At 38.4% G+C, this 143,191-nt stretch overlaps 9 protein-coding genes and 2 long non-coding RNA genes across 18 annotated transcripts; 6 read left to right on the top strand and 5 right to left on the bottom strand.

The window, feature by feature from the left end:
• Positions 1-933: 933 nt before the first annotated feature.
• Positions 934-7,696, top strand: LOC147308185 (tumor necrosis factor receptor superfamily member 14-like). The gene is made up of 7 exons (XM_086270664.1): positions 934-994; positions 1,123-1,215; positions 3,188-3,313; positions 3,438-3,596; positions 3,707-3,791; positions 4,555-4,709; positions 4,795-7,696. The coding sequence occupies exons 1-7, from the start codon at positions 970-972 to the stop codon at positions 4,845-4,847; spliced, it is 696 nt and encodes a 231-aa protein (XP_086126790.1). The 5' UTR covers positions 934-969; the 3' UTR covers positions 4,848-7,696.
• LOC147308184 (uncharacterized) lies at positions 6,700-12,095 on the bottom strand. 2 transcript variants are annotated; one of them, XM_086270662.1, is made up of 6 exons: positions 12,003-12,095; positions 9,276-9,317; positions 8,924-9,193; positions 8,584-8,823; positions 8,168-8,395; positions 6,700-8,084 (listed from the first exon to the last, which is right to left on the bottom strand). In XM_086270662.1, exons 1-5 carry the CDS (start codon positions 12,031-12,033, stop codon positions 8,169-8,171), a joined length of 810 nt encoding a protein of 269 aa, XP_086126788.1. In that variant the 5' UTR covers positions 12,034-12,095; the 3' UTR covers positions 6,700-8,084; position 8,168. The 2 variants fall into 2 exon arrangements, with proteins under 2 accessions (XP_086126788.1, XP_086126787.1); XM_086270661.1 differs by lacking the exon at positions 12,003-12,095 and adding an exon at positions 9,478-10,826.
• A 9,251-nt stretch (positions 12,096-21,346) lies between these two features.
• LOC147308183 (uncharacterized) lies at positions 21,347-30,933 on the top strand. The gene is made up of 5 exons (XM_086272914.1): positions 21,347-21,502; positions 23,489-23,827; positions 24,904-25,029; positions 27,021-27,353; positions 28,741-30,933. The coding sequence occupies exons 1-5, from the start codon at positions 21,466-21,468 to the stop codon at positions 28,809-28,811; spliced, it is 906 nt and encodes a 301-aa protein (XP_086129040.1). The 5' UTR covers positions 21,347-21,465; the 3' UTR covers positions 28,812-30,933.
• Positions 30,934-35,988: 5,055 nt separating this feature from the next.
• Positions 35,989-38,207, bottom strand: LOC147308182 (uncharacterized). Its single transcript, XM_086272927.1, has one exon. The coding sequence runs from the start codon at positions 38,173-38,175 to the stop codon at positions 35,989-35,991; it is 2,187 nt and encodes a 728-aa protein (XP_086129053.1). The 5' UTR covers positions 38,176-38,207.
• Positions 38,208-47,201: 8,994 nt separating this feature from the next.
• LOC147308181 (chemokine XC receptor 1-like) lies at positions 47,202-48,206 on the bottom strand. Its single transcript, XM_086272176.1, has one exon. It carries the CDS (start codon positions 48,204-48,206, stop codon positions 47,202-47,204), a length of 1,005 nt encoding a protein of 334 aa, XP_086128302.1.
• A 3,678-nt stretch (positions 48,207-51,884) lies between these two features.
• On the bottom strand, positions 51,885-54,820 carry LOC147308180 (uncharacterized). Of its 2 annotated transcripts, XM_086273211.1 has the most exons (4): positions 54,175-54,814; positions 53,354-53,471; positions 53,074-53,242; positions 51,885-52,562 (listed from the first exon to the last, which is right to left on the bottom strand). In XM_086273211.1, the coding sequence occupies exons 2-4, from the start codon at positions 53,436-53,438 to the stop codon at positions 52,463-52,465; spliced, it is 354 nt and encodes a 117-aa protein (XP_086129337.1). In that variant the 5' UTR covers positions 53,439-53,471; positions 54,175-54,814; the 3' UTR covers positions 51,885-52,462. The 2 variants fall into 2 exon arrangements, with proteins under 2 accessions (XP_086129337.1, XP_086129336.1); XM_086273210.1 differs by having other exon boundaries at positions 53,354-54,820.
• A 4,404-nt stretch (positions 54,821-59,224) lies between these two features.
• On the top strand, positions 59,225-68,303 carry LOC147308179 (plexin domain-containing protein 2-like). Of its 2 annotated transcripts, none has more exons than XM_086270812.1 (14): positions 59,225-59,489; positions 61,469-61,695; positions 61,850-61,993; positions 62,202-62,271; positions 62,660-62,782; positions 62,930-63,048; positions 63,123-63,222; positions 63,324-63,419; positions 63,572-63,653; positions 64,552-64,612; positions 64,697-64,916; positions 65,718-65,753; positions 66,188-66,342; positions 67,293-68,303. In XM_086270812.1, the coding sequence occupies exons 1-14, from the start codon at positions 59,399-59,401 to the stop codon at positions 67,506-67,508; spliced, it is 1,740 nt and encodes a 579-aa protein (XP_086126938.1). In that variant the 5' UTR covers positions 59,225-59,398; the 3' UTR covers positions 67,509-68,303. The 2 variants fall into 2 exon arrangements, with proteins under 2 accessions (XP_086126938.1, XP_086126937.1); XM_086270811.1 differs by having other exon boundaries at positions 64,697-64,919.
• Positions 66,707-100,184, bottom strand: LOC147308178 (uncharacterized). Of its 5 annotated transcripts, XM_086270806.1 has the most exons (17): positions 99,963-100,184; positions 98,949-99,119; positions 89,367-89,588; positions 86,024-86,160; positions 81,894-81,974; positions 80,156-80,253; positions 77,814-77,894; positions 77,516-77,662; positions 76,818-76,944; positions 75,757-76,292; positions 73,427-75,472; positions 72,515-72,571; positions 71,784-71,963; positions 69,977-70,138; positions 69,665-69,763; positions 69,499-69,559; positions 66,707-68,704 (listed from the first exon to the last, which is right to left on the bottom strand). In XM_086270806.1, the coding sequence occupies exons 2-17, from the start codon at positions 99,056-99,058 to the stop codon at positions 68,688-68,690; spliced, it is 4,161 nt and encodes a 1,386-aa protein (XP_086126932.1). In that variant the 5' UTR covers positions 99,059-99,119; positions 99,963-100,184; the 3' UTR covers positions 66,707-68,687. The 5 variants fall into 5 exon arrangements, with proteins under 5 accessions (XP_086126932.1, XP_086126931.1, XP_086126934.1 ...); XM_086270805.1 differs by having other exon boundaries at positions 66,707-69,559; XM_086270808.1 differs by lacking the exon at positions 72,515-72,571 and having other exon boundaries at positions 66,707-69,559.
• Positions 100,185-110,639: 10,455 nt separating this feature from the next.
• LOC147308177 (uncharacterized) lies at positions 110,640-118,541 on the top strand. Its single transcript, XM_086271587.1, has 2 exons — positions 110,640-117,010; positions 117,249-118,541. Exons 1-2 carry the CDS (start codon positions 110,664-110,666, stop codon positions 117,259-117,261), a joined length of 6,360 nt encoding a protein of 2,119 aa, XP_086127713.1. The 5' UTR covers positions 110,640-110,663; the 3' UTR covers positions 117,262-118,541.
• A 3,060-nt stretch (positions 118,542-121,601) lies between these two features.
• On the top strand, positions 121,602-123,737 carry LOC147308176 (uncharacterized). Its single transcript, XR_015126108.1, has 3 exons — positions 121,602-121,779; positions 122,356-122,439; positions 122,721-123,737. It is a non-coding gene; the product is annotated as an uncharacterized LOC147308176 (long non-coding RNA).
• Positions 123,738-127,150: 3,413 nt separating this feature from the next.
• LOC147308175 (uncharacterized) lies at positions 127,151-130,311 on the top strand. Its single transcript, XR_015126114.1, has 3 exons — positions 127,151-127,413; positions 128,829-128,912; positions 129,194-130,311. It is a non-coding gene; the product is annotated as an uncharacterized LOC147308175 (long non-coding RNA).
• Positions 130,312-143,191: the final 12,880 nt, after the last annotated feature.

Raw genomic sequence — 143,191 nt, 5'->3', positions numbered from 1 at the left:
TAAGTGAAGCACTGCCGTGTTGATCATTATGAGGTCACAAATTATTTGAGTCTACATACAAAGAAGATTAATCAAATGGAAGAGGAGACTGTGAGGATGGAGACAGGGAGACATCAGGATGTCCTGAAAGATAACGTAGCTGTTGAAACTGCTGGTTTTCTCCAATCACTGCTTTGTACTGATGCTGCTTAATAATACCAGTGAAGAGGTGACTGTCAATTCTATATAAAGACTCTCACTTGTTTTTTGTTTGTTTGTTTTTACTTGTCTTATCTATTTATACTTGAAGTAATGATAGTACTGAACTGTTTTATACTTCTTGTGCTCTTTTATCCAATCCATCACTGGATTTTCAACTCTTTGCAGTGAATACACCACGACGTCTCATCATCTGGCGATTACGTTTCACCAAACTAATCCCTCTTAAATAATTACTCTTAAAACTTAAATATTATTAATTAATGGTAACCATCTACGTGGCTATAAATTATTTACTTTTTATTTCACAGTGGAAAATACGAATCCAGGTACAGGTTCAAATAAAAATCTCAGCTTCATTATTCATTAGTAAAATCTTCGGCTACGAATACTTCCGCGATCCTCAGTCTGTCTCGTGTTACTCGTAAATATTCATCGGGTTCAGGAGTAAAACAATCGCTGGAATGTGTACAAATTAAACATTAAATCCTACGATTTCCTTCAAACTCTCTCTGTTTTATTGTCTCTGTCTAAACGAAGATGAGCCTTGTAAAAGATAAGTAAAATATCTTCAGTTTGTCGACAAAAGTCACGATAATCGTCAGTGTGGGATGGACTTTGGCTCTTTCTTCCCCAAGTTTTCTTCCTGTTACGCCCACATCACAACCGAAAGCTTAACGCATTTTAGCTGTTTCTGTTAGATTTGTATAGTACATTAGTGAAATAAAGCCTACAAATGTATTACAGAGCAGCGTGTTAGGATGTGATATCATGCTGTCTGCGTTTCTTATCTTCGGTAAGTACAGCAACATTTTCGTGTATACGACACAGCCTTTAGCTTAAGCTAACCTTTAGCTTAGGTTATAGAGCTAACTGAGCTATTTGTCTGTCCCAGGATATTAATATTCTTGTGTTTTCCTGTAGGATATGCCGCCGTCTTCATGGTGCCCGTGTTATCGTGTCAATCAAAGGAGTATAAAACGAATGGTGAACAGTGCTGCCCGATGTGCAACAAAGGTAGGAAGAAAAGCGATGACTGCAAATGTGCACAACCACATATCGATAAGGGGACATTGATATTTGATCCGTTTTGGTTTCGTCTTTGAAATGACACGATAGACAAAAGTAGACGAAATGCTGTTCACAGGACAGCAAGAGTAATCGATCTGGAGAATCTTGTCTTCGCTGTCGTTCCCCTCGTATGTTTTATTACTCCGACTTCAGCGTTTTCGCTTCATAACTAAAGTGTGCAGTTTACTTTGCGTATACTCAAATGGAGTCGCGTCAACTAGCGCCACCTGTGGCCAAGTGCCATAGCCTACAGCCAGATTAACTTGTGACACACACATCTGCACCACGTCTGAATTTGTTTCATGCACAAAACATTTGTAACTTTCAATTTTGTCTGTTTTTGCATCTTGCAAATAAACCTTTAAACTGAATGAAATTATATTATGTATTTATTTTCAGCCTACAACAGTAGAAAATGCCAGATTACATACTGAAAGTTATAGAAGTCACCACTCGTGATTTTAATTTTATTTACTATAACAAAGAAATACATCTTGGACAAATATATGACACATTAATATTTCACTAGAGTTGTAACATCACATCCTGTAAGCATAGTCTGCCTGTGTTAGGAGGATAGGACCTATCACACATCTGTTATGTAGAACACAACAGATTTAAATCAGATCATTTTAACTTTTTTCTTCTTCTTTTTTTTTGTCTTGTTTTAAGCTTGTTTGCTTTGCAAGGAACTGGACTTAGTTTGCAACTGAACAGCTCCACTCTCCTTTCTCCCCAATCCACTCTACAACAACAGTCTCCTGCTTCCCTTTTGAAAAACTCTTACAGATTCATCCATATCCAATTTTTTTGCTACTGACTTTTCATGGACCAAGATGACCTTTTATGTAACATGGTGTGACAACAGGGGGTTAGGACCTATCACACAGCATTAACTTTCCCTTTGCGGGCTGCTGGAAGCTGGGGTGAAAAGTTTAGTTTTACTAAAATCGCTGAGCTTGACTAAAATAGATGTATTTTTTAGTTGTTAATTATCTGACGAGTCGCTGTGATTTTGATGACAGAGATTTGCTGCTTCATTTTGCTCTGCTCTGCCTACTGAGAAACCTGTCAATGGGTCATTTATATACTAACAGTGATTGGATGTTTAGCTGGGGGGGGGGGTTCTGCTGAGTTTTGTGTGAGCCTGTGCAAAAACGGAGCACGAAGGGAAAGAGTGAACAAGAGGTGAAACCATGACATTTGTGCCTTGTCCAGTGCATTTTTCAGATGCTGTAGTAAATCTTGTCCATATTCAGTTTGTGGGTAATCTATTTTTTTTCTTTCTCAGTTTCTGAAAGTTTGATTTAATGGGGCAGGACCTTTGTTTAAGCCCCCTCTATTATTAGATATTTTATGTTGCATTCAGGTAATTAATATTGACTTCCTGCATCTCAGTTAAAACATATTTCTTATTTTAAATTTATTATTTTTATTATTATTTATCACAAGCAGTAAAATGAAGCACAAGTTGCATCACCAGCAATGGGAGACAATAGATGTAAAGGCAAGAAGTCGGTAGTGACCAAGAAACCTATGAAGTACATTCCATGGTTCTTAAAACAGTTAAGAAAGATTTACATGTAAATGTGTTAATAATGTCTGTTTAAACATGATTATTTTCATGTTACTTGAAATAAAATATCTCCCTCTGCTGTTACTGCAGCTTCTGCATAAGTGTCCATTTCACACTTTGGAGAGGTCAAGCATGAAAGGGACACAGTGGACCGATGTGTCTGTTACACGTTTTGCTGTGATACTGGATCAGGAAACTGGGCCACATTGAATTTGTAGATCTGTAATGTTGTAGCTGCTTGACTTACTGTATATAACACCCAACACTACAACTGCACAACTGTAGATTCACTCTGTGTTAAATGCTAAAAGTCTGACATAAATGTTGTGTTCTGTTGAACAGGTACAGTTGTTCAGAGAGACTGCACAGCATATGCAGGAACTCGGTGCCGTTCTTGTGAGATGGGGACCTTTATGAACCAACCCAACGGCCTGTATAACTGTTTCCCCTGCACTGCCTGTGACACAGGTACAGTCAGATGAGAAATCCTTTGTCAAATTTAGATTGAAAAAAATAAAAATAAAGCTTTCATTTAAAAGTAAATTACAGAAACATCATTTTACACTAATGTTTTTTGTTTTGTTTTTTTTAGGTCATGGTCTCTTTGTCAAGCAGAACTGTACAGCAACAACTGACACAGTGTGTGACGTTTTAAATGGATATTACTGCAAAGGTTTGACAGACAGTAACAGATGTAGTTTGGCAGAGAAACATTCACAGTGTGAAGCTGGTCAGAGGATAAAAGAACCTGGTAAGAAAGTTTAAAGTCGAAGTCTATTTTTAAGATGAGCTGATAAACTGTGATTTTAAGTTTTGTTTTTTTTTCTGGATTGTGTGTAACAACGAATGTGTTTCTTTCAGGGACCAGCAGAAGTGACACAGTGTGTGAAGACTGTCAGCCAGGCTTTTTTTCCAAGGACGGTGTGAACTGCACAGGTTGGAAAACGTAGGTCATAATTTATATTCAAATCCCTCTAAAGGTGTATTATATATTCAGCTATTGATCATCAATGTCTTAATGGAATCTCCAATATCCTGGGCTGTGTCACATCACATTGCCTGCAGTAATACCAACATAAATCTCCATGTGATTTAGTGTCATACCAGAATATCATTGCTAAAGCAACACCATGTGGCCATGTTCTCTTGTTTGTATATACAGTCATATAATATTATCAATTATTAATTACCAATAATAATGTGGTGTCTCAGTAGCTATGTACTGATGATAATCATGATTTTAATAATATAATATCTATAGTGTGAAAGTCACATAGTGACAAATAATTGTCTAATTATTTGTTTTACACAGTCTTGCTACATTTAGTTTAATTATTTTGCCACAAAGACAAAATAAAGGTTTAAAAAACTTTGACTGTTGACTGTGTTTCTATAGATATTGCAATAATGATTATTTACATGATCGGTGTGAAAATTGAATTATGACATGCCAATAAAATGTTAGTAAAATGATGAGTACTGGGTAATCGCAGATAGAGTACTGGGTAGTTACAGGTAACTAGATATTAAAGTGGAACCAGCTACATTCCAGGACATGTTTGTCCTGCATATCTGAGCCACAGACAGACGACAGGACAGTTAAACAGTTAATATTGATGGTCACATTGTTACAAAGATCTTTACAGTGCAAACACAAATAAACACTGATAATAATGATTTATTTATATTTTATTTCTTTTTTGCCACAGTTGCTCTGAGAGCCAGATTAAAGTTGAAGAAGGAAGCTCAACCAGTGACGTTGTCTGTGGAAGCGCATCAAGACATCGTTATGTTTTTATTTCATCTGTTGTGCTTTCCCTAATAATAGTAATTTGCCTTGTGACAACAGGATTTGTGAAAGCACGTAAGTGCCATCTAACCAGTGTCAAATCTGCTCCCTCTGCACAGCACCTACAGTCACTAACATGTTAATAATTCTGTTTTTTCAGGAAACCAGATAAGAGCAGAAAATAATTGCTCGGGGACTACCGATGATGCCTGAGAAAGCGGCTCTCATGTTCGCCATCTCTCCTCCATTTTGCTAGCAGGATTGATGTCCTGACATCGATGATGGCTTCACCTGGTTCGGGACTCACTGTCCAACGTGGCACTTACACAGATGTGCACAGCTGTTTAATCAAAGTGATGCTGCAGTCATCTGTTGAGGGTGCTGACCAGCCATCACCAATTTCTCTGCTCGATGCTCGCTCCACAAACCACTTATTCTAAACAATCTCCTCATCAAGGAGTCTCCAGACTTCATGCTGCTGACTGAGACATCGCAGCAGGACATGGATCATGTTTATTTTGAGGAGATCTGCACAGCTGGCATTTCCGTCATTGTAACTGGGTGTCTTTGGGGATGTGGCAGAGGACTTTCTGCTGTGTACCAGCACAGACTCACATGCAGGCTGATGAAGTCAGACTCTATTTCTTCATTTAAGTTACAGATGATTAGGGTCGGTTCTTTGAAAACCTTTTATTGTATTTCAGTCTACCGACCTCCTGGTGTTGCCAGAGCATTTTCAGCTGAATTCGGCGACCTTTCATCATTTATCATTACATTGGGGAAGGTTGTAATACTGAGATATTTTAACCTTCATATCGATGGATCCTGTAACTCAGCTGCTGAGTCTTTGAACTTTAAGCACCATGTTTCTGGCTCCACACATATAAAAGGCCACACGCTGGATCTTGCTTTCTCCCTGGGTTTAAAAACAAACGATGTATGTGTGAAAAATGTACATGTGACAGACCACAGCTGTATATTTTTTAGTCTGTCATTTGTTCTGGATCCTTCACTTCATAAATTGATGATTCAAAGGTGGATTATAAATCACAATCCTGCTGAGAGGGTCCCTGCCTTTTTTGATGCCAACATGACTCATAGTGAAGTTCACACATTTATTTTGTCCTTTAACAATGAATGTAGGTCTACTTTTGACCCACTAAAAGAAAGAATTGTCCAATATTCAAGTTTTTGTACTTGGAAAAATGAACATATTTATTATTTTAGGAGGTATTTGTACAAGTTGGAACATTTGTGGAAGGCGTCCAAGCTCCAGCTTCATGAGTTACATGTTAAAGAATCAGTTTTATCAAAAAATGCCAGAATAGACTATTTTTCACATCTTATTACTTCAGAAAAGAAAACTCTTAAAGTCTTGTTTGATACAATTAACAATTTTTTCTCTCACAATATTCCTCACGTACCAGTGTTTTTAAAGTCTGAGTGCAATAAGTTTTTGCACTGTTTTGTAATTAAGCTAATGATAAACAGGCTTAAGGACAAGTTTGGGATTACTGGTGATGTTTTAATATGGCTCATGTCATATCTATCTGGGAGATCTTTTAGTGTTTTTATGAATTCAGTTATCTCTGAAACAACAGTTGTCACCGGCCCCGGGGCAGACCCAGGACACGCTGGAGAGATTATATCTCTCGGCTGGCCTGGGAATGCCTTGGTATTCCCCCGGATAAGCTGGAGGAGGTGGCTGGGGAGAGGGAAGTCTGGGCCTCTTTGCTTAGGCTGCTGCCCCCGCGACCCGGCCTTACTCTCCTCTCTACTACACACGATACTGTGTCCTTGTTTTACAAGAAGAATTGAAGAATTGAACTGTAAAGTACTAACATAAGTAAGGTATTAGTTTTCAGACTCCTTCAAATTTACAGTTCAGATTAAAGAAAACTTGTAATGACTTTGTCTAATCCCAAACTTCTTCCTTGCTTTGCTTACTGTGCATTTAAAAATCAGCCTTTATGATGACTTTAGAGGACGTGGAGGTGTCAGTCCATCCGTTTTTTTGTTTTTTTTTGTTTGTTTGTTTTTTGCTGTTCTGTTTGTTTTGAAGCCCTGACACAATATACATGATTTCCTGCACATGCCTCACGCTAACTACATGTATTATACTGTGGAGTCCAAGTGTTCAGAGATATTTATGGTGAACTACATCAAGACTTCACCATTAATTTTAGGTCCTTTTTATTCTTCTCGAGAAAGCACCTCATTGGTCCCGTATTCATTTTACAACAAGACGAGCTCAAATATAAACATAAGAGTCACAAACAACTACAACCACAATTCCATACAAGATGTTCAAAATATAAATAAAAACAATGCAATATTTACCTGTTGCTATGTAACCTGATGAGATGCTAAATGTTCCTCCAGCTGTTTCTGTTTGTTGCTACTTATTTCTTCAGCCTTCTGTTGCGCTAATCGCAATGTTTTTCAGAGCTCTTGTTGTCATTGAAATTTTTTTTCTTAAAATATATATAAAATATGGGTTTATGAGATACAAAAATAGTGTATTTAACATTCATAGTTCAAAACAGTAGTCATATAATGTATGAGCACTGTTTCTGAACTATAAAAGCTGAATTTATAACCAAATTAACAGTTTATCTGTGTTCTGTTGCTCCTCGTTGGTCATCACTGCCCTGCCTCTCCTGCTCTTGGCTGTGGGAGCTCTGTCTGGTGCCTCCATCTTCCCCCTGCTGGGGTGGAGGCACAGTTGTGATAGCGATGTGTGGCCTTGGGTTTTCAGCACTCATGGGGGACCCCAGATGGCCGGAGTCTCGTGGTTCTTTCTTCTCTGCCTCTGGCTCTCCCTGTTTTCTCTTTCAGGCACTGCTTATAAGTGTGCTTTGCTACAGATGCAGCAATTGGAGACCAGCATGTCTGCTTGTTTCATCCCCCACCCCACTTCTTTTCTCTTTCTTTCTCTCCCTTTTTTTTGTCTGTTCCTCTTTTTCCTTCTATCTTTTGCCAACCTGGCCTTCTCCTCCTGTCTGCTCCAGCATAATATCCACACAGATAATATAAAAATAATGAATAAATACAATAAAAATATTAATAAAAGGAGCCTACAGAGAGTCCATAGTGCTTCTCTTGGAAAAGCGAATGTGTTTTGCACAACAAAGCAATCAGATCATGATTCTACAAACTACAAGTGTTTCATATGGCAGGTGTTTAAAAAAGATAATGTGCTGATCTGAATTTCCTTTAATACAAATACAACCAATAATTATAAATCATATAACAAACATAAATACACCTATATTAGCCCAGTTTTTTCATATTTCACAAATGTTTGATTTTTTAGTGTAATCATGAACCTTAAAAAACCCCACACGCATCAATGCAACAGATTAAAAAAAGAAATCACCGAAACACTGAAAATGTTGCAGCTTCAATCCTCTTCCTCAGTCATCTCCATGGATACATCATGTTTGTTACCTGTGGGCAGAGTTAAGAAATCAGGATGGAGAACTGAAGTGGATGATTGGCGTATGTGTTGAAATCTAGATAAGAGAGTGTACCTCACTTCCTGCTGCAGCAGATCAACAGCAGCAGGATGGTAGAGATGAAGTATGGACAGAAAACCAGCAGGTGGCAGAAGAGTCTTAGTACAGACACAGAGGGTGAACGAGGACGAAGAGAGGAAGAGGCCGAAGGCTCAGTATTATCAGAGGGCGAGGGCGAGGGTGAGTGTGAGGGTGAGGGTGAAGGAGTGTACATTATGGTTGTGTGAGGGGGAGGAGGAGGCTCTGCAAGAGACATGATGAAGATGGTTCAGTTTATTATCAGGTCAGCAGTTTAGTTTATGCTTGTGAATGAATGCTTTTCTTATTTTAAGTTTCTCACTTCCTGGAGTAAAGAGAGAGAGGGATTAGTTTTAGATTTTTTTTGCCCCCGACTCATATCTTTAAAGCAGGAGTGATGTCGCTGCTCTGACCTTTGACCTTCAGCCTGCTTTGAGGAGACTGATGAATAAGAGTAGAACACGAGTAGAGCCCTTCATCAGACTGCTGCACATTATGGAGAATCCATTTTCCTTCAGGTCCATGTCCAAGTTTGTCTTTATCTCTGAAGAAATAAGATTTTTTTGCTGAACCGTTTCTGGGTTTGCAGAGCAGAGTGACATTACTTCCTGTGTTCACTGGAAGCGCTGGGATCTCCAGGATCAACTGTTTTTCTGACCAGCAGAGACAAACAGAGTCATTTAGAGACAGAGGTCCACAAAGCAGAGTCATACAGAGACAGCAAGACAGATGGGAACAGATCGCTTTCTGTACCTGAAACAGCGATGAAGACTTCATGGCTCTTCTGTCCAGATGAGTTTTCACACCAGAAACTTCCACCAGATGAGACGGAGAGATCCAGAACACAGAAGGAATTATTAAACCTTCTAAAGTCTGCAGCTGTACTACAGCCCTCAGTGGATACTCCTCTGGTCCTCTTTACTCTCCATCCATCAGCTGTCTGACCATCATCGACACAACTCAGGGAGACATAACGGTCTCCTTTGAAGAACTGCTGATGGTTTGGGCTGACATACAGAGAGACTGGAGGACAGACAGAAACACAGACGGACTAAATGTATTTGTATTGTTGGTCGAGTGAATAATTTCACTTCCCTAAACTCACCGGCAGAAACAGTCGGTGCAGACAGCAGCAGCACACACACACCTGCAACATGAAGACAGTCAATAAAGGTCAAAGGTCAGAGAGAGATGAGTCTAAGTAAATTTTAGTAGTTATTCAAATTGCTGTGGGTAATAATACAGCTGTGGGATGACTATTCAATTCAGTTACATTTTATTTCTATAATACCAAAACAGTCACCTACTGACAGAGAAAACCCCAACGATCATGGTGAGGTTTTCTTCTCCAGTCATCTTTTATCCCCTCGCTTATTTATTCATTAGTTATTATTACTCTCTGGCTCCTCCACAGCATGTTTTTGGTCCCGTCTCCTTCCCCACACTTGCTCATAGACGGTCATCTGATGTTTTCTCAGTATAATTGAAGAACCTTCATCTTACAATGTAAAGCACCTTGATTCTTGTGTTTTGGAGCTGTATACATTAGATTTTATTGAACTGTATTGACATTTAGTTATAATTTCACAAGAATACACTTTGCTGGCACAGTTAAGCCCTGATAACCTGACTGTTTATGTTGTACACATTTTACTAGTTTGAACTGGACATGATCAGAGAAGCACAGCAGTTTAACAGTAGAATAACAGTTTAATAATTCAGTTAAAACTTGTAAGGAAACAGAAATTAGGGTCAAGTTTTTGCATTAGATGTGGGAGTGATCAATGTTAAATGTTTTTTAAATCAGATAAAAAATACTCTGCAGGTTAGTGCAGGATAAACAGGTTGTTTGCTGTACTGTGTGATGGGGCACATTGGCTGTGATGCTCATGGTCTAGTATAAAGTTAGTACATATAAACAGTATACTTCCAGTGTAGAGGATGGAAACATCTGCTTTCATCTTGATAAATTTAGTTGTGTAAATCCACAAAGAGCAGTAAACCTCAGAGCAGCAGCAGGTCAGCTGATCACAGCCTGTACATTTATAAAATCTACCGAAATCGCAATAGAAATTATTGTAAGTTATGATTCTTTTCTCCACACTAAGACATTTCAACCGATTTTGGGGATTTCCCACCTGCTGTATCTCACTTTAACCCCTGACGGTACACAATTTGTGTTTAGAGGCAAAGTCACCCTCTACAAAGTAGGAACAGAAAACAGAGCAAATTTTTATTTTCATGTTCACCTTAACTGACTCAAGCTGAGAATATTTATTAGAATTAAAATTTAGACTAAAATAAAGTTTGTATTCCCATCTACTAATATTATCTTATTATTACCTTAACATAGCAAGGTTTGGTTAGCTTTGCAGAACAATAGCTCTAAAAAGAAAGTGTACTTTTTCACTTTTACTTGAGTAAAGAAGTTGAATCAGTACTTCAGCTTTTACTAGAATATTTTTTTAATACTAGTATCTGTACTTCTACTTAAGTACAGAATGTCTCTACTTTTGCCACCTCTGGTCACTTTCATAATCTCAAAAATAGATTCATTTTTACTGACTTTTTTCCTTTTTTAGCAGGGGCGTAATTTCCATGGGGGTTAGGGGGGTTATGACCCCCCAATAATCAGACCCAACCAATATAACACCCCCATGGAAATTATGAATTATCTTGCATAAATAGGCTGTTGATTTTCTTTACTCGTTTCAGGTATTACCAGCAAAATAGTTGCATGTTTAATCATCTAGGAATTTACCCAGATTTATGTTCAGCACAAAGTTATGCCGATGTTTTTGAGTGTGCACTGTGGTTTCCATTAGCTTCTGTTGTTTGCTAACATCTTTCTTTATTATTTTTTTCAGTTATCTAAAATGTTTCATATCTAGGTTTAATTAACTGTAAAAAGCTTGATGTTAAAAGTCTTCAGAAAGTCCTGACCCTTGTCTTAGATAAGTCAAATCCGAATCACATGTTTTCTGTTTTTTTCCTTAAGGCCAAACTTTCACTTCATTTTTTTCAGACCTTAAATCTTTCCTTGTGACTGTAATGACCAAAGTTACAACATTTGTCTTAACAAAAACTGTCTTTCGTCTAACTTCTAATACTTAACTGAATTCTTACATAATTTTGCTCATACAAATACAACTAAAACAAACACAAACACAACTTCATATATCCCAACAACAAAGTCGTTTCTTTCACCTTCCCATAACATGCGAGTCCGGTAAAGTATGACTTAACACAGCAGCCTAATTGATGACATCACCATGTCACTAGGTGCTGGAAAATTTTATCCATCTATTCATTCTAATCGACTTATCCATTTCAGGTCAGGGTTGTGGGAGTGCCGGAGCCTATACCAGCCTATACAGGCAATTTAGAATCACCAGTTAACCCCATGCATGCCCTTGGATGGCGTGACAATCTGAAGTACTTGGAGAGAACCCACAAAACATGGAGAACACACAAACTCCACACAGAAAGACCCCGTCAGATGGCTGATTCAAATGCATGACCTTCTTGCTGTGAGGCAACAGTATAACAGTAACAGAAATGTAGAAAATAGAAGATAAAATGTGCCTGTGAAAGTTATAATGAATGTTAGATGTTTTTCAAAGCAGTATTAACTAAAAACAAACATATTTCTGTCTTTTAGAGACAGAGTGACCCTCAAACTCAAACAGATAGTATGAGAGAGAAGTTCAAATAATCTCAAGGAGACTTTAATCTGTCTCTGAAATTATGTGTTTTCCATTATTCATATGTGCTGAATCTATACTGAATTAATTAATAAATGACTAAGATAGAAGCTCTGTGTTTGACTCACCGAGTAGCAGAGAGACAGATGAAGTTTTCATGGTGTCTTAATGAAGATTTAACTCCACACTGAGCAGATAAACAACTTCAGCTTCCCCACTTCCCTGTTAGCACATCTAGGGATTTACTGGGACTTTTATTTCCTCCTCTCTGTGACCTCAGTATCAGTGCTCCATGTTAAAGGTTCTCTCAGTTCCTTAAATGTCTCAGGAGGACAGCGCTATCCTTTAGAAGTGGGAAGCATCGCATTCATCTGTGTTATCATTTCCCCCAGGCTGTCAGATTTATTCTCCTTCCAGTCCAGAGAACAATAGAAGATGATGTGAAACACTGGAGAAATCTCCCAGTATCAACCATCAAAATTAAAATCCTTTGTTGGACCATATTAGTCTTGATACAGCCTCTGCTGCCACATTAGATCAATCGCTCTCTTGTTATAGTAGTTGTTGTCAGGCCTATTTACCCCCACCACACCACCTGCCTGTGGCCTGTGCCCCCACCCACCTCGGACTGATTTGGTAGATTTGGTAGACTGATTCTTACATACAGTCTGCTCTGAGCACTCAAAGTGCTTTATGCAACCTGCCACATTCACACAAGCATTTTTTCTATGCTTTAAATGCTTTCTAGCTAACATTCACACACATTCATACTCCGACGGATGCATCAGAGAGCAACTTGGGGTTAGTATCTTGTTAGGATATTTGGCATGTCAAAACAGGTACTTACAAATGCACAGTATCTTGGTCGGCTGCTGCCTGTAAACATGTCATGTGTCATTTATACTGTGTGCTGCTCAGTAACATTTAATATTTATTATTTACTGCTACGTATGCATATGTTGGTTGTCTCTGTGGTTTCCCTGCTGTTTTGGTTTTTTTTGCTTGTTTTGTTTTCAGTGTTTCTCTCTCTCTCTCTATCCCTCTTCTTCTCTATTTCTCTCTCCCTCTTCTTAATTTTCTCCCCAACTTCTCTTTCTCTCTTCTTTCCTTTTCCCGGTATTGTCTATTTGGGCTGTAATAATTCAAAATAAAAAAATGTTTGTAAAAGTCTAATAAAGTACGCATATCAAGTGGACTAGTATAGCAAAAGCAATAATGGTCCACTTGGACATTTTGTTTAACCTTCAGACAATAATTCTGATCGCTACACTGCTGGAGAGGACAGTCAAAAAAGAACAAATAAAAGAAAAAGTAAAAGAAAGAAGTCAGCATCAAATGCATTATTATACTTTAACCAGAAAATGTTTTATTCCTTAAAACATAAGCAAATTAATTGTTAAGCTTCAGCAGTTTCCCTTGTATTAAAAATTAGTCAATAATACAACAACTCAAAATTTCAGAGAGTGGATATCCACTGTGGTCGTCTCAGGCACACAAAGCTTCTGCTTACAAGAAGCAACTAACCAGAAAATGAACACGTAATCTTAAAAGAAGAGGAAGTAACATGGCTCATTTCGGACAGAGCTGAGGTCAACACCAATGCCCACCAAAACTGTGAAACAACTGTAGAAGAGATACTTTTCAAGGAAGCATTTAAATCCACTGATTGTTTTTTCATTTGGAATAAAATCTTTCTCTTTGAAGCTTTATTTCAGAATATCAATGAGCAGACCAGATAAACACTAACTTATCTTTTACACAAAACCCCTTAGAGAAATAATCACAAATCACACATTCATTTCCAAAATGCAGAGAGAAGACATGTATCCCCTCAATACATATCTGAGCATTATGTGTCAAGCAGTCACTTAATGCAAACATACCAGCCTTGCTTATAGATTGTTGTTCCTAAATTTCAATGAGCTTAAACTCTTTGGTGGAAATAAAGAGAGGCTCTCTCGGTAAGAGAAAGAAAGTCAAACAGGAGGATAAACGGGAGAGGATTGAAAAGATGTCGAAGAGTGAGCAGCTCGTTTGGGTGCAGGTCAGCCACAAACACAAAGTATTGGTATTGTTGAAGCTTTCGTTCACTTTTAGTCAATGTGCAATGTTTTTCATTATAATTTATCTGGATGCTCTCACATAAAGCTATTTAATTCATTTTGAAGGTTTGTGCTCACTTTGCACCATGTTTCTCTTTTAAAGATTTTAATTATTTTGGCCTCGAGTGCTTCAGCTTCCGCTAACATGCACATTAACAGATATGAGAATTTCCTTCTTGCATCTATGTAATGTAACCATATATCTTATAATGATGATAATCATAAACGAATGTTCTGTATAACCCTGACGTCTGTGTGGGACACACAGCAGAACACAGAACATTATTTAGCGTCAGCCCTCCATGTGTTCATGAAGAAGCCGCTCCTCTGCTACGTGTGTGAATGTGAGCAGGTTGTGTGAGGGTACAGGTATGAAACTCAACCCGTCCACCATATTGTTTCACTTCAGCAATAAACACGAGTAAGTTTAGCTGAAGGCTGAACTGCACTACCTCATATCTAATCAATTATCTTTTTACCTGGAACTAATCACAAGCATATAACTTAATATCATTGAGAACCCATCACATAAAACTTTTTAAGACCATTTCTGTGTCTGTCCTCGATGAAGCACCAACACGATTCCCTCAGTTCCCTCTGCTCACATTTATTTGCTGAGGCTCTAAAACCGCACCCACACTGAAGCTCACCTTTCGTGGCTCAAGAGTTGGGAGTTCGCCTTGTAATCGGAAGGTTGCCGGTTCGAGCCCTGGCTTGGACAGTCTCGGTCGTTGTGTCCTTGGGCAAGACACTTCACCCGTTGCCTACTGGTGGTGGTCAGAGGGCCCAGTGGCGCCAGTGTCCGGCAGCCTCGCCTCTGTCAGTGCGCCCCAGGGTGGCTGTGGCTACAATGTAGCTTGCCATCACCAGTGTGTGAATGGGTGGATGACTGGATATGTAAAGCGCTATATAAATACAGGCCATTTACCATTTTATTTTCTGTGAGCAGATAACATCAGACATGTTAACAAAATAGTTACCAATGAAGAAGATGAAGGTCCTTAGGTTGAGCTCCATGCTTCTGTTTCACTGTCAGAGCTCAGAAACTGTCAGGAAACCCGTTCACATCACCTCTGAGTGCAGTTTAAAGCTTTAAATATCTGCAGCATCAGAAATCAGCACCACTCTAACACAGCTTCCTGTGTGACCTCAGTGTGGGTAAAACATCAGGCTCACTCATCACTGCTTTAATAACCTCTGAGAAAAACAAGCTGCATTATGTGTTATTTTTAATATTTATTTCTTTAGCACATAAACACTTTTTTACACTGAAACACAAAAAGATTTTCTGCTGCCATCCGTCAACATCTGTGAGGAGAAGACAACAGACCTTTAAATGCTTTGAGTCCATCACAACTTTTAACTTTACAAGACTTTAAATGCTTTACAAGAAACTGAAGTTCATACTGTATGGTTATTGTATTTATGATCACCTGTGTCAGTATGTAGTATAAAGACATTATATGAATGTAAAGTTTCAATACATGAAAATATATCTCATTAATTCATAAATTCAAACCCTTTAATATTCATAAGGATAGAAAAGAAATAACAGTTCGCTCACTGCAGAACTCCAGTTTCCTTATTTATTGCATCTTCTCAGACATTTCGAGCACACCTACTCTTCATCAGTAATAAGGTTTGTCAAAATCCAGGGGCTGCAGCTGTCATGAAGCATAGGGCAGTACCATCTTAAATCAACTGTGATAGGTCACATGACCAATAGGAATAATATCCAATCACAACAATGTCTTATGCCAGACAAACAGGTGATAAACCATCTATAATTGATACATATTGCCTTTACTTGAGTGAGAAAAGGGCAAATGGGAAGAAAGAACAAGAAAAAAAATAGAAAGATGATTAAAAAAAGAAAAGAAAAGAAAGAAAATGAAAATCCTCATTCAGATTGACTAGTTTTACCTCAGTGCTCCCCAACTTTCCCACAGCTCAGTCTCTGAGCTCCTCAATCTCACGTTTCTACTGGAAAAGCCAAAAAAGCAGCTGACCTGAGGACGGGCTCCTCATCCTCACTTCTGCTTTTCAGACCGTCATCTGTTTTGACCGCACTCACTCATAGTCATTTCAACACCATCAACACTGAACCTTCAAAAACACACTGCAGCGTTTTTAAACCACAGCAGGATATCATATACTCACTCTGTGATCCCTCTTTAACATTAAAAAGCTGGGTAACGGTCAGACAGCATCAGGTGACCCTGCGCATCTGTATTTGTTCTATACAGAGTATAAAAACACAGGTGGACAGTGAGACTAACAGACTGACACTGGGTCATCCACAGCAAATAAAAGCAAATATTTACACAAATTTTAATTTAAAAAACGAAGAAACAAATGTTTTGGTTCAGGTCATCAGGTTAATTCAGTTTTCCATAAAGATTGCAAAGAACATCACTGAACAGACTAACAAGACTACAGATGGTGAGACTTTTTGATGTCTTTAACTGTCAAAATAAGGAGAGTAAATAGTGGTGGGGACATGTATTGTAGTTGCTGTAAAAATAAAGGATGTTAGCAATGATAACCTGTAATTTTATGGTTTTGGAAGAAATCCATTTTCTTTTAGGTCTCCTAAACGTTTCCCACCAAGTTTCAGAATTAAGGTTCTTATTAAATAATTAATTGAAAATAAAAAGAACAAAAAGAAAAAAAAAGTTACTTAGTCGATCACAAATGAAAAAATATTTTACAGAAGTCGTCCATCTGTTTTAGAAACGTTTGTATTCTTCCAAAACCAGGAACACAAAACAACAGAAAAGTCACAAAATGACATTGTTGTGCAGATAAAATATAACATGTTTCAATGAGTTGTGTTAGAGTTTAGCAGTAATTTAAAGAAATGTCAAGTATTCTTACGCCAGTATCATAGTCTTTGGGAGCGAACAGCTTTGAGTAGAGAGTTTGGGACCTCCCAGTCACCTCTCCACAAGGGTGCAGAACCCTCTCATTTTAGGTTTTCTGCAGCACTGGGATTAAAGGTATTACAGAAATACAAGTAAATGTTGTGATTTCCTCCAAAACTGAAGCTTGTGTCCATGTCTCTGCCCTAAATCTGCATTTTGTTCTACTCATGATCATTGACTGAATATTTTCTCTTTGCACTGTTACAACCAGCTCACAGGCCTTAACAATGGTGTGTGGTGTGTGGTTAGCACCATTGCCTCACAGCAAGAAAGTCCTGGGTTTGAAGCCACTGGCCAGCTGAGGTCAGCAAACTTTGCCCATCTACTCACGTGCATGACAATAACCTGTCATGACAATAAGTCAAAAAATGAAAATAAATAGATAAAATGAATAACAAATATAACTTCATAAGGACATACCTAATAGAGACTATCATCCAGCATATTGGAAACAGTTCAGTGCAATTATAACAGTGGATATGAAAAAAGATTAACGTCCCTTAAAAAAGGAGAAAGAATGAGTAGATGAAACGTGCTGCCAATCAGCTGATCAGTTTGGTCAGAAAGGCAAGCTTATACAGTCATATCATTATTGCAGTCCCATGGTTGGCACTCTGCTGCCCTCTACTGTCCACAGTGGTACACATTTACTTGAAACACCAAATTTGGAGGACTTGGTGAAACTCATAACACAAAAGTGTGAAATCTGTTTGTTCGAATGAATTAAATTATAAGGATCTTATTTTCACACTAAATACAACAAATAGCAGGCTAATAGCTTTGGAGGGCGTGAAGACGAGGCCACTGCAGTGCAGCAGCCCCCATGAAGCAGCAGGCCAGAATAATACAAGAGAGTGTGCTCATAAACTCAGATAACATCTCATTCTCCCAGGCTTTGGTGCCAGTGTGCCTTAAGACATGTACAATGATTGCAGCAGTAAAAAGCATGAATGACTATCACCCGTTAGCTCTGAACCTGATAGTCATGGCCCACTTACAGAACAACATCAACACAGGAGAAAGCCACAAACCCGCTCTGCTATTCATGGAAGCAGCAGAGGTGGAACCACAGAACCACAAAATCCCTGGTAACGACTGCTAACACCATTTGTTTTTAAAGCCACTAAAATCAACGTCCTCGCCACTTCTGATTCTCCTTATTGCTCCTTTTTTCAGTGTTTGCTTTCATTTTGCTGTAGTTGATCCAGTGTCAGTCTGTTACTTTCACTGTCTGTCTCTGTCTTAATTGACAGGATCTCTTTTTCTGAACATAACAAACCAAGTCCTTTGGTTCAGGTGGGTTTAAAAAACATCACAATGTGTTCAGTGATGATGTGCACTGAAGTGGCTCAGTGTGATGATGGGTTCCTAAAACAGATGTGAAGATCTGAAAAGCAGAAATGAGGTGCAGAAGTTGTTGCTCGGCTCAGTTTCATATTCAGGGTGTGGTGAAGTTATTCAGTCCACACAAACAGTGTTACTCACACTTTGGATCTTACTTCTGTTGTTTCTGTAACCTGCTGTGTTTACACCTGCATTTGTGTAGCGTTTGCATGGATACGGTTTGTCAGCTGCCATTTTCTTCTTCTTCTTTTCTTTTTTCTTCTTCTCTTCTTTCTCAGAGAGGCCCACAGCCATTCATGCAGTTATCCTTATATACATGTCTTTGGACTGGGGGAGAAAGACTGAGTATCTTGAGGGAACCCACACACACACAGGACCAGGAAGAAGAAGATGGGAAACTCCACAACGGAAGAACTCAACTGACCATCTTCTTCAAACAAGAAACTGTTGTGTCACTCTCACGGTTTTTTCAGTACTTATCAATTATTTGGGAGAATGAGGAGAACACAATAACACAATAAATAGTAGATATAAAAAATTTTGACTATAAAAACATTCACAGAAACCCAACTATAAACTAGAAGGTCAGTGTTTGCACAGCACAACCTGCAGCTGAATCCAGTGCCACCTAATAACTTTAATTCTACTGTGAACACCCAGCATATATTTTGAAGGTTGCTGCTCAGTAAATGTTAAAAACAAGCCTCTACTGGTTGAATGAGTCATGGTTTCAACAAATGCAGACATTTCAGTATTCAGTATAAAACTGGAAAGAAAAAGTGTTTATGAAGTGTAGTGGGAATAAAGAATGACTCCTAATAACACGTCTGTGTCATTGTGACCCTGTTTTCTGTGTGATCACGGAACTGAAAGAGGCAACTTTTAACCCACCGTTAAACACTCGACTGAAACTATGAAGGAGAAAATAAGGGACTTTTAATGAACTGACTTCATATCAGTATACGTTTATTCATATTTAAATGTTAAATATAGAATAGAATAGAATAGAATAGAATAGAATAGAATAGAATAGAATAGACCTTTATTGTCATTGTACATGTACAATGAAATTATGGGTGATCCAAGCCAGCTGTGCAGGAATAAATAACAAAGAGGAGAAATACATACGATAAAGATGTATTTCTGCATGTAAGTAAATGTATGGTTAGTGTAGACCCGGAAACTGTGTAAGGAAAGGAATAGCATTCAACACAATCAGAACAGAGTGCTGCACATGCAATAACTAACTGTAACAACTGTGGAGGAAGCCACATGGCAAAAAGAGATAAATGCCCAGCATATGGCAGTAATGTCATAAATGCAAAAAATGGAATCACTTCCAGAAATGCTGCAAGTCATCACAAACAAGGGGATTTAAAAAGAGATCTGTAAACAGTGTTGAGATGCAAGCGCCCAGCAGCGATGAGGAAATGTTCTTTGTGAATGGGGTCATTGAAGATTCTGTGAATCCCTGTTTTCTGTATAGGAATGACATATTCACCGCTGTGCATATTAATAGAAAACCAATAGAGCGGTGCTAAATGTAATGACATTCCAGCCGTTCTTTTTGTACAACTGAAACAAGATGGAAAACTCCTGCCATCACAGAAAACCAAACTGGAGGCATATGGAGGTGAGGAAATCAAACAGCTGGCACAGCTGGCACAGTTAAACGCTCGTGTCACTCTGGAGACAAGGAATACCCTCTGCAATTCTTTGTAGTGGATCAAGATGTACAACCTCTACTCTAAAATTCAGATGACATTACACTGCATTGATCAAAGAGATTTAAATAAAGCTCTGAAACGCCTGCATCACCCTATGCGTACCATAGAGGCAGTGGGCGCACAAATGCCTAACTTCACAGTCTTTTCTGTCCTGGATGTGAAATGCTCCTCTTGGCAGATAACGCTTGACTTCAAGTCATCCATGCTCACAACTTTCAACTCTCCATTTTCTGCTTTCTCAGAATGCCATATGGAATCAACTCAGCCAGTGAGGTGTTCCAGAGTGCAGTAGAGCAGATCTTTGCTGGATACCCATGTGCTGTCATCGTCGACGACATAATCACTGGTGGAAGAGATATGAAAGAGCATTAACAGAATCTCAGAATGGTACTCAACCGTGCGAGGGAAGTCAAACTGAGACTTAACCCCCTAAAGTGCAAATCCTACTCAAAGAAGCCTGTTATGTTGGACGTGTTTTCACAGGCAAAGGCTTAAAGCCTGATCCAGCGAAGACCAAAGCAATTAATGAGATGCCCACACATTAGAAAACGTCACAGCTCCAAATCTAAACTGATCATCAGTCACAATCCTAAACAAGCCCATACAGTCAGCTCCAGCCAGACTGCAGCGTATGATGCTGAGACTGCAAAGGTACAACTTCCAGATGGTTTTAAAAAAAAGGCTTGTAGATGGCTGAACAGTCCTCTCAGCTGGCTGGCAGTTCTTACATTAGATGATCTGGGAGAGTTTGCAAGCCAAAACTCCACGTATGAACACTAAGGCGTAGAAGATGGACTGTTTAAAAAAGCTATTGCTATTCGTGGAAACTACATGTAACTTGATGATGACAAAGTGAAATGCTGATTATGTTCTTACCAGTGAAAGAGTTTCAGGTTTGAAGTGAATGATTATTTTCAAGCTATAATGCTATAAACTAGAATCTATTGTTAATGCATTATGCTGAAGATGTCGTTAGTCATACAGTCCTAAGCTAAAGAAAGAACATCTCACCAGTGTTATTGTAAAACGGGGGTTTCCCATATCTGTTCGAAGCAAATAGTGCACTGCGCATGCACCAGTAAAAATGTCTAAGACGGGACTGTGCCGGGTCCCCAGCCATGAGTCAAGCTGTTTGCATGTAATGTCTCCTCAGTTACAGTAAATGCTTACAAAGAATCACGAATCCAGCGTCTTTACTAAAGATCAAACAGTTAGAATAACAATACTAAGAATCGGTCAAATATAATGATGCGGTGAATTCACTGACTTTATAAAAGCCCAGAACATTCTTTAGTGAAATTACTTAATTTAAAAACTGTATTGTATTGTGAAAGCATCAGACTTCCGGTTCAACCGAAAGTAAAGGTGGATTCATTGTGGGAAGGGCGATAAACTAGTGCAAGGTGAAGGAGGTCTGTTCATCTGTTTTCTTCCTCTCGGTCACTTTAATCTGGTTCTTCGGTCAGTCAGATTAAACTGGAGTCGTCCAGGAGGATGAGGATAACCGTGCTGCTTGTCTCCCTCCTGCTCGGTAACATCACCTTTATTCCTCTTTCTGTTTCTGTCAGTTTGATCAGTCAACAGTTGAAATACTCACTTGGCGCACACACGCACCGAGTGTGGCGATTCTTCACGTCCAGTTCACGTTATTTCACCACAGTAACAACTTAAGATTACTCAGATATAACTTGTTAAAATGCCAGTATGAAGTTAAGAACATGAAGTCGTCTGTGTGAGCATCTGTATCAGTTCTTAATCGCTGCTTTCGGCTCCCTCCCGTGTGCGTGTTTTCTTACGTTTTTCATTCTTTCCTCATTACCTCTCTGTCTCTCTGTCATCCCTCTCCCTCACTTACAGTTGGGTAAATATTTAAATTCCACCGCTTTTCACAGAGATATCAACACAGATATAACTGATAGCTCAGGTGGAAGCAGGACTGCTCTGCGTTCAAATATGGGTTGATTACTTGCGCAGAGTGCAGAAGAACAAAACATGATCTGCGTCGGACACATCCGCATTACACAGTAACTGTGTCATTTGCGTAAATACGCACATGCCAATGTACTGGTATTGTGCAGTGTCATACTGGGTATTTATTAAAGTCGGTAGCCTATTAAAATCCTGCCAGTCCACTGCTCGACTGCGTGCCTGCATTTTGTACTGGGTTTCCCCTGCCGCTGTGAAACTGGGGACCCCAGGTCATCAATAAGCATCAATGCTGTTGAAACCTGTCCTACTGAATTGTACTTTGCTTCTCTTACTTGACAGATGATGATGATGTACATGCAGTGACACATTTATTAGGCTACTTGAAAATATATTTCATTAAATTACAATGCATGTGGAACATTATGATATTAAGCAGAAGACTTGGTCCTGAACAGACTGTGTTCTCTATATGTCAGTATAAAGCATAGCATTAGTTTATTAATGTTTATTAAATTAATTGTATTTATATTTATAATCAATAACTAACATTTCTGTTCATCTAAAGGTCGCAAAAGAAAATGCATGAACATCAGAGAATCGCTGTATATTGACTAATAGTACTTACTGTAATGTCACGCTGCGGCTCTGAGGCAGGAAATTTCCTTATTTTCCTTGATTTACACACCTGTGCTCCTCCTGCATGTTTTTACATGTGCTGACAGAGTTTTCATACTGTGTGTATACCTCTGAGGATTTATACTATAGTTATATTGAATAAGTGACATTGTCATGGTCCTCCATCTCTGAGTTATGGACTTAAGAGTTCTCTTTGTTGTTGACTAATTCCTGCTTGATTCATAGTTAGTATATTGTTATGTTTTTTCAGTTTTGTTTTTAGTAGATATTTTCTAGCTTATTTCTATAGGTTCTGTCTTAGTTTTGTAATCTAGTTTTGCAATTCTGGTTCAGTTCAGCTGTGTCTACTTTTCCACTTGTTTTTTAAACATTAAAATAATTCATTTAAATTCTGTTTATATACCACTAGTTCAGAACAACAGTCACGTCAAGGAGCTTAATATTGTAAAGAACCTACAGTATTAGAATCAAAACCTCAACAGTCAGATGATCCCCTATGACCAGCACTTGGTGACTGTGTGAAGGAAGAAAAACAACAACAAAAAAGGGAGAGAAAAGACAAGGGTAATGACATCCTGTAGTGGTGTATAAATGCACGGGGAATGAAAATAATGGGAAAGGAGGAAAAATGCATCATGGGAAGCCTCCAGCAGCCTGACCTCATAACTAAGGAATGAGTCAGTGTCACCTGATCCACCCCTAACTATGACAAAACTCAGATCTGCTTTCAGAAACTGATCTCCAGTCTGTTTTTTAGCCTCAGGAACTCAGGACAGAAGTTCACCCACTACCGTTTTCGTTTTGTAGTTTCTTAAATTTCAAAATAGAAACAGGAAAGCTGGACTTTCTTTTCATGTGTTTGCACAATTGAGCTACAGATAATTCTACACCGGCTCACATTGTTTGTTTAGTATGGAACTCAGATTGATTTAACCTCTTTCTGCATCCTCAGTTTCCCAGTATGCCTCAGGAGTCGAGGTGTATGAGGGGGAGGAGTCTGTCCTTCTGCTCTGCCAGCTTCCCGTTCCAGCTGAAGAGGGTGTAGTTGTGTGGGGACGCGATGACCTGAATCCTTCAATCATCCATGTTCGCACAGAGGAAGGTGATTATCTTACAGAGCAAAATAAACAATACGTCAACAGAACATCCATTCAAAAGGACGCCCTGAAGACTGGAGACCTCAGCCTCACTCTGAGAAAACCTACATTCTCTGACAGTGGACTCTACACCTGCACCGTACGCAAGGTTGGAGAAAAACAGAACCAGACTGAAGTGCAACTAAAGGTCAAAGGTCAGTGCTGTAGATTCCCCTTAGAGAGTGACCAGAGAGAAAAGTGACCATTCAACATTACAAAGATGAAAGGCTTTCAGGAACGGTCAACATAACCAGAGAAGATCAAAGGCTACGTTCACACTGCAGGTCTTAATGCTCAATTCCAATTTTTTGATCAAATCTGATTTTTTTGTCTGGTTGTTTACACTACAAATAAAATGTGACAGCAAACGCGCTCTAGTGTGAACCATTCACGGCCCTCAAAGCGTAAAAGAAGACGTCACACACAACGCGCTCTGTTTAGACCCAGACCAAACAGTATTGTTTGACTGATGGCCCTTAATATAAAGACTTGTTTCAGACTTTACGTTTCCCAATTTTGCTTTAAGTAATAAAGTTATTTTGTTATTTACATTTGGCCTAATAATGATCCTTATTGCTGTTTTAGAGAGGAGCGGTGCTTCAAAGGATAGTTGCAGATTTCTGTCAGAATCTGCAGATTAATTAGTACAAATAAAATGTTCACGTTTCTCCAATGTTGTCTTCCCCACAGTTTCACTAACAGCTACACTGGATAGCCAGGAAGCGTTCATGATGTCTTGCCATCTTGTCTTGGCGTCTGTCTTGTGTCAGTGATGTAAAAGGCGGATTTAATGCGACATGACCATTCAAACAGCAGTCGCTTTCTAAAACATCAGATATGTATCAGATTCAGTACCACATACGAAAGTGACCCAGATCGGATTTGAAAATATCGGATTTGTGCCGTTCAAACTGTCATACCATGATCGGATACGGGTCGCATAGGGTCAAAAAAGTCTAATTTTATGCGCTTTCGCCTGCAGTGTGAACGTAGCCAAGGTCAGACTTCTGTTTAAAAAGGATAAACCAACATATAACTGTGATTTCATCAGCAGAAATCATTATAAAAACAATCAAAATAAGATTTAAAAATCTTAAATCCATTTGAAGCAGAGGTCATACTAGAATTCATTTCAATTAGCATGGTTATTATCAGTGAATTCATATTAATTATTAATGAATTCTTCAAAACATTCAGCATCATGTTCAGGTTGTGTTTGTGTTCATTACAGAGCGTCCTCCTCCTCCTCCAATCTGGCCCAAAGTTCTCCCAGCGGTCCTGGTTCCGGTGCTTGTCCTGGCTATTGGCATTAGTGTTTTCATGTGTCTTGTATATCAAAGGATGAAGAAAACAGCAGGTGGGTGTAGTAGTGTGTGAGTGGGTGGGTGGCCCTTTATAGATCACTATAGTAACAAATGCTGAATACCTGGCCTGCTCCTAAAGGAGCGGTACTTACAGTTTCAGTTTTACATTTGATGTCACTGAGCAAAGTTTCTACAGAAGCCCCAACTCGTTAGGATGCCTGGGTCGTTGACCCAGAGGTTTGAATTTATTATATTATTTATCATTTCTAGTCTTTGGTTTCTTTGTCTGTGTTCTGTCTTATGGTTTACGTCTCAGTTCCCTCTGTTGCAGTGCCTGCGTGTGAGTCTGTCTTTAGTTCAGTCTGTGTTGTTTCCTGTTTTATTTTGAAGGTCCATGTCTGATGTTAATGTATCTGGTTTTGCTTCCCCTGTTTCGTTAGGCCTGATTTGCCCCAGCTGTGTTTCCCTCCTGTTACCCATTCCCTGATTGCTCCCTCTGTGTATTTAAGCCCCGTGTTTCAGTTTGTCTGTGTCGTGATCTACTGGTTTCTATGCTGTGTGTTCTGTCTGCTTGTCTGAGTTTATTTGGAGTCTGAGGTTTGGTACCTTTTTTGAGTTCAGCATTAAAGCTGTTTTTGAGTTTACATTGTGCCTCTGAGCGTCTGCACTTTGGGTCCACCATTCCTGCCTGCACACAGCCGTTCCATAACACAACTACTACATGTTCTGACTGGATATAAAAAACAAGATAAAATTTTTTCTATTTTCCCCAGAAATCCGTTTGGAAAATTATTATTGATAACTTGACAGAGTAAACCTATAACACACCTGTCTCTGTTGGACAGGTGTGTTATAAAAATGTGTGGTATGAATCTGTATCTATCCTTCTGGCAGCAGAGCTGAATCAGCCTGAGCAGCGGTGTGTGGTGACACTTATAGGAAGACTGCCAGAAATGATGCTTTCTGCACTTCTTCTTGGCTGCAGAATTGTAAAATATTATTACCTTTATAGTTGTCATGTAATTATTTATTTAATTTTGATTTATTTAAAACCATTTCGAACAATAAAACACCATGAAAACACCCCAATACACATAAAATTGTATAAAAAGGACATCAATTATCAAAAGTAAATGTACATCATGGAAATAAGTGATTCCTAATAGATGTTTTTTTGAAAGATGGAGCCTGCATCTGTTCAACTTACCAGTTTTATTAAACAGTGTTGCCAAGATGGTAACAGAGAAGTGAAAGAGCCAAACGCAGGTTGCCTCAAACACTTCTCCTCCATCAGGCTCCCCGCAAAGACCCAAAACATGCGTGTGCAATCAACCAGAAAAGAGCTACTGACCTCTCAGTGCCATTAAATCACATTTCTCTCAATGAAGACCCCCAATGCAGGATTTAAACCTCATGTCAAAAGAACAAAAAGAAAGGTATTGTAACCTTTATTAAAGTCAAATTCAAAGAGCATTGAAATCCAAAAAGCCAAAAGAAGTCCAAAAGAACACGAGGGTAAAAAAAACAATGAACAAAACAAGGATTAGAAACCCGAGGAGGACAATACAGAAACTGTGACAAAAGACAAAGGTATGCTGGAGCTATGTCTACATACAGATACAATGAGGACTAAATAGGGTAGAGTGGAAACTCCTGAGTGGAGTTTGTATATTCTTGTTGTGCTATCTGAGTTCTCTTTGTGGATATTCCTGGCATCTCAAACCTGCCAAATGAAAAATTAAAGGAAACCCATTGTGAGTGAGAGAATATAAAGAAGTAGCCTCATCTCATTTCTAATGTTTTTAAATCAGTTTTGATGTCTTGTGCAGTTTGCTCTTTCTATACCTCTGTGAAACCTCTCAATTGTCTTTTGTCTGAATAGTTGAACACAAAATAACTTGACTTAATGGCAATTATTCCTCAAACTGATTTTTTAAAACATTTTGAACACTGATTTTCATCTCAACTATACTTCAAATGTTTGTTTTTAATGTGATTTACAGTTTCTGTTTGGCACAGCTCATGTTCTGCTCTGTTCCCTCAGTCTGCCAGCTCAAAGTTGTTGATGTGACAGAGGGAGCAGAGTCTGTCCTGCTACCCTTCATATCCAAAAAACTGAAGAATCAGGAGACCGCCAAAGTGGAGTGGAAACATATCCAAGAAGACGAAATGAAGGTCGTGTATGAGAAGGATCGGAAAAGTCAAGACGTACCTGACACAGGCCCCATAGAGATGAAGAAAAATCCATGGATTACAGGAAACGCCAGCCTAACTTTGTCAGATCCTCGCTCTGAAGATGGAGGTGTTTACATATGCACCATGTATGACACGCATGGAAAGGCCCTGAAACAGAAAGTAGTGGCACTCTGGGTCAAAGGTCAGTATTAGAGGATGTGAGCTTGAAAGATCCTGATGATGTCTTAGGGTACGTGCACACTGCAGGTCTTAATGCTCAATTCCGATTTTTTGATCAAATCTGATTTTTTTTTGTCAGGTTGTTCACACTACAAATAAAATGTGACAGCAAACACGCTGCTGTGTGAACCCTCAAAGCGGCCCTTTGAGGACGTCACACACAACGCGCTCTGTTTAGATCCAGACCAAACAGTATTGTTTGACTGATGGCCGATAAAATAAAAGACTTGTTTCGGACTTTACGTTTCCCAATTTTGCTTTAAGTTTTTTTGTTATTCACATTTGGCCTAATAATGATCCTTATTGCTGTTTTATAGCGGAGCGGTGCTTCAAAGGAAAGTTGCAGATTTCTGTCAGAATCTGCAGATTATACAGTACAAATAAAATGTTCACGTTTCTCCAAAGTCTTCCCAACAGTTTACTAACATCTACACTGGATGGCCAGGAAGCGTTCGCGATGTCTTTTCAGGCGCTTCTCCGGAGCTGATAATTGGCGTCTGTCTTGTGTCAGTGACGTAAAAGACGGATTTAATGCGACATGACCATTCAAACAGCAGTCGCTTTCTGAAACATCAGATATGTATCGGATTCAGTACCACATATGAAAGTGACCCAGATTGGATTTGAAAATATCGGATTTGTGCTGTTCACACTGTCATACCATGATCGGATATGGGTCGCATAGGGTCAAAACAGTCGGATTTGATGCGCTTTCGCCTGCAGTGTGAACGTAGCCTTAGTGTGTTAACTTGCTTTGTTTCAATGAAACATCTGCAGTCACATTTTAGGATATTATTACATTGTCTGTGAAGGTCTCGCTTCACATAAAAAAAAAACTCTGAAGAACTGATGAGTTATACAGGACATGAACAGCAGTGTGAGAGACAGGATGCAGGCTTTTGCAATTAATCTTAGAACCTATGTAGTAAACTACAAAAGTGCAAAGTGACAGCAGTTGTGAGCTGTGTTTATGCAACAGGCAGTTACATTTGTAGGGAAGAGCACATCAGGTTACAGAATGGGTTACCTCATAGCATTTCAGAATGGTTTGCAGTTGCAATTGTGCAGATTTCCCACTGAAGCATTAATCTCCAGTAACAGTCATGAAGTGGGAAGAGTTTTTTTTTTTGTAGATGAAATCATAGAGAATAAAACTACAGTCCTAAGTAATAACTATATTTAGTACAAAGTAATTGTTTTCAGCAAAGATGTTTTCAGGAAACAGGAAAAACAGCTCTGAATGTGAGTGTTTATTATCCTCTGTCCTTCATACTAACTACACACAGTCACGTGATCTTGGTCTTGGTCAGGACTCTGATCTGACCTGATGCTGTGTTTCTTCTTTACAGAGGGCTGGCTGAAAACCATCAGAAGCTTCTTCCCGTGTGCCAGACAGAACAGACAGAATTATGTCATCTGAATGAAAAGGCAAAGGTGAATCTGTTCACTGTTCAGTCAATGTGATTCATCTCTTGATGAAGCTTTTCCAAATGAAACTCACAGTAATAAGGTCATTACCAAATGAAAAGTCACATTGACAAATATGTAAAACTACTGTGAGTTTGTGAGCTCTCAAATGTCTGTTTCAGTCAGTTTGAACACTTGGCACATGCACTGAGCACAACCTGAACTAATATTCAGATCGTCTGTGCACACTTTAAACTAAAGTTCTGCATAGAGAGGTGAGAGCAGTAAAGTGTTTTTTATTACATTTTTAAATAAAATTTAAGATTTATTTCATTTATTTAGGAATAAAATAGAAAAATTCTAAAAATGTTAGCTATCTAACATTTACAAAGGTAAACAGTTACTTTGATGACAGATGTATGTACTAATTGATACTGTAGTATTTAACTATTTTAACTTTGATTTCAATTTACTGAAGGTTACCTGTGGGGTTCAACGGTTCAGTGCTGGACCCCAAACAGTTTATACTGGACATGCATGAATCGTATCTAAATTACTACAACTTTATTTGCTGTAATGTATCATCAGTTATAGTCATTTATTTTTCTCTGGGAAAAGTTTAGAACAGTGCCTGAATGCAGTGGAAAAAAATGTTGCGACACATACATCATCACTAAATGACAGCAAAATAAAATGTATAATAATTAGTAACTAGTCAAAAGTAGCTGTTATAAATTATTAAGAGTGTGTACCACTATGTAAGTTTTAAAAACATGGTGCTAAAAAATATGAAAGTGAATCAAAACTTTCATTGTTTATAAAAAAAAGAATATTTTTGTGTGTTTATTTCTGTATGTTTATTGTTATTTATTCTTTCAAAATTATTTTACTTTTTTTTTACTATGTTTTCCTTTGGTCTTAGTTTCGTTTATTTAGAATATACTGCATGTGAAAAGTGTAGTTGGAACATGCTATAGCTTCAGCTTTCAGCTCTAAGACTAAAATCTCCAGTTCAGTTCATTTTTTGTCATTTATTTATTGTTATAGCATCTCTTGGTTGTTTTTGTTATTTTTTGACTTTGGTTTTGTTTTCTTAGAAAAAAAGATGTATGTTAGGGTTAGTTAGGGTACTCTGCGTATAACAGATGTTTGAAGCTGTTCTGGAGTTTCAGAGCTGTTGTAGATCATACATAAAATATGCTTGTGTGTGTTCAGACTGTTTGTCAATGGGGAGACTCTCAGGGAAACATGCAAATTGGACTCTGCTTTCTACAGAGAGTCCAATTTGTATGTCCAATTTGTGCAACTCCTGAAACTCAGGACTGTTGCGCTGTTGCACTGTGCTGTTGTGGATCTAGAGAAAACATGTGCTAACTGAGGAAATAATGAATGAGGAAGTAAGGAGTGGCAGAAAAGTATGTGCCTGTCTGAACCTGCAAAACACTGAATTTGAAACCAGGGTTGTACCTTTATCTGTTGTCAGGAACAATGCAGTGCTCTCTGCCGATGCTCACACGCATTAGGTCTTGGTGTGGATTTTATTGTCATTCCTTGAAAAGAGAACTGGTAGAGTTCCTTCTTTCATTTGTCAGCAGTCACAACAAAGTAACTAAAAGTGCCTATTACAAGTATTTTTTGTAGAGCTGAAGTTGTCCCTGTTGGTTCTGATTATTTGTGCCATAACAGTGGTATAAACAGGAAATTATTGAAACCAACTCTGTGAATTCAATGAGAGGAACTGTTACAGAAAAAACAATAGCAATGTAATGTTGACTCTATCTCACCTTTCTTTAATCCTAAATCTGCTCATCCTCACTTACTAGCTAGCTTTTTATGTTAACATCAGCTGTGGCATGATACTTAAACTGAAACAGTAACATGTATCCCAGACATTGACAGATCCCATGTTGTGCACAGTGTATTCCATTTTTAATGGAATATCTTTTGAGGACAACCAAACTCTATTACCAGAGTCATAGGTACAGGCCATGGTCGTAAGGTGATGTTTGCTTTGGTCTGCAGTCCTGAGTAGAGCTATTCAAGTATCAACACTACTGGTCTATGGTAGTGTTGAAGATGATGCTGCACTTGGGAATCCCATTTACTAGTTACACTCTGATTAGTTTAGACGGTGATTGAAAAAAGGCACAAGAATATGGAATTTTACAAAAAAACTGTGAAAACCGCACTCCTGTCCCTGCATCAGATGCATCTAGTTCTTCATTAAATTCACATGGGCTCTTGTTGACCTTTAAGTAAAAATATGTAACACAACACTGCAAAAGTGCTTGCGGTAATGGCGTCGGAACCGGGACCAGGACCTTGATTTTTCATGCAACGTGCATGGTGTGTATTGTGCTCTTATTGGTTTTCAGCTAATAGCTCCTTGAGAATAACATTTTAGGTGCAAAAAATATTTTATGTCAGTCCAGTTGTATTGTTAGTTTTTGTAATATAGATTCAGAAATGGGAACAAATTGTGTACTTTTGCAACATGCTGCCATTGTAGTAAAGTGCCTAAAGATACAGATTTGCTAAGTTGATTCATAGGTTAGTGTTAAGTGGCTTAACAAACAAACAAACGAAAAACATAATTCTGAAAGCGGTCAGGTACAATAACTGGATTGAAAGTGCAGGAAAATGCCAATATAAGGCCATGCATTCATTTCCAAGGCAATGAAAGAGCTTCACAGAGCCTAGAGAAGTATTGCTCCAAACTACTTTATAAAACTATACGACAGTCTTTCTCCTGGGTAGCAAAATATGAAGAAATAAGTGTGATTTAAGACTCTAGCACAATGTTTATTTACAACAATCTCTATATACTCTTTTAATACAGAATATCCTCAACTGTACAAGTTATCTTTTGTACGAAATGTTCTGATTGTACTCTGTGACGATAGTGGGTATTTCTGTTTGTACTTCTTCTTGGTCAAAAGCCTTTCTGACTCTGTATTACTCTGTATTGATTGACCCCTTTGCAAAGGAAAATAAAACCTCACAAAGACAACTTGTTTGTGCGCATTTCAATTTATTTTAGATTTCCTGAACAAGGTTAAGATTTTCCTTCACCTTTAATACCTATTACTACATAACTAATATAACTATTACCTCAACTCAGGACTGCCAATTGAATATGAGTTCCTATTGATATGAATTCCCATTGTTTAAACATCAGCACAAAAACCTAAGCCTTGACCTGAGTCTTTTTCCAAAATTCAGCAACAGTGCCACACGTCGCTGTCGCCGAGTGAGCACACGTGAGCCGTTATGCATTTATACAGCAGTATTTCACATACCATTGACAGACAGAAGAAGTAGTAGTTCCTACCAACTTTTTAGACACTCCCAACTTTTTAAAACATCAACATTTTAATATGAGAATCAATTCTAGAACATAAATATCTGGTATAGGAGGAAGTGATATTTCAGTATTAATCCGCACACCACTGCCAATCAGAGAGATGGGATAGCTAATCTGTTAGCAAGTGTAGGAGCTAATCCGGTAGTTAATCTAAAAGCCAGTTCATTTGCCAATTCAAAAAAAAGATTTTTAGAAAATCTGTTATTTAATTGGTAATTTGAAAATGTTGTTGTATGAAATTAGGTTTTTATTCAGGGTAGTTAATTTACTATTTAGCAATAATAGGTACAGATATTTCATTTTGAAATACTTATTTGTTTGTTGTTTATAGTTTTAATTAAATTATTGTACAACACATTTATTTAGTAATGTTTAAATAAATAACATAATTAAAACATAAATTCTTAAATGAATTCAAAAGTCATTATTGAGATACAAAGTTTTTATTTTGATGCGGTAGGTATTAGTGGTGCAACGGATCACGGTTGGTCCGAAATCCGAACCGATCCCACTCCACGGTTCGATCCAAAGATTCGAAAAAGAAAAAAAAAGTATGTGTATGGTGCACGTGGTCAGTCTGTCAAGCAATAGTTATGGTCAGCACTAGCGGTCCAAGTGGTGGAGCAGAGGAGTTTGCGGCATTTAAGCAGCCTTTTGCTGCCCAATCCGACCGGGCTAAAGCGATTACAAAAGCTATTGGGGTGTTTAGCTGCAGGCCGTATTCCGTTGTGCAAAACAAGGGGTTTAAACTGTGATGAATGTGCTTGAGCCACGCTATGATATCTCGTTGCGCGTCCACTTCAGTGTGACAAGATCATTGTGAGACTTGATGGGCCAGATGGATGGGCCCGTGGCTGGATTGGTAAAGGGCAGAGAGCTCCAGTCCGACTCAGACGCCAAGGTGGAGGTGGAGTACTGGTTTGGGCTGGTATCATCAAAGATGAGCTTGTGGGGCCTTTTCGGGTTGAGGATGGAGTCAAGCTCAACTCCCAGTCCTACTGCCAGTTTCTGGAAGACACCTTCTTCAAGCAGTGGTACAGGAAGAAGTCTGCATCCTTCAAGAAAAACATGATTTCCATGCAGGACAATGCTCCATCACACGCGTCCAAGTACTCCACAGCGTGGCTGGCAAGAAAGGGTATAAAAGAAGAAAAACTAATGACATGGCCTCCTTGTTCACCTGATCTGAACCCCATTGAGAACCTGTGGTCCATCATCAAATGTGAGATTTACAAGGAGGGAAAACAGTACACCTCTCTGAACAGTGTCTGGGAGGCTGTGGTTGCTGCTGCACGCAATGTTGATGGTGAACAGATCAAAACACTGACAGAATCCATGGATGGCAGGCTTTTGAGTGTCCTTGCAAAGAAAGGTGGCTATATTGGTCGCTGATTTGTTTTTGTTTTGTTTTTGAATGTCAGAAACGTATATTTGTGAATGTGGAGATGTTATGTTGCTGTCACTGGTAAAAATAAATAATTGAAATGGGTATATATTTGTTTTTTGTTAAGTTGCCTAATAATTATGCACAGTAATAGTCACCTGCACACACAGATATCCCCCTAAAATAGCTAAAACTAAAAACAAACTAAAAACTACTTCCAAAAACATTCAGCTTTGATATTAATGAGTTTTTTGGGTTCATTGAGAACATGGTTGTTGTTCAATAATAAAATTATTCCTCAAAAATACAACTTGCCTAATAATTCTGCACTCCCTGTAGGTATGCACAGGTACAAGGATTAGAATGAAATGGTGTCCAAACAAAAACTTTAAAGGACCTATTGTCCAAGGCCAGTTTATGAAATTACAAGAAAATTTGAAGCAAAATATAAAGAAAGAGAGTTGGATTCAAGATTTTTGGACAGTATCTATTTACAATAATAAATTAGTTGTACTGATGTACTTTTAATGACCCTAGCTCACATAAATCTTGCAGCTGGTAAAACTGGGTCCATCTTGCATTTTGAATGAACAACATTTAGGCTAATTTAAAACAACAGAATATGTGTTATTTTTTTAAATTTTCTAAGAATGTGTAATAAGTTACAAATAGTTTTCCTTATTAATGAACTCTAAAATATCAGTAAAAACCTAAATAATAAAGATGTCAGAAGAATTTGCAATGGTTGTGTGATGGCAATGAAAACTGCTGCAGAATTAGTATAGAAGTGGCTATTATTATGGAACTTATTTCCTCCCTCACTGCTTTCTCCTTGCAAAGAGCGGTGTTTCCAATTCTGTGGAATGTCGGAATTTATTTTTTATCTTTAAGGTTCATGTATCCCATTATTTTATGTTGCTTCGTGATTTGTGGCACAGATTTGTGTTTTGTCCTTTATTGCATACCAATTTGCATTTTAGTATAATTTTGGATTTAGACTGCTACACTCAGATACTAACAGGCATAGACACAGAGAAGCCTTCTTTTTTGAGGATTGTGTGAGGGGGAATGGTCTGCCTGGATTGGTGATGGCACCAGAAGGTACAAATCTTTAAGGTTGACTCTCCTACACCAAAAGACGGCCATAAATTCTGGTGTTAGGAAATGGTCTTCCAGTCCTTCCCTCTTCTTTAACTCTACAGCCCTAAGCAAAAGGCAAGAGGTGGTTGCCACGGTAATGCAAGTGTTACCTGTAAAAGGGCCATCTCTATATACAGAGAGGTCCAGAGAGGTCCAGAAAAAGAAACGTGAGCCGATATTCTGTTTCTGTGGCCTAATAAAAGTGTTTGCTGCCTGGGTGTGGTGCTCATTGTTTGTTTGGGTCTCCTGAGTGAGCTAAGAGACACGGCTACCGTTTTTAACTTGAATCTTGAACTGATTAATAAATTTAAGAAAATACACTTTGTTTTTTTTTTACACTTTGAGCATATTTGTCTTCTCTCTGATGAAAACCCCCAACAGGAAATGAGGCAGCTTGACCTGCAACAAGTAACCCATAGCAATGGTTTGCATCACCCACAGAGAGTTACAGTTCATTCATGTAAACCAGCCAGTAATACATACACATCAAGTGGGTGCAACCTGGTGAATCTGAAGAGAGCAAGAATACTTTATGGTTGAAAAATTCACCAAGTAAAGTTATCTTTGCTGAAATGCTCCCCATCATCCAAACTGTGTGGTGTTTCATGAGGCCTGTCTCATAAACCCCACATCAATCTCTCCAGCTAATCAGCAGCCCTCCAACAAATCATCCACTGCACAGGGACGTCTCAACATTTAACCTGTAATACACATATTTTTCCTTGCATTACAGAATTAATCATTAAATTATTTACCTGCATTATATCAATATCTATATTTACATAATGTCCCAGCTTCATTTATAGCTGCTATAATTATGTTACTAATTCTTTCACTGTACATCTTTCTGGCTTTTATGATTCAAAGTTAGCATTTTATTAGCTCCCTCTGTCTAGCTCTTGCAGAATAACACCAGCTGCCACCAGAAAAGAATGATAAATAAGCATTGCTTAGATCTAAATGCAAGAGATGTGTGTTTTGCCTTTCTGAACACTAGAGGTCACTCGGGTACTCTGTAAAGTTCATGAATTTAGATGCCTATGAGACTGATTGTTAACATTCTCTAAGAAACACATTGCTTTTTATGCTCGTTATTATATAGTCGTTATTAGTCACGACACAGAGAGCCCTATTGATGATGATCGCCAGGTGGAAGATCTCCATAGTGTCCTGTGTGATCTGCTTTTAAGTCACATTCTCAAACCTCACAAACTGAAAACACAAATCCACTCAAATGAATGCCACTCTAAGCACCTCCATTCCCTTTTATTAAGAATCACATATAAGTTTTGTGTACGTGATTTATTTAAATGTCATTTTAAATGTGATTATACCTTTTGATCTGAGAAGGTTGGTGACTTTGTTCCTGTATGGCTCATTTTGATCATTGTAGCCTGATTTGCCAATCCAATCTGTAATGATCTTTACATCATCATCTGTTATAACACCTTTGATCTGAAGCAGAGAAAACCATGTCTTTACCATCTCTGTGCTGTGGTTCTGAAAGCTGTTTTCAAAAATTTCAAGCCTGGTGTTACTCATTGAGGTGTTCTGAAAGTCTTTGAAGCCCTTATTATGATCCAACCAGAATCTTGGCATTGAACCAAGGATTGTCAGCTTGAAGGTGCTCTTTATATCATTATTACTTATGGCTGCAGCCAAGAGGTCTCTGAAGGCTGGTGATTTTGTACTGGGAAATTCACGATGGACTTCTGTAGGTACATAAACAGTTGGAAGTTCCCGACCATGAGAACTGTCCACTTTAGAAATGAGACTTCGATCCAGAGGAGATGAGTTTGTTGCCACTTCAAGCATGGCCTCTGCTAATCTGCTATTCTGGTTCTGTTTATGGGCCTTCAATATACTACTGACTGGTGGCTGGTGATCTGCATTGATGAACTTTCCAAGTCCTGGATTTTGAATTGCATATTTATGCCAGTTTTTGTATAACTCTACTTTTCCAACCTCTCTCTGAAGTATCTTTTTGCATTCATTTATTATCTTTCTTGGTTCACTTTCCTCTTCCTCTCCCCTCATTGCTTTAGTTAATTCTTTCCGGTTGATGAAAGGCTCCCATTGGCCTGGGTAACCGAGGAGAGCATCAGCCTCCACAGATTGGAGGCGATTTGCTTCCACAGTGATCTCTTCTTCACTGGCTTTTGGTTTCATTCCCCGTGCCAAAGCATGAAACAAGCAGCTCTTTCCCTTACTTTCTATGCTCATTGTCTGGTTATTCATGTGCACATCATAATGACCATCAGGATACTGGACACTCTTTGGTCTGTAGACTAATGTCACAGTTTTTTTAGCAGGTCTAGTGTGTGGGCTCAGCTCTTGCATTTTCGTAAGTCTTCCATTGCTGTCCTCTGTTAGGATGACAAGTTTAGTGCCAGTGGCTTCTGACAGAACTCTGATATCAAGGATGGTGCCTGCAGTCGTGGAGTTCTTGATCTTTTCAGCATATGATTGTGAGTGTTGGCCTGCATGTCCTACAAGTTTGTGATTAGAATTTAGCTTTCTTGGCATGCATGCAATGTGTCTGGTGTTCTGTCCAGCTTTGAGGTTTTCCTCTGTTTTGCGACTCTTTAAGCCCTTTCTTATGTAACGACTAATTGCACCATTTGCCTGGCCTTTAACAATAGAAACTATGTGACTGGAGACCATGTAGACACTTTGGATACCTCCCAGAAGTGCTGTTGTCTTTCTGTGGCTATGTAATTTAGCTTTACCAGTCACTGTGGAGAGGAATGGATTCAGCATGTTCTTCCAGCTGAGGTCTTCATAGAATGGCTGTATTGCTGTACTGACCTCTTTGAAAATGGCCAACAGTTTATTCTTCCTGCTCTCGTCCTTCAGGAGATCGTGACGTTGCTTTTTATCATCAAGTTGTGAGAGAATAATGAGATCTCCTAATGTAGATAAAGGCTCTTTTTCTATTTTTAATTTCACTTTATCTTCAGTGTCATTTAGTGTTTGAGTCAGTATTTTCCCTTCAGTCTTTCCTGGTGCATAGCTGATTTTTTCTTTTAACATTTCTTTACTTGTGTGTTTTACTACATTCTTCAAATTAGTCTTTAAGACTACACTGAAGCCATCTTTAGCCTGTCTTGAAAGGAACATTGACATTGATTTATGCTGTTTACCAAATTTAAATGAGGTTTTAAAACATTTGAATCCATTTGATATCAGCTTTCCAATTCCTGACGCAATAAGAGAGACACCAATGAAAATGGCTTTTTCTATAGCCCATGAATTCCAGCTGAATTCTCCTGTCACCATGGCCTCAATGCCAGTGATGCAGTCTGATATTCCCTCTGTAATGAGTCCCAATCCAACTTGAGCAAATGTTCCAAATGTAAATACAGTGAGCAGTGCTCCTCCAACAATCTGTAAAACTCCAAGAAAGAACACCAGCAGACCTTCCCATGAGAAACGATTCTTCTCTACCACAGAAAGTACATATTTCAGACCTCGATGGTAGGCGTTCATGGCTTCAACTTGGAGATCTTTATCCTCGTCTGACACCAGTTTAAAAATCTGGATTGTTTTGGACATTGCATCCCTCGCTTTCTCTTTTATTTCATCCAAATTTTGGATAGCCTCAGTAATTTTTTTTGTCAAAGTAACTATACATTATGCACTTGGTTGTTAACTGTATTTCCAGGCTGTTTGGGTTACTGTTTGTTGAGTCTGCAGAGGACATTTTTACAAATTGAAGACAGCCTGTTAGTTCCTCAATGAGAGTGGTATTATAAATATCTTGAAGATTTTCACAGTATTCTGAAAACAGGTTCATCTCAGCAACATCATTCATCATGTGATTTATCTTTTCTGCTGCAAGTTTCTCCAGAGAGGACGCTGTGCTGAAAGATGGCTGTAGTTGTTCAGTGGAGATGATTACCTGACCAGATCCAGGTTTACCTTTGCATGCAGTTTGACCAAAAGCCTGGAGTTCCACTCTTGTGTTCTCAGAGAGTAAGGAGAGGATAACAAATAATCCTCCATTATTGTTCACCTCTGTGGAAACCTTTATGTCTGTGCCACGTCCAGCAAGGTTTGTTGCAACAATGACATCACCGGGAAACAGCTCCTTGTGTATTTTGCTCAAACTGTCTCTGTCACTGCGGCAGTAGAGAATAATTTCAACTGGGATGCTGCCTGGAGTCCTAGCTTGCTGTATATCTGTGTGGTTTTTTATGTAATCAGTTTTGATCAGCTTTGTTACATAAGTTATTAGGTTGATTCACTCAGTTTTTGTTCAATATTTTTCATCTGGCGTATTTCATAAAAAAGAATGTCCGTGCCTTTTGTTTCTTCATCTTTATACCACTGCACCATCTGCCTCACTGTGGACCACCAACCACCAGGTTTAGATACAGGGCTTGAGTCAGGAGGAAACTCTCAAAACTCCACATTATGATTGGCTGATGGATCCCAAAATGGACTGCATATGATTGGAGATGCATTGTAGGGAAACTCCTTCATATATATCCAGAGACAGAGCACAGAGCTCTGTGATGAACACCTGAGTGTGCTGCAGAGTGCTGATGGATGTCATTAAACAGATGCTTTTCCAGGACTGAAAGGATCTCACTAAGCTGATTAGCTGTGAGCTGACTCAGACTGAGATTTGAAACTGGGAGACTGCATTTCACCGAGAGGATTTCAAGAAACTCAGCACTGTCACTGCCTGATTCGTAGTTGGCTTCACATTTATCCAGATGCCCTATTAAGCCATCTCACTGTGACTCAAATTAATCTGAGATCTGGGCACTCGGTTTTTTCAAGCTGCTCTTTAGCTTGTTGGTGAAATTCTTGTAGTCTTTGATTCAGTTTTTCTTTCTGTCTTTCCTCTTTCTTCTGCTCAACTCATCGTTAACAACTGGTTTGTTGTATTCCCTTCCACTGAACACATGTATGTATCGTTCATGAATAGTACTTTGGTATAATTTATGAAAATGATATTCATGGAGACAGGACTTTATTCACAGCATCTCAGTTTGTCACCCATGTGACTTTCATTTGAAACTTTGTTCCCTGTTTTGATCTGAACAGTGACGTGGTACTTTCTGAAAGATAAAATAAATAAATAACCAAATTAGAAATACTTTTTGATATAACAGCCAACTCATAAGCACTTTATGAGACTTCATTCATTAGAAAAAAGAAAAAAAAAAATCAGAAAACAAACGTAATTTAATTTTGAAGGTTCTCCTCTTTATATCACTGTCTCACTTACTTTGGTGCAACAGCATCACAGCCAGTACTTTTGATCTCTTCCTAGAAGGTCTGTTTAGCCAACATGCCTTCTTGCTCTACAATTTCATCATGAACCTCAATCTTGCACAGAGGATGAACATCATCTGTGTGCACTGCCTGACTGTCAAGGATAATCCTGATGATGAAATCTAGATCCCCAGCTAGAATTCAGAGACCAAACAGGAATCTTCAAAGGTCAGTGCATTCAGGCCTGAAGTTCACACATAGATCAGAAATTAAAGTCTTATAATATGCAGTTAGGCTAATCATTTTAAATCTCTACACAAAATGATAACCATGTAAAAGTCTTTTGGGATGAAAATCTCAAACTGCTTGCCAGTTCACTGCTGAACTTTCTTGACAGGCATTGATTTCTCAGTTCAAATGGTTTGGAGTTATAAGTCCTCTAAGCAGTGACCAAGCCTAACATCAACAGAAAACCCTAAAGGGTAGTTTCAAATGTACTAATGAACAGATAGATTCAAAGGAACATATTATGTGAGCAGAGAAGAAGTAGTCCAACCATTAATGGGAGCCATTAGTAATATCCCATTGGTGCTGATATGCTAAAGCCAATCCAAGAAAAAGGCCTCTACACTTCCTACTGGTTTCTGAGCGCTGTAACCATCAATAATTTTGTTTTCTCAATTTCAAGGCATTTTTATTGACATGGTATAAACTGATTAAACGTTTGCCAAAGTGACTCACCTGGTTCCAAAACTTTTAATGCCAAGAAGCACCAACTTCAGTGTACTGGAATGTGAAAATTGCCTTGGCCTTGTTATATTCCATTTCTTCAAACTAGAGCATGCTACTGGACTTTCGTGAGGATCTGTTGAAATGACAAAGGTGGTGCAATTTTGAATTTGGCAAAATGTGTGCGAAATCAAGCATGTTTTTTCCATGTTCGCATAGAAAAACAGCAACATGGAAGAAGGAACACAAGAAGCTGGAGAAGTACCAAGGGCTCAGAGAAGAGCTCGAGAAGATATGGAGGGTAAAGGCAGCAGTGGTCCCAGTGGTAATCGAAGCATTCGGTGCAGTGACCTCCAAGCTAGACGAGTGTGTCCAGCAGATCCCAGGAACAACATCTGACATCACTGTATCTATCCAATAAAAGCTAAAAAGCCTTTATTGGATAGATACAGTGTAGATTGACAGGAAAACGGGGAAAGAGTGAAGTGGGAAGACATGCAACAATTCCACAGATCAGACTCGACCTGGGCCTACTGCTCTCGAGCCATACGGCATATGGTCGCCTGCTCACCCACTAAGCTTAACTGGTGACCAGGGGAATTTTTTGTATACCAAGAGTATGTGAAGGTGTGAATGCAGTAACCAGTTGATGTACACCACAGCAGTAGTGATCCTTGACATACTTAGAAGTTAAACAGTTACAAGAAGCAGTATCGAACTAGCGAACCCTAACCTTAACCCAGATAGCCTGCGAGTTTAAACAATACTCACTACATACCAAGTGGTCTAAACATTCCCAAAAATATGGCATTATCTCAATTATGTTTCCTGAAGACCTAAACTTAAGTAATCAATATAAATTGTCTAGTATAGCACAAAACTTTGTGTTAGTAAGTAAAACAGTTACATGTTTACATGTTTCCTTCATCTGGAGATTTAGATGGATGCAATTTAACACAGAATGACTGTACTCCTTGTATGTTGAATAAAGTAAGACAGGGTGTCTGTGTTATTTTCTTTATTCAAAAATGCTCCCCTGGAAAGTCTGTGGAGAGTCCATCCGTTATTCGAACCTTGGATGTAGGAGGAACAATGCGGTTTTTGTCCCGGACCAGCTCTTTATCTTCTCGAGGACATTTGAGGGAGCATAGGAGTTTACCCATTTTTTTTCTTGACTGGGAGATAGCATTTGACCGTGTCCCTCGAAGTTCTCTCTGGGAAGTTCTTTAGGAGTATAGGGTGTCTGGCCTGTTACAAGCCAGGAGATAGCTGTGGAGAGGGAGGTCTGAGCTTCTCTGCTTAGGTGAAACAGGAAGAGCAATTCATTCTTATTACATTACATTATGTGGAGCGATCTGCCTTTAGAGATGAGACAGGTTTCTGTTCTTAAATCACTCCTGAAAACCCATATCTTCACCCTGGCCTTTGACTCCTTGTGAGATGTTGGTTTTTTGTTCTAGTTTTATTTCAGATGTTTTAGTTTAATTTATGCTATTTTATCTTTTTTTTTTTAATATAGGGCTGTTTTAATTCTGATGTATTATGTGTTTTATTTTTTACTGTTTTGTTTTATTCTATTGTTCTTAACTTATTTAAGCTACAGCACGTTTGGCCTGTGCCTTGTATTTTAAAATGCTTTATAAATAAAGATGGATTGGATTGGATTACCTTCCTCTGGAAGTTTAATTGGCAAAAACTGTCTGTGCAACAATGTCCATATGAAGTGAAACTAAACTTAGCCAAGAGATTATATCTCCATACCAGGAATGTTTTACCTGTTTTACTAGATCTCAGGATGTAGATTGTTTTGTTAGGATGCTACTGTTTGCACAGACTGATTGCACTGATTGTCACATGTTGTATTAGACAATACAGTAGAACACAGTGTTATCCGGGTTATTTTCATTGGTCAAATTCTTGAAGACCTAACCTTGACTGCACAAAATAATAGGAATGGCCTGTTTTCACTGAGATGAAACATGACCTTTTCCTGTTGCTTTTTATGATACAATAGTAGTGACAAAATCACTCAGTGTTAAAAATCTGGTACCATTAAATAAATGAAAATGATTTAATATGGACAACAAAGTTTACCTGCCCAGCCAGTCTTTTTTATTTTGGTTGGTTATCTTTTGAATTTTAAAGTATGTTTACTTCATAATAGTGTACACTTGCAATTCTTACTCTTTACTTGTATCTTGATTTATCTTGATGTTTTTTCATTACTCAGAATGTAAAGTTAATGTAGAAGCACTCAAATAAAGGGCAGATAGTCTAAGATTATTAAGTTGTGTGGATTAAAACTCAAACTGAAATTCAACGAGTGGCTTCATGCATTGTTAGGTCAAAATTCACAGATTTGCATACATTTTCCTTCATTTTCTTCATCTCACAGAAATTAAAGAGCTGGTAATATACATAAAATTCACTTTTCAAGTAGAGTCCATTCTTCTTTACTGATTACAATTGACCAATCAATATTAAAATATACTTTCATTTATAATTCAAATCATACAATAATTTGCATCAGATTGCAAAAAAAATTACATATGATCTATGTCCATTGTTACACAGCTACTGATCTGCACATATTTGTTAAACAGAAAAATCCATAAAATCACCTTTGAGTAATATCAGAATCAGAAAGACATCATTTATCCCCAAGTGGCAATTAAGTTAACTGTAGTCCTGAAGAAAGTGGACGGAAGATGCATCCTTGTTTCTAATAATCTTATTATTATGAAGAATAATCTTCTTTCAACATTTTTAAGTTCTAAGTTCAATGAAAACCGAAACGTTTTTAAGCTGCCGTGACTGTGTGATACTCATGATTAGGTAAAGGTAGCTTTCTAAATTACTTTTAATTAATCAGAAGTTAAACATGAATTTAATGATTCTTCACAGACTAAAAAAAGTATACGAACATTTACAGTTTATACACTGACATAAAAAGACACTAGTTCTTTTTATATTTTTGTGAAAAAAGTGAAACACCTCAGCTCCTCAAAGTCCTCTGAATGCTCCTTTGTGTTTTCGCGATATTGTGTAAATATAATACCAACAGCTGTTCCCCAAACAGCTGTTTGCTCAGCAAAATAAACACACACAACAAGGCAAATATTGTACTGGGGGCCCCTTTATCTTTAAGTTTAGTGAGAATTAAGAGTTGATTAATTAAATTTGTAATGAAAATAGAGTCAAACTTTTTTTTTTCCAGTTTCTAGTCTAGTCTAATTAAGGTAATTAAATATTTTTTTTATTAAATAAAAAATGTCAAAGTTGTTGCATTACCTTCATGTGGAGTTTTAGATGGAGAAAGCAGTCTGCACTACAGCATCCATATGAAGTGAAACTACATTGTAACTCAGAGATTAAATCTGTTACCTGCCAGGAATGTTTGAACTGAGTGTCAAACACAAAGCTGTGGCTTTTTGTTTTGTCTACGTGTTTCATTTTGCATATGCATATTCTTCTTTCAGATCTAACCTTAAAAGACTGGTCTTGTTTAAGGAGTCTGAAGTAGAGAAAGTTGGAAGCATGAACTGTTTCCAAACACTGCCAGCTCTGTGAGGACTCCTCAGCTCTAAATATAACCAGTTATTCTGTTCTTGCTCAAAAGGTGGGATTTTTATTTCAAATTCATACATCTCCAGATAATTTAATTTTAGTGGCAGAATGAGACTAAAAACCTCTTATTAAGATTTAGGATTATTACATTATATCATGTAACATAAGAGACATTTAGCCTTTTTTTCTTTTTATTCCTGCCATGTCTGATGACTTTTGCAATCAGAATTATGATCTGAATGCACTGTTGTGCCCAACATATTCTGCTTTTCCTCCTCTTGTTGATGTGTTTCTTTTATCTCTTTTATTTATGCATTTCTATTTATGTTATTTCAGTTGTTACATTAAATATAATATTATATATTATAGTATGACAATGTCTAAAGCTGAAAGTACTTCATAATAAGGGTGGAAAGCCACAACAACGCCCCCAGAGGCAGACAGAACTAGATCCAGGAGATCCAGGCCATCCACAGCCCCCAAGAGTACAAGAGTACACATCTCAGCGATATCTGTGCATCCATCGCAGCAGGAGAAGGACGGAGGGGCACCCATGGCCAAAGAGCTAGAGTCCCAGAGAAGAAGACACAACGAGCAGCCGACCACATTAGAGGACTGGTCACCCTGGCACAAACTGAGAATGAGGCTCTAGGCACAGAAGAAGTTTAAACCACCCCTGACCATCGCTTCCAAGGGTGCAGTTTAGCGTCTTTTCCCCCCCTAATAATTGACATATTCTTGGGGAAACACCTGCTAATAATACAGCAAATTAAAGTAATTTCATGGATTTGAGATGTGGTCAAAATCATATTTATTTCTCTATCACTGAAATGTTTTCTTAACCTAATCAAAATAATTTATGTATTGATGAGGAGCCCTTTCAGATGAGAAATTATGCCTTTTGGCCAGTAAATATGGATTATGTTTAAGGTAAGCATTTGGTGCAGCTAAACCAGAGGCAGCAATTACCTGCCGTATTTTTGTTGAGCCCAGCGCTCAGCGTAGTTCTGTAAGTGATTTACTTTTTCATTTCTAAAATTTCTCCGCCATCTAATGGAGAAGGTCGGGATTGCATTCAGGTCAAAACCACTGCTGTATTCACTGTGTTTCCTGTAAGTATGAGACTTGGAATCGAATTTATAATAATAAACTTCGCATTTACTCATTTCTGGCATAAGAAGTATTCACTAAATTAATAGCCTGATAAAACAGTTTTGATAACCTGTAAGTTTTACAACAGTATAATTTGAATTTCTATTATCTCATTTAAGGAAATGGTAGGAGAGGAGGAAATGTTTTTATGGCTGTTGTTTAACTAAAAATGTTTAAAAATTACATTTCAGATTTTCATCAAAAACAGTTTTTATTTTAGTTGTTACTTTGTAGCCTGAAAGGATGCTTAGAAATAACTAAAATGCTGTTTTCTCAAAATAAATGTATTTATATTTTATTACTGGAAATCTTTACTTCACAGCTTAAAAATGAATTGAAAAACAAGTCAGTAAACAAAACAGTATAGCACAAAGTCATTAAAGTGCACTGATATCAGTCTGTCCGGTCAGCTAGCATAAACCATTGTGAATCCCTTTCATCTGCTTTGGTGTAAATGAAAGTAGCAACAGGGGTACTGGAGAGGCACCTGTTTTATATAAGAGAAACTCGGTGTCTCTATGATCTTTCCACTCCGTTACATGTACAGGGAAATGGCCCCCTCTGCCTTGGTCATGGATACTTCTTTAAGACACTGTGGCTAGCCTGGTCACGCCCCACAGCTTACGTATAAAACAGCTGTTAAGACGTGAAACCGGTGGTGGTTTGATCGGAGGACGGCAGAGGTTTCAGGATGATGGAATAGGTTGTAATAATGCAGACCTTCTCTGGATGAGTCATGTGCTCTTCTTTCACCGTCAGATTTATCCAGACCACGTGGATTTATGCACACACAACCCACAGCAGTTATTAATAGGATCAGTTTTCCTGATATCAAAAACATGTTGATTTTCCTAAATTGTAATGGCATTTTTGAAGAGAAACACGTGTAAAACCTGCACACACTGTTTTATTAGTCACTCAGACTATCATTGATCATTATTGAAAGAAATTGTCATGGTCCTGCGACCATGACTCAGTGACTTTATGTTTATGTTCTTTATTGTTATTACTTTCATTATTATTCATGGCTGTTTTGGGATGGTTTGTGTTTGGGATTTTAGACACTGGGTTCTGGGTTTGTGCTCCCTCTGTTGGTCCCTGGTGTTAGTGTTCCCCTGTCTCGTCAGGTTAATCAGGTCCAGCTGTTTCCCCCACCTGTGTGTGATTTCCCAGTGTCTCTTTGTGTATTTATAGTGTGTGATTTCCTCTGCTCCTCGTCGCGTCGTCTGTGTTCATACCCTGTGAAATCCCCTGCGTGCTCTCCCTGCTGTTCTCCCTTCATGTTCAGGTTTGCCACTCCTTTGTGTAGTTTCACCCAGTTTAGTTCATCCTTAGTTCTGTTTTGCCATCTCCACTTTATGTTTGATATTGTCAATAAATCGCCTTCACATCTGAGTAAGTACTGCATTTGAGTCCTCCTTTCCACTCTTCACACGGCCGCTGCCCCGGACCGTGACAGAAATATGTGTTTAAAAAATGTCCATTGTTAGTATAACACTCTTCTCACATTGGCACATTGCTGGGAGTGCATCATTTCAAAATTTACCACTGGCCAAATCTGGCCCTTACACTTCACAGTAGTGACACCATAAAGTAGTGCTGTCAGTGCATTTTTTGTCAGTTCGGCCTGCCATGGCATTATACAGAATTTTGTTAGAAGAGAGAAGTGAAAACGGCTTCACTGAACTTCAGCAACAGTTTATTTTTTTTACACAAAACAGTGTGAATGCAAAGGAATGCAGTGAAATGCACATATGTTGTTGTTTTCTTAGCTGGCTCAATGAAAAACTGAAAAATAGATATTATGTAAAAGCATTTACAAATTAAATCAATATGTAAATTTAAGACAGATTGTTTAATGGATAGTCATGCAGGTCCTCGTTGACAGCAGTACTTTGTTCTGTGAAAACAACTTTCTGGCTAATAGTTGTGTTCCGGCCAGTGTCTCTCTCCCTGTTCTTCCTGCACACATTTTCACAGTGCAAAAGATTCAACAGATGCTTTCGCAACTTCTGTGAGATCATATACAGCAGAGGGTTCATGCAGCAATGAGAATAGGCAAGCATTTCACAAATACGAGACGTGATAGCCAACCGTTCCTGTGTTTTACAACCTTTGGGTGTATAGAGAGAATTGATTAAAAACATAATATGGTATGGCCCCCAGCAAATGAAAAATGCTGCAACAATACACAACAGCACAGCTACAGTCCTGTGCTTCTTTCTGTTTAAAGCTTGTAAAACCTTCTTGAGGATGGCAGAATAGCAGAAAATAACAATGGCAAATGGGAGGAAGAATAGCAGCGACACTTGGAGGTGTTGCCCGAGGTTGTCTTCAGATGTCTCACAATAGGTATAATTCTCCCAGTTTCCCACCTTTGTGATCACAGCTTCCCTCAGGGATGCAGAGATGCTGATGACCCAGGCAGCTACACAAGCACCAATTGCGTACTTCTTTCTATCTAGTTTGTTCAGCTGGTTGTGCAGCACCACAGTAATGAAACGATCCACTGTCATCGCAGTCAGCAGAATGACACTGCTGTACAGACCAACAAAGAATGCAGCAGTTATGAATTTGCAGGAAAGGTCTCCAAAGACCCAGTGGTGTAGATAATCAACAGCCCAGAATGGAAGTGTGATGGTGAAGATCAAATCAGAGCAGACCAGGTTCAGGATGAAAATATTTGTGATACTTTTCAGGTTCTCGTAGATGAAAAGGACACATAAGAGGAGACCGTTGCCTATGACACTGATGATGAAGATCAATATGAACAAAGTGCCAGTAAAGGTTGGAAAGTTAACCTCACATAGATAATGTTCTTCTTCAGTTGTGTAGTTGCTTTCCATTGTCAAGTTTCTATAAAACACAAACACAAAACTAGATTTTTAAAATGTAATTAAACACATTAACTAAGCAATTTTCTTTATGGGAATTTCTTTTTTTATATTTTAGTTTTTGTATGATCTGTAAAACACAGAGAGTAATAAAGCACCAAATTAGGAGAAGAGGCACAGCAAATACTGATCAACTTACCCCAAGCATCAGCCATCAATTTCCTGTGCTGGAAAGGTTTTGATGTTCTTAAGTAAACTTATAGTTCCTCTTTTTAAGTTAGTCAGAGCACTGCCTTAAAGGAAAGCACACATTTTTTTTAACATTGTTTGTCATACTTTTTACTGACAAATAACTGTCTACAAGCATCCTGCATCAGTCGTACCAGACATCAGAAAATAATATAACCTATAAAATCTGACAAGAGCTGTGTTGAAACTTTAAAGGTTATCATTTTGAAAGCTCCAGTTTGTATTTTGCTTTTTGTTTCATTTTTTTTAATGTTGTTGTGTTGTACTATTTGTAAGGCAAACCATGCGTAGCCAGTATTAAACTTCAGTGCACAAACATTTCATATTTTAAGATCTTTAAATATTTCTCCAGGATATCAGGATATCTTATTTATGTGTTATGCCTTCAACATTAGTCAAGAAAAATATAATGTAAATTTAAGTAAAAGGAATGAAAGTCAGACAGTGTTGACCTGACTCTCAAAATGGACCATTTCAAATGAAATGTGTTTAAGCACAATTGTATGACACCTTGTTCTGATGTTAATCTATTAGACCTACGAATAACACATAAAGCAAGTCATTGGGGGTTATTGAGTCAGCAAAAACAAATGCATTTGAATCCAAAGGAAGTCTGCACAGTCAAACTTGAGATAAGCAAATGTTGACCTTTATTGTAGCTTAATGGCGCTTAAGAATAACAAAGTCAAAAAAACACTTGAGGGGCAACACGAAGAAAGTTCAACAAAGCCAGCCTTTCTTTTAGTTAGCTGCCTTAACAAAACCTAAAAGAGAGATGAACAGATACCCGTCAGAGATAACAGGTATGGATGCATATCAGCCTTTTCTGTTAGACTTTCTACTTGTGATTCTGTGCAAATGTAACAGGGTCATAAATCACATCTTGTTATAATTACACAAAACGTGTTATTAATACCTGACTGTTAGGACCTCCAAGCCTGTAGTTATGTTCATTATCAGTTAGGGCCCCTCCTCATTGTTCTTCTTCTTTGGTGCAACCCTATAAATACAGTGTACCTAGGGTTGCCAACTCCCTGAAAAATAAATAAGGGACACCTCGTGGCCAGGGCCGAGTGACCCAGTTGTCTTCACCCTTCCCAGTGTGGTGAATTTTCTAGCTCTTTTTTTGTGTGTGAAATTATTTTTTTAACCATTTGACTTGAAGTTGATTTAAGTAGATGCATATTCTATTCTTTGTGATATGAACACATGTGAAACAAATGATCATTTAGCCACTTATTTTTAGCTCAAAATGACAACATTAACACAATAAAACAGGTCTCTTTCTTAAACAGAAGCCTGTCATGCTTAACTTTTGAGAATATAAGTAAATCTTTCTTTAAAAGAACTCTGTCCTGCTTAACTTAAAATAATAGAAAACAATAGAAAGAAAAACATTCTTGTAACAGTGCACATTTAGTGCATTTAGTACAATTGGCTTCAGTTGAGGTATTATTTCAGCTTTTCTAATGCTAATCAGCTGCTCCTGTTTGTAAACCCGCTTGTTCCCATGATTACGCATCTTAACTCATCATCATTATTCATCTATGTATTACTTTTATGTATTAGTCATCAATTTGTTGTAATCATCTATCCTTGCAGTTGTTTATTACACAAAATAAGTTATATTATCACACTTCTGGCCACATAGCGCTGATATTCACTGCACATGCCCATATTAACTTTTTCCAGCCAGGTGTTTTCCTTTTCCCATTCTTCCCTTTCTCTGAGGGGAACAAACATTGCTGCTCTAATGCTGGGCTCACACTGTGCGGTTTTAGGCCCATTTTGAGCCGATTTTTGAGTGATCGGACCGATTTTGGCCTTCATCGTGCATCGTGTAGTATACGTGGGGTGACGAGAAGCGATTAACACCTCACGACCAGCTCCCGATTATCAATCGCTCGTGATGGTGTCGCCACAGGCGCTCACACTGCTCGCGCGCAAACACGTAAACGTCGGTGAAAAAGACGGAGCAGCACGGCTGTGCAGCGTGTGATCTGGACACAAGTGATGGAGGCACAACTTGTAGAACTTTGGAAAGCTCATCCGAGCCTTTTCGATGTGGCATCACAAAAATTATCATGACCACAACAACCGTGAAAATAGTTTGATTTACACTGCTGCTCAATCACAGCTGCCTGATCAGTGTTTTTCATTAGCAATTTAGCAAAGTTGATGGTGGTGGTGTGTCTGTGTGAGTGAAAGACAGAGAGAGCGAGCGAGCGACAGATTTTCTGTTATAACCTTCATGTTATGGAGACACAGTGTGAGCACTCAGGTCAGGCATCAGAGCATCGGGCGGAATAGTGTGAGACCCTGCACGTGACCTACCAACTTCTAACCCCTGTGAGTCAATCGTGCAGTTTGAGCAGGAGCTGAATATCGCGACTGAAAAAATCGCACAGTGTCTGCCCAGCTTTAGGTTTACTGTCATCCGAGACTTGCACCGCAGTGTCGGCGTTTGTTTCCCTGTTGGCCATGCTTCTTGTTGTGGTCATCTGTTGTCTTCCGGTATTTTCTCTGTAAGCGACCTTTCCTCGACCAATGAGATGAGCAGTAATCTGAATTGTTATACTCGAATTGTCATAAATGTGCTGTCAGCTCATTGGTCACAAAGCAGGAGAGGGGCTGGGAATTATGTTTTCATACAAAGCGTTAATTCCATTAACATTTATAGACTACTTTTGATTCTCACTGTATTATGGGACAAAGTGCGTCCCTTATTAGCTCAATACGGGACATGTACTTTTGTTTCTAAATACGGGACGATTCCGTATTTTAAGGGACGGTTGGCAACCCTAAATGTACCCCTTTTGCCTCTCCCCTTTTCTATAATTCCCCTGTGGGAGAGGTGGGTGTCATTTCTTACCAAAACTGTAAAACACACATATAATTTAGCCATCTGGGTGGCTATAATTTAGCCACCCAGATGTTTCTGATTGCAATTTTAGTTCAATTATTGTCATCATTATGCCTGTTTTTTGTTAGATGCTATAAATGTGTAGTATGTGTGTGCCACATATGTGTTCTAGGAAACGTGAATGCTAGCATGAATAGATAATTCTTGCTAGCTTGGAAGTTGTGGTGGGTTGAGCTAACCCTCTTCCCCGCTGTTTGTATTTGGTTATACACTGTAAAAAAAAACGTGCTGTTTTTACAGGAAAACCCTGGCAGCTGGGGTTACCAGGGACTTTTTGTGGATCCATAAACTGCAAAATTAACAGGGAAATATCGTACAAAGAACTAATTTAAAATGGTAGAACTACGGTGAAACTGTGCATATTAAATGGAGCTGCTCTGTAAATTATACATAAAATCTATGCTGAATATTATATGTTTTAATGTAAAATTTTAACCATAACCCAGCAAATTTCTTACTGCTACGCTTACACCCAAACATGCAAAAATACACATGAGAAAACACAAGAGAGGAAAATATCACTTTTGGGAAATTTATTTTGCAGCCACATTAGCAAAATGACAGCAAATGGATCCATTTTTCCAACTAACACAATATGCAAGGCACACAGCAACTACACAATTCAATCAAAATATAGGCTATAAAAGCTGTGGAACATTCCTGCAAAGCAAGAACCATGTTCATGAAACAAGCATTTGTTAGACCCTCCACCAGAAAAAGTTAAATAACCTGTTAAGACTTTAAAACAAAAAACACATATTGTGCCAAAAATGATCATAATCACCGTGCAACGCAACACGCACCCTGCTGTCACCACAACCATGGCCCTGGTCAGAAAACATCAGCAAAACCACGTGGTGAAACAAACCTACACATGTGGTCTAGAAACACTGCAGTAGCAGCATGTTGTTTTTTTTCTTTTCTTATGTAAATAAAGAACATTCCTACAAAGAAAGAACATCTTCATGAATTGGCTTCATGCATTCGACCAGTAAAAGGTTCCAGTACACATTGTGGAACAAAATTAACAAAGTAAAACTAACAGTCCACAGAGAGTCAAGATTTAGGCTTAGCGCCACTCGTGGTCGGCGAGATCCTAAATCAGGGTGAGGACTCGAGGGTTCACACTGAGACGACGCTTTGAGTTTTTGTTCTCTACTTTGGTTCCTTTTTCTGGGTTTATGGAGAAGAAACACCTGTAGAATAACAATCATATAAAAGTTTATTAAGCATTTTTATAATTGATCAGTTAAAATACACATACAAAGTAAGTAAAAATTAAGTATATACATATATATACAGTCATGGCCATGACCACGTTCAAGACAAAGTATAACCAAAATGCTGTGGGGAAGTGAACAATGCATGGTCAAAAGTATTGGCACCCTTCACGAGTGTCTTCTGCAGTGATATGTCACACTTTAGCATTGTTAAAATCCAAAGCAAAGGTTATAGGTAGTCAGACGTCAGTTGACGCTTGGTCTAGCCCTGAGTCTCGGCCAGGCTTGGACCCGGATTCAGACTGTTAATGTATTTAAAAAAACCAAACAAACAAAAACAACAACAACAAAAAACAGAAAAAACAACTGAAACCGGCTCCAAAGCCGACCGAGACTCAGAGCCAGACCTGGACTCGAACCACATCAAAGCCAGACTCCAGATCCCAGAGTCTCAGTTATAAGAAATAACAAAGCCATATTTGTTCACCTCTGAAGAAACTCTAAAGTGGAAGCCAGCTCAGATGGATAATGGATGTTGAAATTGTAGTAGCTCCCGAACATGAGGCACAGTGCAGAAATGAAGGAGGATATGTTTGTGCTGACGAGGTGCCGATCAACACTCAGCATGTATCTTCTTGAGGAATAGCAGGACTGTCCTGTGAAGAAATTATTTAACAGGTTATATCAATAAACACGGCAGTCACATGACATTCTATAAAAAATGCACTTAAAAAAAAAAAAGAGAGAGAGATATGAAACAGACTTACCACACATGATAATAGTGGGTGTCAGAGGCACTTGCTCCAGTTGTACCTCATCTGCCAGACATGTATCTTCAACACAGAGAAGCATGGACTCCTCCTTCTCTTCAAAGTAGCTGAGTAGCTGTTTAAGGTAAAAGAGACACATGTTTCTGAGATAAGAATGACTATCCTTCTCTGGCATATCACTGGCTGAACTAGCAGATGCCATGGTTTCATGTGTGTTTTCTGAATATTCTGTACTGTCATTTGGGGGCTGAGGACGAGATTCCTTGTACATGTCATCAATACCATCTGGGGAACAAGCTTTATGCTTCCTACACATGTGAGAAGTAAATGATGACTTTTTTGTAAACATATGCTTACAACCACTTACTGGACATGACACAGACCTGCCCTCTGCAATATGATCATTTAAGTGAGACACTAGCTCTTTCACTGTTTGAAAATGGCGGGCACATAATGAAACTGCACATTTTAAATCTGCAACAAGAGCTTTAGGAGTAGCTTGAAGTGCAGGTGCATTGTGCACACGATAAAAATGCCCCTTGAAAGCAGAGTACGTGGTGAATGTTTGGCTGCAATTGGCGCCAACACATTTAAAAATACAACAAGGCTCATTCTTATGCACTCTGCAATGTAGTACATAGCCTCTTAATGTGACCAATACCTTTTTACAAAAGACGCAGATGATCATTTTTAGTATTTCTAAAGTTTGCCTGTGCTTTTCAGCTGAACTAGCATGCTAGCGCTAGGTTATGAGCCTTGGTCTAAATATCAACTGGTGCTTTTATCTCGAAAAAACGTCGCCAAGATATTGAACTTACCGTGCAGACTTTCTGACGAACAAACACAGATCCTCAAAAAACACTTGAAATCGTATGTTTGTAATTTGTCCTAACAACGTAGTTGCTGAAAGTTCGATGTTTTCTTCTCCCGTCTTCTCTCTCGTGCTGGCTCGTTAGCTATAGTCGTGAACTAGGCGCTCTTCTCCTCCCGCCCTCACGTCATTATCCAATCAGAGACGAGCTTCAGATGCACATTCAAAATTAGGCGCGCTCAGTGCAACTGTGAGTGGCCTGAAGTAGCTTACAGCTCTGTGGAGATGAGGCACCATAGAGATCCTATGGGAGGCACTGTAAGTTTGTTTAGCCTTTAATAATGAGACATTGCTGACCTAACCCAAAAAAGTATTCTAGTCTAAGTATCACATTGCAATTAAAAGAAACATAAAGAATACAAGCATTATGACAGAAGCATTACTTAGTCGTTAAATAATAATTTCTTATTGGTTACCCTACAATAGGCTGCAAATGATTTAAGAAAAAAACATGATGTAAACAATTTTAATTGTATATTTTTATATAGCCTATAAATGGAGAGGCAACCTCTCAGGTTCACAATGACATCTTCTGTGAAAACATTTTTATTAGTCCAATCCATGACTTTGCATCATTTCATGAATCATGTTAAAAGTAGGCCCAGTACATCCATGCAGTTGTAAAGTGACTTATATATACGTCATGTGTTTTTAAGAAAAACTGACTAAAACTGTGATTTTTACAGTATTTGCATGTCAAATTAACATGATTGTTTGGTTATGAGTATTACGGTGTTTCACTGTTTTTATTCACAGTATTTGTAGTTTTAACCAATAAATTTGATTATAATCACACATTCATGTTGTAAATATAACAGGAACATTCTGTTTAAAGGTTTACAATAATTCACTGTGATCGAAACAGGAAAGTTGTGTTTTGGGGTTTACTATACATTTCTGTAGGGGTTTTACATGGTTTTTATGTCAATTTCACTGCCCTTTTTTACAGTGTAGGAGCTGGAGTGGGCAAGCTATTTATTTGGAGGTCTTTCTTTCTTTTACCTTTTATTGTCAGGTATGTCGGATTTCGTGTTGTTGTTTTTTTAATCTTATGTCAAATATGTTTCGTGTAAATTCATACTTTATGTTTAATGTAAAAAATAAATGCCAGCCCTTTTCTACAATTCCCCTGTGGGAGAGGAGCTGGAGTGGGCAAGCTATTTATTTGGAGGTCTTTCTTTCTTTTACCTTTTATCGTCAGGATCACACACAACCCAGAAACACACCGGTTACACTCACTCACAAAAAGGGGCACTTTGTGGATCATGTGACTCTTCTTCTGCACAAAATTATCCTCATGAGCGCTACCTATTCCAAACTGGAGACATCATCATCATCATTAAAAAAAAATATGACAGCAAAATGCAACTTGGCTACAAATAAGACTAAAATAAACAATTCAAGCTAATACTTTCAACACTATTTGTGCTATCTGTGCTGCTTTCTATTTGTCAGACAATCTGTGCTCTGAAACTCTGAATACATTTAAGCATTAAAGTTTAAATCTATAAAGGAAACATCAAAATCACTTTCGTTTGTGGGCAATACATTAATATTATATAGCAGCAGATTAGAAACATAAGAACATTTACACATTTTCTGCTTCATTAAATCAGTATCAGTATATAATATTTAATGTTACAGCTGGGCTTCATTCAGAGAGTATAGGTATGCTTTATTCCTAAGTTAGAGAAGCTATATACAACAACAACAAAAAAATCTGTAATCACGTGGCACCTACAGCCATTTTTAAATCAATACTTAGAAACTTATAAAATAAACTATTCCAAACTAGGTTATGTATCCAGCACAGGTTACCACATTTTAGGGGGGTGTTCATACCCTTTACTCAAAGTTCAGTGCTGAGCTGAGTTGTTGCGGTGTTGTTTTTCCTCATTTAAAAAAAGAGTAGCAGATTTTTTTCCATTTCTGGTCTAGCACAGTTTAGCAAAGAAAACCATGTAAATAAGTAAAATATTACAATATTCCTACATTACCAACCTCTAGAAGTTTAGACAGAGAAAACATTCAGTGCCACAATGCCGATATGAAGTGAAGCTAAATTCTCCCTAGACATTATGCCTACCAGGACTGTTTCATCTGATACCCTGTCTCTGAACTTATCATGCAGGGTCATTTTCTTTATTTAAACAGAACCAACCTTGATGACAAAAAATAATAGCAATGGCCTGTTTTTCCTAAAATGAAACCATTATGAACACAAACAACAAACATTGTAGCTTTACTGTATGTTGCGTGAGGTAAGCAATGCATTTTGAGGAAGCCAGCACATTTCTCGGTGATGAATTTAAATACCACAGTAATGCTGCCTCTACTGGAACACCGTCAGACATGCATTTCCATGTTTTACAATGTCATCGGGTGAGACTATTACACTCTAAATTTAATCTGTGTGCTTTTGAAATGTTACGCTGTGTTCTATGAAAGTCAGTTCTTTTTGTCTGTTCTAAATAAAGAAGTTTTCTTTTCAGTTGCTATGCAGTTTAGTAAGAATTTTCTCTCTTTTTTTTTTTGTTGCATATTTAAGTGTTTTTCCCATGACATTTATGAATATATAAAAGAAATGAAGAAAATAATGAACTGTTAAGCTTAATGTTCCTTTCAAAATTAATTTAATGTTGAACTAAAATAACTCCCAACTACCATGTGTTGAGAAATGAAGGTTGAAAACTGGAGAATGTAAAGAGTGCAATTTTTTTAGTTGACTACCCTCACAACCACTATAGATCCAGGGAGGGAACAAGATAAGACTTAGCTGATTATAGGAAGATAGTCAAGACAGGCCAAAAATCAACTGTAGGCTTTCTTGTTGCCTGTCCTGTTCGGCACTGTAGCAATCAGAATTATTTTCTGAAGACCAACAAAAAAGCCCAATGGATTTATTTTTCCAAGTGGATTGTTATGGCTTTGTCATACTGGTCCACTTGATTTATCTTTATTATTGTTATTTATTTATTTATTTAAACTTTAGAGTTACTACAAATGGAACAGACATGACTGGGGGATAGGAAAGGGAAAGACATAGACAAGAGAAGTTCAAGAAAACAAGAAGGAAAGAAAAACAGAGGTGAGAGGGACGGTGAGAAAAGACACTAAAAATCTGCTGGATCATCTACTGGAACGGGGGGAAGGAAAACAAGCAAAAACAGAACAACAGAGTAGGGAGACCACAGCAACAACCTAGATAAGTATAAGTAACAGTAAATAATCAATATTGAATGTTACTGAGCAGCACGTAAGTCTGTGAGCACCGTGTATACACCTATGTGCACGCAGACACAAACATGCATTCCCACCCTCATGCACACATATACAAATAGTCAGCATTCGCCCAATGTGGAGACAAACAGAAATGAACACTGTAGACACACTCACACTCCCCAAACATACTCTATACCCCCAGGTCCAGGTACCATCACCCCCAGAGGGGCAATCCACCCCCAGACCCAGGAGATGTTGCCCTTGGCCATGTGGTGAAGACAAGCAGACCGCCCCTGGTCCTACAGCAGCAGGGAGGCCCAGCATCCCAGACCCTGACCAGGCCGCTGACTCCTCCTCCTGCTACTTGTTCAACAGTCCTGGGTCTTCTGTGTTGTATTTTTCATTTCATTCAATGTTTCCACTTTGGACAGTCCCAAGTTTGGACTGCAAGCATGCAGGCCAGTTCAGTAGGACTCATTGTGTGCTGTAATAGATGCAATACACATTTTAACATAGTCATTGTGAGCATGTTACTCTAAAACTAAAACATGATAACCTGCATTTATGGATGGTGCGATGAACTGTGTTCATAGACCGTTGCAAAATATTGAAAAAAGTATTGTCTCACACATCAAAATCATTGTTTTCAGGTATTCAAATCAATTCCACATTTCCACAAGTTCAAATCACTTCCACGGATGTGGAAAATCAAACATTCAATATATTTTATATCTTCTTTAGGTTTCTGAAAAGATATGGACTTATGAGATTTGTATGTCATTACATTCTGATTTTATCTAAATATTCAACCTGTAATATCACAGAAATTTAGGCATTTTGTTTGTTCTAATATGTGGCATATTATTAGTGAAATAAGCGGTAATGAATCAGCATACTCAAATAAATGCATAACTCATACTAGTCCCACGAGTGGGTTGCTTTGTCCTTTTCTCAGTTGCACAATCGTGCGCCATCCAACGGGAAAGGTTGGAGCTGCGGATGACCTGGTGCATTCACTTGTTCCCCGTAATCGTGAAACTTCAATGCAGATTAAGATAAGATAGATCTGTAATGTCACTGTTACCAGAAACACAGTTTGGCATCTCTCCATTTGTAGGTGCAGGTTTTTGCATTCAACATTCTTTGGATAGAAGAGTGAGATAGACAGAGGATACTCAGGTTGTTATTAATGTGAATGTAGGTGCAGGTGAAAAAAGAGCAAACTCTCATAACGTCTTCTAACAGTTAGAAATTTGAGTGTATGATTGAGTTAAGATACATCCTGGCAGTGTGTGTGATTTCTTTTGCTCTTTATATCTGCAAGACGATTATGATGTGGGACACTTTAGTCTTAATTTTGGTGCTTTTGGTTACCTTATAATACTCATGCATGCATGGATTTTTATGTATTTGTCAAACATTGTAATTGCAGAATTGTGCACTGTGCACATCACAGGTTAAAACAGTCACAGGAATGATATAGTTAGTAGCCTAAGCCCAAGTTTTCTGTCAGTACCTTAGGCCAATGCAGTATACTGGTTGAGATGCACAGATTCTTTTTCAAAAACATTTTGATTTATTCAAATAAAATTCAGACAAATAAAAAAGAAATTAAATTAAATCAATGAAATGACGTTGAAGATGCTGATCAATACGACAGTGCCTGAATGCAACGTTTCCTGCAGCGTTTGACTTTGTTGCAGACTGAACTGATGCAGAGAAGGCTTGCTGATGATGAACACCGATGGAGTTGGACATCAACATCACATGAGGATACATAAATATCTAACTTTGCTTCGTCTGCTTTTTTTTCTCCTTTCTTTTCTCTTCAAAACACTGGACTGCATTTGTCTTTTTAAATAGATAACTGCCATCAGTGAAAGAGTGAAGAATCTGTTCGGGATAATTAATGAGTTTCTCTGCGCTCAGAAACTGGAGCTACAGGAAGGATGGCGACGACAAAGACGGTTTATCTCGTCAGATGTCTGGTCTTTGTTCTCCAGCTTGAAATCAGCTTCATGAGGCTAAAATCTGCCTACGGTGAGTCATAAAAATGTAATTGACACCAGCTACAAAAAGCACAGACCCACATCGTGAATTAAGTGTTAATTATATTATTAATTTTATTTAGACAATTTTTAAATCACTTTTTCCTTTTTAACATTTATTTGTTGTCATTAGGCTAATAATGGGTTGGCTGTGATGAAGTGTAACCTTTTCTGAATATGCTTACAGTGTCCATATTTCTTACCATAGTACTGACAGCCCGATGGCCTTTCAGTTATTTTAGTGCCAAATCACAAATTTAACCTCCTGCTTTGAAAGCAGTGATTTATTTATTTATTATTTTAAGACGGCAAACTAATGAAATGTTTAACCACGCTGTTTTGTTGCTGCTGCTTTGTGTAATAGAGTTCACGTCTGTAAAAAAATCTAACACATCTTGCGTGGAAGCACCTATTGGCATTTGCTGTGGCGTGTTTTGAGCCCCGACAGTTACCGTGTGACAGATTCATGGACACATCACCCACTGATGTCTGGCCTCACACGCCAGGTCCTGGAGCTCCTGGTGTGAAGAATGTGAAGCATGCCTTCACTGTCCGCTGTGAAAGGAAAAGTTAGGACACTGTTGTCACTGGAAGGGAAGAGTGACCACATGTTTGCCACATGGCACCCACTGAGGAACTGTTTACATCCAGCCGGACATGTAAAAGAGCGAGTTTGCTTTACGTTTTAGACATCGTATTGTCCATATCTAATCTCTTTAATATCTAATAATCAAAGATTATTTTAATGCTGTTAAAATAATCTTTTAATCTGTTTAAGCTTTTTAGTTTGCGGTGTTTCAGTAAAGCTGATGCACTCTAATACAGCAGCCTCACAGCATACAGACTGTTTTTGGCAAGGTGTTGTTTTACAGGATTTGGTTTGTGCTACTGTTAAAAATGCTTAAATAAAATAGTCATATTTTGTTCTTGGAAATGTGCTCAATACGACATAATGCAATTTAGCACACAAACCACACCCTCTGAAGTGACGTAAGAAAAGCCAGAACTTTCTGAAAGGGTTCATATAAGAAACTGATATTATAAACTTTGTGGATGTAAAGTTTATGACAGCACGTCGTGTTAAAATACAATTGATGTTCTTAATTATTTAATGGCTACTGTGATACACAGGTTTTTGTGAGTTTTTCAGCATTGTCAGTCAATTTTTGTTGTTATTGAAAACAATTAATACGTTGCACAAACACATTTTTTAGGAATACATTTGGAAAAAATGACGGATGTAGAGAAGTTATACAAATTAATACTCATTTCATTTCTTTTTTAAAATTTGTTTGAAGGTTCAATCAGATCAGACTTTACAGAGTTAATTAGAAAAGCGAAATTGTAATTAGAAAACAAAATTTTTCATTTTAAATTATGTGTTTGTTTGTTTACTGATTTGGAAAACAAATCAGTACCTTAAAATGGAGAGAAGTAAATGAAAAGCCTCAAGAGATCATATTTGAGAGGTACATTTAATATTTTCGATTTTATTTAAAACTTTGTCAGTTTGGTATTTTTGTAAGCGCTCAAGTTACAGTAAGTTAGTGATCTGCTGAATATTATATTGTCAGATTTTGCTTTATCTACTACATCTGCTAAATCCACTAAATCTGTTCACTGGACTCTTCAGTCAATAGATGTTTAATTAGATTTGTTATGATGTTTGATTATAACCCCTTTGTCTTTTATAAGTATAGATTTTTAAAAGTTTTTTTATATCAGAATAAAAGAGAAAATTGCAAAAAAAAAAAAACCAAACAAAGCAAAACAACAACAAAAACAACAAAAAGACAGAACTAAAAGCACTGGTTTATAATAAATTGATTTATGATAAGATACATATAAAGCCCTATAAAATGCTTCATACAACAAATGCATAATTTTTTTATTTGGCTACATTGTTGTTGTCTCATTAAAAATTCTAATCTAACCAACCTATTTTCTTTGCTCTCCTCTGTTACTTCTTAGGAGTCTACCCTGCCAACATGCAGGAGCCGTCTCCTCCAGAGCAGAGGTTACATATAATCTCTGTGAACCACCAGCCCAGAGAACGGAGGTGGGCATCTAGGCCCAGGTCCGAGGCCCCTGACAGGACTGCAGATAAACGAGGCCACTACAGAAACCAACACCAGTCAGAGGAGTCAGATCCAAATGTAATGATGGAGGATGAGCCCAGTAATTCTACACAGATCGTAGTAAGGTTATTCTGCTGCAAAGACATTCAACAGCAGATAGAGTTAATGTAATATAAATATTACTGTACTACTGATTTAGTGTTTAAAAAAGGGTACATGCAAAGATGTGATAAGAACATATAATAACATATATAATAAATATCTGCTGTTGTAGGATATGAATAATGTCTACTACACATCTAAAATCTATGCTCCTGGAGATGCAGCTGGTAAAGAGCTGTGGGTCAACATCAGTAAAATGGAGGCGGATCAGCAAAAGGTCCGTGGCTTCCTGCCCAGAACTCACCGACAAGCTGAGGTAAGAGATCAGTCTGTGAAGAAATAACTAAAATAGGAACATTTCAAATTTGTGGGGGGTGAAGTGGTTTATTTTCCAGGTATGATGTCCAGACTGTCTTGTACACCTTTCATATTAGTTTTATAGTTTCATCTTCTTCCTAAATAAAGACAAAAAAACAACAACTTTCTTTTACCTAATTTCCTGCTTTATGTTTCTGTGCTTCCAGAGAGTGAATCTTTCCTTTGACTTTCCTTTTTACGGCCATTTACTCAAAGAAATCACAGTTGCAACTGGAGGTGAGTCTTTAACTACACTCAGTGTTGTTTCTGTGGAGGTTGTGAGCCCAAAGCTGCACGTGTCAGGAAATCCCATCACCTTCTTCAAATCTAAGAATAAACACACTTTTGTTAGTTGGAATTCCACCTACTTAATAAATATATTAGTTTATTAAATGGTAATAAATAATTGTTACTTGCATATTTTGAAGTTTTATTGGGGCAGTATCAATGCCTGAGCTTTAGTGAGTCAAAGATCTGACCGTTGCATTGACAGGAACAAAGTACATACCGTAAGTTAAATTAATGACTGTGTCTACAAGCAATTTACATGACAGCTGTCAGTGTCAACTGATTATAATGTATAATAAGTTACTGATGCTAACAGCTGCACATCTTTTCCTACCAGGTTTTATTTACACTGGAGACATAATCCATCGGATGCTCACAGCCACTCAGTACGTCGCTCCTCTGATGGCGAATTTCGACCCGAGCCTGTCGAAAAACTCATCTGTGTTTTACTTCGATAACGGTGGGAACTGTTGATCTTATTTATTTACTAGACTAAATATTTTTACTGAATAGACGCCCTAACATGTGCTGCATAAGGTTGGCAGGGAACGTGCAAACATGCGTACAAAACATTACAGTATTGTGTGTGCCCATGTCCATCCATTAGGCACAGCATTGGTGGTTCAGTGGAACCACCTTCACCTCCAGGACAACATCAGCGTGGGAGCTTTCACCTTCCAGGCCATTCTGCACAGTGACGGGCGGATTGTCTTTGCCTACAAAGAGGTGGCTTTTCTTCTCTCTTTTGTGTCCATCTTTTAAAACAAAGTAAATTTATTCATGCAGTTTTTACCTCATAGATTCCTATTAGCATCAGCGACATCAGCTCTGAGAATCATCCTGTCAAAGTGGGCTTGTCCGATGCATTTATGGTGCTTCGTGAGCTAGAGCAGATTCCCAGTAAGTTGAAAATTTGTCCTGTTAAAATTTCATCAAAATACTTTCTTTAATTATTAGCAGCTTATATGTGACATCTTTATTTTCTATCCGACATGCGTCAGATGTTCGTCGGAGAACCATCTATGAGTATCACAAAGTCGACATTCCAGTGTCCAAAATCTCCCGTTTAATAGCGGTGGAGATGCTTCCTCTCCCTAGTAGGTTATTCCTATTTTTAATACCATTTGAACCAGTCAGTATTCAAAGAATGTATAATCTTTGTGCTACAGGATATTCTACTATTATGCTGTTTTATCTGCAGAAGGCAAAGCAGCTCCTTCCTCCTCACTCTCTTTGTCTGTCTTCTCAGCGTGTCTGCAGTTCTCCAGCTGTGGCCCATGTGTCACTTCTCAGATTGGCTTTAACTGCAGCTGGTGCAGTAAGCTACGAAGGTAACGTGGAAAAGCAGTCAAAGAGATCAAAGAGACCAGTGACTTTGCCACTATTTTAGGAATAGAAAATGTTTCATGGTCTAATGTGGATCCATTAAAATTAGAGAATATTTTTAGTTGAAGGCAGTTACAGTAAGTTTTTTTTTCCAGTGTGAAACTGAGGCATTTCTCACTGTGGATAAATATGAAAATATAATAACTGCATTATCTCTCATTTTAATAATAATGAATTTGAAGTATTTTGTACATGCAGCCTATTCAACCTCACAGTTTATCCATGAGAGTTTTTTGTTGTTGCCCAAAGTTTGTTCAGTTCAGCTCTCAGTCAGTTGCGGTTGCGCATGCAGGGATACGCTCACTCACTCACACTCAGTAAACTTGATTCATAGGCGGTGCTTCCTGAGACTGTCTCATATCCTGTCACTGTGAGTAAACAGAGCAGGCTCGCAGAGTCATTCGCATGTCATTCACATACAGTACAGTCAACAGGAAGCCTGCGGGATAGTCAGCAACCCCAACTACCCGAATCTGGCCTAGCGACCTTAAGAGATGAATATACAAAGTTCACTGCAGTTAGCAGGAATATGCAGCCGAATCTCCTGTCAAGCACTGAAGAGTCTAATAAACTTATCTTTTAAATAAATAATTGTAATACATTTAGTGATTTGTGACAATGAAAAAGGTTTTTAAGCATCACTCATGGTGGTTTAAATATTTTGTGATTATTATCCACATCTCCAATAAATCATTTTAATTTTAATTTAAAAATAAATCATCAGCTGCCAGCATTAAGGTGGATAACTTAAATCTGGTTTTGGAAACATTCATCTCCATGAATAAAGCGGGTTGTGCTCTCACAGAGTGAAAATGTAACAGCAGTCATTTCATTCTTTCTCAGATGTTCCAGTGGTTTTGATCGTAAACGGCAGGACTGGGTTGACCTCGGCTGTCCAGAGGAGGTTCTTCTGCTTTTCTCCATAAAGATTGACCACATTAGAGCTTAGCACCATTAGCGTCAGTCTGAACACACTTTTGTTTCCCAGAGGCAGAATCTGCGATGTCCCCGGATGAATGAAGTCACAAATGCCACATCACATCACGGGAGACACCGAACCCCTCCAGTTACTGTGTCTGCAGGGCAGCAGAGGACATCTGGCATGACCTCCACCCCCGAGACTCCCACTTTCACCATTCCCTCAACACACAGCAGCATCAGCAGAGAAACAAAATCACATCCGCAGCGTCCCACCAACAAATCTGCAGGTGGTAAACTCACAAAGCTTTTTTATCTGCTTTAATAGTACTCATAGTTTGTTGTGACTGCTTGTCTGATCACATTCCTCATGCACATGTTTTCACTTGACTCTAATCAGAGAATCAATAAGAATAAAAAAAACGGTTTTGAAATCTAATTGAAATAATTTCTTTGCCTTGATTACACTTTTATTTTGTTTGCCTTATAAACAAATGTCAGTTTCTACTAACATAGAGGAGCGTGGATGCCTTTAATGGAATCCTTTTGATTGTTAACATTAAAATAAATCATCTTGAATGCTGAATCATCTGAGATCACTCTGTCGCTCTTTGTGCACCTCTGCAGCGCAGCCATCATTACGACCCCATGAATGAATGTTTGTTGTTGTTGCACAGTATCCATGCTTGGTGTGTTGTGGAACATCTGACAGGGTGGGGGTCAAGTGGCCAGCTATTTCCCAGCCCCCTGTTAGCTCATAGCTGAGCATATACAGCGCCATGTTAAATACTGCATGATGTCCTCAGTGTGCTGAAGGATGGCGTGATATACGTTCATCACTCTAGCAGAGTGAGAAAGACTCAATATCCGACTCAACCCAAAAAAATTTGTTGATTATCACTTTTTTCTTTCTTCTGCAGACTACGTTTTAAGTCAAGTCCACTGAAGTGAAAGCTTAGGAAGAGAAAATGAAGTTTACAGATTGCTCAGAAACCGCCACTTGTGAAATTTAACCAAAATTTTTTTTAAAGTCATGTCACAGCATGTCATGTACTGTGTGCATTTAAAAGTCTTTGTTTTTTCTTTTCTAGATGGTGCAGAGACTGCTTTTCACATCAGTGATGCACGTAAGTCACTCACAGTCGAATGAAAGTGCCTCGTGCAGTTCTATTGGACCTGAAACGGTCTCTGCTTTCCAGCTCCTTAGTCCAAAGTGTGTGATGTTAAACTGCACCCGTGTGAGAATAGTGCATGTAATTTCCTTAACAAATTCACATCCAGCGAGTGTGTGTTGAGTCTTGCTTCCTCTGCGCTCTACCCAAGCAGTACCTCCGCCTTAGTCAAACACAGTGTTTCCCCATAGTGAGACTGTGTCTGAGGCAGGCCTCCTGTTGGGTTTCGTGTGAAAAAGCACCAATTCACACAATGTCGCAACTTAATGAACCTGATATTGTTCAAAGTTGGTAAATTTTTTATGTCGAGAAAAATGAAAAGTTAACGTGACTGCAGAAGCATTTACATTTAAGTCTATGAGCTGAATCTGACCACTCTCTGTGTACAGCAGGAGAGGGGGAGAACACAGACACCTATGAGGCATCGCCGATGCATCTGCTGGTGGGAGTCCTCGTAGTGATGGTCCTGCTGGCAGCAGCCATCTTTACATACATCTACGTGTATAACCACCCCACGTCCAGCGCCAGCCTCTTCTTCATGGAGGTGCGTCAACCTAAAATCAGCCAAGGGCACTAGTAGTACGGCTTAATTTATTTGAACCTACACTTGCCAACATTATATTTATGCAAAATCACGAGTTCCTAGATCCTTTTAATTCCCCCCTCTTTAAAATTAAACTGGAAATACAGTGAATTTTAATAAATTATCAGAAGCAAACCTAACACAGTAAACATTTGGTTAGATTTAATTTGGAGGAAACTACTCACATTTACTATGAAACTAGTTACTCAAACTTCCCTTTAAAACATGATTTTAAATTAATGTCCAGACATTGCTCGACATTTGCAGACGTTACTCATCAGTTATTTCAGTGTGTTTGGAGAAGTGAATCAGCACCAATGAGTCACCTTGTTTTTACTTCCTATTGAACCTACAAGTACATTACTGAGTATGTTTTACACTCATGTACAAAAACATGCAATCATATTCCAAACAGTGTAATTATATAAAATTAAATAATACATATCTTTTATTTGGTGCTATATAAACAAAATTGAACTGAATTGAAATGAACTGTTTTAGCAACGTGGAAATATTTCCCATTGAGAAAAATACTTGAAGTGAACTTTAACTTTTTATTGTTTGGCTCTTATTTTACTCGACATTTGTTGTGAGAGCTCAGCCAAAAATTCTTCCATCAGTTGTTATAATATTCAGTGAAATATGGACTACACATGGACTTTACATACATTAAATACATCTAAATAGAAGTCAGTCTGATAAAAATGGGCAGAAATGAACACTTCTAAAGTGGAGCATTATGTTTGCTTTAGGTGAAATGTGATGAATGTTTATGTGATCTTCATGAGTGCTTGTTGTTGGACTGTAATGACTGCAGGAAATGGGGGGGATAATAGAATGGGCACTATTTTTAATAGTTTTTTTTCCTTGAACTGTCTGCTAATTGTGCCCCCCCTCCACCAACCCCACAGCGACGCCCAACCCACTGGCCAATCCTAAAGTTCAGGCGAGGCTCGGGTCGTCCTTCCTACGCCGAGGTGGAAGCTCCTGGTCAGGACCGAGACAGCATCGTGGTCATCGATCCCAAAAAGTGTTTTGTGATTTCCGACAGACGAGAGAGCGAACAGAAAGAAGGATTCGTCATTCCTGATCAGAGGGAGCGCTTCCTAAGTTCAGAGAGCTCCTGACCAAAACTACAAATCCCACCATCCTTTGGGAAAGATCTGGTTCTCGATGGACGTCTTCTTCCTTTTTCAGATGCTACAGTTTATTTGTATTTAGCTGTTGCACTTTAAGGACAACAGCTGAGTACACAGAAACACAAAAACACCAAACCTCTATGAGGAAAGTGTTACGATTATGTTTATGCACCAGTTTTACCTCCTGTTTGTATCCATTTGGCCAGCCACAGCACTTTTATGAAGCATAAAGGACAAAATAATGAGTTTACGCTGCTCAGGTCATCCGCTCATTTTTACCACAGCTCCACAGAGAGCGCGAGATGATGCTGCTGAATGGTTTAAACCACCTCTCAAAGACGGCCTTTATTTTCCACAGCTGTCCTTCCCACACCTTCACAAAGAGGAATGTCATATTTGAGTGTCATTTCCTCATCTCAAAATTACAGACTAAATTCCTCACCGTTACACCCACATCCACCTGAGGTGGAAAACAGGATGCACAGTGTTTTCAGCCCTGTGTAACATTTGCACACTGCAGCAACTTTGGCTTATTTCTCTTTATTTTCTATATTTAAAAGGCAGAAAACAACATTTACTGATTGCTTTGCAGATATGTACACTTCAACATACACACTTAAATAAAATACAGGTATACATTGTAAGTTGTTTAAATTTATATTAACTGTAGACATAAAGCAGTATCACAACATTTCTCTAACATGCTATAACTGCTCCTGTGTAAATGTAATCACTGTATTTTCTATATAATGTACAGTGTAAATCGCAGGTTTTATCCAGTAACAGCAGTGAAATGAAGACTGAAACATTTTCTAAATAAAACATTAAGACTTTTTTACACCTGATGTTTAATCATTTCAGATTGCTGTTTCATTGTTTGGGGAATTAAAAAGTGAATGATTGATTTTTTTAACAGTGATCAGTGCTGATAGAAATCTGCTGGATGCATCTGATAGAATGATGCAAATCAACTATTTCCTGCATTATTTGTACATCTCATATTACACATACAGTACTAAAGTCTTATGGTATATGATTTGAGGCGTGAGTAGTTTAAAATTAAATTAAGGCAAATGGTGTCTAGATGGATTGTTTAAGACTGGCCTGTAGGCTGCAGTGTAGCAAGGTCAAGGCACTGATGTGTTGGAGGTACTACAGACCGGTGACTTATTTGTCTTTGTACTCTAAAGCAGAATGAAAGAAAATGAGGAGAAAGACACATTAATTTGTAACCCAGGTACTGCTATAAAAGAGCAACTGCATACATAAATTGGCCTGTTTTACAAAAATATTTTGAATAGAAAAATACACATAAAAAGACCTTCAGGTGTACCTAACCCGGACCCCTAATCCCTAACCCCCCTCCCCATTTGATTCAGTGTCACTGACACAAACTGAGTAGCAATTATTGCTTCACCTATGCTTTTCCTGGCACGACACGTAATGAATTGCAAAACTTATATAATGTATAATTAATACATATTATTTAGTATGCAATGAATGTAAAGTCCATGATGCCCCAAAACAAGTGGAAATCCTGCTACAACCACTAACATTTTGCAGTATCCAAGCAAGAAACCATCTGCACAGCTATGCTCCTGGGGGAGGGTCAAATATCAAATTCATGAAGAAAAAATATGTCCTGTACTGGACATAAATTTGAATATTGTCTAAAAGCAGCTGCATGATGCAGTGAAATAAAAAGAATATGATTTGGAAAACAGGGAAGATGAAAAGTTACAAAATAAAGGGATATCACTGCAGTACTCCTAGAAAATACTCTACGTAAATGCTGTAATTTTGCATTTAGCTGATATTGGGTCAATAAAAACTAACAAGTCACATATTACATCATAAATATAAGTTCATTATGAATAACTAAAACACTTCATGTCTTTGTTTGTTTTTACATAAACCATATGAAGTGAAATAAAGTATTTCAAACTCTACTGTTTGAAGAAGGACAGTGTTTCTCCACCTTTCACGGGGGGTGCAGGTAATCGCCTTCTCATCTGTCTCGAGGAGTCGAGGGTGACGGGCTAGAGGGAGATGCATGTGAGAAATAGTTTTGTGTGCACGTGCAAAGTTTGACTTCCTGTTCTGATGGACTCACTGCAGTGTGTTAGTGTAAACAGATACTGTACCATAACTGGAATAGTCCTGCTCTTGATCAAGCGCGACTGTGTGTCCACATTGAGACCGGCATTCTTCAGAGCAGCGATCCTTGCTGAGATGTCACAGATCTACAGCAGACGCAGAGAAAGGATTAAAATGATTTTGTGTTTTTAACAAACAAAACAGCACTGTTCAATATTTGAATTGTTTTTCATTTTAATCTGTTGGTGTAATTTTTATGTTTTTATGTCTTTTTTTAAAGGAAATACCGTCCAAATATCTGTCAATCAAAATCTCTCCTTCTATTTACATATTTTACTAGAAATCCAACCACGACCTACCTGCAGTTCAGATTGTTGTACCTTGGCAGCTGCTGCTGCCACCTGCTCCTCCAGGAAGGACAACTCCATGTCAGACGTGGAGCTGCAGATTCCCCGGGCACACTCCTCCAGGTCACTCAGCTCAGCCTCCAGACTGTACACTGATCCTGCTGCCACGTACACCTGCAGCACATTTAAAAAAAAATCAAGTTTAAGTGTTTTTGAAACCTGCGTTCGTTTGAACTTTATTTCTCTAAAACTACTAAAATTGCACAAAACAGGAAATAGCAGCTTGCAGTGATGGAACAAGGATAAGTGAAATAAGCACTTATTTTGGAGATTTTGCTGCATTTTAACACATTTTTGCAGACGATTTTGTTTAATACTCATCTTCACAATAATGTCATTAGGCCATATTTGCTCATTTATGTGCTCATTTATAACTATAATTATAACTGTAATAATGAAAAACAAGTTTCACTAGTTCCACATTATTATATTATTGAACAGTTAGATAATCATAAAGGTTTTTGGTTATAAACTTTAACAGGATGTTAAAAAAAAATTAAACAACATGTTAAAAATAAAAAGTTGGCTAAAAGTATTTATATCCTGGGTAATGTTAGGTATATATTAGATTACAAGGCAATGCGAATATTATATTCTTCATTATTTCTACCCTATCTGAGTTATTGTGTTGAAGTATGGGGGAATACATATGTGACTAATATGAAACCATTATATTTATTACAGAAGAGAGCACTTTGAATTATGCATAATGTTAAATATAGAGAACACACTAATAATTTGTTTATAAAATCTAAATTATTAAAACTAGACGATATAGTGAAATTACAGACTTTAACTATTATGTTTAGGGCGAAAAATAAAACACTACCTCTTAAGTTACAAAGTTTATTTGTATTGTGTTCAGAAAATGGGGACAGCAGAAGGAAGTTTTATTTTAAGCACCGGTTTGCTTGAACCACACAAAGCCAAATGTGTCCAACAGTCATAGGCATAAGAAACTGGAATTCTCTCCATGATCATTTTAAGGGTTGTACAAATGTTTCTCAATTTAAAATCTGCTATAAGAATAAAATGATAAACCGATATGAAGAAGCTGAAAATAACAGAAATTGTAGAAAGAATGATCCTTTTAGTTTGATATTTAGTGGTATTGCTCATTGTTGAGTATATTGTTCTGTTTGTTTTGTTGTGTTGTGTTGTGTTGTGTGCAGAATAGTGTCAGAGTGTATTTTTGGCTGTAAGTGCCTACTTGTATTATCACAGATAGGGGGCAAGTGTCAATCAGAATTTATTCTTCTTCCTGCTCCTTTTCATGTTACTTTAATTGAAAGAAAGGTTGTGTATAGGAAATGAATTACTGCTGTACCATGTGTGAAACAAAATAAAACAAAAAACAAAAACAATGCATGATGGAATAACAGCTACATTAACCACAATTTTTATGTGTTAATTATTTGATGGACTCAACTGAAAATTATTAAAAATAATGATTTTAATAAATTATCTCAATAGCAATTGAAAATCTAGTGAATAAAGTGAAACTATTAAAACAAGCTGTCACGTCACTGAGTTATTGAGAGAGAAATTGAAGCAGGGTAAATGTAAGGGAAAAAGGAAGCAGCCAAAGTAACTTATTATTCAGTTGGCTTTGTTTCTTTTTAATGTTTGTTGAAAGATTTATGGTAATATTTAATTATACTTAGCGGATCCTTTTAAAGCCTAAATTAAAATGCTGCATCTTCAAAACAAGAGCTAACCGTGCTACATGTGATGTAGAATATCTTTAAACTGAACTCACGTTTTCCTCCAGTCTGGAGAACTGCTGGTCCAGTTTTTTGGGGTCAGTGTTGGGGGGCAGGGAGGTGGATGGGGGTGGGGTGTTTTCTCCTCCCTCCACACCCTGCAGCAGGTCTTCAGTGGCGTTCAGCACCTTCAGCATCTCAGTAGTGATGCTGCGCAGGGACACGGCTGAGTATCTCTACAGCACACAAACAGAGACGGGTGTTACTCTAAATACTGACATCTCCTGGCAGTGTGATTAAGGATACCTTTATTTTCATTTAAATTAGAAAAACAAGTAAGAGTGCAATAGAACAACTGTTCATACCCAGGTGACCAAAATATAGGAATTCAGTGTGAAGGATTTTAAAGCTTGCAGTTTGAATTTCCTCCACATCCTGATGTTTTTTTTAGGTCATACTGGGATATTAACGCTCTAACGTTAGCCTGGACTCAGATTAATGAAATGCAGTGCCACTCCACTTACTGCTCTAAATAAAGTTCAAAATAAAAACATCCAGATGCATGAATGAATTCAAATGCATTTCAGGAGGAGGGACTTCAGTCACAGTGGATGGTAATCAGCTATAAAAGCTAGTAAATCATTAATATTATGGATTTTCTTTTTTGGGGGGGGTAACATTGATGACATGTTGAAAAATAAGTTATGCATGACAAACATGGAAAAATATTAAAAAACAAAAACTAATCTGAGTACCCATCTTCAACCAAAACAAAGTTCATTCTCACCTGCTCCAACAGAGTCGACATAAACTCTATTGTTTTGTAAAGCTCCATGTCTCTACCCTACAGCTCACACAGCGCAGGAGGAAACGAAGCACACAGAGGAGAAAGAAGCATCAGACAGAAGTTAGTTGCGTTCAAAACAAATGATTTTTAGGGAGTTTGCACTGGACTTTAAAGTGATATATTGCAAGTAAAGGAGACACAGGAGAACCTAAACTCGTAGAGAGCTCTACTGGGGTGTCGGCTCTTACAGCTCTATCATAAACTCTGCATTTCGCATCGTCAGTATTGTTTTATTATGTTATTATAATCTAGTCCAATACAGCAGGAAGCACTATAAGCTGTAATAACACAAATCAAGACTTCTTCTGTAATCAAACTCTTAAAGGGGGCAAAGTTTGTAAATGAAATTTTAGCACAGGCCTGTTGGACTGAATATAAACACTTGAGCTCAAATGAACGGAAAACTTTTAGGAAGTGAGAGGAAAACAGCGATGAAGCAGGAAGTTATGTAAAGCAGGTTTACACAAACGTTTGTTTTCTTTACGGCAGACAGAAAATAGAATAAAGGTTTGGCCAGCCAGGAATTAATCAGGGACCCTCTGGCAAATAAAACACACCATGCAGACTCATTAGCACGATTATACATTCTTTGGAGGGTCTTTAATAAATCTGGTTATTGGGACAGACTATGTCTGATGCAGGATTATGTGTAATCTTGTAGCACTGATAGAAATAATGAATCCTGTGTTTTATTTCTTATGAACTGACCTTTTCATTTGTAACTGGTGAAATGTGCATGTGTGTGTTTGTTTTGTTCTAAGGTACATAGGCTCACTTTACCCAGCAGAGTGTTAGTAGGAAATAAGTGTCAGAAAAAAGCTTCTGAAATGGTCTCACAGCTTGAGTGCTTACATTCTGAATCTCCTCTGCTGACAGTAAACCCTCGGGCAGAGACAAAGTGCTGCTTTCTTCCATGATGTCTGCACTTTTGTCTTTGACTTCCTTCATGTCTGTCTTCTCCATGTCTGCAGTATCTCCCCATGTCTCCAGTGCTTGCCGCTCTGCTGCCAGACTTTCTCTTCCATCCTCTTTTTCCTCCGTGTCCTCTTCTGTTCTTTCACACATCATGGTAGCTTCACTTGTCTCAAATGTCTTGGTAAATGTCAAAGCTGCAGGTTTTTCTTTAACCAAACTTTTTTCACTTTCTTTCTGCTCATTTACATCTCTGCCTGCCTTGTCTGTGTTCTCCCGTTTTGCAGAAATATCTCCTTCAGTTTCCTCACTTCTATTTTCCTCGGGATGTTTTCTCACCTCTGACTCAGACCTCTGGTGGCCTCTTTGACTTTGAGACTCCTTTGAAAGATGTCCCGTCTCCTCTGAAGCGTCTGTGCTTTGTCCAACCTTTTCTCCTTTCTCTCCTCCTTGATCACTGCTTTCATCTTCATCCTTTAGCTCTTTGTTTCTTCCTCCGACATTATCCATTATTGGTTCTACGTCCATGTCGCCCAAAGTCATTAACAACATGCTGCTGATTATTCTGTCGAATTCTTCATCGCTGTCCTCTAAAGATTGCCTCTTTTTCTCGCTTTCTTTGCTTTCTTTCTGAAACTTGTCTTCTCTGTCTTGGTCGGGCCACTTTGCCTCAAGCCAATTCTTTTGCTGTAAGTCGCTTCCCTGTGCTTCCACCCCTGTTTTTAAGTTAATCTCTTGTCTTTTCTCTGAGTCGTTTTCACTCTCATTTCCTTTGAAAACTTCTACTTTTTCAGCGCCTAAGTGCCCCTTGGCTATTGTTTCATCCACTGTTACCCTCTCCACCGTGCAATCTTTATTTTCCGCTCTCTCATTTTCCTCATGCTGGACAGCCTCGACTTGTATCTGATTGTAAAAAGCATCCTCATGTATTACTTTTCCATCCCTGCCCTCTCTCATTGTTTTCTCAGTATCAGCCATTAACTCAAACATGTTCACGTCCAGGTCTCCAATGGACTCTGTCCTCTCCCTATCTGCTCTCTCCCAAAGCTCTTCCATCTCAATGCTGTTCTCAGTTTCTCCTTGTTTCATCTCCTCCTCCATTTCTCCCTCATTCTCTCCAATTCTATCCAGCTCATCCTCAGTGGAAGAAAACTGAGAAGCCCTCACTAAACTGACCAAATCACGTAGCTGTGCTGCTTCCTCTGCTGGCAGTTTCCACAGAGACTCTTCGTCCATCGTCTCGTCTCCTTCTCTGCTCACTCTGTCCAACTCGTCCTCTGTAGATGAAAACTCGGAGGCACTGACTTGATTAACTAATCTACACACTTTCACCACCAGCTCCTCCTCGTCCTCGTCCTCTTCCTCTCCCTTTTCCTTTTCTTCTATGCCAACTTTGTCCAGCTCGTCCTCTGTGGATGAGAACTGTGAAGCTCTGACTTGTTTTTCCAACTGACATATTTTGTAAGTCAGTCCTTTTGGCTTTTTCTCATCTTGCTCTTTATCTTCCTCCTCCATATCTTCATCGTTCTCTCTTTCCCACTCTCCTTCACTTCTGTCGAGGTTATCTTCAGTAGACGAAAAGTATGAGAGTCTGGACTGTGCAACAAGCCTGTAAAATCTGTATTTCATCTCTTCATCCATTTCTTTCTCTTCCTCATCCTCCATTCTCCTTTCATCCAAATCGATCTCCATTTTCCACAGCCTCTCATCTTCCTCCTCTACATCCGTACTTTCTTGAGTCCTTTTCTTCGTCTGTCCATCATCTCCGTCTTCATCAAGCTTTTCATTTCTTGTGGTCGAGTCAGAAACTCGTGCCGCTTGCTGCTGCAGACTTAACTGAAGCTCCTCGTCCACTGGATTGGATTTATTTACAGTGATGTTACCCTCAGAGTCAAACGGTTCAGGGGTGGTGGCTTCAGACGTCAGAGTGTCAGAGGTCACATCATCAGAAGGATGTGGTGGGACGTTGTCATTTTGATTTAAATCCTGCAAACAGAAAGAGTGTTTGACTTAGAAAATATAAATTTATTATATTTACCATTGCTATTATTTGTGAAGTGGGTTTGTTGTCTTGAAAAACAGAGACTTGACTGATTGATTTATCAGTTAACTGAGTAATCATCTCATTTCTTTATCGTCATAGCTCCATGCAAACAACTGCAGAAATTAGACAAGTTTCAGAGCAAAAGCTGGCAGCTTTGCATGTTTAAAGGTCCTTGAATGACTCAGCTGGATAGTCCAGTGTCCTTTCATCTGTATTTCTTTCTTACCGACACAGGAGAAGAAGCCACCTTTTCTTTTTTACTCTTTCTCCTCTTCCGTGACTTCCTCATTTTTGTCACCTTCGTCTCTCCCTGATTCCCTCCTGCTCCCTCCAGGTTAAAGTTCACATCGATGATGTTTGTCCTGTGGGATGACGAAGGTCTGATGATCTCTGCCGGCACCTTCCGCTTTAAGAGAGCCATGAGAGGTTTTTTAGGCTTCCAGTTCCCCTCAGAGTCTGAAAACAGACCATCTTGGCTGCCTCGCTCGCCCGTTAGTGGCGATGGGATGCTGTCGCCGGCGTCAGGCAGGTGAAAGTTAGAGTCCGTCATCTTCCTGTGGATCTCCTTGAGGACGGCACCCCAGGAGCTGTCAGGCTCTGGTCTGCTTTCGTTGTCTGAGCCCAGACCTTCGTAGGCTGACACCACTCCGGACTCCCTCTCCAAAGCGCTGTAGACCAGGCTCTTCCTTTTAGTGAGTAGGCTGGGACGAGACAGCTGGGCGCTCTGCAGGGCAATCCAGTTCCCATCAGGGCTCTTCAGCACTGCGGACACACCGACGCATAGACGCATTTACACAGACATGCACATACACACACAAGGACGCAGATATCACGCAGAGAAGCAGGGAGCAGTGTGCCAAACGAGGCATATAACGATGCAACAAAAACACCCACACAAGTATTACCTACCACACCTTTAACTAGAACTGAGAGCGTGACATTACAGCTAGCAGTTCCCCAACAAGGCAGAGAAAATTTGGATATGAAGCCAGTTTGTATGAAAACTTTGAAAAGAGATAAAGTATGAAAAAAAGCATTAAATGCTGATGCAAATGTGGACCGTTTTCCTTAAAATTGGGAGACTGTAGCATTGTTTACCTGTCACTTAAATCATGTTGTTCCAGTTACAGGAGCACGCATGTTGTGTATATCATATGTAATGAACCTGTTCCAACTTTTTATGGTAATACATTCAATCATAAACAGTGTGAGGAGAAAAATATACATAAAATAATCCAATTTACAACTGTGAGTTTAACATACTTGTTGAGTTTTTGAGGATCTTACCAGCGTTATCCAGCCGGTCTACACTCTTCCAAGCCGACCCAGCTCCTTCCTTCTGTAATGTCTGCGGGGAGTCTTCTATAAGGCCCGGAAGGTCATTGTCCAACAGTGAGAAAGCAGATTGTGACCTCTGGGGAAAAAGATAAAAGTCATTGCAAAATTAGAAAAAAATAATTTGGTGATATTTGAATTGATCTTTTATTTCTATAAACTGATGATAATATAAAGGTTCCTTGTTGAATAGTTCAACCAGCAGAGGTCAGCATGTGGAAACAGAAATGATCATGTCATCCTTTGTTTCAGTGAAAGAAGAACTGATGACTTACTGTTCAGCTGCTTCTGATGTGCGTGTGAAGAAGAACCTAAAGGTCCAGCAACATTTATCATATGAAGAACAACCTTTTTACTTGACTAACTCATTTTGGCCCATGGCCTTCATCAGGATCATCACAGAACAGACTCTAAGTACCAAATATTCTTTTTTTTAAAAACACAGCCTGGGTGGTACCAACAAAAGAGATTTTTAAATGTAACTTGTTCTTCATACTACATGTGCTCCTGGAGCTTTAACGTCTTCTAAGCAAACTGGTTTACTCATTAAGAATAAATACAAATACATTACTTGAGTTATTTCCCACCAATTATTCACAAAGGTAAAGTTATTGGATCACAAAACGTGTTTCTGATTTATTTATTTTTACCCAGAGGCTTGGTTGATGTTTCTGTGAGCTGGACGCTTGATCAGAGGGGGACTGATGTTGATGATGAAGGTCAGTGTTGCGTTCAAGGGCCAAGTCTTGATCATATTCTGCTCTCATCTCAGCCAAAGTCTTTCTCCTACTAATGATCTTACATAAACAGAGACTAGGATTAGTGCTGCAAACAGCTCAGTACTCTGCAGATGAAAAAATAAATAAAATTAAATAATTAACTCCTTTCTAATACTGGAAGGTTTGAAGAGGCCTTCACATGCTAAATTATTGTTCTTATGTTTTTTACTTTTTGCACAATGGTTTTGGCCAGTTCCTCAATGAGCTCTCCTCTGTGCTCCCGCAGATAGCGTGCTTCATTCTGCTTCTCCTGTTGTAAACACAAATAAAAAAGCTATTAATCGCCGCAAACAAACACTCTAAGCTGATTACTCCTCTGAATATACACTACATATACATGTTTGCTGTGCTGCATCCAAAAGCTTTAGCATACTTTGAGAGATTAGTAAGAAGTAAATCTTTTCTAACATAACTGTGTTTTTAAAGATGCAGCATCAGAAATCTAAGTTAGAAAGGTCAAGTGATGAATTAAACCAAAATAATTCCCCCTATATGAAAAAGTATAACATTTTAAAGGCTAGCATGTTACTGGGGTTTCATGTGAATGAGCAAATCGTTTTCAGTTGAGTTAAAAAGGTATGCAGATATTAGATGAACTTTGTTTAAGAAAATACTTTCAACCTGCATTCTTTCAAAAGACCAACAGGGGGTGCTGACTATGGTTGAAACAAAGAAATTTAGGAAAAATGTCCTTTCAGCTATGACCTCTTTAACGACCCAACCTCATGGCTTTATGGTCGTACATACTGGGTTCAAGGCTTACTGAATACAATTTTTTAAATTATGATTCAAGTTAGAAAAGAAAAGAATGCGGTTTCATGGCAGTCCCTCCTTGTGATTGACAAGTTATAACCATACAAGGGTCACTCAGCCAAAACACATCAGCAAAAGCATTCAGATCGAGGATTCACATCATGACCTCCTCGGGTTATTTCATGGAGTGGCCACATTTTACATACAGCTATGAGCAAAGATAGCAATCGCCCTGCCATTGTCTTATACTGTAGTATTAAACCATCTGAGTTTTGGACTGAAGCATAATCCTGATGGTTTAACTTAATCTGACTGAAAGAAAATAAAAAAACAGAATAGTCAGATTAAAAATAAACTTCATGTAAGGTCTCTAGAGGCTATTTATCAAAGTGCAGATTGAGGATAATCTCCAACATAATGTAGCATTTCCAGTAGAAGACTGTATGGGTCGATAGAGGTTCGAACAATAAGCAACTATTTGTATGAGAGGAAAAACATGAATAACCTGATTGGAAGTGTCAAATTCAGCCTTGGAAATGGCCTCGTCTATGGCCTCCTCTAAATACATATGAAAAACATGCACTTACCTGTTCTTAATTATCATTTTAAGTGTGAATTTTATCATTTTTTTTTATTGTATTTTATTTTGAAAACCCAGAAACCGGATCTCACTCTAACGTTTAGAAGCTGCTAAGGCTTCCGCTCCTCACAGCGCAAAGTCCTGTAATGAAAGGCTCTGGCATTTTTATGGTTTCTGGTGTGAATGTTGTTACATAAGTTGTACATGTCGATGTATATAGGTTCATATTGATGTTAGAAAGTTTCTGTGTAACTGAAACAAAGGCGGGTTGCTGTTAAATAGTGTTTCTGCCGTATTTATGCTCTTTGGCAGTTAGTCTTTGTCAGCCCCCTAGTGGTTGCTGCGCATAGCAGGAAATGTGTTTGGATTTACCGTTTTTCTGTGCTTTTTGTGATGTTTTACATTGTAGGAGCTACAATTGCTGGTACCATCAGAAGACACCTGTTGAGTGTGTTTTATGTCTTCTGCAGGTACGTGAGCTTGTTAACAGCCATTTTGTCTGTAAAGCACAAGCAAGTGAAGATGTAATGCGCTATTGTTAATTTGACCACTAGAGGGAAATGTTTAGTTGGTGATACTTATGTTATCCTGTTATTCTGTTTTATACGATTGTGAAATGTATTTTATTAGTCATAAGATTTCTTTTGTATACAAGCTCAGTATGACAGAGTGTAAAATGAGAGAAGTTATTATTTTCCACCTTTTCTTTATTAAAAGGTTAATTGTAAGTCTGTTAAGACAGCGCGCGTTTGCACTGTGAGGGAGCTACAATTGCTGGTACCATCAGAAGACACCTGTTGAGTGTGTTTTATGTCTTCTGCAGGAATAAATCGTGAAAAGCCAATCTTTCTGAGCGTCTGTGATTTTTGAAGAGCTGGAAGTGTTACACAAAGATAGCAATCGCCCTGCCATTGTCTTATACTGTAGTATTAAACCATCTGAGTTTTGGACTGAAGCATAATCCTGATGGTTTAACTTAATCTGACTGAAAGAAAATAAAAAAACAGAATAGTCAGATTAAAAAGAAACTTCATGTAAGGTCTCTAGAGGCTATTTATCAAAGTGCAGATTGAGGATAATCTCCAACATAATGTAGCATTTCCAGTAGAAGACTGTATGGGTCGATAAAGGTTCGAACAATAAGCAACTATTTGTATGAGAGGAAAAACATGAATAACCTGATTGGAAGTGTCAAATTCAGCCTTGTAAATGGCCTCGTCTATGGCCTCCTCTGCCACCCGCCTGGCCACAGTGAGCGTCTCTGCCATGCTGTGCTCTAAATGCGAAAATAACAATCACGTGTTTTGTTGTTATTTGAAGGACTTTTGGATCAAACAATTGTTTACATTGTTTACTCTGCAAAATTTTATAAAGAAGGAGCAGTTTTCAGTTCAGTTCACTTTTAAAGACATGCATCTGTCTGCATTCAGTCCCAGTTTCTGCAGACTGAGACATGACCACCAGCCCAAAGCAGCTTTTCATTCATGTTTGCCGTCACTCATCCTGTTAGCGCAGAGAACTATGCGCGTGATGACAAATGAGAGCAAGGCAGGACACAGAAGAGAACAGACTGACATGGTTGTTTGAGATGCAATAGGAACCTGCGCCAAAAGATTACAGCTAAGATCATAAAACTACTCAATTCTTCTGCTATAAAGCATTACATGAAAGTCAGCATGGGAACAAATATGGATTCATGTGGAATCATGAGAGGATTATGTTTGACCTGGATATTGGGAAATATCTTTTTCTTGTTGAAATTCACTTTAACAGGAAATGGATGACCAATCAGGAGAAAAAGGCCAAATGTTCGAGTAGCCAAATCTGATGTATGGCAAATAAATGGTGAGCATTTCACTGACTGATTTGGGTAAAAGATGGAAAAGCTCTCACATTCGACTGCAAATACTCTCATATTGGTGAAGGTTTGCAAATATTTGCTGTCTGGGTCTGTCTGCACCAATGAGACCAACCCAGTTGCAATGGGTGTCTTTGCAATACAGGACTCAATCTGTTTGCCAACGAGTTGTATTCTTATAGTATATAAACACAAAGTTGCCAAGCGCCGTTTTTCCATTAAATTTCTGGATTTCTGGCCTGGCTGGAACTTCATTATTATCATGGAGCTAAATGAATAAAACATGTAGCACCATAACACCTCTGTTTAAGCTATTAAATTCACTCCATAAGAGATTAAATCAAGAAACATAAAATTAATAGGCCTAAAACTGATGCTCCAGGAAGGGCTAAAAAAATAAGCCAACATTGCAATACAATACATATTGGTTTCTTGCAGAGTAACACAAGATAATCATCTGAACTGTGTTAAGTTAACAAAATCCACCTTTGTGCATCTTAATACTCTTCGCAAGAAAGCAAATATTTCCCTGCAAACCCAAATTCAGCTTTATTATCTTCAATATAAAAGTTGATGTTATAATATTGTGGTGCAGATTGTTAAATTTGCACTTGCCCAACCTCAAAAATTGAGGAAAACAGAGCTACGCTGGGACTTAAAGGCGCACAGCTCCAAAGGGCTCACTGATGAGTTAACTGACCCCTGTACTTAAAGTTACTTTGGCACTTCAGTATTTTACAAATACCAGATATACAACTAAAACCAATTACATTTAGAACTGTAAGCAAAACTTGAATGGCAGGTCTTTTTTTTTTTTACTTCATTGCTAACAAACAAAAACTGAAACTAATTAGTTTAACGTTTATCTTAGCTAGTTACTGGGAGAAAGCTGAACTGGGGAAAATCTGTAACTTTTGTACATTAAATAAAGCATTTATGCCACCACAAAGTGTCATACTTTTGATATGTGAAAGTCCAAGTGTATGCATGTGTAATTACAACAGCAGGTGTACAGTACAATCAAGCATCAGTGAAGTCATAATTAAATGTGTCTGCACCTTCAGTTTGTCTGTAAAACGTTGAGTCGCTCCCGCAGACGCTGTCCTCATTGCAGATGCTCTCCTCATAGGCGCTGCCCTCTGCAGACACACACATGTTTACATGAACGTGAAAAGACTTCCACGTGGGATTAACCTTTTTATCCTGGAACCTGATCACGGGAATAACCTTTAAATAAGATGAAGCATTAAAGAGATGAAGGAGCATCTTTTTGGTCACTGTCATTTTTTAAATTGCGTTATGGAAACTACATTTGTGCAATTATGAGAATTAATTTTGATATTTTATTATGACAAGAACAGTTTTCATTGCAAATACCTAAACCTCAGCTGTGCTGTCTCCAGTGAGATGTTCTTTCCTGTATGAGAGCTTAATTTTTGATTTATTAAGTGTAAGTTTTGATAAAAATGACACTCTACCATGTTTTTCGCTTGGTTTGATTACTTGTTTCCTCACTACATTTGCTGGTAATACATCTATGGTGTAAACAGATATAACTACACAAACTTATCAACAGTATCTCTGACCGATATTTGAAATACATAATCTGATTTTAATGTCAGTAACTGCTCAGTAGAGAGCACTCAGTCACTCTCTACATAGTTTCCCCTTGCAGCTCTTAAGCTCTGAGCTCTTTTCACATCATTTAAATATTCATGCAACAATGCAGCCATTTGTGGTTATATAAGTGCATTAGTTTCCTCATGCATGGCATTACCAGCCGATCTGTGCACAGCAGGGCCCGGTTCAAGGGTACAGCTGAGTACACGGGGTCACTTCAATTCATTTAAAAGGCCAAAGAGCACTTAAGTAATATGAACTGTTTAGATTTTTTAAATGAAGCAAGCACTTTACTCCACTGGTTAAAACTCCAGAGACAAGCTTGATGTGAAATATCCTGAAATAGAGACAACCTGAGGATTTTTTTTGTGTTTTATTTGCAGGAAAAGGGATTTTGTTCTAGTGACGCCTCGTGTATGTCTGCAGACATCTGTGTCATAACAGATGCATGCGATTAGAAGTATGACCAGAACAGCAGCTGGAGGTCACTGTAACCCTGAAGGCGCCATGAATCTCTCGGGAAGGCGAGCTGACAGAGGCATGCATGAGAATATGAACTCTGCAGCAGAAAGTACTTCTCCCGTGTATCATGAATGGCAGAGTATATTCCATTGATTTGAATAACATTAACCTACATCTATTCTACCTTTAGATCTTACAGAAATCCAATAAATTCCTTTAACCACAACTTCCAATGAATTTATGAATTCCTTCAAAAGTAAAACTGAAACCATTAGAGAGAAAACATTTCTAACCACCTTACAGACTCATTATTATATACAGCTACTTTCAGTACTACTAATATTTACGTAACTTCAATATACACTTCCTCCAAACCATCAACGTGTCTTTTAGACCCTATTCCTGCAAAACTGCTCAGAGAAGTCCTACCATTATTAATTTTTCAATCGTATGATTAATCTACACATTATATATTAAACCATCATTTAAAAAGCCATCACTCGACCCGGCTGTCAACTGGCCTAATTATAGGCCAATCTCAAACCATCCTTTTATCATTTTCTTGAAAGAGTATTTGTTAAACAGCTAACTGATCAAAGAGTTATTGTTAATTTCTCTTCCATGGTGTGTTTTGTCCTGTGTTCGTCTAATCACTTTCAACCGCTAGCGGAAGATTTAGCCCAGTTCTGCCAGGTTTCTTCCTGTTTAAAGGGAGTTTTTCCTTCCCACTGTTGCTAAGTGCTTGGCCATAGGTAGTCATCTGTTTGCTGGGGCTGATTTGGAGCTATGTAAATAAAAGTTAATTGAAATTGAATTAAAATGAAAATTAAATCAGTACTAAAGCTAACCTATTATTTTACAGTCTTAGATATCTTTAACGTGCTAGCAGGACTTAGAGCTAAATGCTAAAGCTAGCAGAATCCTAATAATCATCATTATGCCCACAATGTTTTTTGACTTGTTAGTATGCTTATATAAGTAATCTTTAACACTGAGGATGCCATTTGTTCTCCATGTTTACAGCAGCAAACTAAAAAACTGAACAATTAAAAAAAAAAAGTGATGTCACACCAAAATTACAACAACAGTTGTAAAGATTTGTAGATGTATTTATTTTATAATCATAGTTATCATCAGGATTTGACTGTTCGTGGAAAAAACTAGTTTCAGAATTCTCAAATGATGAATCACAACAGTAATCACTAGTTTAGATGATAATAAAACGCCTGTATGTCTGTACTATACAAAGCCTTGAGTAAATCATATATATGAGTTCGCCTCACTTCCTCTGCTCCTCAGGGCCACTTTGTTCCTTTGCGTCTCTGTTCAGAGGAGAATGTCTCCAGGCTTTGTTGAATCAGTGGACTGTGTTGAAAGGTCTTGAGGGGAAATGTTTCATTGCTGCACAAATCTCACACAAGGTTCAGGATCACACAGCATTTAGTTCTCAAATGTCAGCTCCGCTAGTTCTGATGCTATTCATGTCATACGCATTATTCATATGCAAAGTAACATCATGAGTCACGCTGAGTCGATCGCATTTTGCAACTGGATGGAGAGTTTAGTTTTCAGTGCTGGTCTGTCATTAAAGTACAAAAACGGAAGAAACAGAGTGCTAAAGAGTGCGTGTGCAGAGAATAAAAAAAAGCTATACATCAGAGGAGCGACGGCCTAACGCCAGCCCACATCAGTCCTCCTCCCACCAGGGTCAGAGCTCTGCATTATCTGCAGCAGGTGACCTCTCCTCCACACAACACACATAATTCTCTGAAATCCCTTGTCGGTTCAATCAGATCACACTCTGAACCAGTGTTTCACAGATGCTCTGGTGCTTTGTCACTGACTAGACCTAGATGCCTGAGCATATGTCACTAGGAACACATTTATTCAAAGCTCTCTGTGTCTGAACCAAAACGTTTTCAGTGTGACAGCTTCTCATTTAGCTGTGAAGACACAAAAAGCTTCTTCTACACTGACTTTGCTTTCATTAAAGAAAAGCTCAAAGCCTTTTTTTCTTACTGTCACTGAAGTAGAAACAGGTTAAAACTGAAAGATCTCGTGTAAAAACAAAACTTTTAGGAAAAGATATTGCAATGTTTGAAGTTCATAATGAACTTTTCAAAGAAAATCTTTCGAATCAAATTCCTCTGAGAACAAACTCCTCTAATCTAGAACCAGGTCCATCCCTAAAAAAGTAAAGGGCTAAAGAGCTGCCGTCTCAAAACAGCTGGACCCAACACTGATATTAGTCATCAGGGAGCGCGAGGTGCACTGTTCACAGATGATTTGCTGATGCAGTGCAAAGATTCTGTCTAGCATGACTTTCATCCCTCAGAAATTCAAGCCCACCACAAAGCTGTCGAATCAGTGAGATGTGCTGAAAGGTTTTTAGAGGAAATGTTTCATTGCTGCACAAATCTCACACAAGCTTCAGGATCACACATTACAAAGAAAAAACTGACAAGAACCATAACTGGCCCTGCGCTAACATCAATTAAAGAACATCTACTGTCGGCAATACACATTACACCTATTAATAACAATAATTAAAGACCAGAGATTATAAATATAAAAACGTTGATCACTGCAGCTTTAAATTACACAAATTCTGAGGCCAAAAACAGAGGAAAACAAATTAAAAAGTGATCCACTGATTCGAGTTAACTTAAACTGTGCTTGTAACTGCACCGTCATGTTCACATCTACGTCTGTAAACACTTTTGAACAGTGGATCATAAAACCTGCACACATACAGCAGCACTGAGTCCCTGCTGAGTGAAGATATGAAAGAAGCAAACAAACATTAATAGACTTGAAGTGTAGCAACAGCCTGAGTGATTTGCCAGAGTAATGTGGGATGAAAGCCAAGAGCTTAATCCTCTTTCACCCTCTTCCCAAGTTCATGTTCTCCACTGCTTTGAGATATGAAACAGCAAAAATCAAGACAACTTTGAGCGAGCACACTAATTTCTCATCAGAGTAGATTCTCCCTACAGCAAGCTGTTATGAAACGAGCCAATCATATGTGAGGTTTTAGTGAAGTAAGAGCTGGGAACGGTTTCCTAACTGAGAATCTTAAGCATCTAACGCAGCAGAAGTAGTTTACCTGTTAGCTCTGAAAGCGCACTGTGTTCTGCCAGGTGCTTCCTGTAAAGAGTCTTCAGCACTTTGGCGCTGCCAAACCTCTTGAAGCGTTTCTTCACATTAGTGTAAAACCACTCCAGTGACTGTGTCTTCAACAACCTGAGAAAGAAACACACAAACATACAACAGATTAATATAGATTATGCTAATCACCCTACCAAATGTGAAGGAAATGTAGTTTTCTTCACATTTGTTATTATCCACAGATTTGTTATTATCCACGTTTTGGTCAAGCAACATTCAACCAGAATTTCAGTAACCAGGTCAAACACAAAAAAGCAAAACCATCAGTCAGTCCTGGTGCCAATCTACATCTGACTCACAGATGAACACAACCAGCTGCTGGCAGCTGTGCGGATTCATTTCCACTATGTCTCTCACATCAATAGCCAAAACTTCTCTGGAGTTACTTCATAAATCAGGAGGCTGAGAGAGACTCAGCAGGAGATGTTTAATCATTAGTAAAAGGTAGACAGGAGACACATAAGCGTCTCACTTTGATGTTTGCAAGACAGCATGAAATCACACGGGCCGGTTTACACTGAAGTTGGGTCGTCATGGGGGGTAATACAGTGACAACGCTGATTAAATAGCAGGATTGTCGCACTGATTTCATCTTACACTCTACCTAAAAAATAAGTGTTTTTAAAGCTGGAAGTGAGTTGGAAAAACACAGCAGCTGTTATCATTTGTGACGGGTAAGAAGTCACAGCCAACAAATCACAGTGACACTATCTGATCTGCACCAAAAAGGCAGCATTACAGAAACACTTCACACAAACTTAGCAGAGTCTTGCTGACGTAAAGTTAAGAAACAATCTGTAGATATGAAATCACTGTTTGGTTAACTGTGAAAAGTCTGAACCACCAATAAATCTAAATGTGAAGACGGTTGGGAGCAGTCCGGTGGTGCAGTAATTAGCACCGTCACAGCAAAAAGGTCCTGGGTTCAAATCTAGCCGGGATCTTTCTGTGTGGAGTTTGAATGTTCTGCCCATGTCTGCGTGGGTTTACTCCGACTTCCTCCCACAGTCCAAAACAAAACCTGTTAATGTTACACATCTCGTAGATACACTGTGCTGTTTTCTTTGTTTTACCTACTGTATCATATTAACTGGAGAAAACCCACACAATCATGTAAGGTCATGCAAACCCCAGACAGAAGGGCGTTTATGTACCCAAACCCAGAACACTGCTGCTGTGAACAGTATTTCAGCAGTGTTTTACTTAAATAAGTCAATGTGAAGAATTTGAAGATTTCTGTAGACCTATCAGTTAGTGAGGTCACATGAATTAGACTAATGTGAAAGTAACATGTTACTCTGCAGAATCTGAGTAAGTGTGCAGAAAATGTATCTCAACTACAACATTTACAAATAGTGACTGACTCTATGAAAAGTGTCTGTTTATAGCCTTGCATACTATAACTAAAATTGTTGTATGTAACATATGAAACATGGCTGTAAACAGACCCAGTATATGATCCAATGTGTGCATGATATTGTTAGTCTAGCTCAGTTACGTGCTGCATTATCTTCAAGTACATTTAAGATTGAAATTCCTATCACTGCTGCTTTTAAATTAACTGTATAATGACACGTTTATGTTTAATGAGGTACCCTCCGATTTCTGAGTGGTTGTAAGTGTGTGTACACAGCGAGTGCTTTGACAGGAAGCAGATGCAAAACATAAAATGTCACACATCATTACTGCACTTCTACAGGCTTTGTAAGGTGCCTCCTGGTGCAGACTAAGCAGCCAGGTTTTAACTACCAGCTACTGGCCACGATGCCTCACTGGAAAGAAAGAAGTACATCTACAAAGCACTATTACATTTTTATTACACTGCAGTTTTTTCTTTATTTTAAGTCTATTTGGATGTTCTACCTTTAGGTTCTCTGACAAATACTAAAGTTAACGTAGCACCTAAATACATCGTTTAATGCATGACTGGATATCTGCAGTCCCCGTTGACCCCACGGCTGATGCTATATTGAATGATCTGGAGGCAGGTGGCAGGTAGGTAAGCTTATCACAGTGATTCCTGACACCAGCGCATGTCATGGCTCTCTATTCTCATATTATCTACTTAATTGATTTTGAATGTCTGGGTCAGACAGCAGCACAACCCTGATCCACTGCATACAGAGTGGCATTTAAACCAGCAACTGCTTTACACATTTAAAATTTACATCTACAGTGTCTTTGAAGTTTCTGGAATATATTAAGGCTTTTAAAAAGGTGCCATTGTGAAGTATATAATGTAATCATTTAGCAGAAATCACAGGCTTTTAATTTGGACTCTGTGCAGCAGACGTGACCGGACATGGTCACTTCAGAGTTTGACTAGAGGCTGCAGAAATACATTCCCACTAAAACCCCATAAATCTGACAGTCTGTAACTTTCAAACACCAACAGTCTGAGGGTCAGACCTGCATGTTTAGAGGTGAGAATAGTGGCTCCATTTTTTTTCTTCTACATGCAATCACTTCTGATTAGGAGCCTGTCTAGAAATGTGTTCTCCACACATTTGAACGATTATCACGTCTCGACCTTTTTCATGATTGCTGCATTTTCAGCAGGCCTTACAAGACAGCATTCAATTTGTCATAGAAACTAGTTTTTTGCTTTGTACCCCTCAGCAATGAGAAAAACATATAACAAGCTCAGCCTCGTCCTTTTAAAAGAAAATGTCAACTCCTGAAATGTCAGCGTTTCATGAACAAAGGGAATTTTAATTATGACACACTTTCGATTTTAGCCATTAGGCTTTACAATCTGAGCAAACTGTAAAAAATATAAAATTACACAAAAATAAAGTGAAGTAGAGCGTGTGGATTTAAAGTTCACATGCTTAATGGAGCGTTTCAGGATTTCTGTAACATTAAACAAACAAGTTGAGTTCGAGAAAAGACCTCTAAAGGGAAAATTTGGGAAAATGTCTTTGAAAATCCATTTTATGTTGCTGCACATCTCCCTACCTCATCTCCCTACCTCTGTCATCTTGCATTAGTGCAAATGTTGGGGCCAAAGGAGACTTTATCCTGCACTGTATCTTAGTGTCTATGTTATGTGTAATAAGTGCTAAATCCATCTCTCCAACAGTGGAGTAAGACCTTAATAACCTTTGACGTCACTCTCGGCCTCTCATCCTCACTTAGTCTCCTTGTATATCGCACACACACACACACACACACACACACACACACACACACACACACACACACACACACACACACACACACACACACACACACACAGAGATAAACACCACAGCACTTCCAGGCACCACCGCTGACCTTACCTGCTCTTCTGGCAGGCGGAGCAGAGCCAGGTCTTGTCCCGTTTGTTGTACACCCGGCAGGCCTTGCAGACATTGTAGTGGCAGTCGTGACACTGGCGTTTGGGGTTGAGCAGGAAGGTGAAAGGCGAGCAGCAGCGGATGCAGCAGCGCTGGTTGAAGCAACTCTGCCGTGACAGCAGGAGGCAGCGACTGCCCTCCTCGTCCAGCTCCTGCTTCAGCTCGCTGTGGGGAGGAGGGGGGAGAGAGATAGTGAAACTAGGAATGTGTGTGTGTGTGTGTGTGTGTGTGTGTGTGTGTGTGTGTGTGTGTGAGAGAGAGAGAGAGCGAGAGAGAGAGAGGGAGAGAGAGAGAGAGAGAGAGAGAGAGAGAGATGTATAAAATCTGTTTGAAAAAGATGCTTATGTGTCAGTGAGTAAGATAAGAAGTATAGTATTCCACAGGGATCATATGAAGTTCCTGCACATGGATAAAGCACCAGACCAGGGTTTACTGTGTCAAATATGATGATTATGTGAATGAGGACACAGAGTGCACAGATGAACGCACACTGATCCTCTGCATCCCTTTAATGAAAATGGAGCAGAAATTAAAGTGGTTTCAAAAATTCGGTCAGGTTGTTTCATCATTTTGTAAACAGAAAATAAATAGATACGGTGAGAATTATGGAGCTGCTTCATATGTTTATCGAGCTGCTTGTTAACCAGAAAGCCTGTATTAAATAAATAACAGCCGTGGTGACTAAACCACAAATACATGGTTAAAACACACACAAAGAGCCCAGTGTCTTCAGTGCATCTTCACTAAGACAAATGAATTCAGTCGCTTGTCCTGATAATTAACTAATGTTAATAACTGAACAAGTATCTTCACTAGTTATGGTGTTAATGATGGCATGAATATATGAGAACTTGTTGAGGCTTGAAGAGAGAGATGTAAAATCAGGTAACATTGGACTGAAAGGGGTTCATTTGAGACCCCTGATGTCTTTTTTTAGGTTAATCTGGATGAAAGTGCAAAAGAAGTGAGAAGAGCTCAAACCATGGAGATTAATGCAATAATAATTTATGCTAATTAATGTAATGTAATTTTGTAATTGTGTGCCTCAATATGACTTTTTTTAACATGCCGTCTCGACTTTACACGTTTGATTGCATTTATAATCCTTTCGCAAACACAAAGCACTAACAGACTTACAGCAGCCTGCATTTACAACCTGCAAACAGCACTTACATTAAGTGCTTTGAGTGCATCACTATATAAGGACCAGTCCATTTACCATTTTACCATCTGTTTCAGTGCCATACAAAGACAGCAGTCTGCTTCTTTTGTTGTTGAGTTAAATTAATGTTGCTGTTTGACATCATTGGCACAGTGTTTCTGTTTCTGTGCGTTTGTGAGGAACAAATCTGTTCTGGTCAAACTGGTCAAAGTAATAGAATTAAAACTGTACGCAAATTCCTTATTTGTTTTATTAAAATGAAACACATTAATCTAATTACTTATTTATTTATTTATTTACTCATCTAAATTAATTGGACTTGGTATGCACATCTCTCTTCATTTGTGGTGTTACTAGATCACATTTATCTGAATTTACATTGTTATAAATTTGTTTTAGACTGGTTGCTTTCTGCCAGGGAGCTGAATAACTGCCAGGTATTTTTTTTTCTGTTACATTCAGTAAATGTGACAGCAAACAAACACGGGTAATTGTGTAACAATTTAGCATTCATTTCTTTTATCATTAGCTTTCCAGCAAAGAAATACAGACAGAAGCAGATGATTTGACAGGAGCTCCAACATGATGGAATATAAAATTAGTCAAACAAATGAAGGCAAAGCAGGAGAGGCAAATAGAAAGTGTAACAATTGTAGAATAAGGAGGGGATGTTTTTCTCATTATCATTTAATACCAGCTTTGCATTAAGCATGAATTGAAGTTTTTGATCTTACATTATTCTTTGCATTACAGTGATGGTGATAACTTTAATTTGATCTTTCTTACAGGTACCAGACTAATAACATGATTTTCCATTGCAGATGTAACCATGATCATTCCATACACATTGCAGTTTGTTGCTCATTTTAGAGTTGTGCTCAAGGTAATTAAAGGTTAAAAGCTACAGCCAGCGCGAGTCTGGCTGATCTATGGAGGGCAAAGGCTTTGAGCTTGGAAGGCCGCACGCGCTTACACAGCACTTATAAGATGTCATTCTTGGTGATTTTGTGCTTAGTCATGTTTTAATATGTTTTAAGTAGAAGTAGCTGATCCAGCAATATTCATTTAATATTATATACTTGATTTAGAGCAATACACACTGATGGTCTTAATAAATGAAAGAGTCCTTGTAGCTGCCATGTTGTGTCTCAGCAGGGTACAGACGGTTCCAGGAGAAGGGGGGCAGTTAGCGTCTGCCCTCGGGAAGGAGACAATGTTATTCTTTGTGTTAAATAAAATTGTCAACATTGACTGTATTACACCTGTCACTACGCATGAGGGGGCGTTCTAATACCCTGATTTCATAAAACTATGGTGATGTGTTTTTTGAGAAGAGATCTGAGACTGTCTGCATACAGTGTCCATCTCCCACGTGTGTGATCATTAAATCATCGTTTGACTCAACCCGACCGGACCAGTGTTGTTATTGTGGGTTTTTCCTCTGGTGTCCATCTCCAATATTTTTGAACCATAACACTGTGTAGGTGGCACTAGAAAGAAATCCATTATTTTCACATCATGACAGCAGGAGCATCAGCCATAACTGAACCATTTATAAATTATTACAGCTCGAAACTGATGGAGTCTGACAAGATGAGGAGAGAGGCAGGAACTGCTTCTGCAGGTATGCAGGTTGGTTTCATTTCAGTTTCTGATGACATGAAATTCAAAATGCAAAGCATCAAAATAAATTCCTCATTCTGCACGTGACAATGTTTATTAAAGTACGTTTACAGAATGTGATTTATGGAAACTTAGGGGTTTCTTTAAAAGAAAAGATGATGATGTTATATGTGACAAAAGCTCAAAGCAAAAACTCAGACAACAAATGAATATTTTTAGTGTAGAAAAATGTGTCAATTTCTCTGTTAATCAATAGTAACAAGTAAAAGGTCACATCAGCGATGACGAACAAGATGAATTTAATTTTTTTTAAAAGAACAATTATGATAGCAAGCTTTGGTTCTGTTGGCTAATCACTTCAGCTCTGTAGAGTTATATGACTTAGAAGTCCTTTAAAAATTTTAACCACAAATATTTAAATGAAACTTGTAACTTTAAAACCATAAACACTTTACAGTCTCCCTCGGATGCCCCTCACTACAGCACCACATCCATTACTAAAGCTCAGTGGATGATATAAATACCTCCCAGACAGAACAGCATCAGCCCGACTCAGACAGAGACTGTGAGGTAATAACATCAAGAAAGTGAAGAAACATGCACAAACATACCTGAAACATAAAGCATCCCATGATACTCAACATAAAAAAAAGCTGTGGACCTTTTTTTTGACCTAATAAGACATGCACAGTAATGTTTCGCAGCACTCTGCAGCTTTATCCTCACACACCCTCAGCGAAAGAAGCTTTTGAGCTTCGGTCATTCAAAGAGAACAAACAAGAAGAGGCTCAGGCTGTGTCAGCTGCAGTTATCCTCACATAAAGTCTGCTTCTTGGTGATAAGCTAACTAATGTCTGCTGGCATTTGTCTGAATGGAGCTTAGTTTATTTTTCTTGTGTTTGAAGATTTGAATGGGGATCAGTTATCTTTTGTCATAAGAAGATAAAAAGATGGGTCATGTTGTTCTTTGTAAACAGTGTATCTTACCAAATGAATGTGCCTGCTGTGCTGCTTCTGAACAGCAGGGGACAGCTGTGTTTTAAGTTTTAGGATTTTTGTATCTGGTGAACGGAGGTTTTCACTATTCACAATTCCAGGACAGCTAATCTCTCATATATCATCAACTTCTAGGCTGATGCATGAAAACATCTGACAAATAGCAGCTTATTTACATGTTAGCATCTATGCGGCAACATTAAAACTCATTTATAGCTGATTTTCATCTACTGATCAGTCATTTCAGTTATGAGAACCATGTCTCAGAAAAGCTTTGCAAAATCACCTTTTTTGCAATGTGCATTTAACTTGTCTCTGATCATAGCTGGGATACAATTCAGTTCATTTAGGATGTTGACATGTACAAATGACTTACTGAAGTTCAAACTGATTATCAGAATGAGGAAGACAGGTGATTTAAGTGTCCTTGAATGTGGCCTGGTTGTTGGCTGGTCGGAGTATTTCAGAAATTCTCGAGGGTTTACAGAGAAAGGTTTGAAAAACAGTGAGCAGCAATTCTGTGGGTGAAAATCCCTCATTGATGCCAGAGGTCAGAGGAGAATGTCCAGTATGCTTTCAGCTGATAGTAATAGTAACAGTAACTCAAATAACCACTAATTACAACCAGGAATGCTTCTAATATTTTTTTCTGTGCTCGTATTTTCGTCCCTTTTCGATCCCTTTATGACCGCACACGATGTCACAAAACTCAAATCATGTCAAACTAGTTTCTTGAACAGTGAGTTTGCCTCCACAGTCACCAGATGTCAATCCAGTAGAGCACCTTTGGGATGCTCTGCTGGATTGAGAATGGGAGATCTGCATTATGGATGTGCAACCTACAAATCTGCAGCAACTGTGACGCTGTCATGTCAATATGGAACAAAATGTCTGAGGAATGTTTCTGCCTCTCTATGCCATGAAGAATTGAGGCAGTTCTGAGGGCACAAAGGAGTCTAACTAAGTATTAGCCCCAAGTAAGTGTGAAATCAGTAGATGCTGTATTTAGCTTCAGAAATCCCCAGCACACTGTTTTAAAAACAAATCTCATCTGGAGTATTTATTTGTGTTTTTTGTGTCTTTCTTGCTTTTCTATTATTATCTAATGAAGTAGTTATGCTTGAACATTCTTGAGAAAAACAGAAGAGTATTTTTATCACACATAACATCATCTCAGATCAGTTATAAAATACATGTGTGATATTTCAGTTATCCAAATCAGTCCTGAACATCTTAACACAGAAGTTTCTCCTTTCATAAGAAAAACATGCAGCAGAGGTCACAAAGAAAGTCAACAGCATCCAGATGTGTTCTCCTGTTCTTTGCTCATCTCTATTCCTTTCCTAACTTCATCTCTGCCCTCTGATTGCTGTTTCAGATGCATGAACACTCCTGGGTTTCATCTCAGGGATGTCGGTGCAGAAATTGAAAAGCAAGATGCATGAAGTGAGAGCTCACGTAACAAGTTTGGGAGTGAGGAAGCAGAAAAGTGAACAATCGAAATGACATGACAGATTAAAATCATACGTGTGATGACTGAAAGCAGTACGTGACCTTTTGTATCAAGTACTTCTGCTAAAGAGGGGATTAGCCGTGAAGATCTTTGGCCACATTTATCAGCTGTTAAAAACTGCAGTATAGATTGACTTTATTATTGTTTTGACCTAAGAAATAACTTAACATTTGGGCAAAAGCATGTCTGTCTTTAAAGAACTCAGACAATGTCAACAATGTGTAATCATGCCGGCTAAACAATTACAAGATTAGCTGGTGGTAAGCGCTTTGCTTAGCAACACTTGTTGAAGTTAAGGAATGTAAAAAGCTCACCAACTAATCACTTTTTTCGTCATGTCATGTGGGGATTTAACAGAAAAACTCCTTTCAGTTACACATATGATTCAAGCAGAGAAACTGTTGTCATTTCAGTGGCCTCAGATAGTGATGATGGGCCTTTTTAAACATTAATGGCGGTACAGTGAAGCAAATACACAGATTTTTGAATATGGACACAAAATTGGATCGATACTGTAGTTCTACAGTGTTTTCAGGCCACAGACGTATGTTCTATGTTCTGACTAGACTGTCACAGAGACTTAGATAGAGTTAGAGTTTGGGAGGTGGGAAAGTAAGTTAAGGTGAATGTACCGAAAATATATATGCAGCTGAGGTAGGGCTGCTCGATTATGGCAAAAATGATAATCACGATTATTTTCACTGAAATTGAGATCACGATTATTTGACGATATTTATTTCGTCCGCCAGAGCTTATATTATTTTTTTTTACATGCTGTAGTGCCATTTGTGGGAGCATTTCAAGTTGCTATACATCAATACAACTGTTATAGCCCATATTTTAAAAATGTGTATGCATTAAGTCCATAGTAACTACATTAATTGCAAAAAAGTGCAATAAACTACAAAAAAATTGAAAATCGTTTTTGTTTTTACATATATTTCTACTTGGAGAAATTTAAGAGGTTTATCCCTCAAAACTTTAAATACAAAAAAGTTGCAAAAAATAGTTTACAACAACAGGAAATTTTTTTTGAGTGTCTTCATAGTTTTATTTTTGGAGATACAGCAATTTTTATATACTGCAGGAAAAACAAAAAAACAATCCTATGATGCAAATTTGCAAAGAATGTGCATGTGCATCAAAATAAACTATTTCCAGCAGTGCAATTTGAGTTCTAAGGCCTACAAGTAAAAAACTACATTTTCCGCAAAAATGACGTCACTTGCAATAGTTCACGTTGACATCTTTTTCAATGTGGGAAGTGTTAAGAACAGCTGATCGGATCGGCAAAGCGTGTTTCTGGAATATTATGTTTTTGTTCCTGCAAGCTCTTTTTATGCAATTTTTGCAAAGCTATATGTGGAAGGAAACCGTGACCGAGGACAAATGATGGCATAAGATGTAAGTACAACTCCTCTGGTTTCATATGGAAAAAAATTTATTGTGCTAGCTTAGCGTTCAGGTTCTACAGGGATTTAAAAATAGTTACACAAAACGAGCATGCTGCTCTGACCGGCTTTAAAGGTTTAACAATAACAATGTATTGAATAATGACTTTAAAAAATAATATAAAATAGTGTGCAAATACTGATAACAGTGCAAATGTTTGCAATATAAGAAATAAATGAAAAATGTGAACTTTGCAGTGTTGCTCTGTGGTGCAGCTACGACACCATAGCAAAGTTTACACACTGTGTCTACTTGATCCACGTCTGACTCCGCGAAGCCATAATGTTTCCACACCACTTAAGTTTTTTTTTTTACCTCTCTTTTCAACCAACGGCAGTCCACTCCTCTCCAAATAACTTCTGCTTAGCTTTCCGAGCTTCCCTCGGGTCCTCTTAATTGTTGTGACGCGTGTTCGAAATGCAGAGCAGTGCGCTTGATTTGCCACATGGAGCAGCGCGAGAGTAAAGCATGAGGGAGGGGCTAATAATCGGCTCAGTCATTTTTAATGATCGTTGAAAGCCCAGATCGTAATCGTGATTAAAATTCGATTAATTGAGCAGCCCTAAGCTGAGGGTCATAAATTTTAGTCGTATAGTTTAGTTTTTCACTATTTCTATAACTCAGTTAAAGTATGGTACGTAACAACCACCTGCCCGTCTAATATACTAAAGTACACTTCTTTAAAGCATATTTTTCTTACAGTAATATTTTGGTGTCTCTGTTTCCTCAACCTCCAAAATGTAACCAGAAAATAATCTGAAACAACATAGATTAAAAGTTTAAAGAAAAGACCACGGGTTGAAAATCTGTTTGCTGGTCCTCAAAGACTGCGTCTGAAGAGATGCAGAGATATTTTATGGTGTTTCATAGATAATTCTGTGGACCCTGTTTCATCTTCAGTATGTGGTACTGAAAAATAAATCCATCTGCTTTTTTTTTTATGTAAATGTAGCTAATGTAGCTAACTGATCTGGTAGGTGGCTTATAAAGTAAAACATTTCATATTAAATATGAAATACTTTCAAAACATATGCGTAGTCTGACCTACAGGCAGAAACCTCGTGTCCTCAGTGTGTGGACAGAGTGAGACTGGAGGGTAACAGCAACAACAATAAACAGTTCTTATGGGAAGTTATAATAGACCACACTGGGCTGATAAGCACACACTAGACATAGTCCTAAGAATATATACTTTAAAAAAATCTAGCTGTGACGTTACATTATCAAACACTACACATAAACACTTAATTAATCAAGCCAGATGTCCAAATAAAAGGGCTTTTGCTGATAAAAATCTAAGGGAAATCCTGACAATTAGGTTCATCTTGTATGTGAGGTCCTTCTCATGGGTTTTCAGTCCACTGAAAGCATTTTGGTAAACAGTGGAGTAATGCTGTAAGAGGTAAGTGTTTTTCTAAATAAAGCACCAGGACCAGCAAGGACTCTTTTTGTTAAACAGGCAAATCATTTTCCACTATTGTGTAACTCTCAGGCTGAGGCTACAGGCAATGAAATCCACCTATTTACCACGTTATTGTGCCTTTGTATCTATATGTGTTGAGGTTGGGGTGAAGGAGGAAGCTGGTCTGAGTGCAGCGGAAAAAGGCTTCACTTCCTGGCTACTGTGTTTAGGACACACTTCAGAGCAAGTAGGCGGGAAAGGAAATCTCCACCAAGGTCTAAAAATTCCTCGAATTAAATTGTGCTAAAGAAAAGCAGCCTGAGAAAATTGGTGTGAAAGACCTTAAAGGTATACTGGTTATGCAGTGCCTTACTTACTTATATGTTCTTCATTTTGTTTCCATAGCCATACTTTATATTTTCATCACCATGGTAGAAATAGTTTATAATCTGAAACATAACATATCTGTCAAACACAGTGGAGGCAATGGTATGACATTGGAACTGTTGGAACTGGGTCATTAGTGTTTATTGAGGATGTGACTGTGGATACAAGAAGCAATATGAATTCTGAAGTGTACAGGGCTGATCTCTCTACACAGATTCAGCCAAATGCTGCAACTGCAAAAGCAAAGAAATGAGATATAGTTTCCATTCCCAGTGGCCAAGTGAGTCACCTGATCTCAATCGAACAGAGGAGGCTTTTCAACTAATAAATAAAATACAAAACTGGATGCAGAGAAACCCACAAACAAACGGCATCTAAAGGTAGCCGCAGTAAAGGCCCAGCAGAGCATCTCAAGGAAGGAAACAACATTTTGTGATGTTCATGAGTTCTAGGCATCAAGCAGTCATTCATTTCAAAAGATTTAAAATAAACTTCATGTTTAAATTTGGTTGGTTTGTCTAGTTAATGTTGGGACTTTGAAAATGGCAAAGTATTAAAATGACTGTAATTCTTGTAATTTTTGGAGGACTGCACACAAGTGCGTCTCCATGGTCTCTGCACAATTTTAATTTCCACAATCCCTCTTTCTGTCTACCCCAAGATCTACTCAAATTGAAACCAAAAATAAAAGAATATCTCCAATAATAAATCCTAGGTTTATGTTTCTTGCAACACTAAGAAGAGAAAAAGTGTACTTTTATAAACCGCTGTGATAAGCTGATTATTCAGCAGTTTCACATTTACTAGCAGACTCAAAGAAATAAGATTTCATCAGAGGTAAGGAAGTTCAAAACTTTCAAACACTCATATGAGCAGTGAGAGTAACCAAGCTGCAATAGAAAAACAGCAGGATGGGGGGAAAGTCAGTACAGTTCACTTCCTAAACATAAAACACCTGGAGCTCCACTGCATTTACAGGTCAGAACTCACCTGAGTCTCTCCTCCTCTGTCTTGCGCAGCTTCATGTCCCTCTGCACCACCTGCAGCACGTGCTCCGCCTCATTGTCCGTCAGTCCTGTCAGATCAAGCTTTCGACCCATGGCTGACACCCCACCAGCTGTCTCAAACTCACCGACTGAATAATCAGCTTGTTGTTTTCATCTGGAAAAGAGAAAAATAGTCAGGCCAATGACACAAAATACAAACAAAAACACCTGACAGTGACAAAGTTCCCAGAATACCTGAGTTTACAGCTGGATGGTTTAGTGCAAACTGGGGGAGGAAAAATAAATATATTCACTAAAGAAGGAGTACTTCACTACTTTATAGTACTTTACAGTTATAGTTACGAGTTCTAAGTATGTGATTTTACTCTTAAAAACATGGTATGATTATAAAACACAAACATTAAACTACTGTTAATCAAACATGTTTGAGCCTGATGTTCAAGGAGTCATTATTTTTTTCTCTTGGGTCTTTAATTAAGACATGATTCCTAAAATACATGCTGAGACTCTTTGGAGAGAGTGAATCAGATCCAGCTAACATGTTTTCCATTCAGGCTTCTTTTTAATTCTCAGCATGTCACATATCACTCCTAGGGACTAATTTATTACAATAAAAGTACTTTTACTCACCTTTGATACATTTTTATAATTAATTATACTTCACTGGGTTTTGTGTAAACTTGTAATCTAGTACTCTGACGTAACTTGCAGCATTAACAAGAAAAATCAGAGCTACTGACACTTCCTGTAGAAGAAATCTCTTTTCTTTCCATCAGACCTGAAGCTGCAGCTTACTTTTGTTTTTGTTCTTGAATGCGGACGTGAAACTAATAAATAACCGTAACTCTCACAATCACAAGTATTTTACTGGAATGTGAAGCAAATAGTACCGATTTTAACGGAAAATACGAACACAAACAAAAATGCGAACATGCAAGTTAATAGTTTTCATTCAGGCTGAAGGTGATAAAGTCATAGTTTGATTACAACAACTTACCAGAATCTGTGGCTGAAATAGAGAAACACCTTTAAAGCTGAACTCCGTTTACTTCTAGAAAGAATTATCAGTAAGACGAAGCCAAACGCTTATTATAATCCAGTGAGTCTTTTTGTTTCATCGTTTTTTTGTTTTGTTTTTTTCGTATGAAAGATTGAGGGGGGAAAGTGTTTCCAGCCTGATCTGCGCAGCAAGGCCTGGTTTCTGAGAGAAAAGCAGGATAAATCCTGATTAGGGTCTATCCGAGCGTTTCTTCACTTGCCAAGGTGACGTGGAAGTGATGAAAGCTTGTTTATATCACTTATTAAGAGGACATGGATTATAATAAAACCCTTAGGTTCTGACTGTGTTCAATCGTAAATGAACAATAGTCTTGGAGTCATATCTTGATGCTTTGCAAACACTCTGTCACGATATTATTCTTAAATCGCTTCAGTAACACGTGCTGTTAACAGTGTTTAATGAGTCTAAATTCCACGGGACTTGCGGCAGAATCAGCAAACAAAAAATGTAAAAAGCAGGTGATGAGGGTCAGAAACAGTCAGAAGTTTAGGATACATGTTGTAAAGATAAAGTCACAAACAGCTAAAGGTAGAAACTAAAACTGGTGGGTTGGGAGGGAAAGGGAATGGATGGATAAAGAGCAGGGAACTGAGGGCATCTAGTGGACAGCGGGAGAACTGCAGATTATAGTCGCCGTTGTGAGGGTGTCAAACATCCATCCATGAACCACGGCAGACCTTCTGAATTATGAGACACACGTGTCGCACATGTTTGAGTATTTTTAACAGCGGCTCTCCTTTTAGGTTCTAGATGTAAGTAGGAACAGCTGTCCGTGGAATCAGCAGTGGTCTGACAAAACAATGATGGTTTGAATTGTACAATGACCCACGGCTCTTTGTTTTACTTTGCTCCAGTCCTCTGTACAGTTTTGCAAGATAGGACAAGAACTTTTTCTCTCACATTTTCTCCAAACACTTCATAACACTGCATTTCTGAATGAATGGAAGAGCTCACAGGCGATATTTTTATTACCAAAATCATCAGGCTACATGATAAAAGAAGTCAAACATACATACCTACATATTATATTTGTGGATGTGCCAATACAGCAGAGATACTTAAATAACTCAGAATTTGTTAAAGAAAATGATAGTAGATAAATAAACTTAATTCAGGCCTATACAATTTTTAATATCATTAAGAGACCCAACGCACCAGTCAAATGAACACAGATTCCTGTTTAGAAATGCCTGACATTCCTGACTAAAGTTTGTATAATAGAGGCATAAATATGATCATTTTTCCATGTTACCTCAGGGTCATTTCTGATTATTAATTCAGTAGGAGAATCTATTAGAGTGGTCCAAGTGAACCACTCATTTCTTTGTACTATCATTTTGGGGGCTTTTTAGCATTTAATGTTATAGGACCATGAAGAATAACCAAGGGAAGATAATAAACAGCCAGAGCCATCTTTACTAACCTTATGGTTTATGGGGCACCGGCTCAAAATGGCATGCTTAATTATTGCATTTTAAACTAAGATGTACTATTTACTGTACTCATTGGAGAAAATCACTTGCACACTTTGTTTTGTTTTTTTTACAAAGGTTTAATTTCTCAGAAATTGTTTAAAGCCACTGTGAGGCAATTAAACATAAGAGAGTAGTGTGCAGTAATCCATTGTTATCTCAAAGTGATGGTTCATTTTGAAGTTGCTTCTTCCTTATTTTTCTATAAAAGTTGCTGATGCAGCAACAGGAGTCAAACATGTGGTCAAATCAGCACACAAACTGCAGGTACACAAAAACAGAAAAACACGTTCACTGCTGTGTGTACAAACTGAAAGGGAAGCAAAATTATTCTTCAGTATTTCTTAAAAAGAAGAAGAAGATGACAGGGAAGAAAAATCAAGTGATACATAAAATACACACCTACTAATTGAAGTTTTTGTAACTTGGGGCTTCTGTTCGGCTGTGCTTTTTAATTGTGCCCTTTCTCTCTTTGTGAATCTGCTGAATTGTGAAAAATAAAGTTGTTGGTTTTTTTTTCCTTTTTTCCTTAAAAGGTTTTTGTTTTCATATGTTTCAAATGTTACAGTCTCCCACGTTGTTGTGGAGGAAACTTTTCCGTTTCTCCTTTACAAATGTTGCTTCAGTTCATCGAGGTTTATAGTCTATCACTTATGCACAGCTCTCTACAGGTCCCACCATGGCATTTCAGTCAGGTTAAAGTCTGGACTTTGACTGGGTCATTAAAAACCACTGATTCTTTTTTTTCCCAGCATAGTACAAATGAAGCACAAAGTGTTACATCATGTCAATGTTTTTATTTACTTTATAAAGTTGTTTTCTTTTGCTTGTGCAGCTTTCCAGCTGCCTTGTTCCTGTGCAGCACTCAGCTCTGTCGTCAGGTCCCGTATCCTCCTGAAATAGGGCAGATATGATCAGGTGATGGAGAACAACTGCCTCGCCTGAAACCACACCCTGAACCCACTGCTCCACCCCTCCCCTACAGCTGAGCCACAAACCACACCCTGCCACATTCAGCCATTTTGTTCTTTTACTGTTGTGCTTGGGCTCTTCATCCTCTTGCATGATTTTATTTTGGCCAGCCTTTAGCTGTTGGATAGATGGCCTGACATTTGACTTTAAGATACTTTGATATACAGAGGAGTTGATGGTTGACTCGGTGACTGCAAGATGCCTAAGTTCTGTGGCTTCAAACAGAAACCAAAATCATCAATCCTCTACCACTTTGCTTGACATGTTCTGAAACCCTGTGTTCTGTTTTCGTCAAACATGGGGCTGTGAATTTGCTGGGACATCTAATCTTGGGAAGACTGTAAGATAATATTAAGCCAAGCTAAGGCAACTTTATTTAAAAACCACTGATCACACAGCTGAACCTGAAGCAGCAGTTTGGTGTATGTGAGGTCCTTCTCATGGGTTTTGTTTGTGTGATGCATTCAGGCGTGATTTAACAAACCTCAAAACCTTCTGTGATTATGGAAGTGCTCACACTTGGTGATGGTTAATTAATCAGCAGCACCTAGCTATTTACCCTCTTAATTCCTATGAAGACACCAATGGTGTACTTAGTTTTTCGCAGTACTGCACAAAGTCATGTAAAAAAACATTATTTTTCACATGACTGTAAATTTCTGGTATTTCTGTGTTACAAAAGCTGTATCCAAACATCAATATTTAGTTCACACTGAATTTGAAGTCAGTCTCAGAGCATCGGCACATGTTATACTAAATACAGTAATCCATCCATATGTAGTGTTTTTTATATATTGTGGAAATATGATGGTAAAGTCAAATAAATTTGACTAAACTGACATTTTCAGTCAAAGAAAAAGTTAAGAAAAAGCTGCAAATTTCAAATAGTTGTTACGCCTGACATTTACTACTGATGTGTCTGCTTTATTTTACTGATGGCAAGATAACCTCAGTGGCATTGACATTATTTAAACATGATTTCAGTGCATAAGGTTTAAAATATAACATTTGTAAAATAAATCAATAAATAAAAAAACACAAACAGTGTACATTTCATAACAGCTTTACTAATAATGATCACCAAAACGATTGCCTGACTCTGCACATTAAACCCATAGAGCTCCTTTTATGGATGGTCAGCATAAATACTGTCTTTGGTCAGTTGACTCTTCTCCCTTCTTGAAGGAATGCACCTGAATAGGTTGCAAGTTCCCCTGACCTTGAGTTTGTCATACCTCCTGTTCCTGAGTTTGTTCCTGAGTCAGCTAGCTGGTTTCCTGTTTCTATGTCTGAATATCTTTCTGTTCCTGAGACCATCCCTTGGTCAGGTAACTGATTTCCTGTTTCTGAGTCAAAATATGTGGATGACCTTTCAGTTCCTGAAAATATCTATGGATCAGCTAACCAATTTCCTCTTTCTGAATGATCATACAATCTTTCTGTTCCCCCATGTATCCTGAAACTGTTAGTGAATCTGGGTAATCTGGCGTTTCTTTGAAGCAGCAACAGACTGTCATTATTTTATCAGATGTCTTTCCTGATACCAAGTCTGAGTCTAAGGCATTCTGTCCTGAGTCTGTTCTGCCATGTGCATCCTGATCCTGAGTCAGCCAATGAAGTCTATCCCCTAGAGTTGTTTGACATCTACAGTCAACCTCCATCAATCTAGACAGTCATTGCCATAGACTCGCAGACCAAGGACCTTATGTCTGCCAGCTTCACTTGGATCTAACTGGTTTCCAGCTGGTCTTGCTCTCAGGCCTTAGCCTATCTATGTTTTCCCTTCAGCTTCACTGTAAAGATCAACTGAGATAATTTCTGAGGTGCCTTGTCCACCTTCTACTCGGCTTTTACAAGAATTCTTCAGGTTTTAGTCCTTGTGGACAACCTTATACTCAGGCCTATCGTCACAGTTGTTTCCCCTGTTTTCTCTGTTTCTATATGCCTGCATGTCAGAATTAAAATTAGAATATGTATGTATGTATGGGTGACTTGATTTAATTTTTCAGCAATTTGAGTTATTTCTCTTTAGATGTTTGCCTTCACTTATAATTTCTTTTATCAACCCACTAGAAACTGTCTAGTTGTGAATAAGCCATTTGATCATTTTGTTTCTTACTGGAAGTCTCGGGCTACAAGTTTGAAGAAGCCAAATAAACCTCCATAGTAGATTTCTAACTTTATCTGGTATATCTGGTCAATTCAATAAATGAATTGAAGGATGCATACAACTTTCTATGTCGTGAAATACCTGGCTATATCGTATGAATTTAGATTGCACAAACATGCACCAAAAAAAAAGACAAGATGGAGTGTAACTGGAACTGGAGACATCACACACTCATAGCTAATTAGGCAAAGAAAGGTTTGTAACTTAAAAATTGATGGAAGTTTTTTTCGTTCTGTGTTAAGGCTATAACATAGGTAATAGGTAATGTCTATATCTCTGTCTAAATAATGTCTAAAACTCTGAAAGAGTTTTAGACATTATATCACACTCCCTAGCAGATCATTACATGGAGAAACCTTTGGAATGCAAGCATGCTGATCCACACAGGTATGCACACATGGGTATTCACAGACGCGGACTAAAGCTTTCTTGGCTGCTGCCTCAAAGCACACTGTGCGCTGTCTATCTTGCGTGCTGCACAATATCGTTTATTACTTAGTAAATACTGATATCTATGACTAGCTAGTTTATTGTGATGGTGCTTTGTTTTCTCTATTATTATGTTGCTCTTTGTTGTTTGCTGTCTCCTCTGTTTGTTTGTTTGTTTGTTTGTTTTTTTTTCTCCATACAGGTGACCCAGGAGTTTTTTTTTTTTTTTTTTTGTCTCTCTTCCCCCCCCTTCTCACCGTCTCTTCTCCCCTTTGGTTTTCTTTCTTTCTCTCCCCCTCTCTCTCTCATTCATTCCCCCTGTCCTATTTATTAAAAAAAAAAAAAAAAAAAAAAAAAAAATGACAAAGGATGAACTGAAGCTCTGCCATCACGTAATGTCGCATACTGCTGTTTCTGATGTCATTTAAAAAAAAAAAAAAAAAAAAAAAAAAAGAGTAATATGAGCCAATTTATTGTTAGATTTTATACTTGTTTCCTACTCTTTTCTCTACAGATGCTGCAGGTCTAGCAAAGTTTTGCCAGGGGGGCCAGGTAGGGCATTAACAGGGAAAGGGGGGCACAAAGAAATACTTTTCTTTCTTATTCTCATTTAAAATGTCTCGTTTTTAATAAATAATTATCTGAATCTTATAACCAAAGTTTTTATTTGATGTGAAATGTATAGAAATCATACATATACCAACAAGACAGTGTACATCACTGTCACAACAGCGTTTGTTTTCATTCAAAGGCTTTATGGCTTTTCCTATAATACCTGGTGGGCCGGTCTCTAGTCAAAATGCCTGGGCCGATTTTTTGTCCCAGTACAGCCCCAGGCACAACACACAGTGAATTAATCTGAGAAGGTGCAATACAAAACAAATTTCCCACTTGTGGGACTAATAAAGGTTATCTTATCTTATCTTAAAAAAATAGATGGCCGGGCCAGCGGTGCAAATCGCAAATTTCCTCCCATAGACACATTAGTTGACACATTATTTGTCCCATATTGGCTTCTTAATGACAGTATCTTAGCTAACAACCCCAACTACCAGATTCATCTTGTAATTGGCTAAAAATCACTTAACCTACCGGTGAGACGGACATTGTTAGCTGACAGTCGAAGTTTGCAGAACTACGAACGCAGCTGGAATCCACAGCTGTACGTGTTCATGCAGCTTGCATTTTCACCTGCTGGACATCATTACCTGACAAGGTTAACTGTCTTCAGAATATTGCAGGGATATTATTTACAGTATTTGGCTCTACAGATTTTTTTCTCATACGGAGAGTGTCCTCAGGTAGCCGTCTGAATGCTGGGAGACGTGTGTCTCTGAGTGGGAGACCAGAGATCACATTAACATGTGTATCTCTGTATTAACAAACATGCCGTATTGGTTCAGTTTATTTTTTCTTATCATTGTTGTGAGGAGACCATTTGGAGACCATTTGGATTTTCTGTTGTTTGCTGTTATAGAGTTCTTGTTATGGATAAAAAGTGCCTCTTTTTTTTTTTAAAAAATAGCTGATAACTATTCGCTGATAGCTGCCAGCATCTGTGAACAAATATAATTCTATAAAGTTGTTCTATATAGCGTGTAACTGCTAATATAGAGTGCTATTAAATTTATTGCTAATGCAATCAAATGGCACATTGACTTGGCACTCATCATCAGAAAGGTTGCCGACCCCTGGACTGCAGAAAGACCATCTTTAGGGAAAATGTTATTATCTCAGTTTTTTTATGCCACATGTACATCAGGGTACTAATCGTGAAATATTGGATGAAACCTTTACACCACAAGAAGACAATGTGCTCATTGCAGTGCTGATTCTTATAATGAATTATTTGTGCAATATAGCCTCAGAAGCAAAACTTCCTACTTCTAATACCTTTGAATGTCATTATTTATGCTCATGACATGCGGATATGCAGCGGCAACTATAGAATTTTTCAAATATGATAGCATTGAAAGACTAGCAACCAGTCAGGAGAGAAGGACTGAGATGCCAAGAAAATTCAGAAATTTCAAAATTTCTGAAAATTCATTCAGAAATAAATGGAGCATTAAAAACTAGCTAAGTAAAAAAAGAGGCCATGGTTTTCATGTGTTTTGTATTCGTATTGATCAACTCTTGTAAAACATTTGGACCGTTTACTTAAGCAGTCGTTGCAATATTACCGTGTAAAAATACTCTATTACAAGTAAACTCAGAGACAACCCTTTAGACACGCCCCTGTCCTTCACTCTTATATCACTGGCAGCTTCAGCTGTGAGCCTTAAGGTCAGTTTCACTTCTCTAGATGTTGTGGGGCTGATTGTTTCTTCCTCTCTGAAGATCAAGGTAATGTAAAAGTTTTACATTTTGTATACATTTTTCTGAATTGCTAAGACACTAATATATTACACTAACAGTGTAAATAATCATTTTTCAATCATAAACATTAACATTTTATTTTATTTTATTATGTCAATAACAGAAGAAGGACAATGTGTATTATACGAATGTTTAAGTACAAACAGAATGAGGTCCATTTCTTTTTTCCTATCATATTTTTGAGGAATTTAAGAGACACATGATGCTGAAAATAGTTGAGCTACTGTGCTTTTTAGTGTGCAGTCAATGTTCCCTCAGTGATAGAAACAAAAATACACTACAGTCCTTATAGTATGATATGTTATTGTGACTGGTTGTGTGCATGATCTGAAACTACTGTGTGTTTTGTGAATGTAGTTAGGAGTTTGAGAATTAATTTTTGTGTTAGTATAGCAGAGATTAATTTTCTGACATTCCAACTTTATAGACACCTTATACTGTATGGCACAGGTGTCGAACTCCAGGCCTCGAGGGCTGGTGTCCTGCAGGTTTTAGATGTGTCCTTGATCCAAGACAGCTGATTTAAATGGCTAAATGACCTCCTCAACATGTCTTGAAGTTCTCCAGAAGCCTGGTAATGAACTAATCATTTGATTCAGGTGTGTTGACCCTGGGTGAGATCTAAAACCTGCAGGACATCGGCCCTCGAGGCCTGGAGTTTGACACCCCTGCGTATAAAGACGGTATAAACAGTATAGTGTTAGGGTAAGGTATAGACCAGGGGTCGGCAACCTGCGGCTCCGGAGCCGCATGCGGCTCTTTAGTCGTTATAGTGCGGCTCCTCGTGGTTTGGGAAAATAAATTAGAAGTATTTAGCTGAAGTGTATTTTATTTATGTTAGTTCTTTAAAAAAAAAGAAAAAAAGAAAAAAAAACTTGTACTTCTAAATTGGAAGTTTATTGTGATATTGAAATATAAAAATAAAATTATATTTTATTATTTTTTCATTGCTCCAAATAAGCATCACACTCGCGGAAGCCAGTGTACCCGCCGAAACGCCGTGCATTTATCGAGACTATGATCTATGTCTATGATCTCACTGGTTCAGGTCTATGCAGAACGGCAGTGGGAACAGAGCCTCTCCTTGGTCCCTCACTTGATGGTGACTTGTGCTATTGGCTTGAAGTTAGCCTCCAGTGTTGTACGCCACATCCCCATTGAGTTCCTGTATCCTCTTGTATAGTTATAGGCATTCCAGGATCCAGGTGTGGGACATCGGGTCATAGGCCTTCTTGTAATGGCTATGATGCCTGATAGGAGCTTCCATGTGGTACTGAGGCAGGTTATTGGCTTGTAGTTGGAAGGGACCGGTCCCTTCTGGCAGTCCTCGAGGATCAGGACTGTCCGGCCTTCGGTTAGCCATTCCAGGTGTCTCTCATTGACCAGCAGCTGGTTCATCAGTGCTGCCAGACACTTGTGGAGTGCAGTCAGCTTCTTCAGCCAGTAGGCGTGAACCATATGAACCTTTCTTTGATATCTCCCACTGTGATTGTTACTGGGTCCTGTTCAGGGAGGTTGCTGTGGTCTTCTCTTAGCTCCACCAACTGCTGTTATGGGTTGCATCCTTCTCCTATATGCTCCTCCTCCAGCCTTGGTGGTGTTGTTCTCATATTGTTCCCCTGCCACTGAGAGTACATCTTGGATGTTTCTGTGAAGAACAGATGGTTTATTCTCCTGCCCTTTATCTCTTTGGTGTACCTCTTCAAGCACCTGGACAAGGCTGTGAGTTTCCAAGGCAGTTTTCAAGTCCTCCGGTATGGACAGCTTGCTGTACTTATTAGGCACCTTCTTCATCGCACCTCATATACATATATGTATATAAACTGCTGGGCATTTTTTGCTTAACAGGCATGTAAGTGGAATGTATATGTATGTTTACTTACGTTCTATGTATTATAAATGAATACATTTTTGTATTTTTAATTTATTATATGTTTAACTGTTTCTTCAGTGCCATCATGGCTTGTTGTACATTAGTGGTAAAGAAATCTGAATTTTTAAAATTAATTATTATGTACTTTAATATTTATAATTATCTACTTTATTTATTTATTTTGTGAGCTATAATAATAGTCAGCACAACTTTATGGATTATGGATAAGTTGTTATATAATTAAGTCATTGAATTTTTATTTATTTATTGGCTTTTCAGAAGAATGCTGGGCACGTTTGACAGCCACTGACTAATTGCTGACTAAATCATCAAAAATGGGGAATGCACCATCAGAAAGTAACATGGGCAGCAACCTGAGATGCTGTAAATGTTATAATGGCCTGCCTCCGTGCATGAGCTTCAACAACCTTTCTCAAAATACTATTTATGGACGATATGTATATGTGTTCAACGGAGGTCAATATTACAGACCAGTTGGTCAGGATAATGCGTACGAGTGTAGAAGTTGCTTTGACCAATGGGGGAGAAGCGAAGCGGAGAGGCAGGAGAGACAGAGGAGAGAGGAAGAACAGAGAAGAGAACAGGAGAGGCAAAGGAGAGAGGAAGAACAGAGAAGAGAACAGGAGAGGCAAAGGAGAGAAGAGGACAAAAGAAGAAAAAAATTCAATGAAACTCTGGAAAGTTCCTACCAATGAGCTAAAGAGCAGTTTGAGAAACAGGTGAGAGGGCACATTTCACAGGAATGTGAGTCCAAGCGAGATGTTCTAATAAAGCATCTGCATAAGTCTGAAGCCAACTATGAATCAATCAGTGACAGTGACGAGCTTCTTGAACTCCTCTCGGTGAAATGCAGTCTCCCAGTTATAAATCTCAGTCTGACTCAGCTCACAGCTGATCAGCTCAGTGAGATCCTTTCAGTCCTGGACAAACTTCTGTTTGATGAGTGGATCAGTGCTCCTCCATCCATCAGCACTCTGCAGCACACTCAGGTGTTCATCACAGAGCTCTGTGCTCTGTCTCTGGAAATATCTGAAGAAGTTTCCCTACAAACCATCTCCAATCATATGCAGTCCCATTTGGGATCCATCAGCCAATCAGCATGTGGTGTTTTTGAGAGTTTCCTCTTGACTCAAGCCCTGTATCTGAACCTGATGCATGTTTTCAATGACCGTGACAGATCTGATAATGATGCTGTCCTCATAGCCAAACAATGGGCAGAATATGAGATTTCCACTGAAAACCTCTTTGTAATTGAATTCCTGAGCACCCTCACATCATCACTGCAGAGTGCAGTTGGAAGAGCCTCTGTGTTCACTTTAAAGATGGAAATCCAGTGTTTAAAGCTTCTCTTATCCACACTCACAGATCTAAATGGAAAAGAAGCCCACTCAAAATCCACTGAAATGCTCCTCAAACTTGTGCAAAGAAACCAATGGACTCCAATGGAAGCAGTCACTCTGCTTAAAGCACTGTCACAGAAATATGCAGATGATGATTCCATAACTCAAATCCTTACCTTGGTACGAGTGTATGACATACCACCAGACTGGATAGATGACTGTGGGCACTCTCTAATCCAGCTCCTTGAATCTGCTGCTCCTGAGCGATTTTGTCAGGATTTCCAAAAGACTCTAAGAGGAAACGATGAGAACAGTGTAACTGCAGTTCTAGCAGAAGTAAAGATGCTGTGGAATTTGGATGACTCTGTCATTGATATGATAAAAAACATTAACACTGGTGTCCTGAAATATACAGAAAATGTACCAAAAGAAGAAACTTTTATGAAAGAGTTATTTAAATGTGAATCTTTGAATGCAGACAACATACAGAAATGTCTGTGTCAGCTCTGCAAAGCAGTGTTTAATATAAAAGGCTGGTGGCCCACAGTGAGGCAGATGGTGCGGTGGTGTGGACTGGTGCTAACTCTGAAAATTGGAGTGGTACAACTGGTTGGTGTGGAAGAAGACCCATGTGTTACAGCCATGTTTGCAGCCATGCAAGTCTGCATGGGAAACAAATTGGACATTGTGCTGAGCTCTGATGTTCACTCAGAGGAGCAAACAAAGGAGTGGTCTGACTTCTACAAGCACCTTAACATTTCACTTAACACAAACATGAAGAAGACTGACCCATCATTCCAGGATGTCTATGAAGCAGACATTGTTTATGGTACAATGGATGATTTTGTGTCAGATTATGTTCAACGTGGCATAGAGGCAATGGAAACAGGGCATACACCGTTTAGTCGTGGATTTATTATTGAAAAACAAAGTCTCAGTGTTCTGCATGCTCTGGAGCTTTCAAGACTCAAAGACGATGACTCCCTGGTGTTTGCTGCGGAGGTCCTGCAGAACCTCATGAGTAAATTTCACAGTGAAGATGTGGAACTGAGACATATCTTTATTAAGGCCCTTTTTCAGGTCCTCCATTGTAACCTAAATGAAGACACAACCACTGACACAAAAATCATCACCGTCTCAAAGAAAATCACAGGGAAGGAATTGCTTTCTAATGAGATCTTTATTTTGACCTTTCTGGAAAATCTCTTGCAAGTGTTTGCTAGAGAAACAGAAGCTGTTAAAAACATGACAGATCCTGCAGGCAAATGGTGTTTGGAGAATTTATTTGCCTGTGTGGAACAATTCCAAGACTTAGACAAAGAAACCAAAGAAGTCTTCAAGATGGTTTCAAATCTTGGGGAACAAAGACTTTGGTCACCAGTAGAGGTCTTAAACCTTCTTGGAGCATTAACTGATAACCACCATGATGACGGCTGTATTTCCATCATGAAGATTTTACATTTGATGGAAACATATCAGGTTTCCTCTAAGTGGAAAGATGAAAACAACAAATCTCTCACTGAGCTCATAGATTCATGCACAACTAAGAATCTGATCCAGCATCTAGAAAAGAGCCTTAGAGGTGAGAAAAAAAGAAACATTGAAAACCTTTTCTGTGAAATACAGCAGATGAAAGTCATTGATAAACAAACACTGAGTACATCAGACAACATAGTAACTCATGTAACAAACCTAATCAAAACTGGTGAAATTAAAAAGCACACATGTGATGTGGAACATGTTAGGTCTCTGTGTCAAAGCAAAGAAACTGAGGACCTTCAGGAAGTCCTTGCAGTCTTATGCAATGCTGTACACCTCCACAAAGCTGAAAGGAAGTGGTTTCCCAGGGCAACTCAGATGATAAGCTGGTGCCTGTTGGCCTTGTCTGACACTGGGAAGCTCCTGGAGATGGGAACTGGAGAAGGGAAGTCTTGTGTCATAGCGATGTTTGCCGTGCTGCGTGTGCTTAGAGGTGAAAAGGTGGATGTGGTGTCCAGCTCTTCTGTGTTATGCCAAAGAGATGCTAAAGAATGGGCCAAATTTTACAAATACTTTGGCATTACAGTCGACACAAACACAAATAAAAATGAGGATAAAGATCGGAAAGAATGCTATCAGAAGGACGTGGTGTATGGAACCATTGAAGCCTTTGCTGCTGATCACCTTCGCCAAATATTTGAGATGAAGGATGTGAGGCCTGATCGTAACTTTCAGTGCATCATTATCGATGAAGTGGACTCACTGCTGCTGGATCAGGGAGTGCAGCTGACATACCTGTCCAGCCCCATGGTCTCCATGCAGCACCTGAACATTATTCTCACCATGATCTGGAGCCACGTCAGTCAGTATGGCTTCCTATCTACAGGACATCAGACATTTGTACGAGGTCCTCCTGCTTCATTCTTCAAGGCCATCTATGACTCAATGAACACAGAAGACACTGAAATTAGTGATCCAATGGACATTTTAACTATTGCTGAAGAATCCAACATTGTGCCAAAAGGATTTTCAGAAGATATCTACAAGAGTGAAAACCATGAAATTCTCAGTAAACTGAAAACAGTGAGTCAGGATGCTATGGTTGACTTTTTCAAAGAAATTGAGGACTATGTCCCCTATGGCTTTACTGTTTACACGCTAGATGACAAGGGACTGCTCTGTCTTCAAAAGTGCAGTCCATATAATGACCGGGACATCCCAGAGCTTTCATTTCTTGTCTTGGAGGAAGGATTGTGTTGTCCTCTCTATGAGTCAGAAGAAGTTCTCATCAAGCCCATTGCAGAATTGATCTCTGAGAGGATTCAGTACACCCCATGTGAAAACAATAAAGACAAAATCAGCATTCCTGGATTCTTGAAGACTCTGGTGGAGAAGAAAGTCTCAGTGTGGGTTCAGAATGCCTTTCTGGCAATGTTACTGAAACAAGGACAAGAATATGTCGTAGAAAATGACAACGTCTGTCCAGTGGACTTCAGATCCACTGGTATTGTTGAACTGAATAAGAAATGGGGGGATGGTCTGCAGCAGTTTGTGGAGATTAAACACCAAGTCAAACTGAGCACAATTTCAACAGTGACAAACTACATTTCCAACATCTCCTTTTTTGAGAAATACCAGGGGAAAATATACGGAACAACAGGAACACTGGGGAGCAAAGCAGACATTCAGTTTTTGCAGGACCTGTATCCAAATCTCTCTGTGTGCAAAATACCAACATTCAGCAGGAAGAAGTTATTTGAGGTCAAAGGTACTCTGAAAAAAACAGCTGAAGAATGGAAATCTGAAATAAAAGATGTGGTCATGGCTCAGATTTCCCCAAATTCATACAGAGAAGGAAGAGCAGCGTTGGTGATCTGTGAAACTATAAACAAAGCCAAAGAGATCTACGAAGAGCTGAAGAGCAGCATCCCAAATAAAAAATTGATTCTCTACTGCCGCAGTGACAGAGACAGTTTGAGTAAAATAGACAAGGAGCTTCATCCTGGTGATGTCATTGTTGCCACAAACCTTGCCGGCCGTGGCACAGACATAAAAGTGTCCCCAAAGGTGAACAATAATGGAGGGTTATTTGTGATCCTCTCCTTCCTTTCTGAGAACACAAGAGTGGAACTCCAGGCTTTTGGACGAACTGCACGCAAAGGTAAACCTGGATCTGCTCAGATAATCATTTCCACTGAACACCTGCAGCCATCTTTCAGCACAGTGTCCTCTCTGGAGGAAGCCAAGAGCACAAGAGACAGACTTGCAGCAGAAAAGATAAGTTACATGATGAACGATGTTGCTGAGATGAAACTGCGGGAGGACCTGTTTTCAGAATACTGTGAAACACTTCAAGATATTTATGACACCACTGATGGAGACGAGGAAAGAGCTGTTGTTGCCATCATGAATGAGTTCTGGGGGATTTGGCTGCAAACTAAATCAGAAGAAATTGATCAGTTGAAGAGAAATGAACTGCAAGAGAGTCTGAAAGCTGATTTGTCAAAGGCAAAAAGTCAGTCTGAAAGTCAGACTTCACCAAGTTCCAGCATTTATCACTACATCAAGTTTGGAAATATTGCACTGGATGAAAAAAAGTGGGACACCGCAGCCATAATGTTTGAAAAAGCCACGACAGAGGATAAAAGCTGGGCAGCTGTAGCTTTTTACACTCGTGCATACTGCACTATACAACAGGCGGAAGGAGATTACCTCACCAAGGCAATAGATGATCTAATGAAGGCACAGGAATCTCTGAAGTTTCTCAGTGAAGAATCACTAGTCTGCCTTCAGTTTGTAACAATGTCCTCTGCATACTCAGCCAACAGCAACCCAACCAGTCTGGAAAAACAGTTATCAACCAAGTGCAACGTTCTAAGTTACTTTGACAAAAACATTACTGAGGCCATCAAAGAGTTGGATAAAATAAAACAGCAGAATCCAGTGGTAAAAAAATCCCCTATTTTCTGCTTGGTATCAGGGGCTGATAAAGATCTCCAAGTTGAAGTCTATACCCTCTATAATAGAGGTCTGAGATATATATTTTCTGTGGAAGATGAGCCTCGTTTCTCATGGGAAGGTCTTCTAGTGACCTTTTTTGCAGTTTTACAGAATATTGGAGGATCATTGCTCACTGCATGTATGTTTCATAGATTGGCTCAAGTTGGCATGGGACTCATTACTGAAGAAAAAACAGACAGCACGAGTGAGTCTACGATGACAGGAGAAATCAGCTGGAAGTCATGGGCAACAGAAAAAGCCATTTCTCTTGGTGTATCTCTCGTTGGGTTTGGAGTTGGAAAGTTGGTCGCAAAGAGCTTCAAATCTTCTGAAATATTACTCAAAGGAATGGGCAAAAAGATGAAGCCGATGCCAAAGTTTCTCTCCAGACAGGCTGAAGAAAATGTTAGTCCTGTGACAAATATGAAGAATGCAGAAATGACAATCATTACTAATGGTTTTGGGAATAAAGAAGAGAAAATACTGGCAGATATAGTAAACAGCATCAAATCTGATTTAAAAGAAAGGATTGTCCCCAGTGTGGAATCAAACATGGAAAAAGACCCCTTAGCTACATTAGTAGACTTCATCATTCTCTCACAAGCTGAGGATAAAAAGCAACTTCAAGATCTTCTGAACGATAAGAGCACAAAGAATAATCTCTTGGCCATTTTCAAAGAGTTAAGCAAAACTGCAGTGCAGCCATTCTATGCAGACCTCAGTTGGCAAAATAAACTGAATTCATCTCTCTCTAAAATAACTGAAAAAGCCAAATCACACACCAAAGACAATGCATCTGCAATTCTTACCACAATCCAAACTCGTTACATGGGCCGACTGGCAGACAATACCATCAGTACAGTGCTCAGCCTCTCATATAAGTTTTTCTCAAATCTTCATGAACAGCTGAAAATATTTAAAGAAAAGAAAAGCAACGAGAATGTGAAAGTAAGTGATCTATCTGGAGAGGACATTAAACTTTTGAAAGACTTCAAGCAAGACTTAGCATCCACCATCAATACTTTATTGGCTAATGCTTTGGTAGAAGTCTTCGACCACAAGTTCTCTACTTACATTGTTTCTCATGTTCACGGTCAAATAAAAAGCAATATTGACCATCATATAATCATAAACAGCTTAAAGAGTGACAGGACAGAGGAAAAACTCAGAGCTGGGCAGAACAACATATACACCCCAAGAAAGCTGAATTCTAAACACAAACTTAAAGGAGAGGCAGGTCAGTGCTCACAATCACATGCTGAAAAGATCAAGAACTCCACGACTGCAGGCACCATCCTCGATATCAAAGTTCTGTCAGAAGCCACTGGCACTAAAGTTGTCATCCTAACAGAGGACAGCAATGGAAGACTTACCAAAATGCAGGAGCTGAGCCCAGACACTCGACCTGCCAATACAACTGTGACATTGATCTACAGACAAAAGAGTGACCAATACCCTGATGGCCATTATGATGTGCACATCAATAACCAGACAGTGATTATAGAGAGTGAGGGCAAGAGCTGTTTGTTTCATGCTTTGGCACGGGGTATGAAACCAGAAGGCAGCTCTGCCGAGATCGCTTTGAAAGCAGACTGCCTTCGATCTGTGGAGGCTGATGCTCTCCTCAGTAACCCAGGCCAATGGGAGCCTTTCCTCAAGCACAAAGAGTTGACTGAATCAATCAGGGGAGGGGACTGGTACGTGGCAGAAGTAGCTGCACCCAAAAAGGCCATAGAAGAAAGCAAAAGGTTACACCAGGAAGAGTTTGGAAAAGTAGAGTTATACCAAGAATGGCAAAAATATACAAAGAAAAACAAGGAACACAATCCTCAGCGTCCTCTACTGAACAGGTACAATCACATTTGATATGATACTAAATTACAGCTAAAATAAAAAATCTGTGCTTTATTTTTAATTGTTATGTTTTGCTCCCTGGTCTAGAGTTATGGATTTATTGTACATTTGTAAAGCAGGATTATAACATTTAATGAATGTGATTGGTGCATGACGCTGTTACACACAATACTTTGATTTGTGGCAAGATTTGACAAGATGGATGTGTTTTTTTTTTCTTTCTTTTCTTTCCAGTAACAACAACTGAGAACAAGACTGGTGAACAATCAAACAATTCTTCCGCCTGTCTGATCATCATCAAGAGACCTCTCTATTATGATATGATACTTTTAATTCAGTTTTTTTTTTTTTACTTTATTGAAGACAAAAATACAAAAAACCACACACATTTACCTCAATTTGGACATTGAGGCAATTTTTCAATTTAGTTTTAATTTAGATCTTTTGATTCTGTAGTAAAACATACATATTTAATACAGGTAAGACGGCATAAGAATCATACATACTGTTAGAAATCCTTAGTCCTAAATGCTGTTTAGGATTAGGTAAGGTAGGGCCGTTTGATTTCTTTCTAAAAGATTATTTTCAGACTTCAAACAAATTTTGACATGATCAGAAATCAGTAAAGTATAAAGGTCAAATATTCAATTCTAAGGTATTTCCAGACACAATAGCAAAGGATAGCATATTTTAGTCGACTGCATTATTAATCAGTCAGGAAAAAAGAAAGGTTAGCCTGTCTACATGTCCTTCTGTTGTCAGTTTCCAAGTATATTCCCAGTTACTGCCCTATAGTGTAACTCTATCTAATATGTAATCTTTTTTCAACAAAAAAGTCATTTATTTTCGATGCAATTTGATTATTACATTGATTATATTGTTTTGCTTATTTACAAAACCAATTCCAAGTATTTGGGATTCTGTGTAAAATGGAAATAGAAACCAAATACAATGATTTGCAGATATTATAAGTTCATATATCTACATTTCAGCCTTGTGAATGCTGCCAATTCCATTATTGCTGCCTAATGGGGGAAAGATATCCAATTGTGATTTTTTGCTTTGATCACTGTACAATTTTTTTTCCAGACTCTGAATTTTTTAATGATGTTGGCATATCTTTCTAATTTTGGACATAGTTATATTGTTCTGAAATAGTTCCATAATTTAAAGGCAGTTTCTTGCAGATTGGTGAACCTCTACCCATCTTAACTTCTGAGATTTTCTTTTTTTTTAATACCCGGTCATGTTAGTGACCTGTTGTCAATTCATATAATTAGTTCCAAAATGTTGCTCCAGTTGTTTTAAGTTTAGTACCACCCTCTTGTTGTTCTTTCCCAACCTTTTTGAGACATGTTGCTACTATTAAATTCAAAATGAGCTAATATTTTTCATAAAATTCTGAACTATGTCTCAGTTTAAACATTTGATATATTTTTACATTTTATTAAGACCATTGCTTTCTTTTTGTATTTAATTTTCTAGCTTTTTAAAAAAAAATGGTTTGTAATCTGATGTATCTCTTCTGTGTGCAAGACTACTTAATTAATTTGATTGTTCAATAACATATAATCAAACAAAAGTATTAATCAATTGACTTATATGGAATTGTTTATATATGTGTCAACCAATAAATGGAAATTAAGTAATGATGTAATAACAAGAGATGATGTAATGTTCTTTATCAGCATCAGGCATTATCATTAAAGTGTTTCAAATTTATGTTGAAATCAAGACTTTAAACTAACTGCAAGTCTATGTTGCAGCTTTAAGGCAGGGATGACTCCTGGAGTTGCTTTCTCACTGTATATGCTTTATTTCACAATCCGATCATAACAAAAACATACAGCAGCTCCTCTCCGACTCCTAGCCCTTTGCTGCGGTGGAAAAAGAACCACTCCAAAACCCCTTCAAGGAACATATGTACAAAAGAGTTTTCCTAACACACCAATGGGGCGTTCAATGCCATCTTGTAAATATGAGTACTCTGGCAGAATAACAGTTCAAATGAAAAATATACCAGAACAAACAAGCAACCAAAAAAGAAGTGTGGGGTACCTTTGAACCAATGAACAAAGTATAACCATTTATACTTTTTAACATAACCCGGCCCCGTCGATATGTGTATCTCTCACATCTACTACATTATCAGAGAACGCTAAAATTGATATTTCTGAGGTTAAAAGTGATCTGTGCAATTACAAAACACACATATATATATATATATATATATATATATATATATATATATATATATATATATATATATATATATATACATATAATATTTATTTGTCTTCATAAATCGAGCTTAAATTTACTGTGATCTCTGACTATGTAATATATGAAATCATTACATTTGAATTTGCAAATACACTTCATGAAAATGTGATTATTTATATTTTTATCTAAACATAATTTAGTCTTGTACTTTTCACATATTCTTTAAGGATATTGTAGTTTTGCAAAATCATCCTATAGACTGCTCTGCCAACCATCTGGCATTGACCAGTCATGAGAGAAAAATGAATATTTCCTGACTGATCATCAGGGGTTCCTGTAGGTAGGCTGATGGCAGTTGCTAGGTAAATAATGGCTAAGGCCCCAGTGATGCATGTCTACAGACTAGTAGGAGACTCTTGACAACCCCCTGTTGCTAAGAAGAAACTGGTGTTTTACAACCACTGGCAAAAACCACCTTCGGATTTGTGACTTTGGTACCAACAAAGACAAACAAATACATGATCACACTGTCATCAGTATAGCAGAGACTGAAGTGTCCCAGAAGCTGCAGGCAGTCAGACTTAACCTTGGAGAAAGGTATCAGTACAGCTCATCAGTTCAACAAAATAATCAGAGAGTAATGTGGAAGAACAACAGACAACATAAAACATAAACTTCTGAAAAGTTAAGCCAAAGCTGAAGCGTCTTAAAGTTGCATTTCTATGGCTACCAGGGGGTGATATTTGTAGTTCTAGTCCTATATAAGTGACTAGTAAAATGGCTTTCTGACTGATTTCTAAACATTTTCCTAGTGAGTTTGTGTGCTCACATTTTGGGTCATATTGAATGCACTAAGGCCCAGTAGAATAATAAATAAATAAATAAATGCATAAATAAATAAATATCATTTTGAATTACTTTGAATGCAAAGCAAATCTAGTAGTCTGAAATAAGTATAACAGACCCAGTTTTACATGCCTATTTATCTTCTACATTGTCTCAGTCAATGAACTGTCACAGACATTAAACACTAAGATTGTGTAGATGTACTTACTGAACCAAGTGACACAGTTACAAAGAGCTTGGGTTGTCAGAAGAAGTCATGTAACACTCAACACATCTGACAAAATTTCAGAATAAACAGAATTCACAGAATAAATCAGAATTTAAAAGCGGCACTGACAAAATAATGATGATAAATAATCAGATTTCCTCCTCTAAACTGATGTAATCCAGCTAAAAGAAACGTAAAGTCTGTGGATTGTGCAGTATTATAAACAAGTTACATAAATTCATGCATATTACCAAAGAGCGGCAGTAAAGATGGCCAAAGGTTTACAATAGTTAGTACGTGACAAGTGATGGAAACTGTGGCTTTGACTGTGGGTTTGTGTGAGCGTATATGAGCCAAGAGATGGCTGCTTGCTTTGTCTATTGCTGTTGCGTGAACTTCTATTTCCTCATTATTGTTCTGTAGACGTGGCTTATTGTGACACCAGTTTTATTCATCAACTATGGTTGAAAGCTTACATTCACATCACAGGAATAATTTAAGGGATTTTAATGATTTGTTTGAAGTGTTCTTTCTCCCGGTTAGAATGATTGCACAGAGTACATCTTTAATTCTGTGCACAGCCACAGAGAACTGTTGATGTTGTAACAGCAAACTGTACTTTGGCAAATACATGAACAGGTTAAACAGTCAGTAAGTACTGAAAGTCATTACTGCAGGCAAATCACCAGCATCAGTCAGATCAGATCAAAGCTCTGCAAATATACATTTATTACTGCAAGTCAATAAGGAAAGGTCTGATGGATCTTCCAGGAATAGTGATGTTGCTTTTAAGATTACTGATTGGTTAGTAGGCGGCAATACCTTCATCTTCATAGTACAGAAACAGTTGCATACTTTGATCTCTTCAGTTTGTTTACTTGTAAGTTTGTGAAAGTAGATGTGAACGGATTGTGGCTGCATATTCATAGGCTTTTTACGTGTTATGATACTAATTTAAAGGCTTGTAAACAGATCTTGTGATTGTTGAGATAGCATGGATAGCTGTTACATCCTGTCTTCAGTCTTTATGCTACATAATTAAGTTTGTAAGCTGTTTTTTTTTTAAAATATAGTATTCCATCTATCATCTAGGAAGAATATAACGAAGCATAATGAAATTAAACTCAACTCAATTTTTTTCTAAACCAAGATTAAAGGAGTGGTTTTCACTGTAGTAAAACCACAGCTGTCGCACCTCTTATGCACTCTTATTAATGTAAGTAAGTTTCGTGTTGATAATGACTTGCAGTTTCCTGTTAGTAAGAAAACACAGCTGGCAGTCTGTTATTGCCACATCTTTGTCCACAGCAGTTCTAGTGAGCATCAGCTTTCTGTTCGTTTCTTTTGTCAGCCATGGACAAAACTGTGCTGCTCCTGTTGTGCCTGCAGGTTGTTCTGCTCATCACTGCCTTTCCTTCAGACGCAGCTGGTCAAGTCGTAGTGAAAGGTCCAGATCAGGTAAAAAGATCTGCAACAGCAATCAAAAAGGTAGGGATACATACCTTTAATTATCTGTCTGAATTTACTACAAATTCCATATTATATTTTGTGGAGAGAGGAACTGAATGCCGCAGAAGAGAAAGCTCGCTGTTTTAGGTTGTATCAACAGACCTGGATCATGTGGCTGGTAAATGTGTTTGATTTTGAGTGTATTTCTACTTTTCCATTACAAAATTGGAACGTAGCATCATAATAGGTGTTTGTGCAGTTTTGTGCTCCCTTAAGTTCATTCCTTGTGTTTGGAAAGATTCATCAAAACTTCTAAATGAACAAGTAACTAAGAACTCGTTACTTGTACTTGTACATTTTCTCAGTTTAAACATTTGATCTGTTGTTTTATTAGATCAAATGTGGGATTGTGAGATTTGCAATTTATTGCCTTCTGTATTTATTTACTGTTTACACAGGATCACAATTTTTCAAACTCCTTGTGGACTTTGTATATTAATCTATAAATGTCATGACCATGATTTCTTTATACAGTAACAACATGTCTATACTTTATGTTGATTTTAATTTATCATCATTACATAAAAACGCAATGTTCATGTCATTTCATTATAGGTGGCAAACAGGACGGTCAACCCACCAAACCAAGAACAACAGAAGAGAAGGTGTTCCATTAGACGTGGAGGGTGCCGCCCAATGGTAAATTGTTTTGTTATTTACATTTTCTTTATTTCCTGCTGTTACAGAACAGCAACTTGATAAACACTGAATCATCTTGTGAATTATCCTTCTGTTTCCAAAGCTTTCTTATTACAGAAAACAATAATGGATTGCGAAGCCCATGTTTTTCTTTATAAAGAAAAAGCTGGTCCTGTTATTATGATCACTATTGAATTTATTTATTTTTTTTAATTTCAAGCACATAGATATTTAAAGCTAAAGCAGAGCAAAGACTGTTTTATTTATTTCTCTCTCTGCAGGGCCAGTAGTTTACCCATCACACATCGCTGCGGCCAGAAACTCCTTCCTGCATTTTTCCATTGACCTGGGTGCTTCAATAATCTACGCATATAAACTATCACAACAACAGATTCTCTGCAAACATGTTGCAACATTGCAGTTGGTGCAGAAGTCACCTCGCATACAGACAGATGCTAAATTTGAACCAGCTCACTGGACTCCTCTGAGAAGTCAGAAATTAAACACAAACAACATTCAACCACTAAAACTAATTTTGGAAGTAAATATAAGGCGGAGTATTAGGGCCACATTAAGAAAATAAAATATTTTGATCAATTTGAGAATAAAGTCAAAATTTCACGATTAAAATCGAAAATCTATTTTGAGAAAAGCATCAAAATGTGGAGATTACTTTTGTTGTTTCAAGACAAACTGCCACGTTTCTTATACCTTTGTGTAGATGAATTAGCCATTTCACATTACACGAATGCAACCATCTGCACCATCTTTTCAACATCCTTTTACATATCACCATAATATGTTTGTGTGCTAAAAAAGAAATCATTTCCTTCCTTGTTACTTAAGTCGATTCTGAAGTACGATTTCACTCAGAGGGTACAGCAACCATGGCTGATTGTCTTGAAACAAAATAGAATTATAATATTATTCTCAAAATGATGAATAATTTTGTTTTTCTTAATGCGGCCCTAATACTACGTCATATAAATAACCTTTGCATCTTAATTTAAAAAAAAAATCCTAAAGCACTTAACTGTTTTAAGATATATTTTTTTGTAAAACTATGAATTTGAAAAATCATAGATAACAACAATAATTATTTTGATATTAAATAAATAATTGCATGTTGGAGGATTAACCACAGGAACATAAAAAGTGTTTTTGGTAATTACCAGTATTGTGTATTTAGGGCAGCTGTGAGTACCTTGTGTGGAACCTTGCACTGGATAGTAATAATAATTTTGTTAAGTACTGCATGTGCTGAGTATAAACTGGACTAATAAAATATTTAAAGCACTGCACATTTGCGTGAATTAGACTGATATTCTGAAAAGAAGTTGTGTAGTTAATTGTAAGATTGTCCAATGATGACAAATAAAGACATGATAACATGGTGTTAAACACAGCGCCAGAAAATCAGATGTATCAGATGTATATTTGCTTCTCCTTCAAGCCCCTGACTCACTGACTTTGAACAACTGTAAAACTTCCACATGTTTTCTGCACATTTTATTCAGTAACTTACTGACTTACCTGTGTTTGGTTTTAAGACAGTGAAAGAAGAGTTTACTAAAAAAAATAGTTTGATCAGACAATCTCTTCTTGCACTGAGGATGCAACATCAAAACACAGAAGAAGCTTTTCTATATGCAAAAAAATCCCTATTTTCTTTGTAACACTCACTGAAACTGTCAAACTTTTGAGCAGAGTCAGTCACATTACACAGTATATAACTGGTGGCCACAAGCAAACACTACAAAATAAGACTTCTGTTGCCCAGAACATAAACACTTAAAAGCACTTGAGTCTTAGTTTAGTAGTTTCAGTATCAAAAACAGCAATTGTCACACTGCCAGTGTACTTCAATGTAGTTCATTTACTGGAGGTAAAAACCACTGAATGTGAAATTCCCTTGTTTAAATCATCCTTTATACAAAAAACATAAACCTCTATACTTTAATACCATCAGTAACACAAATATATTAGAACTGCCAGCACAAATGTATTCAGGAGACCAATGCATGAGGAGTGAGGAGTGATCAGAGGCACTAAGTGTCATGGCCACTGAACGGACTCACGCGCAGACAGTACTTTTCAAGGAGAAAGGGGATTTATTTACAATAGGGATCACCTTAGTGCAAAATATATGTACAGTGAGTTGGGAGGGGGGTCCAGGGTTCCAAGGAGAGAAGGGGGGGGGGAATCCACACACACGCTTCCTCTTCCACTCAGTCACCGCCACCGCTCCTCCACACACACACACTCCTCTTCAGCCGCACTCGCTCCAACACTCCACACACTGCCCCACTTGGACAGGTCCGGTGATTCGGTCCAGGAGAGGGATATCTACAGACAGAAGTTCAAGGTTAGTCCCACAACAAAATACATGTAAGAGATTCTTCTTTGAATATGCCGCGAGCACGAACTCAGGTGGTTCAATATATATATATACATATACATATAGTTTTGTCTTCATAAATCGAGCTTAAATTTACTGTGATCTCTGACTATGTAATATATGAAATTATTACATTTGAATTTGCAAATACACTTCATGTAAATGTGATTATTTATATTTTTATCTAAATATAATTTAGTCTTGTACTTTTCACATATTCTTTAAGGATATTGTAGTTTTGCAAAATCATCCTATAGACTGCTCTGCCAACCATCTGGCATTGACCAATCATGAGAGAAAAATGAATATTTCCTGACTGATCATCAGGGGTTCCTGTAGGTAGGCTGATGGCAGTTGCTAGGTAAATAATGGCTAAGGCCCCAGTGATGCATGTCTACAGACTAGTAGGAGACTCTTGACAACCCCCTGTTGCTAAGAAGAAACTGGTGTTTTACGACCACTGGCAAAAACCACCTTCGGATTTGTGACTTTGGTACCAACAAAGACAAACAAATACATGATCACACTGTCATCAGTATAGCAGAGACTGAAGTGTCCCAGAAGCTGCAGGCAGTCAGACTTAACCTTGGAGAAAGGTATCAGTACAGCTCATCAGTTCAACAAAATAATCAGAGAGTAATGTGGAAGAACAACAGACAACATAAAACATAAACTTCTGAAAAGTTAAGCCAAAGCTGAAGCGTCTTAAAGTTGCATTTCTATGGCTACCAGGGGGTGATATTTGTAGTTCTAGTCCTATATAAGTGACTAGTAAAATGGCTTTCTGACTGATTTCTAAACATTTTCCTAGTGAGTTTGTGTGCTCACATTTTGGGTCATATTGAATGCACTAAGGCCCAGTAGAATAATAAATAAATAAATAAATGCATAAATAAATAAATATCATTTTGAATTACTTTGAATGCAAAGCAAATCTAGTAGTCTGAAATAAGTATAACAGACCCAGTTTTACATGCCTATTTATCTTCTACATTGTCTCAGTCAATGAACTGTCACAGACATTAAACACTAAGATTGTGTAGATGTACTTACTGAACCAAGTGACACAGTTACAAAGAGCTTGGGTTGTCAGAAGAAGTCATGTAACACTCAACACATCTGACAAAATTTCAGAATAAACAGAATTCACAGAATAAATCAGAATTTAAAAGCGGCACTGACAAAATAATGATGATAAATAATCAGATTTCCTCCTCTAAACTGATGTAATCCAGCTAAAAGAAACGTAAAGTCTGTGGATTGTGCAGTATTATAAACAAGTTACATAAATTCATGCATATTACCAAAGAGCGGCAGTAAAGATGGCCAAAGGTTTACAATAGTTAGTACGTGACAAGTGATGGAAACTGTGGCTTTGACTGTGGGTTTGTGTGAGCGTATATGAGCCAAGAGATGGCTGCTTGCTTTGTCTATTGCTGTTGCGTGAACTTCTATTTCCTCATTATTGTTCTGTAGACGTGGCTTATTGTGACACCAGTTTTATTCATCAACTATGGTTGAAAGCTTACATTCACATCACAGGAATAATTTCAGGGATTTTAATGATTTGTTTGAAGTGTTCTTTCTCCCGGTTAGAATGATTGCACAGAGTACATCTTTAATTCTGTGCACAGCCACAGAGAACTGTTGATGTTGTAGCAGCAAACTGTACTTTGGCAAATACATGAACAGGTTAAACAGTCAGTAAGTACTGAAAGTCATTACTGCAGGCAAATCACCAGCATCAGTCAGATCAGATCAAAGCTCTGCAAATATACATTTATTACTGCAAGTCATCAAGGAAAGGTCTGATGGACCTTCCAGGAATAGTGATGTTGCTTTTAAGATTACTGATTGGTTAGTAGGCGGCAATACCTTCATCTTCATAGTACAGAAACAGTTGCATACTTTGATCTCTTCAGTTTGTTTACTTGTAAGTTTGTGAAAGTAGATGTGAAAGGATTGTGGCTGCATATTCATAGGCTTTTTACATGTTATGATACTAATTTAAAGGCTTGTAAACAGATCTTGTGATTGTTGAGATAGCATGGATAGCTGTTACATCCTGTCTTCAGTCTTTATGCTACATAATTAAGTTTGTAAGCTGTTTTTTTTTTTTAAATATAGTATTCCATCTATCATCCAGGAAGAATATAAAGAAGCATAATGAAATTAAACTCAACTCAATTTTTTTCTAAACCAAGATTAAAGGAGTGGTTTTCACTGTAGTAAAACCACAGCTGTCAATGTATTTGGGTCACACCTCTTATGCACTCTTATTAATGTAAGTAAGTTTCATGTTGATAATGACTTGCATGTTGTGGACATGACTTGCAGTTTCCTGTTAGTAAGAAAACACAGCTGGCAGTCTGTTATTGCCACATCTTTGTCCACAGCAGTTCTAGTGAGCATCAGCTTTCTGTTCGTTTCTTTTGTCAGCCATGGACAAAACTGTGCTGCTCCTGTTGTGCCTGCAGGTTGTTCTGCTCATCACTGCCTTTCCTTCAGACGCAGCTGGTCAAGTCGTAGTGAAAGGTCCAGATCAGTTAAAAAGATCCGCAACAGCAATCAAAAAGGTAGGGATACATACCTTCAATTATCTGTCTGAATTTACTACAAATTCCATATTATATTTTGTGGAAAGAGGAACTTAATGCCGCAGAAGAGAAAGCTCGCTGTTTTAAGTTGTATCAACAGACCTGGATCACGTGGCTGGCAAATGTGTTTGATTTTGAGTGTATTTCTACTTTTCCATTACAAAATTGGAACGTAGCATCATAATAGGTGTTTGTGCAGTTTTATACTCCCTTAAGTTCATTCCTTGTGTTTGGAAAGATTCATCAAAACTTGAAATTTTTTGGAAAACATGCATGGCGTATCCTCCAAACAAAAGAGGAGGGACCATCGGGCTTGTTATCAGTGCTCAGCACCAATGGAATTGACACATGTCAACACATGCACATGTCTAAAGCTGCCATTACTGCATGAATTTATATACATAAATACATGCATAAGAGCAACAGATGCTCCCAGTCATATGACATATTTTGTCAGGGGGTCCTTTGGATATTTCAGCAAGACATTGCTAAGCCACATACTGCATCTTTGCAATAGCACGGTTACGTAAAAGAAAAGTCCGGGTACCTAACTGGCCTGTCAGCAGTCCAGACCTTTCACCAACTGAAAACTAAGTGCACTGTGAAACAAGAAATACAACTGTCACGTACAGCTGTGTGGCAGGCAGAGGTGGGACCCAAAAGCAGGACTCAAAAACAGAGTTGTAAGCTAAAAGAGAAAGGTTTATTGCTGCGTAAAAATATTCAAAAATAAAAGAACTAACAACTGAAAACTCTGGAACTAGTAACAAAACAAGAAATAAACAATTAGGGAATACCAACAGAAACTAACTGATCAAACTAGGAACACACGATAGACTACACAGCTAGCAGAGACAATGTGACAATGAGCAGAGGGCGACTGAAGATTTAAATACACACAGGATAACAAGGGGATGGGCAACAGGTGGGAACACAGGAGGAACAAATCAGAGACAAAAAGACGGGGGAAGAAAAACTGAGCAAAATGTACAAGAGACACCATGTCTACCAAAATAAAACAGGAAACACAACACAGAGCCAGACAGTGAGACAGCGATGGAGACATGATGGGGTGGGGAGAACACAGATGAGACCAGGACACAAAAGAAAACAGACTAAATGAACAAGTAACTAAGAACTCGTTACTTGTACTTGTACATTTTCTCAGTTCAAACATTTGATCTGTTGTTTTATTAGATCAAATGTGGGATTGTGAGATTTGCAATTTATTGCCTTCTGTATTTATTTACTGTACTCCTTGTGGACTTTGTATATTAATCTATACATGTCATGACCATGATTTCTTTATACAGTAACAACATGTCTATACTTTATGTTGATTTTAATTTATCATCATTACATAAAAACGCAATGTTCATGTCATTTCATTATAGGTGGCAAACAGGACGGTCAACCCACCAAAGCAAAAACTACAGAAGAGAAGGTGTTCCATTAGACGTGGAGGGTGCGGCCCAATGGTAAATTGTTTTGTTATTTACATTTTCTTTATTTCCTGCTGTTACAGAACAGCAACTTGATAAACACTGAATCATCTTGTGAATTATCCTTCTGTTTCCAAAGCTTTCTTATTACAGAAAACAATAATGGATTGCGAAGCCCATGTTTTTCTTTATAAAGAAAAAGCTGGTCCTGTTATTATGATCACTATTGAATTTATTTATTTTTTTTAATTTCAAGCACATAGATATTTAAAGCTAAAGCAGAGCAAAGACTGTTTTATTTATTTCTCTCTCTGCAGGGCCAGTAGTTTACCCATCACACATCGCTGCGGCCAGAAACTCCTTCCTGCATTTTTCCATTGACCTGGGTGCTTCAATAATCTACGCATATAAACTATCACAACAACAGATTCTCTGCAAACATGTTGCAACATTGCAGTTGGTGCAGAAGTCACCTCGCATACAGACAGATGCTAAATTTGAACCAGCTCACTGGACTCCTCTGAGAAGTCAGAAATTAAACACAAACAACATTCAACCACTAAAACTAATTTTGGAAGTAAATATAAGGCGGAGTATTAGGGCCACATTAAGAAAATAAAATATTTTGATCAATTTGAGAATAAAGTCAAAATTTCACGATTAAAATCGAAAATCTATTTTGAGAAAAGCATCAAAATGTGGAGATTACTTTTGTTGTTTCAAGACAAACTGCCACGTTTCTTATACCTTTGTGTAGATGAGTTAGCCATTTCACATTACGTGAATGCAGCTTTCTGCACCATCTTTTCAACATCCTTTTACATTTACCATAATATGTTTGTGTGCTAAAAAAGAAATCATTTCCTTCCTTGTTACTTAAGTCGATTCTGAAGTACGATTTCACTCAGAGGGTACAGCAACCATGGCTGATTGTCTTGAAACAAAATAGAATTATAATATTATTCTCAAAATGATGAATAATTTTGTTTTTCTTAATGCGGCCCTAATACTACGTCATATAAATAACCTTTGCATCTTAATTAAAAAAAAAAATCCTAAAGCACTTAACTGTTTTAAGATATATTTTTTTGTAAAACTATGAATTTGAAAAATCATAGATAACAACAATAATTATTTTGATATTAAATAAATAATTGCATGTTGGAGGATTAACCACAGGAACATAAAAAGTGTTTTTGGTAATTACCAGTATTGTGTATTTAGGGCAGCTGTGGGTACCTTGTGTGGAACCTTGCACTGGATAGTAATAATAATTTTGTTAAGTACTGCTGAGTATAAACTGGACTAATAAAATATTTAAAGCACTGCACATTTGCGTGAATTAGACTGATATTCTGAAAAGAAGTTGTGTAGTTAATTGTAAGATTATCCAATGATGACAAATAAAGACATGATAAGATGGTGTTAAACACAGCGCCAGAAAATCAGATGTATCAGATGTATATTTGCTTCTCCTTCAAGCCCCTGACTCACTGACTTTGAACAACTGTAAAACTTCCACATGTTTTCTGCACATTTTATTCAGTAACTTACTGACTTACCTGTGTTTGGTTTTAAGACAGTGAAAGAAGAGTTTACTAAAAAAAAAATAGTTTGATCAGACAATCTCTTCTTGCACTGAGGATGCAACATCAAAACACAGAAGAAGCCTTTCTATATGCAAAAAAATCCCTATTTTCTTTGTAACACTCACTGAAACTGTCAAACTTTTTTGAGCAGAGTCACAGTCACATTACACAGTATATAACTGGTGGCCACAAGCAAACACTACAAAATAAGACTTCTGTTGCCCAGAACATAAACACTTAAAAGCACTTGAGTCTTAGTTTAGTAGTTTCAGTATCAAAAACAGCAATTGTCACACTGCCAGTGTACTTCAATGTAGTTCATTTACTGGAGGTAAAAACCACTGAATGTGAAATTCCTTTGTTTAAATCATCCTTTATACAAAAAACATAAACCTCTATACTTTAATACCATCAGTAACACAAATATATTAGAACTGCCAGCACAAATGTATTCAGGAGACCAATGCATGAGGAGTGAGGAGTGATCAGAGGCACTAAGTGTTCTGACTCATTAGTAGGTTGGCTCCAGCTCAAAGAGTGTAAGCCTGTTTGCTTTGAGGTGCACATTGTTTGAAATAAGACAAATTTAAGTACAACTTTATCCTACTATAAAATTAGCCTATGCAGAGGGAAAATTTACAGCTCAGCAGCATTTTAAAGGGATCACCTGATGCCTCCACTTTGCCTCCAAAGATTCAAACACGAACAAAACTTAAACTGTAACTGAACAAAAATTGTAAATGACATCAAAAAATCAAAACAAGTTTAATAGTTCAATGATTTTGTAGGTAATATGCCGGCTTGTACACATACACGAGAGACACGAGAGTTCTTCTTTACTGATGTTTACTGTGCTTCTCTTAACGTACACAGGTACACCGTAGAACTGGTGAATACAAATGTACAAGAAAATTATATTTCAGCATTAAAACATATTACAATATAAAATTCACAAAATATAAACAAACATACCACTTTGGCCTGCAAGTAGACAAACCGGTGTAATTGGAACTTAGGGCTTATTTCTTCTTTCTTAGCTTGACTTTTACACGGCTAGACCGTCACCATGCGCAGCTTCTCTGACCTTACTTCCCAAAACAGGAAGTGACCTCTGCCCTTACCTTATACTTACAAAATTAACTAGTTACTTTCCATGTATCAAATTAACTGTACACCAATCCAGTAGGCAAAAAAGGAAAATGTTAACATGCTCAACACAAAAATAAAACATACAAAATAAAATGCGTTAGTTACATTATCATTACAAGAGCTCCGCCTAGTGGTCAAATACTAACATTTCACCAACTGTTACACTCCCACCATCACACTATCGCAACAGCATGTGTGATCCTAAAGGAATTTGACCCAACAATGAACTTAGCGAAGGTCAACCAATAAACATTATGTTGAGTCTTTACTCTGCTTCAAGTAAAAGTATAGTCTTATGTATGGGTCTCTCTAAAATCGTCTTAGTTGTGTGCTTCCCCTTATTGTCTCTAGTAGAGTCACCGATGAGAAGCTTAACTTTTCTGACTCTGCCGTCAGCTCCTGGAGTGACTTCCACAACTTTGGCGAGTTTCCATTGATTTCTTGGAAGACAGTCTTCTTGTAATAACACAATGTCATTTATTTTTGCATTTCTTCTGTTTTTATTCCATTTGCTTCTCTGTTGCAAGTTTAACAGATATTCCTTTCTCCACCTTCTCCAAAATACATTCGCCAAATATTGTACTCGTTTCCATCTTTTCTGGAGGTAGAGATCTTCTTTAGCGAATTCTCCAGGTGGTGGTGAGATTACTGCTGACTTCATCGTCAAAATATGGTTGGGTGTCAACGGCTCCAGTCCTACAGGGTCGTTGATAGACTCTACAGTTAGTGGTCGACTGTTTACTATTGCCATAGCTTCATACATGAACGTTCTCAATGATGAAGTGTCTAATCTTGAAGCTGACTGGTCAAGAATGGATTTCAGAACATTTCTTATTGTCCGAATCTGCCTCTCCCAGACTCCTCCCATGTGGCTAGAAGCAGGTGGGTTGAAAACGAAAGTTATTCCCAGCTCTTTGACTTTCTCTTGAGTTGCTTGCGTTAGAAGCTCGTTTCTTGCACCGATAAAATTGGTGCCTTGATCACAATGCAGCTGACCTACGTTGCCACGTATTGCTATGAAACAACGGAGTGCATTGAGAAAACAGTCTGCACTGAGATCATCTAGAACTTCTATATGTATAGCTCTCGAGCACATACATGTAAACAAGAGTCCATATCTCTTCAAGTCTTTCCTCCCTTCTTTTACACAGAATGGTCCGAAGCAGTCCATACCGCTGTATGTAAATGGAGGGGTAGCTTCCAGTCTTTCTGGTGGCAGGTCGCCCATCCTTTGTTCTTGATTGCCTTTCCTGTACTTTCTACATTTGACACATTTGTATATAAATGACGATACTTCAGTACTGCAGCCAATTACCCATATGCCATTGGACCGTATCTCATTTACTGTCATCCCTCGGCCTTGATGATGCGTCTTCTCATGAAAATGTTTGATGAGCAGGTGCGACACATGATGTTTCTTTGGCAGAATGGCTGGGTGTTTGATGTTGGGATGGATTGATGCTTTTGTAAGTCTTCCTCCTACCCTCAAGATATTGTGTTGATCAAGGAATGGACTTAACTGAAGTAGCTTTGAGTGAGATGGTCTGACTTCCTCCTTATCCTTTATGATCTTAATTTCCTTTCCAAATGCTTCTTGTTGAACTGTCTGTATGATGAACTCCTCGGCTTCTTTCCTTTCTTCCAACGTAGTACTTTCATTGGACATTTCCTTTGAGTTCTTTGCATACTTTACACGTCGTCTTAATCTTGCAATTGCTTTCACAACTCTCATCCAATCTGAGAATTTTTCCAGTCGTTCTAAAATGGATTTCTCTTCTTTTGCCTTAACTGCGAATACCATTGTGACTTTGAGTTCTGGATCTTCGATACTGATCTCTTTCACTTTAGCATCTTCTTTTGGTAGTTCCTTTTGCCATAAAAAACTTGGTCCTGTGAACCAGTTGGACTGTACTAGTTCTTTTGTCATGACTCCACGTGACGCGTGATCTGCAGGATTTTGTTCAGAGGCAACATATCGCCATTGACTTGGTTCTGTACTTGATCTGATTCTCTGTATTCTGTTAGCAACGAATACATGAAAGCGCCTTGCGTCGTTGTTAATATAACCAAGGACAACTTTGGAATCAGTCCAGTAGTACTCCTGAATATTTTGGATCTCCAATTCTCTCTTTAGAAAGTCAGCTGCTCTCGTAGCTACTACAGCCGCAGAAAGCTCCAATCTTGGGATGGTTGTCACTTTAGTAGGAGCGACTCTTGCTTTACCCATCACAAGAGTGCACTGTACTTCTCCAAACTTGGTCACTGTTCTCAAGTATGAGCACACACCATAACCGGTTACACTGGCATCAGAAAAGCTGTGTAACTCATACTGCTTCACTTGGTCGGATGTTGATGGGACATAACAACGTGATATCTTTATGGAGGACAGGTTCTGGAGGTCTCTGAGCCAAGCTTCCCATTGAGGCTTGAGATCTTCTGGAAGCGGCTCGTCCCAGTCCAGCTTTTCCTGACACATTCTTTGGAGGAGTTTCTTACCAACTAAAATGAATGGAGCGACGAATCCAAGTGGGTCGAATATTGAGGCCACTGTCGAGAGCACTCCTCTTCTAGTGAAGGGGTTATTCTTTACAATCACCCTGAATTGAAAGGTGTCTGAGCTTACACACCATTGGACCCCTAAGGCTCTTTCTATCTTTGGCTCTCCTAGTGCCAGATCCAGATCAGTTGCTCCTGCTACACATTCTTCCTTTGGGATAGCAGCAATCACTTCCTTGCTGTTGCTAATGAACTTGTGCAGGTGCAGCTTACCCGTGGCACACAGTTCTCTAGCTTCCTTTACAAGTTGAATAGCTTCTTGCACTGAATCCACACTCACCAAACCGTCATCCACGTAGAAGTTGCGTTGCATGAACTTCACCGTGGCTTCACTGAACTTATTTTCACCTTGCGCAGCGACATGCTTGAATCCAAAGTTTGCGCATCCTGGTGAAGATGCTGCACCAAACAAGTGGACTCTCATGCGAAACACTGATGTGGACCTTTCCATGTTACCATCCTCCCACCATAGGAATCGGAGGTAATCTTGATCCTTTGGGGCAACATGAAACTGGTGAAACATGCGCTCCACGTCACACATGACAGCTACACGTCCTGTCCTGAAACGACACAGAACTCCAACAAGAGTATTTGTGAGGTCAGGTCCTGACAGGAGATGCTCGTTGAGCGATGTATTCTGGAACCTTGCAGAGCAATCAAAGACGACGCGGATCTTATTTGGCTTCTGCGGATGGTAGACGCCATGGTGAGGAATGTACCATGCTGGTTGATTATTTAGCTCAGCCTCTGGCACTTTCTCTGCGTCACCTCTCTTTATGATGTCTTGCATGAAAGTCACGTAGTCCTTGTAGTAGCGCTCGTCTTTTCTGAGACGCCTTTCTAAACACTTCAGTCTGTGTTCTGCACAAAGTTTGTTGTTTGGCAAGTCAGGTCTTTCTTGTCTGAAGGGTAGTGGCATTTCAAAGTGGCCATCTTGCCTTTGTTTGATGCCTTCTTTTACTTTGGCTAGAAACAGTAGATCTTCTTGTGACATTGACTCTTCTTCAACACCTTTTTCAACAAAGTCCATCTCTAGCACATTAAGTATCTCGGCTGGAGTAAGTATTTCTTTGACTTTGTTTCTGCTTACAAAGTGAACTTCCGTTTTGAGCTTGTGAGCTGGTCCTACAGCTGGCAAGACTTGTCTAACAATAACACGATGGCTTACTCCTATTTCATCTTCACAATCACCTTCAGAGTCACTGTAGCCAATGATGCTCCAGCCAAGCAAAGATTTCTGTGCAAATGGCTGGTCTCGATCACCACTGACCACCGCTAGAGGGAGCAATGCTTGAGGACAGTTATATCCGATCAGTAGTCCAACTTCACAATCAAGCTTGGGAGCCATCTCCTTTGATAAATGTTTCAAATGTGACCAATTCTCTGCTGTTTTGTTTGTGGGAATATGTGATCTGTTAGCAGGAATGTAGTCTCTGGTATAGCTTGTTGGTAGTTTGATTCTCGTTTCAGAGTAAATGCCTCTTACTTGTAAGTCCTTTAACTTGCTGCTTGAAACAACTTTTGTTTTGGACGTTATAGTGGAAATCTTGAGTTTAACTGGCTCTAACATGGCATTGAGCGACTGAGCTGTGTCTTTCAAGATGAAAGTGGTGTCACTTTGAGTATCGAGCAAAGCATACACCAACTTTTCATTCTCTGGTTCATCCACAGTGGATACATAAACTGGGATAACTGAGGAAGTACAACCTTTTGACTTTTGTTGCACAACTCTGTTGGATGTAACTTGGTTAGATACTTGCTCTTGTACTTCAGAAACCTCTGTTTCCTGGTTAGCCTTAAATTGTTGTTGGCTATTCTTTCTTTGTTCCTTGTCTCTTTTCTCTCTGTCTTGATGTAGACAAGTTGGGTGAGGCTTTTGGCATTTGTCACACACACTTCTGGAAGTGCAGTTCTTAGAGTTATGACCAGTCCTGAGGCAACCAAAGCACAGTTTTTCAGACTGCACAAACTTTACTCTCTCTTCAACTGACTTGTCCATTATCTTGTGACATTTCTGAAGCGTGTGACCAGTGTTAAGGTTCGAATTTGAGGAAGAGACAAACGACTGCATGGTCTCAGTAGATGTCAGAATAGTGATTTTTATTATACATATGTACATATGGGGAAGATGAGCATCACAAGCCTTTTAGAGCCGATCTCCCCCGAGCAAGCATCTCACAAAGCTTTTATTACAATGATGACGTCAAGTCACATGATAAGTATCAGTCAGTTCTCAGAACTCAGGAAGTTCCCCTCACTCCACAAGTTCTCCTTATAAGGCCTCCAGATGTTTCCACTCAGCCCAGCACTCAGAGAAAACCAGTGTGTGTTGTGTGTATATCTATTCGTGTCTATTGTGAAAGTATATCTATCAGAAAACTGTCCTCAGACAACCCTCCTATTCTTACTAAGGGTGTGTGTACACATTCATGTGTTGTATAAGAGCGTGCATGTACTTTCAAGGCCTGTGTACGTGCAGAACTGAACATAGAACCAAGGCAGGGTCCAGCAGGCCCCACAGGCTTCTGAGTGATTACAGAACTGTGAAACAGCTTTAAGCAAATAACATGAATAGTACAGAACAACAATAGACTGATTAGAGTACTGATAATCTGTGTAGATTAATGTTAACCTAGATATGGTTCAAAGATTATTCTGTCAACTGGTTCAACAATGGTAAATGATTAATGATTGATACTTCTGATTATAACTGTGATCATAAGAATACAAAATAAAATATCTCCTGGTCACATTCCTCCTCTTTGGGCTGGCTTGCCAGCCCAACTCACACCAGGATTTATTTCCAAACCAAACAAACACGTTATGACACTTATCAATCCCAACGCCTCCGTTGTTTTCCAATTTTCCCACAACCCAGCTGTTCTTTTAGCTTCAGACTCGAGTTTCAGCCTGACACGCTTCAGGCCCCTTTACCACCTCCTCTTGGAGTGAAGAAACGCCCTCGGATTCTTCTTTCTTCGACTTCCGGGGTTAGACCACCCTTCAGTCGCTACACAGATCTGTGTGTGTGTTGTCCGTTGTGACCGCCGTGTCCCCCTTTTTGCCAAAAGCCTCTCGAACCACGTTGGTCTCTGGTGTTCCTAGTTTTAGCCAACCCCTTCCTGGTTATCGCTGTGGTTATGGGATCCATCTTCTCAAGGAGCCCCAAGGCCATGACACTTGACCCCAGTTGCTGTGAAGGATCCCCATATCTCCGTGTCCCCGTCTGGTGTCTGTTCCCTTCTCTGCAAGAAACAGAAAGCCAACACCTCTCCTGCGCTGGCTCTCCTAATGTTGTTGACTTTGTTTATTCCAATCCTATGCCATGCTTATGTGTGTAAGCGTGCATGCATTTAACCCTCTGCACGTGAAGTCAATAGCACCAATATATCAATCCGATCCGTTGTCGGATGAAGCTTTTGACCTTCACAGACTAAGTGCCAGCTCCTTATAAGCACATTTGCAATGTGTGTATAAAAATGAACAACAGACCTCAAACAAATTGGGCATTCTTAATTCTAACTTGAGTGTAGTACTCCGTTTCTGATCATCTAATTATGCTTCTCACTCGTTCCCTAAATTGTCTAGAAACCTTTAATTTAGCCATACCTAAATTATTAAAACACAGACCAAATGATAGACCCCCTATATAGCTTTTACCTTTATGAGCACACTTCAATAATGAGCAACAACCTGCAATCTGTACCAAAAAATCTTCATGGTCCCACCTGCAAATCATAAGAGTAATAAACGATTCAGCACAACAGACAAGTATCATGTTCAGGTTTCTCCAATCATTAAATCACTATTATTGCCACAATTTGCTTTATTCACCCTTTGGGCAATGTTATTCCAAGAGAGAGAGAGAGAGAGAGAGAGAGAGAGAGAGAGAGAGAGAGAGAGAGAGAGAGAGAGAGCCCCTAATGGCCAGTTAGTGGGCTCTAGGTCAAACTGTCCCCAAATTTGTTATTTGTTATTATTACTTGTTTTCATGTCACTTGTCTGTTTTCTACTGCACCCCTCTCACCAAAGCAAAGCAAACATCAGCAGCACATTGACCGTAGTCAGCCATCCTCATTCCATAGGTGCTATAAAAACATTTCCTGTAAAAGAATCACAGTTTTCAAGACAGGGTGTGTCTCCCCCAACACTCTCACCAGAATACAGTGTAATAGCATCCCCAACTCCTAACCCATAAACACCGTTTCTTCACACATCCGCCCAGAAATCCTGTAATAGAAAAACATTAAAACTGTAACCCTGTAGGGAAGAAAATGTAAATGGTAACGCTGCGCAGTTACCTCTGTAAGCAACACAAGACACAAAAATGGCATTTACAGGTTCACTCATCCTCGAATATTTTGTCATCCTTCTACTCCTGTAAAAAGAAACACACATAAATTCATCCACCCTTTTATCCTATCTAGGTGGAGGTGGTTAACCTTGAGTCATGGTCAAGTCTTGTCATCTTTTACCAGTCAGTCCGTTTGTTTTTATTCCCAGTCTTTCATCCATTCATCCGTTCTTTGCTGATAGTGAAACCTGTCGTCGCATTTAGTTTCCACACTCAGCAAAATGACGTCATCTCAAAAAGAAAACAAGAACTTGAGTTTGGATTACCTCGCTGAATCCTTTTTTAAACAGGGACTCTCGTTTCTAATTGTCCCCACAAGTGTTTCCTCCAGAACCCATTTCAATGCGGAGAAACTCACTTACAACAATTTTCTCGCCGACGTGTAATGCTTGTAATTTCCGATGTGCAGATCTGCTTAAAGAAAAGATTCAGAAACAAAAATCGGTGCTTACCTCTCATATTTCGGGGCCCATCACTCAGTGTAGCTCCCGGCCGTCCGACACCACTAGACCGTCAGCCAGGCTCCTTAAAATATCCCTCCTCAAACCGGTGTTTCGGCACCAGATTGTTAAGGTTCGAATTTGAGGAAGAGACAAACGACTGCATGGTCTCAGTAGATGTCAGAATAGTGATTTTTATTATACATATGTACATATGGGGAAGATGAGCATCACAAGCCTTTTAGAGCCGATCTCCCCCGAGCAAGCATCTCACAAAGCTTTTATTACAATGATGACGTCAAGTCACATGATAAGTATCAGTCAGTTCTCAGAACTCAGGAAGTTCCCCTCACTCCACAAGTTCTCCTTATAAGGCCTCCAGATGTTTCCACTCAGCCCAGCACTCAGAGAAAACCAGTGTGTGTTGTGTGTATATCTATTCGTGTCTATTGTGAAAGTATATCTATCAGAAAACTGTCCTCAGACAACCCTCCTATTCTTACTAAGGGTGTGTGTACACATTCATGTGTTGTATAAGAGCGTGCATGTACTTTCAAGGCCTGTGTACGTGCAGAACTGAACATAGAACCAAGGCAGGGTCCAGCAGGCCCCACAGGCTTCTGAGTGATTACAGAACTGTGAAACAGCTTTAAGCAAATAACATGAATAGTACAGAACAACAATAGACTGATTAGAGTACTGATAATCTGTGTAGATTAATGTTAACCTAGATATGGTTCAAAGATTATTCTGTCAACTGGTTCAACAATGGTAAATGATTAATGATTGATACTTCTGATTATAACTGTGATCATAAGAATACAAAATAAAATATCTCCTGGTCACACCAGGTTTCTTACAAAAAAGACATGTGACATTTGTCCTTTCACTAGAGCTTGTACCAAGTGACTTAGCATTCAGCATGTAGTTTCTTTTGGGCTTTTCTTTGAACGCATACTTGTCTTGTTCAGTTGGCTTTATTGCAGGCAGAGAAGTGATAGGATTACATGCAATTCTTGCTTCTTTATTCAGGAATTTGACAAAATGACTAAAATCTGGGAACATTCTGTGTTCATCTTGAAACTCTGTCACCATTCTGTTCCACCGTGCACTTAGCCAATCAGGCAGCTTTGCAGCTATCCTCTGATTTTCCACGCAGTCATGCAAAACTTGTAAACCTTGGACATAAGGTATGGCTGACTCAACACTGCTTAGAAAATCTGCAAACTCACGTAGATCTTTAGTGTCTTTGTTGTTAATTTTTGGCCATGACTGAATCTTGTCACGATATGATTTGCCTATCACAAAGGGATCTCCAAACCTGTCGTTGAGTATCTCCCAGGCAGCATGATAAGCGGTGTCTGTTCCAACCAGAAAGTGTCCTTCAATAGCCTTCTTCGCTGAACCTCCAACATACTTTCTCAGGAAGAATAGCTTTTCTTGAATTGGCAGATTCTTGCGGTCAACTAATGTTTGAAAAGACAACTTCCAGTCATTATACTACAGCGGATCACCTGTGAAGACTGGAGGCTCTGGGATTGGGATTCTGTTTGCAGTGATAGCTTCAGCGAGCATCCTTACAAGATCAGTGGAGGGTGTTTCATTTGCACTACGAATTGCTGTTTGAGGGACAGAGGCTTGGAGAGGTGCAGTTTGTTGCGGAGCTCTAACTTGAGAGGGGATGAATGGTTTCGAGTTCACATTTGGAAAGCTTGGTTGCGGGAAGGAACTAGCTTGTCTTACTTGGGAATGAACAGGAGATTTGTCTTCATCCTCACTGTTCACACTTTCAGCATACACTTTCAATCTTGCTTGTGCTGCATTACGCTTTTGCAATTCTCTCAAAAGTTCCACTTCCTTTCTCTTTTCATCTAACCTTGTCTTTATTGAGGTGCTCTCAGTTAGAAATTGAGCTCTTTTCCTTGCATCCTCAACTTCAAGTTCTCTGATTTCTTCCTCACACTGATGCTGTGTTTTCATTATTTTAATGACTTCTTCTGTAGCTGCTACATCAGCTGCAGCTTCTTGTCTTTGTTGTAGTGTGACCAGAGATGATTGCTTTGACATTCCAGAGATAGACCTTGACTTATATGTGATCCTTGAAGAAGCGCTGGATGAACTGCTGTCATACACGGACTCTGAATCAGGCCAGGGTATACTATTTGGATTACCATCTTCTTCTAAAAGGCACCGAGCCTTTGCTCTGGCAGTTTCACTGATAGCCATGCACACATCACATCTTCTGCGCATTTCAATATCAGGACTTTGTATTTTTCTGATCTCATCATGAATGTTACAGATGTCAGTCATACTAGTGTCTATAACACTTACAGCTTCAGGTATTAACTCAATGTCTTTACTCTTCACCATTCTTTTCAATAAGTTTATGTGGTATTTCCACTTCTTGTAAACTCGCTCAAAATTGTTTGTCAAGTCATTTAACTTGGCTTCTTGTAAGGATTGTCCCTTTTCAGTAAGAGTGCGTGTGCGCTGGCTTCTGCGTAAGCTTTCTGACTGTGTGCCTTCAGTAAATACTGAGCACTGTGGAGTTTCTTCTCCATTTGTCTGCTCTTTACTTTCATCATTTTGAAAATTATCATCAGCATTTTCTTCTTCAGTGGGCTGTATTGCATCTTCATTTTCATCTGCCATGTTGTCTTAATAGTATTTTCACTTGACTTTAACATTTACTTGATAAATCTTGATTTTAGCTGCTCCTTAATATGAAAGGTCACTTTGAATTTCAAATGGAACTGAGGCTTGATAACAATTTACAAGTGCTTTGTTACTTCCAAGACACGGACTTTTGTGCTTGCTTGACTAATTTTCACTTGTTAGCTTGCTTCTTTACGTATTCAATGCATTTGCTGGAGCATGTGATACTTCTCTTGCTAGTAGCTTCTCTTGCTAGTAGCGTCTCTTGCTAGTAGCGTCGGTCCAACCATCTCGTTGCCTTCTCCGGAGCAGTGGAGTGTTCTACTATGCCGGCTTGTACACATACACGAGAGACACGAGAGTTCTTCTTTACTGATGTTTACTGTGCTTCTCTTAACGTACACAGGTACACCGTAGAACTGGTGAATACAAATGTACAAGAAAATTATATTTCAGCATTAAAACATATTACAATATAAAATTCACAAAATATAAACAAACATACCACTTTGGCCTGCAAGTAGACAAACCGGTGTAATTGGAACTTAGGGCTTATTTCTTCTTTCTTAGCTTGACTTTTACACGGCTAGACCGTCACCATGCGCAGCTTCTCTGACCTTACTTCCCAAAACAGGAAGTGACCTCTGCCCTTACCTTATACTTACAAAATTAACTAGTTACTTTCCATGTATCAAATTAACTGTACACCAATCCAGTAGGCAAAAAAGGAAAATGTTAACATGCTCAACACAAAAATAAAACATACAAAATAAAATGCGTTAGTTACATTATCATTACAAGAGCTCCGCCTAGTGGTCAAATACTAACATTTCACCAACTGTTACAGGTAAGTTTGAATAATGTCTATACCTGAAAGTATGTGGAAGATGCTGTCACCTCAGTTGCCCAAATAACTATTATTATCACTTGCATGCTGATAACAGCTTGCATGTTGTGGTCATGTCTAGTAGTTAAAAAAAAAAACTTCTGTGCGATCAAATAAATGCTTTGTCCTGGCAAAGAGAAACTATCACTTGTTGTCAGTCATGATAACAAACTAAACGTTATGAGTCTTATCAAGCTAAAAGACTTTGTACGCCGTGGGGAAATGATGAGACCTGTGCAATGATGGCACAGCATCTTACCTCTCTGTCTCAGCTGCCTGGACAGGACAGGACTTACCTGTCACTGATCGGCAGACTGCTGCACAGGCTACAACATAAAAAAGTGTTTTTTATATTACAGGTAGTAACCTTCACACATGCAAATTAACTCTCGCACAGGCAAAATTTAATTTGCTAGTACTAAAGTGAATTATCGCTCATCCTCACTTTTGTTATCATTCAATGTGTTCCATACTAGCTCTAGGAGCACATAAAGGTTGGCTTTGTGTTATTTTTAGTGGGTCGGTCATGGACAGAACTTTGATGCTGATCCTGTCAGGCCTGCAGGCTTTCCTGCTCATCATTGCCTTTACTTCTTCTGCTCCTGCAGCTGCTCTGGTCACAGTGGGTAGTTTCACAACAGCATTCAAACATGAAATGACAGTCAGTCATATTTAAAATATATAGA

This window comes from Aulonocara sp. 'chitande type north' Nkhata Bay, linkage group LG18, assembly GCF_057382095.1.
Source record: "Aulonocara sp. 'chitande type north' Nkhata Bay isolate Kocher_YH1m ecotype deep benthic linkage group LG18, A_spYH_male_GT1.1, whole genome shotgun sequence".
In the NCBI taxonomy this organism is placed as follows: domain Eukaryota; kingdom Metazoa; phylum Chordata; class Actinopteri; order Cichliformes; family Cichlidae; genus Aulonocara; species Aulonocara sp. 'chitande type north' Nkhata Bay.
This window is presented reverse-complemented; position numbering and strand designations above follow the sequence as displayed.

What these genes read in the sequence shown, in the direction of transcription:
- LOC147308177 (XM_086271587.1), top strand. Translation starts at nt 110,664, where the DNA reads ATGGAAATCCAGTGTTTAAAGCTTCTCTTATCCACACTCACAGATCTA.
- LOC147308179 (XM_086270811.1), top strand. Translation starts at nt 59,399, where the DNA reads ATGGCGACGACAAAGACGGTTTATCTCGTCAGATGTCTGGTCTTTGTT. An exon ending in AATCACAGTTGCAACTGGAG is followed by an intron (nt 62,272 to 62,659) that starts GTGAGTCTTTAA and finishes TTTTCCTACCAG; the next exon opens with GTTTTATTTACACTGGAGAC. An exon ending in TGGTGCAGTAAGCTACGAAG is followed by an intron (nt 63,654 to 64,551) that starts GTAACGTGGAAA and finishes ATTCTTTCTCAG; the next exon opens with ATGTTCCAGTGGTTTTGATC.
- LOC147308185 (XM_086270664.1), top strand. Translation starts at nt 970, where the DNA reads ATGCTGTCTGCGTTTCTTATCTTCG. An exon ending in GTCTGCGTTTCTTATCTTCG is followed by an intron (nt 995 to 1,122) that starts GTAAGTACAGCA and finishes GTTTTCCTGTAG; the next exon opens with GATATGCCGCCGTCTTCATG. An exon ending in AACTGCACAGGTTGGAAAAC is followed by an intron (nt 3,792 to 4,554) that starts GTAGGTCATAAT and finishes TTTTTGCCACAG; the next exon opens with TTGCTCTGAGAGCCAGATTA.
- LOC147308183 (XM_086272914.1), top strand. Translation starts at nt 21,466, where the DNA reads ATGAGGATAACCGTGCTGCTTGTCTCCCTCCTGCTCG. An exon ending in AGTGCAACTAAAGGTCAAAG is followed by an intron (nt 23,828 to 24,903) that starts GTCAGTGCTGTA and finishes TGTTCATTACAG; the next exon opens with AGCGTCCTCCTCCTCCTCCA. An exon ending in AAGGATGAAGAAAACAGCAG is followed by an intron (nt 25,030 to 27,020) that starts GTGGGTGTAGTA and finishes CTGTTCCCTCAG; the next exon opens with TCTGCCAGCTCAAAGTTGTT.
- LOC147308182 (XM_086272927.1), bottom strand. Translation starts at nt 38,175, where the DNA reads ATGAACGCCTACCATCGAGGTCTGAAATATGTACTTTCTGTGGTAGAG.
- LOC147308180 (XM_086273210.1), bottom strand. Translation starts at nt 54,044, where the DNA reads ATGATCATCTGCGTCTTTTGTAAAAAGGTATTGGTCACATTAAGAGGC. An exon ending in ACCCACTATTATCATGTGTG is followed by an intron (nt 53,243 to 53,353) that starts GTAAGTCTGTTT and finishes ATTTCTTCACAG; the next exon opens with GACAGTCCTGCTATTCCTCA. An exon ending in ACTTTAGAGTTTCTTCAGAG is followed by an intron (nt 52,563 to 53,073) that starts GTGAACAAATAT and finishes GTTATTCTACAG; the next exon opens with GTGTTTCTTCTCCATAAACC.
- LOC147308184 (XM_086270661.1), bottom strand. Translation starts at nt 9,526, where the DNA reads ATGACTGGAGAAGAAAACCTCACCATGATCGTTGGGGTTTTCTCTGTC. An exon ending in AGTCTTCATCGCTGTTTCAG is followed by an intron (nt 8,824 to 8,923) that starts GTACAGAAAGCG and finishes TCTGCTGGTCAG; the next exon opens with AAAAACAGTTGATCCTGGAG. An exon ending in AAGCAGGCTGAAGGTCAAAG is followed by an intron (nt 8,396 to 8,583) that starts GTCAGAGCAGCG and finishes TGTCTCTTGCAG; the next exon opens with AGCCTCCTCCTCCCCCTCAC.
- LOC147308181 (XM_086272176.1), bottom strand. Translation starts at nt 48,206, where the DNA reads ATGGAAAGCAACTACACAACTGAAGAAGAACATTATCTATGTGAGGTT.
- LOC147308178 (XM_086270805.1), bottom strand. Translation starts at nt 99,058, where the DNA reads ATGGGTCGAAAGCTTGATCTGACAGGACTGACGGACAATGAGGCGGAG. An exon ending in TGGCTTCTTCTCCTGTGTCG is followed by an intron (nt 75,473 to 75,756) that starts GTAAGAAAGAAA and finishes TTCTGTTTGCAG; the next exon opens with GATTTAAATCAAAATGACAA. An exon ending in GCAGGACTATTCCAGTTATG is followed by an intron (nt 69,560 to 69,664) that starts GTACAGTATCTG and finishes ATCTCCCTCTAG; the next exon opens with CCCGTCACCCTCGACTCCTC.